General features: G+C 41.8%; 1 protein-coding gene across 1 annotated transcript; it reads left to right on the forward strand.

Moving 5' to 3' along the window:
• The first annotated feature begins 36,605 nt into the window (after positions 1-36,605).
• Positions 36,606-81,628, forward strand: RAD23B (RAD23 homolog B, nucleotide excision repair protein). Its single transcript, XM_079706966.1, has 10 exons — positions 36,606-36,866; positions 50,549-50,630; positions 53,718-53,797; positions 56,721-56,989; positions 61,872-61,927; positions 68,534-68,661; positions 71,924-72,056; positions 73,426-73,553; positions 74,908-75,078; positions 80,723-81,628. The coding sequence occupies exons 1-10, from the start codon at positions 36,801-36,803 to the stop codon at positions 80,834-80,836; spliced, it is 1,227 nt and encodes a 408-aa protein (XP_079563092.1). The 5' UTR covers positions 36,606-36,800; the 3' UTR covers positions 80,837-81,628.
• Positions 81,629-144,179: the final 62,551 nt, after the last annotated feature.

The raw sequence follows: 144,179 nt of genomic DNA on the forward strand, positions 1-144,179 counted from the left end.
GCTGTCATCACGGAGAGCGGAGAGTGGCCTGTCTTCCAAAGTCCTCACCGGCAGTGATTCTCTGGCTTTTAATCTCTCCAATAGAGGGTGGCTATTACCAGCTTAATTAGAGAGCAGTTAATTACCCTCTTGGCCTTCCCAATTAGTTCAAAGAGCTGTCTTTGGCTTCCTTGACTTATGGCAAATCAGAAAAAGAAATGCTTAAATGTGATTTATAAAATTTTGTCTATAATGGTCTTTATTCCCATTGGGAGATTCCCTGTCAATTATCTTTTTAGACTATATTCCACTTCCTGTAAAGACCCCTGTAAATAATGTGTACTCAGACAAATGCTTTTATATGCAAATAGTTAATACCCTTTAAGCACATGTTATATATCAGATGTTGTGCTCAGCACTTACATCATCTCATTTAATCTTTACAACTCAAAAAGGTAACAATAGTAGTATGATACTAACAATTATTGAGTGCTTGCTAGGGGCCAGGTACTTTTCTAATCTCTTTTTGTTTGTGATGAAGTTAATTTAAGGATTAACTGAGATAAAATATGGGAAGTGCTAAGAATAGTGCCTGATACCAGGAGAAGTGCTCAATAAGTGTTAACTAAAATTTAATCCTCACAAAGGTCTTGTGTCATCAATAGTATTGTTATTATTTCTATTGCAAGATAAAGGTAAGTAAAGTGAGGCTTAGAGGGCTTAAATTCCTTGCCCTATATCAGTGTGTACCAGAATCAGCTGGAGGGCTTGTTAAAACAGACTGCTGCCCCCACTCCCCACCCCGCCCTTGAGTTTCTGATTCAGTGGGCCTGGGGTGGGAGCCGGGAATGTGCATTTCTAGCCAGTTTCCAGTGAGGCCCGTGATGGTGCTCAGGGATCACACTGCTCTGGTCACACAGCTCATAAGGACTTCGCCTCTGCTGCCCATGCTCTTCACTACTCCACACTCCCTCTTTCCACCTTATGTTAACGAAGCTTAAAGTGTCTAAAAGTCAAGCTAATGTCAGAACTTAGACAGCTTTAAACAAATTATAAGAGTTTTAAAGGACAGTGTAAAATGATTGACTCATACTACATACTGGGAAATCCTGAACCAGACAGGGCATCAGTTCTTCTAAGGACCATTAGAATGCTCATTAGTAAGGGCCTTTTGCTCACTTCCAGCCACCATACATGCCAGCAAAGATGAGTACTGTCTTGCCTAAATATGCATGTAGATGGGCCCTTTCCATGCAAATTATGGCTCGTTCTTAAGGAGGAGGGATACACACCATCTTCATGATAAGGGTTTTCTCCAGAGTGGAGAAAGAGTGGAGTGGAGAAAAGGGTTTTCTCCAGAGTGGAGTGGAGAAAACCTCCCTCCAGGAGGGCTATGGGATTGAGAGACATTCGCAAAGGCTTTAATTAGAATACCAATGTTTTTGTTCTTTAAAAAAATGTGAAACAATTCTGGCAAAATGTTGAGATTTGTTAAAGCTCATTGATGAGTACACAGGTGTTTATTATGTTATTCTCTAAATTTTTCTGAATCTTTGGACTATTTTTTAAATATATATATTTAAAAGACCCTATGCCTACTAGTTAGTAGGGAAATCTCATAATGGAAAAACAGACACAGACCCAATTCCCATAGGAGTCACTGTCCAGTGAAGGAGGTGACCCTGAATCAAACAATCATAGATAGAGTTTCAAACCGCAGTCTGTTTTACAAAACTAAGGTTTAGAGTACAAGGAAACCTTTCAACTCTGGTACCTGACCTAGACTTGGAGTCAGGGAATGCAGAAGTTCAGCTATGAGCCGACAGACTTGAAAGTGTTGACTAGGAGCAAGTGGGCTGGGGCACAGAGAACACTGTAGAAGGGCCAAGTGCTGGGAAGGAGCAAGGAGTTTTCAAAGGGATGAAAGCATGTCTGTGGGTCTGAAGAGCTGGGAGCAAGTAAAAGGGTGGCATAAGATGAAGCTTAAGAAGCAGGCCAGGGGGCTTCCCTGGTGGCGCAGTGGTTGAGAGTCCGCCTGCCGATGCAGGGGGCACGGGTTCGTGCCCCGGTTCGGGAAGATCCCACATGCCGCGGAGCGGCTGGGCCTGTGAGCCATGGCCGCTGAGCCTGCACATCCGGAGCCTGTGCTCTGCAACGGGAGAGGCCACAGCAGTAAGAGGCCCGTGTACCGCAAAAAAAAAAAAAGAAGAAGAAAAAGAAGCAGGCAAGGGGCAGGTCATGCAGAACCATATTTAGGATTCTGGACGTGACCAGTGCCCTAGCAGAATGTAATGTGCCTTCATGGTCACCTGGAAATAGGTTGAAACTATAAATATTAAAGCCTCGACTACTAAGCATCTACAGTTTAACAAGTGGTATGCTGGCAAACTGGCTTTCCAAATTAAAAAAAAAAAAAATTCCTGGTTGAAGTGTTTGCCTATGTCTGTGGTGGAAATACTCCCACCATGTCTGATTTCAAGTCACTCACGTGATGTTACAGAAGAGATGTGTAGCCAGAGCTGATACAAGCTGGCTTCTGTTCACCACCATATTGTAACTTAGTTCTAGACACATTCTAAATGGAAGTGATATTGTGTATTTTGGTATTAGTGAGAAACAACAGTTGTTGAGAGCAGAGAGAATAGAATGCATTGTTTTCACAGAGAATATAAGATGTTCTCTTATTTCCTGAAACAAGTCACCACGGTGAATTTTAGGTTTTGTCACTTAATGGAATCAAATCAGAACCGACCATGATTTCAATCTAACCTTGAGTTTATAAGCTTCGTTCATCCTTTGTTTCCTCATGCATAAAATGTGGAATCCCTTGAACAGATAAAATCTTTATTATTTTATGAAATGAGGTCTTTTATAACCAAGATCTAAGTTATGCCCATTAAGGGTTATAGCTTTCTAGTTTCATTGTCAGGGTGTGGGGACACAAAAAATCAACCATCTGCTGCTTGCTAGTGGTTTCTGACTCATAAATCAAAATTTCCCTCTTCTCTGTATGTGAGAGAATCACCACTGAGGTTGGTTAAGTGATTTGACTTGGCATTTTCAGCACTTAGTCCTTAGCCTACTATGAGGAGGCATCTAATAGGTCAAATATCCATATAAGTAATGCAAGCAGTCTTTACGTCCAAAATTTATTCCACCAGGACTTGGAATTAATTCTATAATTAAAATGTTAGACACCTGATTTCCTACAGCTACTCTTGGTGATATCCCACTGTGTATGAGGGCCTCTGGAATCCCTGACTTTCTAAAGAAGTTTAAAAGAAAAAAAAAATCAGTATTATCTCATGAATCCCAATTTGGTACCCCATAGGTATTTATAAACCAGATTATACAGAACGTAGAATTTCCTGATTGTGAAGTTTTGTTTTCTTTTGTTTCTTTTCAAGAGTGGTCTCCTTAACAAAGGGTATAAGACAGAATCTTCCAGCATCATTGGCAAGGGGCTATGATAATTTCCCTTGTAAAATATTCCTGTATGATTCATTTATTTCATGAAATAAAAGTGAATGGTGGCACACACTTGCATGGAATATAGTTTGAAATCTCTCCAAGGACTGCTATTACTTTAAAAACATTCCATTACAATAATTTATCGTGAAATCTTATTCATTGAAGCTAGCTTCAAGGGCTGTACTTGGAGCCCCAAAAAGCCAAGCAGGGGCACATGGCCACATACTGCCCATATTACTCAGAGAAACTTTCTAAATTTTTATTATAGACATGCACTTTCATACATATCCCAAATGAGGGAAAACAGCAGAACGAATCACCAGGTACCCACCACCTACTTCAATAGTTATTGATTCATGGCTGATCTGGTTTTATCTTTACTCCCACCCCCTTTTCATTCATCCAACCCCACACTGAATTCCTGACAGCTTTCAAAGGAAGTTGCGGAATCTTAGCCTGTGGCAATAACAACTGCTCACACTCCTTCCTGGAAACTAGACTTTCTTGTAACCTTACAGTTTCAGCACAGCCATCAAAGAAGGAATGAACACATTTTCCAAGGCATTCTATTTACATGCTCCGGGTTTTTCATCAATCATGTAAAACAGGGTGACATTTTCAGTTCAAACTAAAGTGACTCATCAAGCCAGAGGGATGGGTCATTGAGGACATACGACACCTTCCAGTTTAACCTGCTCTTTGACTATGAACACCTGTGTAGTCATCCTGCCATAAATCTCTCCCTGACCCTTCTGTAATGAGAGACCCTGTTTACATAATCCTGAGCCTTACTAGTACAGTAAGAAATGATTTCAAAATTTATTGCAGGCAACCTCAATTTTTGGAAAGTATAAATTTATATCAAATTCAACAGCAGGTCCATACTTTTACTTTAGAAGTAAAGCAAGCCACTGGGAAAAGCAATGGGAGAGAGAGAGTTTGATTCTTTCGACTAGAAATTTTTCTTAAACAATCAAGCAGTTCTTCAAAACTGTATGTTAGGGTGTTGAGTGCAGTAGATTGAATATACGAAAAATACTGGAAACAATTAATTATCCAACAATAGAGGATTGTGGAAATAAACTCTGGAACATCCACACAGTGGAATATTATGAAGCCTTGAAGAATAATGGGGAAATGTTTGTGATATATTAAAAGAAAAATGTTATCTTTAATAGGTAAAGTGCTAAAAAATAGATGGAAGAACCTATAGATTAAAAGAAACTTAAGAGAAATATTAACCAACTGCAGTGTATTGTATTGCCCTTGTAAGTCTAAGCATGCATACATGGGCATAGAACTGAGGAAATCTGAACAATGACCAGTTATTGAGAGATACTATGGGTATTTTTATAACTATTTTTTAAATGTAATAGTGGTATATTTTTTTAAGTTCTATGCTATGCTGATGGGGTGTAAGGCTATAGATGAAACAAGTTAACAAAATTTGAGGGTTCATTACACTCTCTACATCTGCACATGTTTAAAATTATGCACTGTAAAAACATGCTTAAGTTTGAAAACAGTATACACTCTGTGACTCTGTTTATTAATCTTAGTTATCTTTTTTCTCATTCTATATGAAACATGATCATCTTTAAACACATTTTTGTAATAAATTATTTAACAACTTGAACGAATGAGACAGGAACGCATGGGGGCAGGCACAACCGTTAAAAGAATGACACAGCCATTGAGAAAAACGGGATACGACAAAGACTGGTAAAAACAGACCAGGCCCAAGATGGCAGAAGATTCGACCTCCAGGAGACCTTGAGCCTGAGCATCTGCTCATTGTAACACATCAGCTAAATGACACACCCACAGGCTCCATGGCAGCTCTGAGGCTGACCATAAAAGGCCAAAAAGTGGGCGGGGGCCCGATTTCTGAAGTCCCCACCCCTTCCCCAAAATAGTTAGAATATTCCTCCCACTCCTTAGCATATGAAATTACCCAGCCCATAAAAACTAACAACTCCATACCCCGGGGCCGCTCTCACTTTCTGATACAGCCGGCATTATGCCTGTGGAATACGTCTCTCTCTAATAAACCTGCTTTCACTTTAGTTTGGCTCGCTCTTGAATTCTCTCCTATGCGAGACCAAGGACCCTCACTTGGTGGCCTGTCCCAGGAACTCGCCCGAGACTTGGGACATGACCATTCTCTCGCTCCCCCTTCTCCTGCAACACTAATTTATGATAGACGTTAATCACCAAAATTTTGCCATTTTCTCATTTTGGCTAGTAAACCACTGTGTTCATAAACTGTTAAAAATAGCAATCCAAGATGAAGTCACATATTGTCTCAAACTAAATTTGGTGATCTTCTATTGACCTAAGGCCCATACACCAGTTATGAAGTGACTTTTATCCTGTGGCCTGGGAGCAATTTATGCCCAAAACAAGCAAAGAGACAAGCACAACTCTTTTGAAATGCTTGGCTTTCAAGTTTCGATACGAAGCTAAACTTTCATAAACAAAATAAGTAAGCAAACTGAATCTCCTAACAGGTGAGTGTAGAGAAACAAACAAAAACTTATTTTATATAAATGATTTGGATAGTCTATAACATTTTAGGGACAATTCTGCCCAAACTGATAAGAAAATGCAATTTTTCCAGGTACCAATTTTGCTTTTGCTTTGTTAAGGTGGCAGGATTTATCTTATGTAGGAAAAACTAAGTCACCAAGACATTGAACTTCCAAGCTCCTGAAAGAGGCATTTAAGCCTGAAATGGGCTTTCTAGAAAGTGACCGTAAGCATACAAAATGGAAAAAGGAAAAATCACATATAAAGTACTTACCATATCAGAGCCCCCGTGGATAGGTGTGTGGCGCTTTGTAACTTGATCCTGCTTGAAAACTCAACAACAGACCCTGTGTGCAGGAAAGAGAACAGTCTGGAAACTGGATTTTTGTGATCCTGCTTGAGTCCTCCAAGGCTCCAAATTGTTTAACTGACTAGAAAATTCTGCTTCGCTTCTAGTATTAGTCTCTCCTCCCTGGCCCTCTCAACTACAGGCCCTGAGCCCCATTTGGGGTAATTTAAGTTCTGTCCCACTCACACTCCTGAGCCCAAGTTCATCCTCTGTCCTGGGTGAGTCTCCACCCCCCCAGAGAGTGGGGTCTGGAATGGGTCTTGCTGCCCTGTTGCCACAGGCAGCAGGAGGCTTCTCCCCTCACTCCTTCTCCCATGGCACCTCAGGACTTCTGTTTTGCTTTCCTGATTGCTCCCCTGGTCAATACCCAGAAAGAAGCCCTGAGTCTCAGCCTTCTGCCCCCAGATGTGACCCTTATCCTTCTTCCTCTAGTAACTGCAGGCTGAGGTCTGGCTCCCTATATGAGGGACCACCTGGAAGCACACTGCCCCCTGGTGGATGCCATTCTTCCTGCCTGGAGATCCCTGAAGCCAGCACACCCCTCATGCGGGGTGGCTACCCAAATACCTCCTTAAGTGGGGATTAAACTGTAATTAGCCACACCTGTAAAAAACATAATTAGAACTGTGGGATGTTCCTCGGTGGTGTGCCAACTGATACATTTTTAGGCTTTCTACAAGTTGTACTGTTAAACACTGTCATTATTAAAATTTAAATTGTATAAACTTAAAATTAACTTACATTAAAAACAAAGGCCATAAATACCCAAAACTCATCCCTTCTTAATAATCTTACTAAATTTTACTATTTTCTATGCTCGTGAGTTGTTTATATCTATTGGTATCTGGATGGTGGAAATTACTCCACTTGTCAAATCATAGCTGAAGTGCAACCATAGGTTGGCAATGGATACAAGAGTTCAGCAAAAAATCAATGAAGCCAGTGTGAATCAACTGGCTATATGGAATTTAAAATAAAGAGCACTGTATATTTTATTATTTATAAATTGTGTGCTGTATACCCTTTACATCAGTAAAATTTATAAATGGACATAAATTTTTTTCTAGAGAGCTAATTGTTAAACACTACAGTGTCCCTTCCTCCCACTCCAGGGCCAGTTGTAGAGTCTCATTAATTCTCCCAGTTCTGCAAACACCCCATTACTGACTTTGAGAGCTGGTTGGAGGGTGGGAAGCTCATACTCCCACCCTTACCCTCACCACCCCCGATTAATCCTGTCCAAGTGGAGGGGCATCATTAGCATACCACAGCTGGCCTCTTCTGTTTCCTGACACATTCCTTCCCTGCGGAAGGTGAAGTGACTTCCCTGGTTGGTGAGTTTAGAAGGAGAAAGAAATCATGCATGGCCTAGCTCCTGCTTCTGTTCCTTTTCTTAGAAGCCACCCACAGGGGGCATCTCCCTCCACATGGGGAAGTCTGTCATATTCTGGTATTGCCTGAGGCTGATGAGCAAGGTGGTCAAATTCTGGAGTTTGGTATGAAGAACCCCACTTGCTCAAAGATAGAAGCTATGCTCTGTAAAGTAGCATTGATCATAATGAGGGCCATATATTGGCCTCCATCTGCTAACTCCTTTGGCTTATTTCTCACTGGTTTAAAAACTGAATGGGGAAAAGGAGTGCTATTTATTGGGTCCCTCAGAAACTCCCAAAGGCTCCTCTTCCATCAGCCTTTGCTCCTGAGGTCACAGAATGCCTTGTGGCTGTACCCATGTGTACTGGTATGCATAAGCCTTTTCTAAGGTGAGAAAACTTGACTGGCAAATTTATTTGATTCTAATTCCTTTTATTACCTATACGTGTATGTGGAATAATAATGCTTACACAGCTGAGCACCTTGTATATGCCAGATATTGTACATAGGAACACAGATCTTAGAAAGCAAGTATTAATGACCTAGAGTGTTAAAGTAACTTTCCCAAGGTCACAAAGTAACAAGCTAGCTGTCTGATTCCAAGGCCCTTGCTCTTTCCAGTACATTTTCCCTCACTCCCCTTTTCTTTCTCTTTCCTCCCACCCCCAGCCCTCTAGTCTTCCCTCCTCTCCTTTCCTCTCTCTCCTTCTTTCACCCATCCATCCTTCCACCACTACCTTCCCCCATTTCCACATTTTCTAGCCCTTTGACACTACAGAAAACTAAGACAGCATCTGAAATCTCAGAGTGTTTTTTTTGTTTGTTTGTTTGTTTTTGCAGTACATGGGCCTCTCACTGTTGTGGCCTCTCCCGTTGCGGAGCACAGGCTCCGGACACGCAGGCTCAGTGGCCACGGCTCACGGGCCCAGCCGCTCCGCGGCATGTGGGATCTTCCCGGACCGGGGCACGAACCTGTGTCACCTGCATCGGCAGACGGACTCTCAACCACTGCACCACCAGGGAAGCCCTCTCAGAGGTTTTCATACATATATATAATTTTAGAATTTATACATATAATTATATATAACTCATATATAATTATATATAAATTCTAAAATAAATAAAAATTCTACAAAATCTTACCCCAACAGCTGGGCCCTCAAGAAACTTGGTGGCAGTCATCAGGAAAACTGTAGCCGTCTTTTTAGTATCCTCCTCGGGTTTCTCATGAGCAATGTCTAGCATCCCATTCAAGATCCTGGGGGAGGAGGTCACAAAGAAATGAGTGTGTGTCAAGAGAGACCACAGGACTGCATCAAGCTAGAGTCTGTGCAGGCTTGACCAGGGGGCTGGGCTCTACGTGGAAAATGCAGCCTTACCTCAAATGGAGTGTTTTCTGTTACCTCCACATCAAGCTTTCTTTCCCTGGGGTCAGTAGTTGTGCAACAGTTTCAGAGACTGAGCAAACAGTTTAGAAATTATTTGGGGAATGATTACAGGAAGGGGAAAAATAAATACATATATATATACACATATATACCTATTATATATATTTAAAAAAATGCATTCTATATGGGAGGTAACATCATCCCCAAGGGGGTGAAAATTTGTTCTCAGGGGAGAGGGTGAAAAAAATCTCTTTTTACATATAAAGCATAGATAATACTGACATACATATAGTGCCTAAACAAATACAGTAAGTCTTTGGTATTAAAATTTCATGGAGGGGATATTAAGAAAAACATGTCTAAAAAGGCTCCTTAGGGGAACAATAATTTTTTTAAAAATGTTGAAAAACAGTGATGTATATTGAGAGCCTAGCAGACTATGTGACGCATGGTAGGTATTCAAAACATGAGACCTGTAGGTGCTATTATCATGGTTAGTTGTTCTTACAATTGTCCAACAAACTAACTAGAGAGCCATGCCATCCCATCATGGTTAGGGTGGAGAAGGGGTACTGTGGCCAGTTCCCAGATGAAGTTAGCTTAGGGTGGATTCTGCATGAGCTAGAGGTCCAAACTGCCTGGGGGTCTAGAAAATAAGCAGATTCTTGCACACCACTGCGATGACCTCTGGGATGCTCAGGAACACCTGTGCAGGATAGTGTTAAAATCCAAAGAACAAGGCATGGCACAGACATTTGTGAGCAGCGCATAGGCTACCACAATGCCCATGTTAATCCTCTAGGGAAAGGACGCACTCCTAAATTCAGTTTCTTCCTGGCTGAGAACTCGACCACCGAGTTTTGTGTGCCTGCCTGTGTTTCTCTTTAGAGAATCTGGCTTCTAGGAGGCACTCAATATTTGAGTTAATACAGGGTTGGAGCAAATATTGAGCAACCTCTGCTGCTGCATGTGCTCTGCAGGCTGAATTACCCAATGATTATTCTTAAAACCTGTATTTGTGTTCCTTTCAGCATACGAAGTGGTCTCATATATAGTATCTTATTAAATCATCATAATAACCTAGTAATGTTATTATTCTATCACTACTTGAAGGATAAAGAAGCTGAGGCTTGGAAAGTTCACTTATTTTAGTTATTTGTCTTTTTTTTTTTTTTTTTTTGGCCATGCTGTGCAGCATGCAGGATCCTAGTTCCACGACCAGGGATCAAAACTGTGCCCCCTGCAGTGGAAGCATGGAGTCCTAACCACTGGACCTCCAGGGAATTCCCAGTTATTTGTCCTCTTCAGCTGCCCAGTAATAAGTAGCAGAGCAAGCCTCCTTTCTACTACGCTACACCACCTTTGATATTCCTTTCCCACAGAGGAGAAAGACACATGAATGGTAAAGCTACAGAGGAAAAGTCATATGCTGGAATTTGGGGACTCCGAGCGAGGGATATGGTAATATCTATGAATTGACACAATTAAGTCATGCAGAAAGAGGAGTTATCTCATGGAATATGAATCTAGCATATGGCGGAGCCTGCTGAGGCTGGTCAAACTATCAACTGCCAAGTTACAGGGAAATGAAAAGCCGTCAAAACAGAGATGGAAGCATCTCAAGATGCTGTGAAATTTGGAACATAGAAAACTTAGGGCACAAATGTGGAGAACAAAAATATGACATGAAAAATGAATGGCCAGGGGACTTCCTTGGTGGGGCAGTGGTTAAGAATCCGCCTGCCAGTGCAGGGGACACGGGTTTGAGCCCTGGTCCAGGAAGATCCCACATGCCGCGGAGCAACTAAGTCTGTGAGCCACAACTACTGAGCCTGCGCTCCAGAGCCCATGAGCCACAACTACTGAGCCCACGTGCCACAACTACTGAAGTCCACATGCCTAGAGCCCATGCTCTGCAACAAGAGAAGCCACCGCAATGAGAAGCCCGTGCACCGCAACGAAGAGTAGCCCCCGCTTGCTGCAACTAGAGAAAGCCCACATGCGGCAACAAAGACCCAATGCAGCCAAAAATTAAATAAGTAAGTAATTAAAAAAAAAAAAAAAAAAGAATGGCCAGGTACACACTTGGTGCAAATTTTCATTTCAGGGCCACAGCTTCAAATGTAGGAATGAAGGATCTTTGACTAAGAATGGAGAACATTTTTCAAAGACTGAAAAGAATGTGTTTAGTCAGAGACCAACTCATCTGGCCAAAAGGGCTGTAAATGGAAAACAGATGGGAAAGGAGAAAAAAACACCTAGATAAAACTGAAATGGGTTTCCATGGATGACATGAAGGAAGGCCTGGGAAGAATTTCAACAGTGAGGGAGGTGCCGAGTGATTCCATGAGAAAACTATTGGGAAGGACATCAGAAACAAAATAGGCAGCAGATGTCCTGATATCATGCACAGAACATAGTAACCTTGAGATTACAGCACAGGGTGACAAACAAGACCTCATAGATACCAGGAGAGTTGGCAGGATGGAACAGGTCCATGGGAACATAGTGAAAGAAGGGTGTGCTGTGCACAAAAGACCCGTTGAGAGGAGATGGAACAGCATTGTAGGCTGTAATAACAATAGATTCAGAGGAATCCCTGAACACTTGGATGAAGATGAAAGGAGAGAGGAAGAGAAGTGATGTTTTTATGGAAACTGAGCTGAGCCACATGGGGGAAAGCCACAAAATTGGCAGAGCACACACGCTGGGGATAACATTCTGGATATCTCATTCAGATAAAAGCAGAGTTTTTCACTTGCCTTCACATCCTAGAAGGTAGAGGAAGGAATAAAAATAACTATGCTCTGACTGATTCCAACCAATGGGAAGAAGTCATTTGTTAGAGTGGAAGGGATGAGACCCTGGGAGAATGTGGCCATGTCATCTTCAAGGGAAGATAAGGATGAGCTGGATAAAATGCGTACAGAGGACTTAAGGAAGCTAGACTTCAAAATATCTTTTAAAATAGGCATAATTCCACAAGTTTCCAAAAGAAGACAGTACCAGGAAGTGCTCAGAAGCATGACTTTGGACAATTCCAAAGAAGAGAAAAGAGGTGGGGATATTCTTAAAGAAATTAGAGAGATGGCACAGAGCTCTTTAAAGTAGAATATAGAATGAACACTCAAAAAGACGGGGCCAAGTGATCAGAGTGACAGAGAACCATACAAATAGTAGCAGGAATGTTAAAATCCTGGAGGAATCAAAGCATGCAAAACTGACAAGGACCAGAGAATGTGTTACAGGTACAATGGAATTATGATAATGGATGGTAGAAAGGATGTACTATTTCTCAAATTTCTCTTTTAGGGTCTAAAAAAGACTGCAATTGTGGGGCTGCAAAGACAAAAGTGGATAAGAATATGTTGAAAACCAAGGTTGGGGAAGATGTTACTGATCCCTTTTGAAAGCTAATACAGGATCAAACTTGGTGGTCCACAGTCTATGGATCAAGTGGCATTCATTTGCCTATCTCCACACATTCTTCCTTCTTCCTAAGTATTACTAATAGCATGTTAGCAAGTTGATCTCCAAATTCTTATAGGAGATTGGGGGTATCACTGTTTCAGGTCAGAAGAATTGATTCCATTTGGATCAGCTGCATACTCTCCTATTATCAGAGTGCTCTTAGTTGAAATATGTCTAGTTCAAGGCTTAAAACTAGCTAACTAATTACAGAAGAATAGTTTCTAAAGTCCTCAGCGGCATACTGTTTTTACTTCTAGTAAGGTATTCCACCTTTACCAACACAAAATGAAATGTGTTGGAGTTTTCCAAGGGTTGTCTAGAGTGGTTTCTCTTCAAAGAACTTGGAAAAATGAGTGTCACTGTCTTTTATAAAAATTATGCAGTTAGCCCATAGTCAATACATCATTTTATGAAATTACAGAACAGGCAAAACTGATCTGTGGGGAGAGAAATCATGATAGTGGTTGCTAGGATAGATAGGGGCAGGGATAGAATGGAAGAGACCATAGTGAACCTCCTAGGATGATGGCATACTCAGCTGGAGTACTGGTTACATGGATATCTGCAGTTGTCAAAACTCATCAAATTGTCACTGTCGCTGTATGCAATTACACTTCTATAAAAATATATAAAAAGTATATTAAAAAAATTAAAAAAAAATTAAAAAAAAAGTATATAAAAAATCTGGGCAGTGATATGAAGTGAATAAAGAATGATTTTCTCCCATGACTTGACAGCAATCAAATGAAGTTAAGAACATCAAAGCATCAGAGAAAAGCAGTCTCAGAGTTTGAAATTAGCAGTACTCTACCAGTAGATTTAGTGAAAAGTCAGTCTTACCAACACCCTTGACCTGTTAATTTCCTATTGGCAAAGTCTCCCATATTGTAGAAAAGGGGCACCACTACCCTTTTTCCTGGTTACACTGGAACCAAGTACTGCTGGTTCCCAAACTTCCACGCACATAAATGTCATCTTGGATGTTTGTTAAAAATGCAGACTCTGGGCTTCCCTGGTGGCGCAGTGGTTTAGAGTCCGCCTGCCGATGCAGGGGACACGGGTTCGTGCCCCGGTCCGGGAAGATCCCACATGTCGCGGAGCGGCTAGGCCCGTGAGCCATGGCCGCTGAGCCTGCGCGTCCGGAGCCTGTGCTCCGCAACGGGAGAGGCCACAACAGTGAGAGGCCCGCGTACCGCAAACAAAAAAAAAAAAAAAAAAAAAAAAATGCAGACTCTGGTTCCATACCTGGAGATTTTGATACAGTAAATCTAGGTTAGTGTCTAAGAATTTCCATTTTAGTGAACATCCTTGGGGAGACTGATGGAGGTAGTCAATGGACTTATACTTTGAGAAACACTTTAGGTAATCAAATCATAAAACTAGTTCCTAATTCCTCTAATTTCAGGCTCTCCAGGCCACCTTCTGATAATATAGCCTTTTTCCATTCCTTCACAAAGAAAATATGTTGCTTATAGCAATACGTGTATTCCAGCCCATGTGACCAGAACTCTTTCTTATTCAGTAATAAATAGGCATTGGTTTTGTACCTCAATCTGAGGGACCTGGTATTTAAATAAATATACATACCCTTATAAATGTGGTAAACGTTTCACATGATACTGAAAAGCCGTACTTCTCGGACTGAGGGACAGATATGTGCCAAATTTATGCCAAATTTACCAAGACAAAGGGTATTTACAAAATTCCCTCCTTAAAGAAATCCTATGCCTGACATCATTACGGTTGCTGTGTTCTTTTCTTTAAATTAATAGACTTAATTTTTTTAGAGTAGTTGTAGGTTCACAGCAAAACTGAGTGGAAAGCACAGAGAGCTCCCATGTATTCCCTGTCCTCTCACACACACAACCTCTCGCCTTGCAGACATTCTGTGCCACAGGGTATGCTCTTTATGAGCAATGAAACTGCACTGACGTACCATTATCACACAAAGTCCACGGCACGAATTAGGGTTCACTCTGTGTTGTACATTCTATGGGTTTTAGCAAGTGTTGTGTTCTTCTAAGCCAGTAAGCTTAACAATAAACATGTAAATATAATATTTCCATTTTAAACGTAACTCAACAAATATTTAAATAATTTGTGTTGTGGTTTACTTTTCTAATGCTAAATAAAAGTTCTTTATTGACATTTTGGAAAAATGAAAACATATTTAAAAACCGCAAGTGGGACTTCCCTGGTGGTGCAGTGGTTGAGAGTCTGCCTGCCAATGCAGGGGACCTGGGTTCGATTCCTGGTCCGGGAAGATCCCACATGCCGCAGAGCAACTAAGCCTGTGCACCACAACTATGGAGCCTGAGCTCTAGAGCCCATGAGCCACAACTACTGAGCCCACGTGCCACAACTACTGAAGCCCATGTGCCCTAGAGCCTGCACACCGCAACTACTCAGCCCACATGCCACAACTACTGAAGCCTGCACACTCTAGAGCCTGCACGCCACAACTACTGAGCCCACATACCACAACTACTGAAGTCCATGTGCTCTAGGGCCCACGTGCTGCAATTACTGAGACCACGTGATGCAACTACTGAAGCCTGCATGCCTAGAGCCTGTGCTCCACAAGTGAAGCCATTGCAATGAGAAGCCTGCGCACCACAACAGAGAGTAGCCCCTGCTCACCACAACTAGAGAAAGCCTGCAAGCAGCAGTTAAGACCCAACGCAGCCAAAAAAAATACAATATTTTTAAAAATTAAAAAATATTTTTTAAAAATAAAATTTAAAAAAATGAAAACCACAAGTTATTCTACTACCCTGGGCTAACCATTGTGAATGTTCTGATTCTTTTTTTCTTCAAGTCATTGTTCTGTTTTTATGTACATATATTTATTGTGGTGGTGGTAATGGTGGTTGTTTATTTCTTTACAAAACCAGGATTATAATATATAAACAGTTCCTAACACTGTATCATTCTATCATATTTTAACAGTATTAACCCTCCTCTGCTCTGATTTTATTTTTCTTCTTGGCATTTATTGCCACCTGACATAATATGTTTGCTTTTTTATTTTCTGTCCTCACTGAATGTATGTTCCAGGACAGCAGTTGTTCCAGAAGGGAGTTCTGTTCATTATGAAAACACAGCACCTATAACAGTGCCTGACCCATGTTAGTTATTCAATACATATTCGCAGAATGAACAAATAAATGAATAAGTGGCACTTTATCGTGTTAGTAAATATGCTTCAAAATCATGATTTACAATGATTAAGCAATTCCATCAAATGTATACAACGTAATTTGTTGAATCATTCTTCTAAGTGATCAACAGTTGGGCTATTTCCACCTTCTAGTTTTTTACTATTGTAATTAATGAGGATATATAAATCTTGTTTATAAAAGGGAGTTCATAGTTCATATTTCTGATATTTCCTTAGGACTAATATCTAGAAGTAGAGTTATTATATGAAAAATTATAAAAATCTTAAAGATCTTTTTACATACTGCCATTTAACTTTCCAGGAATATTGCAATTCATTTGTCTATAAACAGTGTAAGAAAATGGCCACCTCTTTTCATCTTTGCTAATAGTGAGTACTGATATATTTCAAAAAATTCTGTCCTGAGAAAGAAAAATGGAGATGTGGGAATCAGGTTCTCTGACTTCAGACTATACTACAAAGTTACAGTAATCAAAACAGTATGGTACTGACACAAAAACAGAAATATAGATCAATGGAACAGGACAGAAAGCCCAGAGATAAACCCACGCACCTATGGTCAACTAATCTATGACAAAGGAGGCAAGGATATACAATGGAGAAAAGACAGTCTCTTCAATAAATGGTGCTGGGAAAACTGGACAGCTACATGTAAAAGAATGAAATTAGAACATTCCCTAACACCATACACAAAAATAAACTCAAAATGGATTAAAGACCTAAATGTAAGACTGAACACTATAAAGCTCTTAGAGGAAAACACAGGCAGAACACTCTTTGACATAAATCACAGAAATATTTTTTGGATCCATCTCCTAGAGTAATGAAAATAAATACAAATAAATGGGACCTAATTAAACTTAAAAGCTTTTGCACAGCAAGGAAACTATAAATGAAACGAAAAGACAGTCCACAGAATGGGAGAAAATATTTGCAAATGAAGTGACCAACAAGGGATTAATCAAAATATACAAACAGCTCATGCAGCTCAATATCAAAAAAACAAACAACCCAAATCAAAAGAACAAGTGTTCTTTTCACTTGTGTTAAGCTGAAATGTAATTTTTTAAATGTGTATATTGACCACTTGTGTTTTATATTTGTTTATTGCCTGTCCATATCATTTGGCAAATTTTCTATTAGACTTTTTCTCATCAATTTGTAAGCATGCTCTATTACTTAGAGATATTAACATAGCACATGGTTTATTTTTGTCTTCATTTTAATTCTGCTCTTTTTCGTGAATGAAGTTAGCTGGAGCACTGACCCCTTTCTGTAACTGGCCTAATTTCTGCAGTATAAGCTTACTATTATTGAAACATCCATTCTTCTCCCACTGATTTGAAATGGTCACCTTTATCACATTCTGTTTATATGGACCAGTGGTTAATAGTGAAAACCCTGGGATCAGACCGCTGCTGTCCTCTTTGTCACCGTTTTTTATGAGGTTGTGAATGAACTGGGGCAGTGGCCTTCAGCACATAGTAAATGGTACTTAAGTGATAGCTGTTATTATTACACTGGCTAAATGATCTTTCCTGTTGTGTTTTTTGTTTGTTTTCACATCCTGCTTCATTTGGTGAGATCAATCTCAGTAAGCCTTGACCTTTGCTCTTGGAATATTTTCAGCTATGCACCTCCCTAGAGACAGTTTGGAAACTCTCTCAAGTAAGATAAACGGAGTTCTCTAAATTCTTTGCTCTGATGCCCTCCCCACCACCATTAAAAAATTGCCAAACATGCCAGCTTCTGTCCTTGGATATTAGGGATATTGCAGGAGGTTACTGCGGAGGTGATATGCTGGACTTGTCATGACATGCTCAATTTACCATGGCAACCTGAAGGGTCACTGCAGCCAACAAACCCCTTACTCCTGTGATCCAGGAGCTGGCTGTGGCACACCCCTCCCTTAGCCAGCACGCCTAGCAAAGTGAAGGTCCTTAAGTTCACAACCCCACCCAATTCTTTGCATCTCAGGGCTGGCTCCTGATAGCATTGCCTCTGCTCTGAGCCTGGAACACATATAGGAAGGTCTACCTGCGTTTGTTTGTTTACTGTCAGTCCACTTCCAGATGCTTTATAGCTTCTAGAATGATAGCCAAGCATCAATCAACCCAAAATTTCATGGCTTAAAACATTAACTTATTAAGATCTCTCATGACGTTATGTGTTGACCGTGTTCAGCTGAGCAGTTCTTCTCCTGGTGTCATTTTAGGTCTCTCATGCAGTTACACTCAGACGGCTATGCTGCATGGGGACATCGAGATGATGTCTTCTCTCACATATCTGGCCCCTTGGTGCTTCTCCAAATGGCCATTCTCTCCATCCTCAGGGGTATCTCATCCTCCAAGGTCTTTCTACATGGCCTCTCTCTATAGCATGGTAGTTGGACTTCATACATGGTGGCCAGCTTCCAAGAGTGGGTAAGGGCCAGAACATGCCACCCTAAAATATGCCATTGGCATAAGGATTATTTTGAGCTAGAGGCAAATGAGAATTGACAAGTGCAGAAAGACACCTTCCAGGAGCTTCCCTTACCTGACAAAAAGCAGAAGCTTCTGAGAAATGAGAGCTGCCATACATAACTCCCTCTCCCGGGGAAGTTTTATGGCCATGAAAAAGATGGAAAGTCAACACCGACATGGACCTGCAGAAACCAACCTCACTCCATTAGCTTCCCCCACATATTCACCTTCCCACAGTTTGTCACCCTTGGAAGCCTAAAACCATCTCCCTTTGTCCTGTCACTTCTCTACAAATTTATTGTTCTTTGCTAAGATGCCATATAAGCCCAAGTTCTAGCCGCTCCTTTGAGCAACTCATCACTGAGCATACACATAATGCAAGTGTTAATAAAATTCTTTTGTTCTTCTCTCTGTCTTTAGGCAGTTTAATGGGCAGGGTCCTAGTCAATGACCTAAGTTGGATACAGAAAAAAAGGTTTTTTTTCCTTCCCTGCAAGTGTAAAAGAGGAAGCTGCCAGGACTTTTAAAGGCTTAGATATAAAATGATCCAGTACCACTCTTGGTATTCTATTGGCTAAAGTCCTGCTTCAATATGAGAAGGGAACTACACAAGGACCTGAGTACCAATGTGCCTGGTTCACTGGGAACGCTTTTATGTAACTATCACATCACCTTCCTGGTTTTCCAGAGCTGTTATTTAAAAAAAAAAAAAAAACTGGTTTATTTCAAAAAGATTTCAAGGAGAGAAAAATGGTGAATTCCTAGTTTTAATTCATCTTCTTCAAAGTGGAAATATTTGTCTTGAAGATGGCTATGTAAATTATTTTTTGCTATTTATGTCATCCTCCTTTTACATATGTGTATTATGTAATACAACATTTACAATACTCTACTAATTCTCCAATCCTCTCAATATCACTTAATTGAAAAAATAACCTTTCTTTGACAATGAGATCTCTCAGAATAAGAATATATTTAATTCTTATTTTAATAAACATTTTTAAAATGCTAATTATGTGCTGGGTCCTAACAATTAGGGTACAAACAGACTAATATTTTCAATTCAATTCAATAGTCAGGAACAACAAAGCATTTTTTTCGAGTGCATTAAGCTGTTGTTAAATGCCTGGTACTGTAAGGGATATAAAGAATTATAAGACACAGTGCTGTCCTCAAAAGGCCTTCTTGCAATATGGAAAATTAGCAAATGTAATAAAAATGAACATCTAATATCCACATGCAAAAGAATGAAACTGGGCTCTTACCTAACACCATATGCAAAATTAACTCAAAATGGATCAAAGACCTAAACACAAGCTCTAAAACTATAAAACTTTTAAAACTGGGGAAAGCTTCATGACATTGGATTTGACAATGATTTCTTGGATATGACACCAAAAGCACAGCTACAAAAGAAAAAATAGGCCAACTGGACTTCATAAAAATTAAGAATTTTGTGCACTAAAGGACACTGCTATGTTTGTGTCCCCTCAAAATTCCTATGTTGAAATCCTAACCCCCAAGGTGACGGTATTAGGAGGTGGGGCCTTTGGGAGGTGACTGGGTCATGAGGGCACAGCCCTCATGAATGAGATTAGTGCCCTTATAAAAGGAACTCCAGAGAGCTCCCTCATCCCTTCCGCCATGTGAGGACACAGCAAGAAGACTGCCGTCTATGAACAAGGTATGGGCCTTCACCAGACACTGAAGCTGCTGGCACCTTGATCTTGGACTTCCCAGCCTCCAGAATGGTGAAAAGTAAATTTCTGTTGTTTATAAACTACCTGGTTTACGGTAATTTTGTTATAGTAGCCCAAATGGACTAAAACAGACACTATTATTAAAATAAAAAGGCAACTCACAGGAGAAAATATTTCTGGATTATACATCTGATAAGGGAGTAACATCCAGAATATATAGAGAACACCCAGAACTCAACAACAAAAAAACAAACAACCTAATTCAAAAATGGGCAAAGGACTTGAATAGCTGTTTCTCCAAAGAAGATATACAAATGGCCAAAAAGCACATGAAAAGATGCTCAGCATCACTAACCACTAAGGAAATGCAACTCAAAACCACAATGTGATACCAGTTCAAATCCATTACGAGGGCTATTATTTAAACGAAGCTTTGGCAAGGATGTGGAGAAGTTGGAACCCTTGTACGTTGCTGGTAATAATGTAAAATGGTGCAGCCACAATGAAAAACAGTATGGCAGTTCTTCAAAAAATCAAACACACAATTACCATTTGATCCAGTAATTCCACTTCTGGTTATATACCCAAAAGGACTCAAAGTAGAGATTTGAACAGGTATTTGTACACCCATGTTCACAGCATTATTCACAACAGACAAAAGTGGAAACAACCATGGGCAGATGGTTGGATAAACACAATATGCTATATACATATAATGGAATATTATTCAGACTTAAAAAGGAAGGAAATTCTGATATATACTACAACATGGAAGAAGGTTGAAGAAATTATCCTAAGTGAAATAAACCAAACACAGACCAAACACAGAAGGACAAATACTGTATGGTTCCATTTATATGAGGTACCTAGGGTAGTCAAATTCATAGACAGAAAGTAAGAGGGTTGCTAGGGACGAGGATGGGGGGAGGAGTCGGCGGGGCAAGGGCAGAATGGAGAGTTATAGATTAATGGGTACAGAGTTTCAGTTTGGGATGATGAAAAGTTCTGGAGGTGAATAGTGGTGATGGTTGCACAACAATATGAAAGTACTTATTGTCACTAAACTATATATTTTAAAATGATTAAAATGGTAAATTGTTATATTATGTATATTTTGCCACAATAAAATAAATAAAATAAACATATAGAATAGAAAGTGATAAATGCTACGAGAAAGGCACAAGTAACCTTTCCCTAGGATTTCCCTCAGACATGGAATCTAAAATTTCAGTCCTGGACTTCCCTGGTGGCGCAGTGGTTAGGAATTCGCCTGCCAATGCAGGGGACACGGGTTCAAGCCCTGGTCCGGAAGATCCCACATGCCGCAGAGCAACTAAGCCCGTGCGCCACAACTACTGAGCCTGTGCTGTAGAGCCCGTGAGCCACAACTACTGAGTCCATGTACCACAACTAAGGAAGCCTGTGCACCTAGAGCCCGTGCTCTGCAGCAAGGGAAGCCACTGCAACAAGAAGCTCACGCACCACAACAGAGAGTAGGCCCCGCTCACGGCAACTAGAGAAAACCCACACGCAGCAATGAAGATCCAACGCAGCCAAAAATAAATAAATAAATAAATTTAAAATTTCAATCCTATTTCCACTCTGATACTTCTTTCCCCCCACATCTGCTTTCTTTGTTCTTACCGCTATTTAATATTTTATAAATTTAACTTTATTTTTATTGTCTGCCTTCCCCCTTAGAATCTAAGCTCCATAAAGGTAGAAATTTTTGCCTGATTTACCCATTGCTTTAACTGCAGTGACTAGAACATACAGTAAATGCTCAATAAATATTTGTTGAATCAGTAGATAAAATGATGCGGGAATTGAGAGGAAGGAAAAATGATTTACTGAGCAGTTGAAGGAAATCTTCAAAGAGAATGTGCCTTTAAGGATGAATAGGATTTGAATTCTTGAGAGGCAAGAGTGATGTGCCCATCAGATTGGCAAAGAAGAAAATTACAGAACCTATGAAGTGTTGGCTGGGGGGCAGGGGAAACTGGTACTCTCAAATCGTGTTGATAGGAATATACATGGCAATTTCGATAGAATTTTGGTAGGACCTATTAAATTGAAAATCCACATTCTCTGTTGACCTAGCAATCTCACGTCTTTGCATCTTTCGTGGAGTAATTCTCAGACATGTTCACAGAGCAGGGAAACTGAAAGGCACAGAAAGATTAAATAACTTGACCAGAGTCATCTCATAATGGATGTGAAGATTAAAAGTTAATATATGAGGCACTTAGAAAAGGACGCGAACACATAATAAGCACTGTATAAACAATGGCCCACGGGACTTCCATGGCGGTCCAGTGGTTAAGAATTTGCCTTCCAATGTAGAGGGTGCAGGTTCGATCCCTGGTCGGGGAGCTAAGATCTCACATGCCTCGTGACCAAAAAACCAAAACATAAAACAGAAGCAGTATTGTAACAAATTCAATAAAAACTTTAAAAATGGTCCACATCAAAAAAAAAAAATCTTAAAGAAAAAAACAACAATGGCCCACGTTATTATTTACTGGCTAAATGTACTTTTCCTGCAAATTTTCTGCATAAACCATTTGTTCTTTTGCCTAATTGGATTGTAATGTTTTTCTTTTTAATTTGTATGAGTAATTTATATATTAAGGCTATTAAATTTGTCACATGTTGGGAATATTTTTCAGTTTGTTGCATGCTTTTTATTCTGTTTACATTGTTACCACATGATGAGATAATGAAATCTTTATCTAGTCAATCCATTATGGCTATTTTTTTTAACTTGGATATTTGCTGCCAACCAGAAATTTGATAAATATATTCTCCTTATTTATTCTGTTTCCATAGTCTGACTTTTTATATTTACTAATCAGTCCATCTGGAATTGTTGCTAGTGTACCTAGAAGTTTTGGTATTAGTTTCCCAGGGCTACTGTAACAAATTACAGCAAACTGGGTGCCTAAAACAATAGAAATGTATTGCCTCACAATTCTGGAGGCTAGAAATCTGAAATCAAGGCGTTGGCAGGGCTATGCTCTCTCTGAAGGCTCTAGGGGAAGATACTTCCTTGTCTCTTCCTAACTTCTGGTGGCTGCTAAAAATTCCTGGTATTCCTTGGATCATGGCAGCATTGCTCCAATCTCTGCTTCCATTGTCACATGGCATTCTTCTCTTTGTCTGTGTCTGTGCCCAAATTTCCTTCTTCTTATCAGGTCACCAGTTGCTGGATTAGGTCCACTCTAATCCAGCATGACCTCATCTTAACTGGATTATATTTATAAAGACTCTTTCCAATATGGTAACATTCACAAGTACTGCGGGTTAGAACTTAAACATATCTTTTGCAGAGACACAATTCAACCCACCATGGTTTCTACATAGCTAACCAATTATTCTACTACTAACACTTTTCCCTATTAAAGATTATTAAATAGTCTTTTATTGTTCCATCAGATCCTAAATTGAATGGGTATATACTAAAGTCCCAGGCTGTCAGTTTTTACTCTGTTTCTTATACCAATATGAGAGGTGATGTATCTTTAAGTGGCTTATAATCACTTTTTACAAGTAGCTGAATATGATACCTTTTTTAAATGTCATATAAATGCAACAACACAACCAAATTATTTCCCTCTGCCAAAAACCTATACTTTGACCAGCTGAGTCTTCTTCATTCCTAACTTTCTCGGAGCCAGTGGTTTCATCATGAAAGCTACATGGAAGAGTAAGAGGTACAGTTCTGCTATGTTTAGGAGCACACCCTATTCACAGCCCCCATATTTTTTGGTTTTATTTTATTTTTAGCCCATATTTTATGTAGCCCATAAACTACAACATGGGTTACAACTACTTTATAATAATTTGGAACTGGCAGTAAGGAGACTCAATAAGAAATGAGACAGACTGGGAATACCAGTAGGAACTAAAACCATAAAACCAATTTCACTCAACAATGAATATGCAAGAAAAGATGTATCAGTGCGACAACTATCTAAGCTTCAAACACTTTGGGCCCTGGGACTCGTCTTAATTAATATATAGTGCAACAGCTCTGCAAAACACATGTATTGCATGTATTGCAAAACCACAAATAATAAACATGGGTCTGGGAAAAGGAACACATACTTTCTATTTAAAGTAGAAAAAAATTTTTAATGCTCTAAAGTTTCTTTAGAGAAGCCCATAGGATTATATTAATTTATTCATAGTTTCATTTATGACAAGATAATAACTCTAATATAATTTTCGAAACACTTGACCAATATATAGATTAGATAACCAGCTGTGAAACAGAGATAGACAGCTGAAAAGATGTTGGATCCCTGTGTCCATCTCCCACCCCATCAAGAGCCAATCAAGCCTTACTGCCTTCCTGGAATCTACCTCAATCCCAGCACATAACAGAGATCTTTGACTTGTTTATTTCTCTTAGTAACCTCCTGAGGGCAGAGATTCAGAGACTTATCAGACATAGGTAGGGCCTGGCATATAATTGCTCCCCAATAGCTATTGGAGAATAAATGACAATAAACTAATAAACACATAAACGTGATTTCAACAAAAAGCCAGCTATGCTTTTTAGCTCAAAAGACAAGCCAGGGGCTTCCCTGGTGGCGCAGTGGTTGAGAGTCCGCCTGCCCATGCAGGGGATGCGGGTTCGTGCCCCGGTCCGGGAGGATCCCACATGCCGTGGAGCGGCTGGGCCCGTGAGCCATGGCCGCTGAGCCTGCGCTCCAAATGGGAGAGGCCACAACAGAGAGAGGCCCGTGTACAGAAAAAAAAAAAAAAAAAAAAAAGACAAGCCAGGTATACTTGAAATAAATCATGTATTAAAATCAGGTTTAGTGGACTTCCCTGGTGGCGCAGTGGTTGAGAGTCCCCCTGCCGATGCAGAGGACACGGGTTCGTGCCCCGGTCTGCGAAGATCCCACATGCCGCGGAGCGGCTGGGCCCGTGAACCGTGGCTGCTGAGCCTGCGCGTCCGGAACCTGTGCTCCGCAACGGGAGAGGCCACAACAGTGAGAGGCCCGCGTACCGCAAAAAAAAAAAAAAAAAAAAAATCAGCTTTAGCTAGTAATGAAAAAACCTGCTCAAAGAAAAAGAATGTTGAACTGGGAAAAAACAAAAGACCAAAACTATTTAAACATATTGAACTTCAGCAAAAGATCTATTTCACAACTTGTTGCTAACAATTTTTTTACTCTCTCTTGCAAAATTAATGAGAAAATCAGTTCAAATAAAAAAAAAAGAAATTGGAAAAGAAGTAAAACTGTCACTGTTTGCAGATGACATGATACTATACATAGAGAATCCTAAAGATGTCACCAGAAAACTACTAGAGTTAATCAGTGAATTTGGTAATGTTGCAGGATACAAAATTGATGCACAGAAATCTCTTGCATTCCTATACACTAACAACAAAAGATGAGAAAGAGAAATTAAGGAAACAATCCCATTCACCATTGCAACAAAAAGAATAAAATACCTAGGAATAAACCTACCAAGGAGGTAAAAGACCTGTACTCAGAAAACTGTAAGACACTGATGAAAGAAATCAAAGATGATACAAACAGATGGAGAGATATACCATGTTCTTACCCTGGAAGAATCAATATTGTGAAAATGACTATATTACCCAAAGCAATCTACAGATTCAATGCAATCCCTACCAAATTACCAATGGCATTTTTTACAGAACTCGAACAAAAAATCTGAAAATTTGTATGGAGACACAAAAGACCCCAAAGAGCCAAAGCAATCTTGAGGGATAAAAAACGGACCTGGAGGAATCAGACTCCCTGACTTCAGACTATACAACAAATCTACAGTAATCAAGACAATATGGTACTGGCACAAAAACAGAAATATAGATCAATGGGACAGGACAGAAAGCCCAGAGATAAACCCAAGCACCTATGGTCAACTAATCTATGACAAAGGAGGCAAGGATATACAATGGAAAAAAGACAGCTTCTTCAATAAGTGGTGCTGGAAAAACTGGACAGCCACATATAAAAGAATGAAATTAGAGCACTCTCTAACACCATACACAAAAATAAACTCAAAATGGATTAAAGACCTAAATGTAAGGCCAGACACTATAAAACCCGTAGAGGAAAACATAGGCAGAACACTCTTTGACATAAATCGCAGCAAGATCTTTTTTGACCCTTCTAGAGTAATGAAAATAAAAACAAAAATAAACAAATGGGACCTAATGAAACTTAAAAAATTTTGCACAGCAAAGGAAACCATAAACAAGATGAAAAGACAACCCTCAGAATGGGAGAAAATATTTGCAAATGAAGCAACTGACAAGGGATTAATCTCCAAAATACACAAACAGCTCATGCAGCTCAATATCAAAAAAACAAACAACCCAATTCAAAAATGGGCAGAAGACATAAATAGACATTTCTCCAAAGAAGACATACAGATGGCCAAGAGGCACATGAAAAGATGCTCAACATCACTAATTATTAGAGAAATGCAAATCAAAACTATAATGAGGTATCATCTCACACCAGTCAGAATGGGTATCATCAGAAAATCTACAAGCAACAAATGCTAGAGAGGGTGTGGAGAAAAGGGAACCCTCTTGCACTGTTGGTGGGAATGTAAATTGATACAGCCACTATGGAGAACCGTTTGGAGGTTCCTTAAAAAACTAAAAATAGGGGGCTTCCCTGGTGGCACAGTGGTTGAGAGTCTGCCTGCCAATGCAGGGGACACGGGTTCGAGCCCTGGTCTGGGAAGATCCCACATGCCACGGAGCAACTAGCCCCGTGAGCCACAATTGCTGAGCCTGCGCGTCTGGAGCCTGTGCTCCGCAACAGGAAAGGCCGCGATAGTCAGAGGCCTGCGCACCGCGATGAGGAGTGGCCCCCACTTGCCGCAACTGGAGAAAGCCCTCGCACAGAAACGAAGAGTCAACACAGCCATAAAAAAAAAAAAAAAAAAACCTAAAAAAACTAAAAATAGAATTACCATATGACCCAGCAATCCCACTACTGGGCATATACCCAGAGAAAACCATAATTCAAAAAGACACATGCACCCCAATGTTCATTGCAGCACTATTTACAATAGCCAGGTCATGAAAGCAACCTAAATGTCCACTGACAGACGAATGGATAAAGAAGCTGTGGTACATATATACAATGGAATATTACTCAGCCATAAAAAGGAAAGAAATTGGGTCATTTGTAGAGATGTGGATAGACCTAGAGACGGTTATACAGAGTGAAGTAAGTCAGAAAGGGAAAAACAAATATTGTTTATTAACACATATATGTGGACTCTAGAAAAATGGTACAGATGAACAGGTTTGCAAGGCAGAAATAGAGACACAGATGTAGAGAACAAATGTATGGACACCAAGGGAGGAAAGCGGGGGTGTGCGGCATAGTGGTGGGATGAACTGGGAGATTGGGATTGACATATACACACTAATACGTATAAAATAGATAACTAATAAGAACCTGCTGTATAAAAAATTTCAAAAAAGAAAAGAATGTTCGGTTGCATAAATGATACTGTTTATGGGGCTTCCCTGGTGGTGCAGTGGTTGAGAGTCCGCCTGCCGATGCAGGGGACACAGGTTCGTTCCCCGGTCCGGGAAGATCCCACATGCCGCAGAGCAGCTGGGCCTGTGAGCCATGGCCGCTGGGCCTGCACGTCCGGAGCCTGTGCTCCGCAGCGGGAGAGGCCACAACAGTGAGGGGCCCACGTAGCGCAAAAAAAAAAAAAAAAAAATGATACTGTTTAAACATAAAACATGTGAATGCTAAGCCTTTGCCCCAGTGGCTAGCTGACTGCACCATTATATCAACTTTTCAAATCATAGTTAGATAGCTAAGCTGAGAAAAGTAGTTTCAGAGATATTCATGTAGTGTGTACAAGAGTTGAAATTCCAGAAGTTAAGAACCACCTATATGCTAAGTGGCTTTCCAAAAGGTTGTAACAAATAGTAAAATCACCAGCAAACTATGAAAAACATTTTTCCTATATACTTTTTGATATTATTGGAGGTTATTAAGCCTTAAATGTTCATTTTAACATGTAACAATATCACCTTGTATTACTTTGCTTTTTTTTGATGGGTAGCTAAATTTTCCTTTCATTGCTTAGTTCTTTCTGTTTCAGGCACTCTTCCTGGTGCTTAAAGAATGTAAAATAGACAAAGATCCCTGTGTTCTAGCAGGGGAGACAGACACTAAAGAAGAAACATAATAAATAAATAATGCACTGTGTTAAAAGAGGAGGAAACAGGGTAAGGGGCATAGGGAGTGCTGGACTGGGAAATGGGCATTTTGTCACATTACATAGGGTGATTAAGGGGTTAGAGCAGGTTTCATTGAGAAGGTGAAATTTGAGCAAGGGTTGGAGGAGGTGAAGGAGAGGGCCCATATCTGTAGAAGAGTATTTCAGGACGAGAGAACAAAAGATCAGGGAGGAGTGGACCTGTTCAACTCAGGGGACAGCAAGGAGGCCAGTGCGGCTGGAGCAGATTGAACCTGTGTAGCTGATGACGTCAGAAAAGTAAAGAAGAGGATGGGGGAGGGGGCAATGTAAAGACTTGGGATTTTACTGATTGAAGTGGGTAGCCAGGGTAGGGTTTTAAGCATGAGTGAACAGGTCCATGTTTTAAAAGAATATGGCTATTGTATCTAGAATAGACTATAGGAAGCAAGAGTAGAAACATGATGAGTAGAGTGACCATGGTGGCAGAGATGGAGACTAGGCATGGCCTCTTGGCATGAACTCTTGGTAAGGCTAATCTAGCCACCATCACCTCTGAATGTCCAACCTGCCGAATTCCCAATGTGGTACTATTCTCTGAGGGACCAACTGGTCCCTTGGTGACAAGTTGACTTCATTGGGCCCTATGCATGCTGGAAGGCCAAGCAATTTGTTCTCGCAGGAATAGACATTTATTCTGAGTACAGGTTTACATTTCCTGCCAGCAGAGCTTCAGCCTATACCACTCTACAGGAGTTTACAGAGTGCCTGATCCATAGACCAGAACCCTACCTATCACAGCATCCAACAAGGAGACCCACTTTACAGTGAAGGAGGTTTGGGAGTGGTCCCATGGTCATGGGACATGTTGGTCTTATCACATACCACCCTCCCCAGAAGCACCAGCCTGAGAGAGTGACAGAACAATCTGCTGATGGTGCAGATGAAGCACCATCTCAGGGGCAATACTGTGTAAGAACAGGGTCTCATTCTCCAGGGTGCAATCTACAAACTGAATAAAAGTACCCTCTAGGCCCTAGAGTCTAGGGCACTGTGTCCGCAGCAGGAAGACCAATTGGGTCCAGGAATCAAGGCAGGGAAGCAGAATGGTCTCATTTACCACTCCCAGTGTGACCTACTGAGGATTTTTCTGTCCTCACAACTCTGGGACCTGTGGCGTTAGAAGTCTTGGTCCTCAAAGGGGGAGTACTTTGCCAGGGGACACAGCAATGGTCCCACTGAACTACAAGCTATGTTGCTTATATTAAGAGACCAAAAAGCAAGAAGAGTCATCAACTTGGGAGGGGCAATTGATCCTTATCAGCGAGAGAAGGTAGGACTACCTTATACTCAGAACAAGAAGGAATATATGTGGAATTGACTTGGATGCCTCTTGCTACTCTCTTGCCCAGTTGTCACTATGAATGGACAAGTACAGCAACCCAGGCCTGAGAAGAGCAGAAACACCAAAGGCTCATCCTCTTCGGGAATAAAGGTTTGGGTCACACCACTAGGCAATGCACCAAGACCAGCAGAGGTAACTGATGAGAACAAGGGGAATTTAGGATAGATAGTGGAGGAGGGGAATGATGACTACCAGTAGTGGCCCCAAGACCAGCTGCCAGGATGCAGTGTGGGGTTTGTCCCACTGTCCTACTTCATTTAGGTTTCCCTTTAGTAAGAGAGGCTCAGTGGGCCCCTGGAGCAGCTGTTTCCTGAGTGTGTATGGAGAAGCAGGTTTACATGGTGCAAGCAGATGTCTATTTCAGCCAAAAAAGTGCACTGCCTGGATAGCCCTTCAAGAAAAAAATTACCTGTGAGAACTTAGCTATGAGGAGTACAGTTAGCTGACAGCTCTTCCTGGGCAGCCTCTATGACATGACATGGGATACCATGAGTATCATGACATGACAGGGATACCAGAGTCTGGCAATTCCATCCAAAGAGTGACTGCTCTAACAGGTAATCTTCACACCTTTTACTCCCGTTGGGTTGGCTAATACTTTGTCAGATCTGCATCACAATCTGAGTCTTTTTCTACCCAATGTTTCCTTCTCTCTTTCCTTTCACAGCAAACGTATCAGCATTGTGCTCTGAAGCATTCTACTTCCTCCCTTGTATTCTTCACAGTTGATATCCACCAAAAAAAACTTCTTGTACTCCTAACCCCATTTCAGTGTCTGAACTGACCTAGTGACTGAACAATGAATGAGACTCACAGGGCTGATAAACTTGGGGTGGGGGAGGCAGGGTGGAAAATGAGGAAGGCAGAGTTAGAAGACAGAAGAAATTTTCAAAGCTCAATTGTTATGGGCTGAAATTGTTTTAAAAAGTATATTTAATTGCAAAAAGAAAACATTTTAATAAAGAGTTGAAAACTTTAATTACAATAAGGAAATATTTGCACCACTCTATAAACATCTAGAACTTGGAAAGAGTTTCTATTAACATAAAGCTTACATCATAAATCACCAATAGCTTTTATAACCAATGGAGATGGGAGCCATGCGCCTTGCCTTTGGAAGGGCTTAAGTCAAACACTGCTATTTTTTTGAATAGGATCCCTAATCAGTCTTTGTCCATTACTGTATATCCAACACAATGCCTGGCACAGAGTAGATGCTCAGAGAATATCTGCTGGACAGGGCGGTGCCATACAGAACACCGTCGGTCAGGACAGACACTCTTGAGTCAGGAGGACCAGAGAATTCCAAGCAAGTTTCCTAATGTGAAACTCATGTGTAGTGAGCCTCTTTCTCTCACACCCTGCATCAACCCCATCAGCAAAACCTGTAAACTCTATTTTCAATAAATTGAGAATCCAGCCACTTCTTACCACTTGTAAAGTTTCCACATTAACACAAGTCACCAGTCTCTTATGGATTATTGCAATAACCTGCTAACTGGTCTCTTTGCGTACATCCTTGCTGTCCCCCAAGCCCACACCAAGAAGTTCTCCAGGCAGCAATCAGAGTAATCCTTTTAAAGCCTAAGTCAGATCCTGTCACTCCTCCACCTTAAAATTTCCAATGACTTTCCAAGTTACTCCGAATAAAAGCCAAAGCCTTTACAGTGGCTTTGTGCTCACTGCCCCACTTCCTATACATCTCTAATGCCACCAGCTACTCTCTCCCCACAGCTCTCCCAGCTCCTTCACCCGACATCCTGGGTATTTCTCCAATATGTCAAGGATGCTTCTACCTCACGGCCTTGCATCTGCATGTAGCAAATGCTATGTGAGTGTGAACATTTATGGCTATTATTGTTGTTTCCTCTACTTAGTCCCCTCTAATTCTACTCAGCAGCTGTATGTCTGCCTTCCTTACTTCTCTCTACTCTAGTATCAACTATCAGGAAGACTTTCCTTGATTAACCCATATATCAGGCAGAGTCTCAGCAGAAAAATATACCACAGTCAAATGAGGTATTGTTACAGATTGAACTGTGCCCCTCCAAAAGATTTAATTAGTTAAATTAAGTCATACTGGAGTAGGGTGGGTCCTTAATCCAATATGACTGGTAGGAAATAATAAGAAATATACCTATTGGTCTCTGCCCCTGGTTCTTGCTAATATTTGGTCTTTGACCTTGGTTCCTGACACAGGGCCCTCCAAAACTCTTATAATTTCCTGAGTGATAGCAGTACCTGGCACAGAACTCCTAACCCCCTGGAATTTCCTGAGCAATAGGAATGTCTTTTGTTGTAATGAGGGGACTCTTGGTGGGCTCCTGGATGGGGGCTGGTCGCCAGAGAGACTAAGCCATGATTAGAAGGCTGTAACTTTCAGCCCAACCCCCCATTCTTCAGAGAAGAGAGAGAGGCTAGAAATTGAGGTAAATAATTGATCACCCCTGCATGATGAAGCCTCCATAAAAATCCCCAAAGTACAGATTTTGGAAAGCTTCTGGGTTGGTGAATGTATCCACGTGCCAGCAGGGTGGGGCACCCCAACTCCACAGGGACACAAACTCCTGCACTTGGGACCCTTCCAGATCTCGCCCTATATATCTTTTCATCTGGTTGGTCATCAGTATCCTTTATCATATCGTTTATCATATAATAAGCTAGTAAACATGTTTCCCTGAGTTCTGTGAACTGTTCTAGCAAATGATCAAACCCAAGGAGGGGGTCGTGGAAACCCCAGTTTATAGCTGCTCAGTCTGAAGTACAGGTGACAAGTTGGGACTTGCAGTTGGCACCTGAAGTGGGGGCAGTCTGGTGGGACTGAGCCTTTGTGTGATCAGGTGCTAACTCCAGGTAGTGTCAGAACTGAACTGAACGGCAGGACACCCAGCTGGTGTCTGCAGAGAACTGGGGAATTACTTGGTGTGGGAAAAAAGCTCACACATTTGGTGATCGGAAGTAAATATTAAGAGCAGTAATTGAGTGGTGAGTAGAGGAGAAACAATAGAGTTTTTCCTATTCTACTGGTGTCCTTATAAGAAGAGACACACAAGGACAGACATACAAGAGTTGAACGTCACATGACGATGGAGGCAGAGACTGAGGTGGTGCAGCAAGCCAAGGGATGCCAATGATCGCCAGCAAACCACCAGAAGCTAGGAAGAGGCCACAAAGAACTCACTGTGACAGGTGTCAGAGAGAGCACTGCCCTACCAACACCTTAATTTTGGACTTCTAGCCCCCAGAACTGTGAGACAATAAGTTCCGATTGTTTTAAGCCACTCAGTTCATGGAGATTCAATTAAAAGGACTCTTCACAATCATGTAGGGAAGCATATAGGGACAGTACAGCACCCTGGGGTGAGAAGTAGGGGCCCTCTAGGCCTGAAGGGGCAAGGTGGGGAGCAGGTACCAGAACCTGGAAGGAGAGAGTCACCTGGAAGGTCAGGATACAGAAGCAATGACCTTGCATCAAGAGCACTGCCAACCACAAAGAGGAATACATGGCCTAACTTCACTCTCCTCCCTTAGTCCTATCTCCTGCTGGGACTCCCCAGGAAGCCAACTGTGTTAGCCCATACAGGGCAGCCCTCTTGGGGCCAATTGCTGGGTGAAAATGGGGTAAGAAGATGGGGGAGGGGAATGAAAACTATCTGGCACAATTACTGTAGCAGTACTATTTCGGATCTGTACTATTGATCTTCTTCATGTTTTTTTTTTTTTTTTAAAAAGCACTTATCAGTACCCCATATACTATAAATATTGATAACTTTGATTTTTAGTTTATTATCTGTTTATCTATTATCCCACTAGAATACAGACTCCATGAGGGCAGGGACTTTGTTTCTTGTTGTATCCTCAGCACCTATAACAGTTCCTGGCATGGAGAGAGTCTCAAAAACTATGTGATGAATGAATGAATTGGAGTGTGGCATTTTTACCCTGGTGTTTTCTAAGTCAGCAGCTGCTGCATCTCTGCTTGCTCATCTTCCTCCCTGAAATCACTTGACTGATTTCCAAAAATGCAAGCAAAATTCCCTGGCTTGTTACCAAGTATTTGGAATCAATGACTCCCTCCCATCTTTTTATCTTGGCCCAATAGCTCTTGAAGAAGCCCAAGACCTATCCTACAAGGCCTTGCTCATAAGCACCCTCATCTTGGTGGCCTTTGCATTGGGGGGTTGGAGGGGGTCCTATCATCTGTCACGTGAACAGTGGGACTCTTGGCAAATGCACCTACATCAGACGAGGAGGCATACAGGCTGTCCAACCTGTACTATTTAGCCAAGCAAATAAAAAGTAATAATTTCAGGTAGAGCCATGAAAAACTTTAAACCAGGGTACTGTTGTACTATCACATGGAGTTTTGTGGGGCTCAGATGGGATTATCCATGGAAAGTGCCTCAAATGGTGCCTTGCCTAAAGGGTTAATGTATGTTTATTATATATTGTTAAAGTTGTTGAAGAAGTCCTCTGTGAGGAAGTAAATTATGACTTGGACCCTGAATGATGAAAAGGAGATAGTCAATTAAAGATCTGGGAAGAGAGTTTCAAGCTGAAGTAACCTCAGCTGCAAAGGCCCAGAGACGAGAACCACCTTGGCCTGTTTGAGGGATGACGGTGAATGAGAGGGAGAGAGAAGGAAAGAGATGAGGCCAGAGGGCTTGGCAAGTATGAGATCATGTGAGCTCCCCAAGGCCAGGTAAAGAGTTTGAATTTTATTCTTAAGTATAATTAGGTATTAAGAATAGATGTGACATGATTTATATTTGAAAAAGACCACTCTGCTGGGGAGGTTGACAAAAGAGTAGAAGTGGAGAGACCAGTTGGGAGGCAGGGGAAAGATATTGATGCACTAGCTTAGGGTTGTAGAAGTAGAATTGAGAGAAATGGCTGAATTGGGGATATAACTTGGAGAATAAAGTTGATAGGACTTGATAATGGATTAGGTGTGGTGGTTGGCAGGGGTGGGAGGAAGAGAGGGAAGAGATTTAACAGGGATGATGACTAGATTTTTGGTCTGAGCACCTGGGTAGATGGTGATGCCATGAGCTAAGATGGGGGAAAACTGGGAGAGGAGCAGGTTTCAGAGGGAGGGGAGGTCCAGAGGGACTCAATGGTTCTGTTTGGCCATGGTAAGTTTCAGAGGCTTACTATATTTCAAGTGAAGATATTGTGTAGGCAATTGGCTAACTCTATCTATAGCTAAGGGGAGAGGTCCAGGCTGGAGGTATTTCAAAACAAGGGGCAGGATGAGATCACCTGGTGACTAGCAGTAGATATACAGGAAGACAGAGGGTGGAAGGTTAGATACTGAATAACAATACAGGGAGATAAGTGCTGTGAATGGGGCAACACCGGGTTAGTGGAGAGGGAGGCTGATCAGCAAAGTTCCATGGAAGCATTATATCCAAAGAAAACCAAACAGTGACATTTTATCAGTGAGAATGCTGGTCCAGAGAGGTAATTTGCAATTAGTCACACAGCTAGTGACCTAACTGTAACTTTATACTTGAATTACTTTAAGTCAAACCCTATTAAGAGGCAGCATAGCCAGGCACCTAGGAAGACAGGCTCTGGAGTCATTCTGCTTGGGTTCAAATTCTGGACCTGCCACTTACCAGGTGGGTGACTCCAGGTACATTACTCATCGTCTCTATACTTCAGTTTTCTTATCTGTAAATGGTCATACTATCTACTTAGGGACTGCTTACTATGTTCCTGGTACTAAGATTTTACATACATTATTCAACACCCACCTCCAATAATCAATGAAGTTGAATGATATTATTATCCCCATCTTACTGATGAGAAACCGAAAGCATATTTATGCATTCACAAATATTTACCGTGCCTGCATTACATGTTTCTTCGTGCTGGGGTTACATCAGGAGATACAACAAAGTCCTTGCCTTTGTGCAGCTTATCTGTGATTTACTGAAAGGAGAAAGATGATAAACCTAATAAATATGTATATTATATGGCAATTAGAAGATGATAAATGCTATAGGAAAAACACCAGGGTAATGGAGCTAGGAAAGTTGCTGTTTTAAGTCGGGTATCCAGGGTAGACCTCTCTGAGAAGGCGACATCTGAGCAAAGATTTGAAGGAGGTGAGAGAGCGAGCCACCCAGGTAGCTAGGGAAAGAAGACTCGGAGCGGAAACAGCAAGGGCGAAGGTAGGCTCTCAGGTGAGAGCGTTTGTCTAACATCCACCAACAACGCCTAGGGCCAGCCGTGAGAGTACGGTATGAAAGGAAGGGGCTGTGTATCCAGTTCTAAGAACTTTGACTTTTACTCTGGGTGAGATAAGGAACCACTGGACAGTTCTGCCCGGGGGAGTGATATAACTTGACCTTGTATTCAGGCTCAAGGTCCATCAAGGCAGTCTAGCGCTGGAGTCAGTGCTCTCAGAATAAAAGAATCAGTCGCCAGCACAAGGACTCAGCCACACAGCAAGCGCCCTGCAAGCGCCGGCCCACTACTGTGGCTGTCACGATCCTTTCACTTAAACCCCGCCCCGACCTACCGCCCTCTAGTTTCCCAGCTCCAGGGCTCCGCATCCACTCAGTCCGGTATCCACGTAGCGCTTCCCCGGCTACGGATTGCGCAACTCAGACAACCGGGCGGAGCCTGGACGTAGGCCGAGCAGCGGCGGGCTGAAGAACGCCCTGGCAGCAGACGCACCATGGAAGCCCCGAGAACCCCCGAGACCGCCCACTGACTGCGCCTGCGCACGCGCAATCCAGGACGCCGACCTTCCAAAACGGTAATCCGCGCCGCCCCGCCCCAATTCCGGGGCGGAGTTCTTGGCTGCGCCTGCGTACAGCCTCGCCGCACCCTACGCCTGCGCGTTCAGCCAGCCCGACCCCATCCCCCAGGTTTTTCGGGTGGGGGAGGGGGCGCGTCTCGGCGAGTCACGATGATGGCGGCCACCATCCTGTGGTGAGGTAGCGGATTCTCTGCTGCTCTCGCAGAGCCCCTGGCGCTTCCTGCAGACTCAGTGGCTGGCGCCGGGCGCGTGAGGAAGCACGGTGGCCCGTGCTCGCGAGAAAGGCCGCAGTCGCGGAGGCAGCGGCGCGGCCCGGGGCCAGGGCTGGGGGAGAGGCCGCTCTTCAGGGCGAATGTGACAAGCCCCCACCCCCACCGCTTTCCTCCCGAGTGCGCGAGGAGCGCGGGCGACCCCGGGGCCCCGCCAGGCCACAGACCCCGCCCAGCGGCCAGCACCCGGAGCAGGCCCGGCAGCGGAGCTGCGCGGCGGCACCATGCTGGTCACCCTGAAGACCCTACAGCAGCAGACCTTCAAGATCGACATCGACCCAGACGAGACGGTGAGTGCGGCGGGAGCGCGGAGCCCGGCACCGGGCAGGGGAGGCGCGCGAGGCGCTCGCCGGGCCTGGGCTTGGGGCGGTGCGGCCGGGCCGTGTGCGGGGCCCCGGCCTCAGCTTCTAGAGGGTCCCGGCGGCGCGCCCGAGCTGGGAGACCTCCGGTACACCCTAGAGGGCCCGGCGAGCGGGGTCTTGGGCCCCGGGCGCTGGATGAGGCCTGCGGGCTCCGAGCGCGGGCAGGGCCCGGCGGCATGCGGCCCACCGGACCTTCAGAGTTGGCTGTGGGCTTTGTGGCAGGAGTAAGGGGAAGCAGTGGTCGGACACCGAAGCCCTGGTGGCAGATGGCGTGGAGTACACGCCCGCGGGGCACGGGAGGCCTCGGCCTGGGCGCTCTCGGCGGAGGGGCCAGAGGGGGATGGGAGGTCAGGACTGCCTCGGCGGTCTAGCCGGGCTCCCCGATGGTGGGTGCACGGGTTGGGGAGGGAGATGTCGGCGTCACCACTGTCCCTGAGTGGACCTGGTTAGGCGCTGAGGTCTAGGAAGCGCTAACTGGAGATAATGAGCCTTAAATAAAAAGTATCAGATTCCGTCTGCTGCACAGTGAGAGGCGAGTGGTGAGGGGTGGTGAAAATGCATTCTTTGCCCCCTTCGCCGCAGAATTGGTGACCCTTTTATTTGCCTATATCTTGAATCGTTTCGCTGCAGTTCTCCCACCACCCAACCCACACCCATGTGTAGATTGCCCTTTGAGCCCTCTTTGGTGGTGAAGTTTGTTGGATTAGAGCCCTTCAAATCCAGGCTCAAACTTAACTCCAGATTAATGAGTTCCCTGTGTTAGAAGTCTTGAAGTTGTAGGAGTCGGAACTCTGCACCCAACCCCCAAATAATAGCCTTTCAGGGGAGAAAAAAAGAAAATAAAAACTTTGAATCTCTTCTGTAAACTCTTGAACACCTCAGAAGTTCACGTGTCAGATTCTCACGTCATCCTGTGTATTTGTGACTGCAAAAAGGCACTGTGTTGAAATCAGTACAACTTTTTGCCAAGATCTAAAAACGCCATTCAGTGTAAACTTCTTGTGTTCTGGAATTGTGATGCTGTACACCATTGAGATTGCCATGAGGCTGTATTTAAAGCAGCAACTTTCAGCCCATCTATATTTTTTAAAATAGGTGATTCAATTTTGGTGGAGATCTGGAGCCTTAGTGTTAGTTAATTAAATAATCCTGAGCTCCCATGTGTGGCTCTAACTTATTTGCTATGTGCCTGTTTTGCAAAGATGTGAAGATTAAATATTATTTAATTGGTGGTCAGTAAATGTAATCGATTATTAATCACTCTGTACCTTTGAGTGAGGGTATAGTGTTATGTTTTACCTATATCATTTAATCTAAAGTTTTCTACACCTTTAATTATTTTAAAAAAGTAGTTCCCAACCTTTTTGGAATTGTGGTACTAAATGATTTTAGTTCAAGATATTTAATTATATGTGTAAATATGCTGTGTGGTAAATTCTTAAAGGTGCAGGAGATAGCAATTTTAGATGAGAAATTCAGTGTTCTCAGAAGTAATTGACAACACCCTGTGGATTGCTATTACTAACAGAAATCATATTCTTCCTGAGTATTCCTTTACTGCTTGGTGTATACTTAGAAGTTAAAGGATGAAACTTAATATGCAGCTATTTAATGTTTTCAGACAAAACTTTTCATAAAATGTTATTGACTTTGGATTTTTGTAGTGACAAGTGTTGGTACTGCAGGAACTTTACCAGCTTATATTCACAATTAATTCCAAGATTATTGAAACCTAAAGGATTTTTTTTTTGGTAAATATCTTGGATTTATTGAAGTTACGCAGTGACTTTCTACAGCTCCACTGAATTATTTATGTTCTATAAAATTTGTATAGCTCTTTAGGCATTTTATGCATTCGTTATCTTAGAGCCAATATTGTATTTGTATAGATTCTTAACCATACTTGCTGTTTTCCAGTTTATTTCCAAGGGGATTTAAGTTATATGAAACATACTTCTAGAGGTATATTTTCAGAAAGCTCAGTTGTTACAGAGAGTTGCTTCTTCAGCTTTTTGTTGCTATTTGTCCAAATATAATTTTGTTGCTGTTTATGTAAATATAAAAGCTAACATTGTTAGGCTGGGACAAGAAATGAAAACACTTAATCTGGATATACTGAAACATTTACATTAAAATGACTTGTGGGTTTTTACTTTAATGGACTTAAATTTTAAAAATGGGAAAATGTTAGAACTGTTTTAATTCCATCTTTATAGTGATTTTTAATTAAATATTTATTTTTGATACAGTATTTGAGAAAATTCTAGTAAGAAAAGAAGCAATGAAAATTACATAAATAGAGGGAGACTGTAAGTGTCCTGTTTGTAATTTGTGAAAACTAGATAACCAAGGATATTAGAAATAGATCTAAAATAAAGGGGAAAAATAGGATTTTATTGAGACCTCTAGGGAGATTCACATAAAATGAACAGATTTTGGTCTCTAAGACCTCTATTTTGGCCGCTCAGAGGTTTTATTTTTACCTAGAAGGAACTAAGAAACCTTAAGGAACTTAAGTAACTTGAGGTGGCCGGTATAGAAACTCTTGTGAGCTTGAGATGAGCAGGAGCGAAAATGAGTGAAAGGACTGAGAGATAAGAGGAATCATGGGAGTGAATCATTTGCTCAACAAGTAAATGTTCAGTGAGCTTTGACTGGCAGAACTGGAGGAGTACAGGGACATGGGGGACATGGTCTGGGTCTTCTTGGGAGCCATACTGACATAGTCTTAGCTCTGTCAGTGGCTATAGAGTAGATGCACAAAGTAGAAAAAGCAAGAGGATTTGTTTTTAAGGTGTTTGTATTTGCTTTAGTGTTTGAATGTTGAAAGTCCTCCCCTGCCTTATTTTTAACAAGTGAAACTTTCTTAACATTCATTTGCCATTTTGTACCATTTACTTGACCATTACCATGCACTGCCTTTAGTGTTAACCATTACAAAACAGTGATTTTATTATTACAGTAATAATTCATCTCCTCATAGAATAACTGGGGAAAAAACCAACAGTAAGTTTCAGGTGAGACTTTAAATGCATAAGCTGAAATGTGATTGTATTATATAAGTGACATCAAAGTTATGTGTATACATTGGAAGTTTTTGATAAGAGAATTGTGAAGATACAGTAGTTTTAATTTCTGTAGACAGTATATCTAATATGCTATGCAGTAATCTGCAAAGAATTAACCTCACTTTGTGGTATAATGGTGATTATGCTGTAAAATACTACTTGAGTACTAGTCTTGTACATGGGATTTACTAGCCATCATTTATTAGCAAATTGTTCCCATTGTGGCTTATTGTATTTTAACAGTTGTGCTGAAGATAGTACCTTATTATGGAAGTTCCCTAGATTATTGAAACATTAAGTAGTAAACATATTAAAACACTATATCACAGAGCTAAAACTAACGTTTCTTGGCATATTGGTAAAACAAAATACTGTAGTACCTGGGAAACCTGGTATGGTTTGTATCAGACCTTTGCTCTTTCTATACTTGGCACACAGTAGGCATTTAGTAAAGATCTTTTGAATGAATTAAATACATTTTTTGGTGAATTGCCAAGTCAGTGATCCCTCAATGTTTGCATGTTGATTTATTTAATGTTTGTTGAATACTTACTAAAAATATCAGGTCTTGCTGTTATGGTGTGTACATTATAGTGGAATAAATTAGTCGAAAAGCAAATTTTAAAAAACAGATAGTGGTAAGAGTTATGTAGAGAATTGAAATAGGGTGAGGTAATTTGATAGTGCATGACTGGGTGGCTACTTTTAAATTGGTCACAGAAGGCCTTTCTAAATAAGGTGACATTTAAACTGAGATCTGAATAGTAAGCACTCAGAGATGGGGAGAGTGTTTTCTGTAGGGAAAGACCTTTAAGAGTGTGTTTTGGGAATCAAAAAAGGCCTGTATTGTTGATCTAGTAGTTGAAGGAGAAGAGAGGTAAGGGATTAGAGTTAGGCAAGGGGCCAGGGCCTGTAGGGCTTTGTAATAAACTGAAGGTTTTCAATGTAAAATAGGAGGCCTTTGGGGGCTTTTAAGCAGAGGAGAAAAATTATTTCTTGTATGATTTGAAAAGGTTACTTTGACTGCTGTATGGAGAATAGATAGTAAGAAGACCATTTAGAAGGCTTGCACAACAGTCTTAAGGGGTCAAGGCTTTGACCAGGGAAGTAGGAGTGGAGATACAAAGAGAGGTGGAGGGATTTGAGATATGGTTGGGAGGATAGAGTTGAGAGAATTTTTTGATGCGTTGGAGTGGGGAAAATTGAGAAATCAAAGATTAAACATAGGTTTTGGTTGTATAACTTGTGTGAATACTTGTGTTCTTTCCTGAGCTGTGGAGGGATGGGAGAGGGGCAGGTTTAGGGGTTGGGGTGGAAACTCAAGACTTAAGTTTAAGATGCCTATTAAACATTCAGGTGGAAATGACAAGGAGATTGGCTATGAATTTCCGTCCCAAAGGGGAATTTGGGCTGGAGTTGGAGACATGACAATAAGCAGCATGTATGTTTGACCTCGGTCCATTGGACTGGATGAGATCATCTTGCCACAGTCTTTTTCAGTGCCCATTCCTTGCAAAATTGAGTCCAAGTGGCTAGATTATCCCTTATGTGTAATTAACTTCTCTGCTACTGGAATTGAGGAACCCTGGTGAGAATGTAGTGGGAAGGGGCTTAGGGCTGAAGCCTGGGATGCTATAACATGTGGAGATAGAGTACTGAAGAGGTCAGTTAAGGAGCAACCTTTGAGGTAGGAAGAATCCAAGAGAAGAAAAAAGTTTCAAAGACGAGGAAAAGGTCAAATGTATCTACTGCTTGAGAAATCAAAAGTAAGATAAAAACAGGAAACATGACTTTTGGTTTTGGCAACTTGGAGGTCATTAGTTACCCTAATGAGTAGTCTCCATGGAGTGTTAGGGCCAGAATTTAGTGGATTGAGGAATGAATGGGAAACATGTGAAAATGATCACAATAATTCTGAGCGTCACAGCCTATGGTAGGCATCGTTTAAAACACACACACACACACACACACACACACCCCAGAATTGTGGAAAAATATGTAATAGTATATGTTTTAAAAAGAAGAAATGGAGACCAGCATGATTAGTAACTTGCCTGGGGTCATACAGCAATGGCCTTGGTAGTTTCACTGTCTGTGAATGATGTTCTTGCCCATACTCTGACCTTCTGTTCCTTAATCGCTCGTCCAGTGATCTTTCCTTCTACTCTACCTCAGTTATTCAGACTCATGACTGGTAACTAGCTCTTATCACAACCATAACTGTAGCTCTTCCCCCCATCCACAGTAATCTGTTTTTAGTATCCCACTTTAACTTCCCTCTGATGCCAATGCTAGTGAGACTTACGGTCTATTCGATCCATACTCCTTTTCACTGGCCCTCCCCTCGTGTTATTGCTTCCACTTTTGCCCAGCTAAAATAGAGTCAGTGACTATAATCACTCCCTTGCAAGGGTCAGGTATAGCACGTCTCTTGAGCCAGGCTGCCTAAGTTTCAATCCTGGCCTTAGTACTTGCTGTGTGATGTGACATTTGGCAAGTTACCCGATTTTGCGCCTGTTTCCTCATCTGTAAAAAGAGAATACAGCCATGGAAGTACTAACATCACAGGATTGTTTTGAAGGTTATGTGAGTTTGAGATGATACACAGAGTGCTTAGTGACAGTGCTTAACAACATGGTCCCACTCTCACTCCATTATTCTTGTTTGAAATACTCCAAATATGATTAAATTCAAGTCTGTGTTTGTGCTTGCACCTGTGCAGCTAGAAGGCGAACACATAGACACCTTGACTTGTCTCACTTAAATTCCTGAACAATAATCGTAATCAGGCCCTTGTAGTGACAGTCATACATTTCACTATTACTTTTCCACTGTCATAGGCAGATTTCATATCATCTTCTCTCTTTATTCTCCATCAGTGACCCTAGATTTTAGGTTTTATTGAAAATATAGAAACAGTCGGGACAGAACTTTTACAAGATCCTACTAGAGCTCCCTACCTGCTAGCCTCCTTTTATTGTGGAGATAGCTATGTATTGTGGATGGTGCTATCTAAGGCCAATCCCCCCCACTTTTCCACAGCATCCTAAACTCTTGTCATTTATGAAGGACATCACTCCATCAGTTCTCCTTTTCTACATCATTGGTTTTTCCATTTCTAAATTTATTTATTTATTTACTTAATTTATTTATTTCTGCATTGGGTCTTCGCCGCTCTGCGCGGGCTTTCCCTAGCTGCGGCAAGCAGGGGGCCACTCTTGTCTGTGGTGCTCGGGCTTCTCACTGCAGTGGCTGCTCCTGTTATGGCGCACGGGCTTAGTTGCTCCGCGGCACGTGGGATCCTCCCGGACCAGGGCTCGAACCCGTGTCCCCCTGCATTGGCAGGCAGATTCCCAACCACTGTGCCACCAGGGAAGCCCAATTTTTCCATTTCTAGAGTATCTAAACATTTTCCTTGTCTTAATAAAACCCTCCCTTGTCTCCACATTTGTCTACTCCCCCATTTCTCCCTCTTCCTTACATCAGAACTTAAGAGTAGCTCTTGAGTCTGTTTGCTTTTTTTTTTTTTTTTAACATCTTGCTCTTTCAAATACATCATGCTATTCCTAAACTAGAGGAGAGTTTTCTCCCACTTTATAGTTGCCCTGTGCCCTTGAGCATAGTACTTAAATCTCTTTTCCTGTGAGTACAATGGGAGTAATAATAATTTACCTACCTTCCTCCTAGAGTTGATCTGAAAATCAGATGAGATTATGGATCTGAAAAACTTTTGGTGAATTGTGAAATCAGAAATAAATCTATGCAATTTCTTTTTTAACAAGTCCTGTTTGATCAGTGTTTTCACTGTCCTTTTGGAACAAGGTTTGTGTAAGTGAGATATCCTCATTTTCTTAGCTTGATGTAATCAGCAATTTCAGTGTTGAGAGCAGTGGTGTGCCTTTTTTAGCTTGTAAATTGAGATTATTTGATAGATAATGTATAAAATTTCTGTTACCTTTGGAAAGAAATGTGCTAAATTTAAGCCTGCTGTAGAACAGTGAATCCTGCTGAAGGACACCACGTCTGTTCCCTATAAGTTTGGATAAATACATTCCTTGTGTAATGTCTCAAAGAGCTAATTTTATAATAGAATGAACCTTATAAACCCTTTAACATTACATATACCTATTCCAGCAGAGGAAGTAGACCAGCTACAAATGACTAATATGTACGAATAGGTCCTAGATACTTCAACAGGTAGATAAAAATTGTTATTTGTCTCTCTCTCTGCCCTCTCCGCCACACACTTCTGGTTGAATGAGGTAGGTGGCTTCTTTGTAGTATGTTAGATCCATTCTCTGCCTATATAGAAACTTGAAAATTTACAAGTAACTTGGGAGTTTCTACTTTTCCATTTTCAAAGTCTGTGTCTGTTTTGATTGTTTGAAACCATACTGTTAGGAATATATTTTATAATAGAAGAGATTAAATTGGCGTAAATAGGTAGGTTTAGGAGCCTGAATACCATAGTTTCTGTGAGGGAAAATTAATTCTGTATATAAAATTATATTTTAAAAAGTAACCTTTTGGATCATAACCCTAATTTGAGAATTGGTTGCCTTTGTTTACTGTTTATCCACATATTATTAATACTGTAGTCTTAGTTATTCTTTCAGTTAAAAACAAAAAACTCTTGTGCCACATTTTTTTCATTCCTTGGGTCCAGTGGGGGAGATTTTTCCTGTTGCACTGATGTCAACCGACATCTTCATAATTCTGTTTTTAGAATTAGCAGAAACCGACCTTGTGGAAGAAATTCAGGAAATACTCCTTGGTGCCTGCACCAGTTTCTCAAATGGAAGGATACCACCCAGGGAACCAAAGAGGAAAAAGCTTTGCCCATAGCGTAAATCTATGAAATCCTTTTGTAAACATATTTGGCTTTAGGTCTCTTTTTCCTTTTGCTAATGGTTTAATTGCCAAAACTTATTTGCTCTTACTAATTTTTTAATTTGCTAGGCTATGTAGTGTTAGAACTACTGTCCAGAATTTTCTTTTTTAGTGAAATCTCTTAAATTTCGCATATACTTGTGTAATATTAGTAATGGTGGCGGGGGGTGGGGTGCGATGAGATTTTTTTTTTCTTTTAAACTATTTAAATTTCCTCTTAAATGACTAAAAATAATCCAGGCTTGTTATAGTAAGTAAAGTGTATAAAGTAAAAGAACGAAAGGCTTTAGGCTCCTGGTCTAAGTAACCACTATTGGATTCTGTATATGGTTCTGGTCTTTTTAAAAAAAAAAAAAATATATATATATATATATATGTACATATAATACATAAACACAACAACACTATGTTTTTAAAAATCAGTTGCTTAGCAACTAGCTTTTGTCCCTTAAAGATAATATTTCATCCAGTCATTTATATGTGCATGCATTCCGTGAATATCTTTCATATATAGTCATCGTTCTTACTGTATTTCATAAGTATTCAAATGGATGTATGAGCAGTAATGTATTTTACCATTTCACCATTGATGGATGTTTAGGGTTGTTTGCAGTATTACAACTAGTAGTGTACTGCACATATTTTGTTCATATATCGTTGAAGTATTTGTGTGAACATCTCTTTAGCATTGATTCTTAGAGGTGGAATTATTGGATCAAAGGATGGCAGATTGTCTCAGAAATGCATGCATCAGTGTTCACAAATCTCAACAGTATTTGTTGTTCTCAAATACTAATGTCCATCTGAGTTACTAGCCAGGATTCAAATAGAGATCTAGCACAGAATAAATGAGATAAATATTGTGAAGCTCTTTGTACACTGCCTGACACATGGTAAGTATGTAGCGCCCATGAGCTATCATAACAGTAATGAGGAAAATATGCTGTAGCATTGAGGAAGCTGGGTTATTTTATGAATATTCAATTGCCAGCCTAATCAACAAGCAGTAGTTCTAGAAATCTTACGCAAAAGTTATGTGTAAGAAGACTGACATGCAAAACATCATGGTACTATGGAGATAAGATTTATAAGACATTATTTTTATATCTGAAACATACAATTTAAATTCGTTGAGTGGAAAGAACTACTTTTAATGGTGGTTGGCCTGAACTAGGGTAGTCCCATGGGATGCAATATAGTGTTCACATTGGGAAGTAGTTAGATGGTAAGTTGGAACCACTGGATAAATAATTTAATGTGAGGAATATAGGAGAAGGAAGAGACAAATACCTCACAAGGGAATGGGATGAAAAAGGATAACTGATCTGCTTTTGTGCTGGCACTTTTTCATAGTGATTATCTCTCTTTTGGGGAAAAAATAAAAGCCATGTCAACTATGTTTAGTATTAGATGTTGAGTATATTTTTCTTTTAAAATGCACAATTTCGTAAGAGAGAAGTACGTGGCTAGAAAAAATTTGACTTCTTGAGTGTTAACCATGCATTGTCTCTAGTTGAATCAATGATAAACTCCCATTCTTTATCTAGGGGGAAATAAGCAGCAAAATGAAAGTTTAGTTCCTGCTTCTTGTTTGTTAGCCTTAGAGAAGCCTGGTTATTTACTGGGATCATAGTGCTTAGTTTTAGATCCATCCTGTTGAGATGACTTATTGGAAGTATTGGCACGGGGCTCAGCACAGAGGAGTCATAACTGCATCAGCTGCTGGACATAACCTTTCCAAGAGAAACCATGTGCAGAGTTGCTACCTTTTCCTTCTTTGCAACATCCAGAAAGAAGGCCTTTCTTTATAGCTGTTTTAAAGTGTGCTCAATTTGATTGAGTTAGGGAAGACTTAGACAGAGTAGTCTAGAAACCGTCTTTCAGCAATTACATTATGGTTGAAATGCCTATGGGACATCCAGCGAAGGTGTCAAGTAGAGAGTCAGGAGAGAGCTGGGCTAGAGATACACATGACATATGAATGGTTCTTAAAACTAGGAGTAGATGAAATGGATTATCCTAGAAGCCTATGTAGAAGAAAAGGCAGTCTTGGGCATAACCCTAAGTAACACTTAAAGGTCTGGCCAAGGAAGAGGATTTCAAAAAGGAGTGAACAAAGAGATAGGAGGAAAACCAGAAGAGTGTGGTCTTATGGAAGCCAAAGGAAGACAGTGCAAAAAGGAGAGATGGGTCAGTACTGTCAAATGTGGCAGAGAGGTCCAGTAATACTACAGAGAAGGACTAAGAAGTGTCTGATGATGATGTTGCTGAATTTAGTGGTACTGGTGAGGGCAGTCTTAATGGAATTGTGGGAGTAGCTCTACTGCAGAAAATAAGCTGCAAAATGAGAACAAAGTCTGTGCTTCAGTTTATCAGCGTTGTGTTGCACCCTGGAGTAATAAGTGTGGGGTTATGAGTAAGTAAAGACAATGTATAGTTAATTTTTTGAAAATTACTTGAGACTAAGGGGAGGAGAGGGTAGCTGACAGGAGACGGATTGTGGGGGGTTTTGTGTGTTTTTAAGATGATAGAGAATTGGGTCTGTTTAAGTGTGAATGGAAATGAACTGGCTTTGAGGGAGAGGTTGAAAATAAAAGTTGGCGGGGTGGGGGAGTAGGAAACATAATGAATCTAGCAAGGTACTGGAGAACAGGAATTAGATTTGAAGAGAGGGATAGCTTTCATTTAGTAGGGAAGAAGATTGAGATTAGGTGGATCTGGATGCAAAAAACCATGTGTCAGTTTGGTAGCAGAAAGTTGAGGGTGTGAGTTCCTGTGGTGTCTTCTGTACCTTGAAGTAGAAAATGTTCATCTGCAGGGGGTTGGGGGGGAGTGTTGGGAATCAGATTTAGAGGAGAGTACAGGTTTCAAACAACCTCTTGGAGGAGGGAGGAGAGGGCTAACCAGGGGAACAGAAGGATTGGGGGTGTCGTTCTTTTTCTCCAGTAACATTTAGAAGACTGGATATAAATGTGGATAGGCAGCTGGTTAGACATTAAAGGTGAGATGTGTTAGCTAAGTGAGGTAGAAGAGTATGACACCACAGTGGTTGAAGTAAATTTTATTTTGAGTACTGACAAATAAATTCAACTGTGTTGGTCCAGATGTGGAGTTTTGCCTGGTAGCAGCAACAGAAAGGCAAACAGGTCTGTGATGTTAGGAAGAAAGTGATAGAAGCAGTGGCATTATTGTCTAAGCTGAATAGAGCTTGCAGTAAAGATCAGAATGAATGAAAGTAGAGGCTCAAGGAACCAAAGTTGTAATGAGATGCAAGACCAGGTGTAGTGAAGAGTTACTGAGAGAGCTGGTGGGAATAGGAGGTTGGCACTTACCATTTCAAAGAGCATTTTGGGGATGATGAGATTCAGCCTGTGTCCTGAATGACTGTGAGTAGATGACTTAAGTGGATTGGCAGTAAAGATCATTGGGTTGAGGTTAAGGAACAATGCCAGAGGTTTGGACAGGTCAGGGAGCCTGGTTCCAAGGTCTAGTTCACTTCTTTTCTTTCTTTTTTTTTTTTTTGATTCATTTGTAAACAGGATTGTTTACTACAAGGTATTTTTTTAATCTTTATTGAGATATACTTCAAATACTACAAAAGTTCACGTATTTTCTTTGACACATGACCCAAGGTTGTTTTGCTGCGTTGAATCCACACACACACACACCCACACCCTCTGCCCCCAAAATGTCAAGGTGTCCTGGCATATTGCCCACAAAACATTATATCATTTGATACCCTCATTCTGAGAGTGTGTCTCTTCACACTTAACACCAAAAATTGTTCAAGACAGTCTTTTCCAGTATGACCGTCTATTGGATTAATGATGTCTGACATTAAAATTTGTGCTTTTGGTTACTAATGATGTTGAGCTTTTCTTTTTATTGGGTGTATAATTGTGAATTGCCTGCCCCTGTCATTTGTCCATTTTTCTGTTGGCACAAGAACCATTTTCTACCATTTCTCTTCATTTATTTTATTTGCATTTTTCCTTTTGTTTATGTGTCTTGTTGTTTCTATTTCAGTTGCGTGCTTAGTTTATTAATTTTCCTTCTTGTTAAATAATAAACATGTTTAGTGTTAGTCTATGATTACTTTTTTAACCACATCATCTAGGTATTGTTATGTAGAGTTCTCATTGTTATGTTCTTAGTATTCTTTAATCACAGTTTTGATTTCTTTGAAGCAATGTTATTTAGTAGTAAAGTGACTAGAGGGATTTTTTGTTGTTGTTTGTCCTCCTTTCCCACTCTTAATCATACATATAGCGGGTTGAGATTCTTGTGATGGATTTCCATTTTGGGGATATCAGGATAGCAGTGATGCTACTGGCCCACTTCAGGAAGATCAGTATAGCAAGGGTGATTTATGTGGCATTTGCAAAATACTCTGCTCTAAAGCTTGGAGTCAGAAGAGCTGGTTTTGGATTTCAGCTACTACTTATAGTAGCAATGTGATTTGGGGAGGAACCCTCCCTTTTGTATCCCTATTGTGACAGTTTTCCACTTAAAGCTCAGAGCCATCAATTCAGACAATTTTTTTTTTTTTGCGATACGCGGGCCTCTCACTGTTGTGGCCTCTCCCGTTGCGGAGCACAGGCTCTGGACGCGCAGGCTCAGCGGCCATGGCTCACGGGCCCAGCCGCTCCGCGGCATGCGGAATCTTCCCGGACCGGGGCACGAACCCGTGTCCTTTGCATCGGCAGGCGGACTCTCAACCACTGCGCCACCAGGGAAGCCCCAGGCAATTTTTAGAAGAATTCTGGGAACTGAAGGAAGTGGAATTTTCCCCCTTGATTCTTGGTCATTTAAAGTAGTGAAATTTAGTTCCATTATGTCTCCTTGCCTTTTTTTTTTTTTTTTTTTTTACTCCTATGCCACCCTACTTCAGAAATTGATTACACTCTTTTTCTAAGTATCAGTACTTCATAATGAACCTGTGGTCATGTAATTTTAGGGATGGAAGACCATAAAGATCATGTGTTCCAGTCCCTCTTTATAGATGAGACTGATGTTGAGAAAAACTGAGCTACTTGTTCAAGATCATTGAAGTAATACAGTGGTTCTCAACTTCGGCCGAACTTTGAAACCAACTGTAAAGTTTTTCAAAAATATTGATGTCCAGACCCACCCTCAGAAATTATATTTTAATTGGTCTTTATAAAGCTCCCTCAGGTGATTATAATGAAACATTAGCCACTTTTAAAGTGAATAATTTGCCTTTTAACATTCACATTTAACCTTTTTTTTATTATTGTGGACAAGACCACTTTATTTCTTAGACCTTTTAGATTAGAGAGCTTTTCTTTACTTTCTTACTCTGTGAGAAATAAGCCCATAAACTTTATAGTGAGAATCAAAACTTTCTGCTTTTGAAACCTTTGTTTTGAATAGACTTATAAAGTCAACTGGTAAAGTCTTTTTTTAAAAAACTGTGTACGTGGAACAGATGGTAAAACAGTTTATACTTATACCTAGTAGTATGGGTTGTTAATAATAGGTCTTTTTGACGTAATATTATAAAGACATGATCTTTGAAGTTTTTGGAGTCATTAATAGTATGTATAAAATTTTTATCTTGCATCATTTGTTCATATTCTGGATTTTCATTTGTTTAGACTTTTTCAAAAATTAAAAAATTTTTTCCTATAGGTAAGAGCACTGAAAGAGAAGATTGAATCTGAAAAGGGTAAAGATGCCTTTCCTGTAGCAGGTCAAAAATTAATTTATGCAGGTATGCATTAAATGCTGAAATTAATATGCCATTTTCTTGTGTACTGTGACATTCTTTTAGTTTTAGAAATTGCCATCTTGCAAACTGTAGTGTATACAAATTGATTGTCAGAAACATTGTATAGATAAAAGCAGAGAATGAATAGTCATTTGAATGTTATTAATATTCAGTCCTCTGTTTTTTCACATTTGCTTTATGTATTTCTCCATCCAGTGATGTTAGATAGTTTTGCTTATTAGTTTTATCTTTTGTAAGTATTATGTAACTGGCTGTATTTGTTTTGTTTTTTGAATTAAAAAAATTCTTATTGAATTAGTTTGTGTGGCATTGTATAAGGTGTACAGGGTGTTACTCTGATACACTTATATATTGTAATATGATTGCCAGTGTAACGATATTTATCAGATTACATGATTAGCAGTGCAGTTTTATTGTCTGTGTTCATTATACTGTGCATTAGATCTCTATGGCTTATTTACTACTCATTAGAAGTTCGTACTCTTAAACACCATCACTCTTCCCTCCCCCACGCCCCATACCCTTGGTAACCACCAAGGTAAAATACTCTTTTTTATAAGTTTAGGTTTTTAGATTCCACATATAAGTGATATCATACTTAGCATAATGTTCTCAAGGTTCATCATGTTGTCGCAGACGGCAGGATATCTTCTTTCTCATGGGTGAATAATGTTGTGTATATGGGTCACGTCTTTTTTATTCATTCATCATTGATGGGCATTTTGGATTGTTTCCATATCTTAGCTATTGTGAATAGTGCAGCTGTAGAGATGGGAGTGCATATGTCTTGTCAGAATCCTGCTTTCATTTTCTTTGGGTATATACCCAAAAGTGGAATTGCTGGATCATATGGTAGATCTATTTTTAATTTTTTAAGGAACTTCCATATTGTTCTCTATAGTGGTTGGACCAATTTACATTCCCGCTAACACTGTATAAGGATTCTTTTTTCACCACAACCTCACCAGCCCCTCTTGTTTCTTGTCTTCTTGATGATAGCTATTCTAACAGGTGTGAGGTAATACCTCGTTTTGATTTGCATTTCCCTGATGCTTAGTGATGTTGGGCATCTTTTCATCTGTCTGTTGACTATTTCGATGTCCTCTTTGGAGAAATGTTGGTTTACTCTGCTAATTTTTAATCAGATTGTTTGGTTTTTTGTTATTGAGTTGACTGAGTTCTTTATGTATTTTGGATATTAACCTCATATCTGATATATGGTTTTCAAAATTTTACTCTTCATTCTGTAGTTTGTTCCATTCTGTAGAATTCTTTTCATTTTGTTATTTGTTTCTTTTGTTGTGCAGAGCTTTTGAGTTTGGTGTAGTCCCATTTGTCCATTTTTTTTATTTTTTGTGCTTTTGGTGTCATGCCCAAAAAATTATTGCCAAGACCAAAATCTCTGACTTTCTTCCCTACATTTTCTTCCAGGAGTTTTATGGTATCAGGCCTTATGTTTAAGTCTTTGATCCATTTCAAGTTAATTTTTGTGAGTGGTGCAAGATAGGGGTCCACGTGTTTCTTCAGTTTTCCCATCAAGCTCAGCATCTTTTTTCATCTATTGAAATGAAACCATTTATACTGATTATGTGTATTAATGTACTTGGAATCATTCCTGTGAAATTAAATTTCAGTTTAGCTGTTTTTTAAATAAAATACCAAAATTGAAGAATACAGAAGACCTTACATGTCAAAAGACACTATAAATAAGCGACAGGAAAAGAAAGATTAATATTCAAATTATATAAAGAGCTCTTACAAATCAGTAAGGAGAGGATGACCCAATTAAAAAGCAACAAAGGATATGAATAGGAAATTGTAAATTAACTAGCCTCACTAGTAACCAGGAAAATGTGTGCTAAAAATAGACTTGATATGTAAATTTTGTGGAGAAAATTCTTTTCTTTGTTCTTGAGAAGAAATACTGAGCACTGTCATTGTAGATGTCGGTAAGGTGGATCTTGAGTTGCCCATGGATTCTTGTCTCTTCCTATATAGAGATTTTGAAGTATTTTCTTAACTGAAGTGGTTTAGAGGAAACACCAGCCCTGTGATGAGGAATCAGAAGCCTGAAGAGGTGCATGTAGTTGGTGGCAGACATAAAACTAGAATTTCTGCTTTCTAGTCTTGGCCTGTTTTTTCAATCCTATGCAGAGTAGAGACACTATTCCCTTTTGTCTTAATGCTTGCAGCTTTTGATTCAATAACTTTTTTTTTTTTTTTTTTTTGCGGTACGCGGGCCTCTCACTGCTGTGGCCTCTCCCATTGCGGAGCACAGGCTTCAGACACGCAGGCTCAGCGGCCATGGCTCACGGGCCCAGCCACTCCGCGGCACGTGGGATCTTCCCGGACCGGGGCACGAACCCACGTCCCCTGCATCGGCAGGCGGACTCTCAGCCACTGCGCCACCAGGGAAGCCCCAATAACTTTTTAAAAATGGAAAACAAATTTCAAGGAAAAGGAAGCCTGAAGGAATCCTGACCTCACATTTGTCCTTCTGCATGACTAAAATCTTACATAGTCTGTGTGCCTTACTCAGTTCTATATTATCTTACCATTTCTGTGTACCAGGTCACCATGAGTATCTTATTTTTATAGCAGTGGAACATTTCTGTGTTGCAGGTATCCAGTATTTGTGGGAGCAGGCAGTTCGTTCATTTTTCCTTCCATCAAGAGGGATTATAGGTTATTCCGGGGAAGGGGTGGGGAATCCTTGAGCATCTCAAAATTGAATTTTATTTGTCTTCATGATCTCCTCTTTCTCAGGACCTAGTTAATATTTCCTTACCCAGCAAGTCTTTTTTATTATAAGTAATAATTTTTAAGAAATGCTTGGGATTGAGATACCCACATACAGTATATGAGTTTGCTATCTTTTAGTCAAATGCTTATTTATGCCTTCTTAACTAATCATGTATCCACTTATGTTTATCTTGGCTGAGTGGTTAATCTTTTTCTTTGGGGAAAGTTTTAATTGATAGAATTGATGTTGGTGATTGTTTTAACCTCAGTTAGTGTAAGACAAGGTTACGGTGCCTTCAGTAATATGTTTTTTTCTTAATGTGCTAGGCAAAATCCTCAATGATGATACTGCTCTAAAAGAATATAAAATTGATGAGAAAAACTTCGTGGTAGTTATGGTGACAAAAGTAAGTTTCAACCTCGTTGTATATATCTTTATGCATGTGAGTTTAAAAAAAAAAAGAAAAGATGATCCCAAGTCTTGCTTTACACTTTCAAGTGAAAACAGTTTATACCCATCCATAGTGGCATGCACTTAATTGTTATTAAAGGTTTTAACAGTTTACTTTGAGTCAACTATAAAGTTAATAGTTTTATATATTTGTAGTTTGAGCATAATTTTAAATATGTCAAAACAACTGATACGTGAAGTGTCATGTTAAAAATTATTAGGTATTGTTGGATTAGTAAAATCACTAGTTGTGTAATTATTAGAGAATGTGATTCTTAGAAATTGAATAAATGTTTCTTATTTTGTAGTTTTTAATAAGAGTGCCTTAAAAGGATTTGCTAAATGATGTACTAGACCTAACAAATACTTCAGGGCTGAAAGACATATAGATTAACAACTTCAGTGATACTTCTTAGCCAATGGGATAGATTTTTAGAAACTAAAAAAGGGAAAAGACAGCTAAGAGAATGATGGAATGATTATTGTGAGAAGGTTTTTAACAGGAACTTTTTTGTGATTTATTGGACTGAAATAAAAGTCAGAAGTTTTTCTCTAAAGCAGAGAATGAATATGGATTCTTTCAGGATTTTTGTTTTATTTATATACTTGTTTAAAGATACATAAGCATGCAGTAGAGAGTTAAGACAAATAGAGGAGTGGTGGTGCTCATGATACTTTTAGGGCTGAATTATGATCCTAAATTCTAAACTCCTAATAATCTCAGAAGAGTAGTGTTACTTGTAGCACCCAAAATAAATTTAAATAGGTAATTGGAAACCAGTTTGTCAAAGACTGAAAATAGAATAAATGTGAGGTTTTTTTTAAGTCTCAAAGTAATTGATATATGCAGTAGAAAACAAAGTTGAACAAGTAAATTTTTTTAACATCTTTATTGGAGTATAATTGCTTTACAATGGTGTGTTAGTTTCTGCTTTACAACAAAGTGAATCAGTTATACATATACAAATATCCCCATATCTCTTCCCTCTTGTGTCTCCCTCCCTCCCACCCTCCCTATCCCACCCCTCTAGGTGTTCACAAAGCACCTAGCTGATCTCCCTGAGCTGATCTCCCTGTGCTATACGGCTGCTTCCCACTAGCTATCTGTTTTACATTTGGCAGTGTGTATATGTCCATGCCACTCTCTCACTTTGTCCCAGCTTACCCTTCCCCCTCCCCGTATCCTCAAGTCCATTCTCTAGTAGGTCTGCGTCTTTATTCCCATCTTGCCCCTAGTGAACAAGTAAATTTTAATTATGGAATACTTTTGTAGTGAGAAACGAAAAGCAGCTAAACAATTTACATGTACTGGACTTAATTTTTTTTTTAATCTATGAAGAAACATATTGATTTTGCTATATTTAAGCACTTATTAAATGTTAAACTTTAAATACACAGGAACAGAATCATATGAGGAAACTTTGCCTCAACTCGTTTTTTCAAAAATTGTGGTACACAGCACAAAATTTACAGATTTAACCATTTTTAAGTGTTTGGTTCATTGGCATTAAATACATTCACATTGTTGTGTAGCCATCACCACCATCTGTTTCTAAACCTTTTTTCATTTTCCTAAACTGAAACTGTACCTGTTAAACAGTAACTACCCATTTCCCCTGCCCCCCAGCCCCTGACACCACTGTTGTCCTTTCTATGAATTTGACTACTCTTCATACCTCGTGTAAGTGGAATCATACAGTATTTGTCCTTTTGTGACTTGTTTACTACCCTTAGTATAATGTCTTCAAGGTTCATCCACATTGTAGCACGTGCCAGAATTTGTCCTTTTTAAGGCTGAATAGTATTCCCTAGTCTAGTTTTATCATACATAGTACATAGTGGAAAATGTGGTAGCCACACATTTGGGTATGTATTTGTTATGGTCTTATTTCCTTTAGTATTATAGTAACGTTGACTATTTAGAACATAACTAAGAGTTAAGCAGGATAGGTAAGTCCCATCCCCCTACCTTGCACAAGGCACTTTTTTCCAGTACACTCTATACTGGCTCAAATAGAACAAGGCACAAATCCACTCATTGCATTTACAGTTTGTTGATTTATACTTGGGGCAGATTATGTTGAATTTTAATCTCATCTTTCATCAAATCAGTTACCTTTCACCTTAGGTAAGTTATGAGCTAAGCAGGTAGTGAGCATTGATAGGCTGTAGGAGAAGAATAAAACTCATATAATATGATTTTTACCCATATGTAAATTGCTTTTTGCTTGGTGGGAATGTTTATGCCTCTGATTCTAGTTCAGAAAGTGCTGAGCATGCGGTTATAACTTTATTTGGCCTTTATTTGTCGGTTTAACTGTATATACATCTCAAAAGTTATGTTAATCTCTTTGTACTTACACCTATTGGCTTGTAGTCAATATTGGGATTTTCTTCCCTCCTCTACAATACAGCAGACTTTCTGGCATGTTCATTAATCATACTTCTGTTTATACTTTCATTTCAAGAAAGTTATTTTTGTTGCTTTGAAATGACGATAAATACTTTGAAGTTGTAACCAAGAAACTTTAATTGTGAAGTTTTGGGGGGGAATTATGTGGTTATTTTTCTGGATACACATTCTGTACGTTTTAAAATATTTGCTTCTTTTGGTTCTTTTTCATAATGATCCGAAGACTGAAACCGTTGGCTAAAGCTAATGGAAGTTGATAGTTAATATATATGCTCTCATCAGCTTTGAAAGAATAACATAAATAGTGATTGAGATTGCTGCTGTTGATCACTTATTATGTCACCTTACAAAATTATTTTCAAGTTACAATCTTGTATTAGTGTTATGTTTGTTTGTAGCATCCAGAGATCAGGTAATAATGCAGTGTTTTATCATAATGCATTATTTTGATTTGTAATGTGTTTAGCCCAAAGCAGTGACAACACCAGCACCAGCTACAACTCAGCAATCAAATTCTGCCACCACTACCACAGTTAGTTCCTCCACAGCACCAGCTGTGGTTCAGGCACCAACCCCTGCCCCCACTTCGGCTCCCACTCCCACACCTGCATCTGTCACTCCAGCATCAACGACAGCGTCTTCTGAACCTGCACCTGCTAGTGCAACGAAACAAGAGAAACCTGCAGAAAAGCCAGCAGAAACACCAGTGGCTGCTAGCCCAACATCAACTGACAGGTAAGAACTGGATTCTAGGAAATTGTATAGGAATATGTTCATAACAGTGACTTCATGAATGTATTTATTTTGACTATTGTTTTGATCAAACTAACTTTCTATCTACTATGTTAAACTTTTTCTAAACTTTGAACCCTGACTAAAGCAGTATGTTTGTGTCTGTTCTGTAATCTGAATTTGTATACTCTGCATTGTTTTTTTTTCCTCCCAGGGTGAAGGGAAAGGGGTCAAAGTCATTATTCATTTTGTGTAGAAAAGTTAGGAAATACAAATAACCAAAAAGAAGAAGAATTATAAAATAATCTGACAGTATATTATAGCTTGACACATTATAAATAACTTGACATTTGTCCCCCGATCATTATTATATTTGACCTATATTCTTTGACTATTGTCACATCTATCATAAACATCCTTCCATGTCAGTAGATTTTTCCAGTTGCTACATAGTATTGTGTTTGGGTCTAACATTTGTTAGGTTTTAACCTTAGAAAAGAAATTAAGGTCTTTGGATTTTTCCTCATCTGTAAAATGTGGATGACAGCAGGACCTATCTCATAGAGTTGTTATAAGGATTCAATGAAATAAGTGTAAAAGATATGAAATAGCACATGGCACACAGTATGTGCTGAGTAAGTATCTACATCTTTGTGAAGTTGTATAGAAATTTAAGTTTTTGCCTATGTATAGATCTTTAGAACAGAAGAAAAAGTGCTGGGATATTTTGGGAGCAAAAAAAAGTTATTGTGGGAAGTTGGCAGTTAGGATTATTGAGTAGTTTGTGACAAAGCTTTTTTCCCCCAATGATAAATAAAATAACCAAAACAATGCTTCAGTTCTCTTGGCTGGAAGTCATACACGGGAATCTCTTCTTTATCTGAGAGCCTGAGTTGCTTTGTGTCCAGTATGTATTGACACTGAAGCAAGCAGTTTGTATTTTGTGACTTTGGTGCAACTCAGGACCTCAGTGGCAGTAGAGTCCTGGAATCAGGACCAGACACAGTGGAAAACTATGCAGCATTTGGAAACACTGACATAGAAGGATGTCTGTGATAAATACAATGATGAGAAAGAATTTAATCATGAATTCTTTCTCATCATCTTTCATTTTAGTGTTCTGTCTTTGAGTGCCGTTTCTTTGACTCAGTCAACCATATTGGGAGGGGTTTGAGTCACCTGGTTTGTTGCTGCTTAGGGCCTCTTTTCAAGGATTTAATTCCCCAAGAGAACACAGGTTCAGATAGTAAAATATTTTCCCTATGTCAGCCTGCTGTACTTTGCTTTAGGCATTCTGAAACACTGTTGCCTAATTTGGTACTTCTCCCATGTACAGCTAGAATTGCATACAATCACCCTTAACTAGTGGGAGACAACCCAGAGTCGGCCTATGCTATTGCATCAAAAGGCTGTTACATCTTTTCTGTGTATGGGAGGGAACTTATAAATTTCACAAATTGGTTTTCCAAATCATTTAATCATTGTAAACTTAATTAAATATGTCTTGAGTTGGTACAGTATATCTTATTTTCTTAACTGCTTTAAGCTCCTTTTAAAAAGCTCCATAGTGTAAGAATTTCCAAATTGATCAATCCATTTTAATGTGCTAATATCATCAATTCAAGTTTTTTTATTATCTCTATTCTTTTTATTTCTTCTTGGGGGTACAGTTTTATTCATCTGTTCTCAAGAGTCAGGATTATCTTTTCAGACCCATAGAGATTACATAAAGGAGTTGATGGTCAGAAAAGCAGACTCCAGAGTTGCCTACTTCCTTGGGCTTTGTACACCAACCTTTTACTCTTTTTTTTTTTTTAAATATAAATTTATTTACTTACTTACTTACTTACTTACTTACTTACTTACTTACTTACTTATTTATTTATGGCTGCTTTTGGTTCTTCGTTGCTGTGTGTGGCTTTCTCTAGTTGCGGCGAGCGGGGACTACTCTTCATTGCAGTGTGTGAGCTTCTCATTGTGGTGGCTTCTGTTGTTGCGGAGCATGGGCTCTAGGCGCGCGGGCTTCAATAGTTGTGGCACGTGGGCTCAGTAGTTGTGGCTCACAGGCTCTAGAGTGCAGGCTCAGTAGTTGTGGCACACGGGCTTAGTTGCCCAGCAGCGTGTGGGATCTTCCCAGGCCAGGGCTCGAACCCGTGTCCCCTGCAGGTGGATTCTTATCCACTGTGCCACCAGGGAAGCCCAACCCTATACTCTTATTTCCCCAAATTATACACCTCAGAGAAGGATAGCACAGAAAGGGAAGGATGAGGGAAGCTCAGAAAACCAGCTGCTTAAATGTGCCTTAGTTTCTTCATTTGTGCTATAAAACATTTAGTGTCTTACAAAGCACAGAACTCAGTGAGATAATTATCAGGAGATACGCTGGTATGAATTTGAGGAGTGTCAGAAAGTTTATCACCCTGGCCTGACATTTCATTATTAGGGATTTGTTTCTTTAGGTCAGTTTTGTTCTTTAAAAACCACATATTGCAGTGCAAATTCCACTTGTTGATATCTACATTAGAAAAACTGCACTTGTGCACAGGGACTGTATTGCTTGTAATTGAGGACAAATTGGAACCAACGTAAATATCCATTAATAAAGGCATGACTTGACATGTTATTTGTATTAGAGAACTGTGCTATTCAAGTGTGGTAGTGAATAGGCAACATCAGCATCACTGGGAGTTTGTTTGAAATTAATTGTTAGGCTCCACCCTAGACCTCTAAATAAGAATTTCTGGGCATGGGTCCTAGAAATCTGTATTTTAACAAGCTCTCCTGGTGAATCCTTAGGCTTCCTAAAGTTTGAGGAGCTCTGATATCCAATACTACAGGCCAGTTAAAGTATGCAGTATATATGCATATTAAACAAATGTGGTTTCAAGGCTTTGTTATCAAATGAAAATAGCAGATTGCAGAACAGTGTAGGCAATAACCACAAACCAAACAAAAGCCACATAACAACATTGCATATTTTCTGTGGGTGGCATATTAATGTGTAGAAAAACAGTAGCAGAGGGACAACACTAACTGATAAAGCGGTTTCCTCTGCAGATGGGGAGGGGAGGAGTGTTGAGGCAGAATCAAATTGAATGGTGGTTAAACGGTATCTCAGTCTTATCTGTAATGTTTAAAAAGAAATTTTAAAACAAAGTGCAAAAATAGCACAAATTGTTCTATAAAACAGTAACAAAGGGGTCTAATTCTACCAGATAGTAAAATGTATTATGCATGGTAATGATTACAATTTAGTATGGCTCTTAACTAGAAAGACTGCTTGGTGAAATAGTAGTCTAGAAACAGACCAAAATACATATAGGGACTTAATATAAGATAAAAATTTAATTTCAGACCACTGTGGGGAAAATGCTATTAGGATAAATGTCTAGCCATCTGGAGGTAAAAAAAGATGGATCACATCTTACACTCATAAAAATAAATTTTAGATGGATAGAGATTTAATGTAAAAGTGAAACCATAAACTAGAGGAGAGCATGGGAAAATAATCTTAACCCAAAAAAGTCATAAAAGGAATGATTAATACATTTGACTACAGAAAGAATTTAAAGGTTGGAAACCAAACAAAAAATGTCTTTATAGTTTAATTTGGTCAATTAAATGGAATACTATGCACCTCTGGGGAAAATTGAGGCAGTTGTAGTTCTGCTGACGTGCAGTAATTGTTCAAACACACAACAACAAGACACAGGCCAGGTCTAAGGCAGGAGAATTTGTTTTCCTATATATATAGTATAGAACTGTAGTATATAGTTCTTTTTGAAATTTTGCCTTCTACATGTTAATTTTACTATCTAGTTGATGAAGATATGTTAAAAATTATACCAAAGGATTGTCTTAATCATAACAATCATGTTGAGCGTTACGGTACCAGGCACTTTGCTGAGCACTTTACCAGCAGTAACCCTACCGACAGCACTTGGGGATACCTGGGTACCATCGTTGACCTCATTGTATTGGTGAAGAACTGACTGAGGCTTACAAAGTAATTTATGAATTCAAACTTAGGTATTTCCGTTACTCTTACTATGCTTGTAGGGTTTTCTAAGAACTGAAGTCTACTGTGTTTTGTTTCTAAAATTGGGAGAGAGGTATATGTGTGTATTGTGTTGTGTGTATGTTTTACTCCAAACTGCTAACTGCTGCCTTTACCACTTTAGTAAAACCTCAGTTTATTTTTCTTCGGTCTTCTCTTTATGGTCTTTCATTATTGTGTTTGTGTCTTCTTTGTTTTCTAGACTTATCTTCTGCAATTGCCTAACAAAACTTAGTCCTTTTAAACTGGCTTAAAACTTGGTTACAGCTTGGGTCTATCCTGCCTCTGCATCTTTTTGTTTATGCTACGTTCCTTGACCTGAAGGCTTTCTTGCAGTTTCTGTGTTCAGAACTTAACTATAAGACCTGAATGAAATTCTGCTATGTAAAGACTTCCCAGGCCTTTCCAGCCTAATGCAGTTTCTGCATGTGCTGTTTATCATATACAGCTTTTGATATTTCTTTTACTGTGACTTGACTTATAGATTATTTAATTTTTCTTGTAAATTCTTTCAGGGAATTAGTTGTATGTTATCTTTTTTGTATTCCTTAAATGGTAAGCTCTCTGTAAGGATGTTCTTTTATATCTTTGGACATTTTAAATGATGGATTTGCAGAACAGAATGAGTATTAAAATTGAAAATTCTTCCCATGCCGTAAATGTTATGGATAAAGCTTTGGGGTTTAATCTGGAAGCCTTTTTGAACACTGTAGCCAGACTTCTACATTCAGTTAAAATCAGAGAGTCTCTACAAATTGGATAGCTATTAAACTTTAAGGTAAATTTTACATACTTTCTGATACATGATTTTCTAAAAACATTTTACAGTACATCAGGTGATTCTTCTCGGTCAAACCTTTTTGAAGATGCAACAAGTGCACTTGGTAAGTATCTACATTGTAAATTACCTTGTAAGAGACAGGGAGGAGGTTTAAGTTTCATTTTTCTAGATCATGAAAATGTTCATTTTCATGGTTGCTTACAATCAAGCGGCTAAATGATTTAGATAATTCAGTTGATGTTACTAAAGACTTTTGTAAGTTAATGTTTTATATATTGAATCCTTTAAATTGTATTGTTAGAGTTAAGCATACTTCTTTCCTTAAAGCAGATAATTTTCCATTTTCCAAATGTGGGTTTTAAATGAGGTTTTAACAAAGTTTGATCTGTGTACGGGTTTATTACAAAGTATCTTTGAAATGAGTATAAGATGTTACTAAATCTGTCTCACATTTCATCTTTATTCACCTCCAGCCTTTATTCCACCTTGTAGCCTTATAGGTCCCCATCTGCATGTTGTTGCTTGTATTGTACTTGCAGTGAAAGTGCCTTTTTATCCCGACTTTAAGTTTTACCTGTTGAATAATGTCTTTCCATCCTTCCCTTCACACCTAATCTGTCAAAATCAATTTGGGGTTTTTTGCCCATTTTCCCATTGTAGGTATACCTGGTACAGTGCCTGCTATAAGTACTCATTATTGGTCTGTTGGATGGCAACCCCATTCCTGCCCTTTGGTACTCTTCTGTACTACTGGAAATGGTAGGGAGGTAGAAGACTGGGAACAGGTGGGAATGGCAGCTTCAGTAGAGTATGGGCTTCTGGATTCCTTGTTTAGCTGCTACAGCAGCAAGGTTCCAACAGCAGTAGTATCTCACAAGATATGGGATTGGCCCTCTGACCTAATTGAACTTGAGCTCCATGGTGCCCTCATTGCCATGGAAAATGGCTGGCTGATTTCCCATAGCACATAGGGGCAAAATAGTTGTTTTATCAACTTAAGATCACCTGGATGTACCAAACCCACATTCCTATCTTTGAGAGACTGTTTTCTGGGATTACTCTGCTTCATATGAGTTAGTGTCCAACAATCAGGAAAACAGAAATCACTCTATTTCAAACACGAAAAGGCTTAATCTTAGGAAATTGTTACAGAGGTGCTGGAACAGCTCAAGATTACCCAGAGATGAGTAAAGGGCTCTGTCCACGTGCCCCTGCTGCTGTCGGAGGCTGTGGCTGTTGCCGTTGCTGCTTCAGCTGGAATGCGCTGATGCTGCTGGGTGGAAGCCCAGGAGTCCACAGCTCTAGTTGCTCCTGCTCTGGTCTCTGGTGGTGGTGTCTTACCTTTTACACCTTGCATCTCTTAGAACAGCAGTTCTCAACTGTATGGTCTCGGGATCCCTTTACTCTTTCATCTTTAATTTATCCAGTCTTTATGTTGATACCTTGCTTCTTTAAATGTTTCTTCTTTGACTCCTGTGACACCACACTTTTCTTGAACTGTACCTCTGACTATTCCTATTCAGGCTTTCTGGTTAATTCTTTCTATCTCACCTGGCTTTTAAATGTATGAGTTTTCTTTGGTTCTGCTCTAGGTCATAGTTCAAAGTTCAGACTATAGGAATGGCAAATACCACCCATATACAGTTGACACTTGAACAACACAGGGGATAGGGGCACCAACCCCATGTAGTCAAAAATCCATCTATAACTTTACAGTCAGGCCTCTGTATCCACAGTTCTGCATCTGCAGATTCAACCAACTATGGATCATGTAGTAGTGTACTAGGAATAGACTTATCTGATTATTAGTGGATCTACACAGTTCAAACCTATATTGTTCAAGGGTTAACTGTACTACAAGGATTCTCAAAATTGAAACTCTAGTACATATCTCCCTTTGACTTCTCAGACTCATTCTTTAAGCTGCCAGCTGGAAAACCTATAACCTCCACAAACTCCTTAGGTTCCAAATTTATTAATTTTTAATTTCCCCATCTGATTCTTCTCCTTTGTTCCCTTCTTGCTTGCATCATCTTCCACTCTCTACCAAAGTATTGGCATCAACCTTGACCCTCTGCCTCTCTTGGCCCAGTGAGGCCAGGAGTCCTATTGATCCTCCTTCCTAAAGTCTCTGGAATATTTGTTTCTACTGCCACTTAATTGCCTTGGTTCATGTCCTTACCTTACTGATGCTCTTCTGTTACCCTCTTTTAACTGGTCTATTCCCTGCCACAGTGGAGTTTCTAAAAGGCAAATCTAAATGAGGTCATTTTTCCTTTCACAGCACCTCCTAACCTAGAAGATAAGTAGAAGACTTTCTTTTTTTTAATATTTATTTATTTTGGGCTGTGTTGGGTCTTAGTTGCGGCATGCGGAATCTTTCATTGCGGCGTGCAGGCTTTTTGTTGCAGCGCGTGGGCTTCTCTCTAGTTGTGGTGCGTGAGCTCAGTAGTTGCGTCACGCGGGCTTAGTTGCCCTGCGGCCTGTGGGATCTTAGTTCCCCGACCAGGGATCGAACCCACATCCCCTGTGTTGGAAGGCGGATTCTTAACCACTGGACCACCAGGGAAGTCCCCCAAAACTCATTCTTAATGACATCTTCATCACTGCTTCTTCAGTCTCATTAGCTCTGTCTCATGTTGTTCATTGCCCCTAATTTTTCTAGGAGTCATTTCCCTCATACTTCCAGGATCTAAAGAGTATCAAACTTGAGTGTAGGCATTTCTTTTGAGGTTTTGTAACTTGACTAAGAAGCATGATTTTAGGAGGCATAGCATCAAGGAGAGGCATGGGAGCTCTGGAGTCTAGACAGCTTGTGTTTGTGTCTCTGCACCATGAATTAACAGCCGTTGATCAAATTGTTAATCTTTCTAAGCCTAGCCTCATAATCCTTAAAAGGATTGTAAGAATTGAATGGGAAACACTATGTTAAAATAGTACAGTTACGATACTCCATAACTCTTAATTTTGTTTATTATTGATAATATTTTCTGTTTCTGGGAACTAGATTACTGAAAGTATATTGGCACTTGAGTGATTTGTGCTAGAATTATATCAGTGGGTAATTTAAAAGATAAAAATAGCTTAAGTACTTTATGGAATAGGTAGGGAAAGGTCATTACTCTAAACAAGGTATCAAATGCTGAATTTGGTGAGTGATACTTAGTTTTTTAAGCTATGCTTTCATAGTTATTAGATAACTTTATTGAAAATTTTGCCATCAACAAAGTAGAAAGGCAAATTATGGAATGGGAAAAAATATTTGCAAACCATGTATATAATAAGAGGTTAATATCCATGATATATAAAGAACTTATACAACCCAATAGCAAAAAAAAAAAAAACCAATTTAAAATGGGCAAAGTACTTGAATAAACATTTCTCCAAAGAAGATATACAAAAAAACAACAAGTATATAAAAAGATGCTTAACATCACTAGTTGTTAGGAAAATGCAAATTAAAACCACAATGAGATGCCACTTTGGGCCTGTTAAAATGGCCATCATCAAAAAGATGAGGTATAGCAAATGCTGGTGAGGATGTGGAAAAAGGGAACCCTTGTAAACTGTTGGTAGGATTGTAAATTGGTGCAGCTACTATGGAAAACAGTATGGTGGTTCCTCAAAAATTAAAAATGGAACTACCATATGATCTAGCAGTTCCAGTTCTGGGAATCTATCTAAAGGAAATGAAAGCACTAACTTGACAAAACACCTGCATCCCCATGTTCATAACAGCATTATTTACAATAGCCAAGACATGGAACAAACCTAAATGTCCATCGATGGATGAATGGATGAAGAAGCGGTGTGTGTGTGTGTGTGTGTGTGTGTGTGTACGTGTGTGTGTACGTGTACGTGTGTGTGTACACATAATGGGGTATTACTCAACCATAAAAAGTGAGGAGTTTCTGCCATTTGCAACAACATAGATGGACCTTGAAGGTATTATGCTAAGTGAAATAAGTCAGAGAAAGACAGCTCCTATAGGATCTCACTTATATGTAGACTCTTCAAATCAACAAAACAAATTATCAAACTCAAAGTGGTTTCCAGAGGCAGAGGATGGGGGATAGGAAGTTGGAAGAAGATGGTCAAAAGGTACAAACTTCCAGTTTTAAGATAAATACTAGGGATGTGCAACATGATGACTAGATAGCTAGCATTGCTGTATGGCATATAGGAAAGTTGTTGAGAGTAAATCCTAAGTTCTCGTCACAAGGAGAAAAAATTTTTTTCTTTTTGTTGTATCCATATGAGAAGATGGATGTTAGCTGAACCTGTTGTAATCATTTCACAATATACATAAGTCAAGCCATCATGCTCTATGTCTTTCACTTATACAATTATGTATGTCAGTTATTTCTCAATGAAACTGGGTTGGGGGGGTAGATAGACCAGAGTTTTAGTATAATATACTATATGAAATAAAAAATTCTGCAGAAAAAAATCATTCAACTGATTTTGTCACCTGTATATCAGGGAAACAGTAAAGCAAAAATGGCACGGTCCCTTGCAAGGTTGAACCTGTGTTCAGATGGGGGAAAGAAAATAGAGTGAAACATAAAATAAATTGCAAATCATGATAAATGATATTTTAAAAATTAATGGCTTCCATAAAGAAGAACAAAAGGCACTTATATTTAGGCTAGTCAGGCAGTACCTCTCTGAGACTACAGTATTAATTAATTAATTAATTAATTTTTGCTGGGTTAGGTCTTGGTTTCTGTGCGAGGGCTTTCTCTAGTTGTGGCAAGTGGGGGCCACTCTTCATCGCGGTGCGCGGGCCACTCACTATCGCGGCCTCTCTTGTTGCGGAGCACAGGCTCCAGATGCACAGCTCAGTAGTTGTGGCTCACGGACATATGGGATCCTCCCAGACCAGGGCTCGAACCTGTGTCCCCTGCATTAGCAGGCAGATTCTCAACCACTGCGCCATCAGGGAAGCCCTGAGACTGTAGTATTTAAATTGAGAACTGGAGCATGTAAAGGAACAGACCATCAAAGAAGCCTGGTGTGTGTGAAAGTCCTGGGGCAGAAGCTGTGACTTGTGAAGCAGGTAGAAATGGATTGGTTGGAGTGGCACACGCAGGGTTGTTGAGGTTGGGAGCCCAAAATGAGATTAGGTTTTCTTTCTTAAAAGCTCACTTTTGCAACTGGCTGAAGAATGGATTGTAGGCTTGGGGGCAGGAGAGGAAGCAGGGCATAATCTAGACCAGAGATTGTTGTGAACTGGTCTTGAGTGAAGGCAGGGAGAAAGAGGAAGCTTGATAGGTTTGTGATATATTTTAGAGATAGGACCTACCAGGTATGCTAGTGGATTAGATGTGGAAGGAGGGGAAAGGGAATTTAGATCAACAAGGTTTCTGCACTTGGATGGATAGAGGTGCTGCTAATTGAAGTGGAGAAGGCAGATGATAAATGGTGGGACATGCTTGAGGGGGAATCTTTGAGATCCAAAGTCACATGCTGGTATTAGTTGAGTGAGCAGAATGTGAGAAGGGGACACAGCATGTACAGACAGCTATGACTGTGAAGGGAGGAGAGCAGACGGATGGACCAATTCCTGAAAGAGAATTGGGATGCAGTCAAGGGAGGCGTGTTTTTGTTTTTAGGATGACATTCTAGGACATAGTTAACTGCTGATCAAGATAATTAGGTGGGCAGGAAAGGGTGGGAGATGGACAAGAAGTGTGGTAGCTTTAAGTTTAGTGGGAGAGAGTTGGCTTTCTTTAAATCAGAGTGTTGTCTGACATTTCCATGAAGAGTGAGTCAGAGTTGGAGAGATCCTGTGGGAAATGCCTTACAGGGGTAATTGTACCAGTTTTATTCAGTATGGGACATTCTAATTTTCTAGCTTCCAACCTCCTTTTCCCCTCTGCTTTGATAACGAAAGGTGTCCAAGGAAAACAACTTATTACAGCACAGTTGGTTTCGTGACGTGTCCCTGCTACTTGCTCTCAAAAATCAGTTCATCTGTCTCTTCTTCCAGTTTGCCTGTCCTGACTTGCTAATTCTTTTCTATGTTTGTGCTACACTTGTACTTGATATTTTTATTATGTGTATTAAACATACTGTATTTTCCATTGCTGCTCTGTACCACAACTTAGTGGTATAAAACAACAGATTTATTATCTTATTATAGTACTGTAGGTTAGAAGTCTGATATGGAGCTCACTGGGCTAAAATCAGAGCTGCATTCCTTTCTGGAGACTCTAGGGGAGAATTTGTTCTGTGTCCTTTCCAACTTCTAGAGGCTGACCACGTACCTTGGCTCATATCCCTTTCCTCTGTCATCAAAGGTGGCAGCATAGCATCTCTGACCCTGCTTTGTCCTCTCTTCCTTACATCTGTTTCTCCGACCCTCTCATCTGCTTCCCTGCTACTTTTAAGGACCCTTATGATTACATTGGACCCACCCAGGTAATCCAGGATGATTTCCCTATCTTAAAGTCAGCTGATTAGCAACCTTAATTCCCTTTTGCCTTGTAACCTGACTTACTTACAGTTTCCAGGGATGGGAGGGGGTGGATTATTCTACCTACCACATATATGTTGTAGTTGATAACTGTTACTCATCTGTGTATTCCTGGCACTGTAGTGCCTGAAGCAGTGTATACATATATGCACTCAGATTACATGGAGATTGTTTATTTATTAAATTTTCTTTTTCTTTCCCCTTCTTCCACCCACACACACCTTTTTTTAGTGACAGGTCAGTCTTATGAGAATATGGTAACTGAGATCATGTCAATGGGCTACGAACGAGAGCAAGTAATTGCAGCCCTGAGAGCCAGTTTCAACAACCCTGACAGAGCAGTGGAGTATCTTTTAATGGTGAGAAACATTTTGCTTTCTTTGTTCTAGTTGTTTAAGAACAAAATCTCAAAGAAACAGAGATTTTAAAGGGACAGTAACAATTCAGAAGATAATAATAATGTATGCTAGATAATTTACATAATGCTTTTATTTTTCTTGGTATGTTAACATTTTGTGTTAATAAAATGTAACCTCTTCTAAAAGATTTTGATAGGATTTTCAATTAGAAAACAACATGGCTAAATGGGTTATAAAATTTGCTATCCACTTGGAGTAGTACCCTCAAAGGATGACAGCTGTGTGTTAGAGGTGTAGGGGTGGGGCAGATTTTAAATCTAATTGAATCCAACATTTTAGTAGCTTTTTGCCTGCCAAGCATAATCTTGGATGTGCTATTTAGAGCAAAAGTTTCAAGTTGGAAGCCCAAGCCAAATTTTGTACTATGTGTAAATTTCCTAATTAGTTGCCAGCTTTTAAAAACTGGGAGATTTCACTTAAAAGTTCAGATAATCTGGTTTATCTGGACAACTCGGATCCCAGATTTTCACAAGCGCTTAGGAAAAGTTTTAGGTTGTAGACTCTAATTCACTGTCTTCCTGTCCGTTCCCTATTACCTGACAGCATCATGCATTTAATTTAATGTATGATATTATGACTGGTTCTATTGGCATTTGAATTGTTAGCTTATTTATAGTCAGCAGTCGAGGGAATTTTGAATAAATTATTGGGTTTTGTTTTCTACTAATGAAGATTTTTGAGAAATAGATTGTTGTGGGCATGGACTGAAACCCGTGATATTTTATGACAATGAATGTCTGTTTTACAAATGTGACGTGGGTCAAAAGCAAAGTGTAGAAGTTTGCAATAACATTGGATTAATGTTTTAGTCTTAACGTTTTATTCTATAATTCTTTGGTGTGTTGGAATATTATCAAAAGTCTTAATTGCCTTAAATATCTCAGATCCTAACTCTTTGGGGAATACCATCCACAAGTTTAATCCATTCCTTTGTTTCCAGTTGTACGTCTGTTAGAAACTCCTTTTGAGAGCGTAGTTTCAGGCGAGTCCCTGTCATGAGCAGATAACTGTGCTTCACCACCACCAGTCATTTGCCTACTTATTTGCATGAGCTTCACAAAACCTTTTCTTAGCATATCTTTTTATCATTTGAATTCTTTTTCCCATTGTCCTCTTGAGAGTCTTTAAAATGCTGGCAGTTCATTTAATTATCATTTTGTTTGAAATTGAGGAATCAATCATACTGGATTGATAGTTACTGTGGATCTGTTTGTGGTTGCCGCTCATTCCTCCCCTCCCCCCCAAAACACATATTACATTAAAATATTGCCTTTCCTTTCATAGAATGGCTTTAATTTATACCTGATTTGGAATTCTGCATAAATTTAATGATATCAAATATTTTGATCTAATAGATTTGAAATTTTGAGCTATAAAGAAATGAATCACTCTTTTCACAGTTGCTGCTATTTAGCATCAAATACAAGTGAATAGATGAGAGATAAGTTCATGAAACAGTTTAAAGTTTTATCTATTTACTGTTTGTTTCATAGACTGGAAAAAAGGGGCTACCTTTAACTGTTACTAGTTTTTGACACTTCTGTATAAGTGAGGGTGAGTGTATGGGAAAGGAGAAATAATGATCTAATAAAGGGCTAAATACTATGTGTGAGAATTTGAGGTAGATCTGTAGCAATGGTGATTAACTTTTTAGTTTAACAAACTTGTTTGAGAATTTGGTGGAGGCTTTTGGATCCTCAATCTCTATATAGTTTGTTAGCACTTGATAACTCCTCATTTAAGGGTTTGAATTGGTGGATTGTGAAAAACATTTGTTTGCAATGCCTACAATAAACTTCTAATATAGGCAGCCATTATCCTGCTGTTTATTACCGTTCATTCTTCATATGTTTACGATTTTGGATTCTGATTTACTGGGAAATGGAAGCAATTACTATTACCATCTCATATTCAAATGCAATATTTTCTCCTTTATTCTCCTTCCAAAATCTATGAAGATTTCATAAAGACTTATAAATCATTTATCAAAATAGGGGTGTTCCAAAAATCTTAGTGCAGTTTTAAGTTATAATAACTTGAGAAGATAAATGCCACAAACTTAGAAAAAGCATTACCTAAATACTTAATTATTTAAGATTCTTTTATACCTATTTACTTTTTTTATTTTTATTTTTTGGCTGCACCATGCAGCTTGTGGGATCTTAGTTCCCTGACCAGGGATTGAACCAGTGCCTTTGGCAGTGAAAGTGTGGAGTCCTAACCACTGAACCGCTAGGGAATTCCCTTTACTTTTTGTACTTTTTGAATAATCAGTTTTAAGTTTTTGTACATGATACATTTCTGGATGACACTCTCTCAGAACCATGGAGCAGTAGAGGACATCCTCCTCGCTTGGCCGCTGTCATCACCTGCTCTGTCTCCATTAGACTCTTTTTCCAGCGATCACTTCACAACTGCCATTTGTGCATCAAAATCTCTTTGGATGATCTTAAGGCTAGGGTTAAAAATACAATCCTTTCTGTCACTGAGCTGGTGAAAGTTTCTGTGAGGTTCAAAAATCAATTAGAGCGATATATAACATAAAAGCCAGATATGTCTAATTTTAATAAGATTTGTGTTGATATTTTGAAAATTTAAGTAATTAGCCTTATAATGTTAGACACCATTACTTCTGTGCAAGTTTAGGGTCTTGCCTGATACTTTGGTGTTAGACGTTAACATGTGTTGCTGGATAAACATTTCATGATTTATTTTTTTAATTGCAAAATTATTTACTTTATATCCTAGATCTACACTGTCTAATAGGGTAGCTGTTGAGTACTATTAAGTACAAGTAGCTATTTAAATTAAAGAAAATTAAAAGTAAGTTAAAATTGTAAGTGTCCTAGTACCATTAGCCACATTTCAAGTTCTCAGTAGCTACTTGGGGCTAATGGGTATTTTATTGGACAGCATAGATATAGAGCTGTTCCATCATGGAAAGTTCTGTTGGACAATGCTACTGTATATTATAGTAGTATGGGTTTATCTATACCACATTGAGCCCATTTCTAATCTAATTTGAATATGTGAAGATTTCAGATATGTCTTGATCCTTTACATTTAATTGAAGCAGACATCTGTTTGATGCTTTTAGAAATTAGACAAGGATATTAAATAGATTCATAAGTCTCTTACTCTGTGTAATATTTAACTAACTTTGAATGCTGAGCTATTTTAAAGCTTGGAAATTGTGTTATAGGGAATTCCCGGAGATAGAGAAAGTCAAGCTGTGGTTGACCCCCCTCCAGCAGCAAGTACTGGGGCTCCTCAGTCTTCAGTGGCTGCAGCTGCAGCAACTACGACAGCAACAACTACGACAACAAGTTCTGGAGGTAAAGTGGAATCTTTCAATGGGGAGGAAATGGTCCTGAATCTTTAGTATAAAATAATTTAATCTGAAATACTTTTGAGATGAGGTTCATTCCCAGAGCACCTCAGTAACTCTTAAAACAAATTCTCTATTCAGTGTTAGAGAAGGGCCCAAAAGAAATTATACTAAGTGGATTTAAAAGATATTCTCACTTATATTAAACATCATTACTGCAGTTTTGGTAAAGGGCATATTCTGTTTAGCTTATTCTAAGGAAGAGATGCTTCCCAGTTTGCATTTAGTGTTATATTCTGAAGCCATTTGGAACGGTTTGCTCACCTTGTCTCTTTCTCTCCCAGTAAATGTCTTCAAAGGCAGTAGGATCATAATGGTTATTATAGAACCAAGGAAATAAAACCTGGGAGGTTTAATATCTTGAATCTAGAGGTGAAAGCAGAGCTTGAATTCAGGTGTCTTTACAGCACCCACTCTTCCATTGGCAAAAGTTTGACTAGAAAGCAAAGCCTGGAGCCCGTGGTAGTCCCAGGAATTATTTAATGTCCTCTTTCATTATTTCTTCTGTAAAATTGATAAAGTAATTCGAACTGTTACTTTTGAAGAGACCATTCTTTTATGTATTTTCTAGCTCTAATTATGGCAGTCATCTCTGGTTGACAGAAATCCCTAAGCACTTCGTGTGCGGTCTCCCGGAGGATAGGCTCTCATTTCCTGAGATTCAGCATGGAAATAGAAGAAGAGGCCACAGCTTTGGTTCAGATTTGGGGTGCTGTCCCATTCAGTGGCAGTTACTGGGTAACTTAGTTTCTGAGTCTCGTTTTCTTCTGTAAAACTGGTGTTACACAAAGAAGAATAAATAACCATATGCTGTGGCCATTTTTAATTTGAACGATTGTCTTGAATAATTTAGATGACAGTGTACATCTAAAAAATTCTCATTACTCTTAGTAGCCTCAAAAGCATAATTCTTTTGTATGCAATTAAAGTAGGTAAGTTTTTTGCGTTTCTTAATCCTGGTGTATGTTTTTCTTAGGAACTTTTGAGCATCAGGAACAACTTTTAATACTTTTTATTTTGATAGAGTGCACGAAGGGCACGAGTTCTTAGTGTTACTTGATAATATTGAGCGCCCAGGGCAGTTGTAGGAACACTTCGTTCTTTTAGTGTTCTGTACTCTCTACCTTAGCTAATAGGAATAATTTCTGCAGTATGAGACTTGCGAGCTGGTGCAGTTTGAGGATGTTTTCATTATTTACTTCATTTTATATACATCTGAGAATTCAAATCATATTTTTTCTTGACAGTTTGCTGTCTAGATTATGTTTGTATATGTAATTGCTATTTTTGTTCAAAAATGTTCATGTGTATTCTAGGACACCCTCTTGAATTTTTACGGAATCAGCCTCAGTTTCAACAGATGAGACAAATTATTCAACAGAATCCTTCCCTGCTTCCAGCATTGCTACAACAGATAGGTCGAGAAAATCCTCAGTTACTGCAGGTGACTGTTTAATCAGTTAATTTCCAAACATGGGTTTAGAGTGTGTCACATTTTGTAGAAGTCCATGAGCACCCCTTCTCCTTCACCAGGTCTATAAACTGTTCTTCTAAGCTGCACTCAGTAGAATATGCTATAGATAGATGTAGTGATAAAACGAGAATTGGGGGGTGGGGATTGGGTTAGATATTTGTTTGGGAAACACTTTATTAAAGAATCTGAGAAACTCTAGCAAAAAGAAATGTTTAACTCTCTAGGACCCTCTTTCCCAAGCTTATTACTAGTGGCGCACTACCTCATAGAAAACATACCCGTGGGCTTATTTTAATGCTCAGGTCATGAAATATTTGAGTTTTGTATAGCAGCGGTCCCCAACCTTTTTGACACCAGGGACCGGTTTCGTGGAAGACAATTTTTCCATGGACCAGGGTGGGGGGATGATGGTTTCGGGATGATTCAAGCACATTACATTTATTGTGCACTTTATTTCTCTTATTATTACATTGTAATATATAATGAAAGAATTATACAACTTATCATAGTGCAGAATCAGTGGGAGCCCTGAGCTTGTTTTCACTTGCCACTCACTGATAGGGTTTTGATACGAGTCTACAAGCAATGGACTTATTATGGGCTGTGTGCATTCAAACCTCTCTGCTAATGATAATCTGTATTTGCAGCTGCTCCCCAGCACTAGCATCACCACCTCAGCTCCACCTCAGGTTATCAGGCATTAGATGCTCATAAGGAGCACACAGCCTGGATCCCTCGCATGAGCAGTTCACAGTAGGGTTTGCGCTCTTATGAGAATCTAATGCCTCTGCTGATCTGACAGGCGGAGCTCAGGCTTACCGTAATGGGGGCAATGGGGAGCGACTGTAAATACAGTTAAAGCTTGGCTCTCTTGCCCGCCCGCCCGCCCGCTCACCTCCTGCTGTGCAGCCCAGTTCCCAACAGGCCACAGACCAGAACCGGTCCATGGCCCGGGGATCACGGACCCCTGTTATAGCATTCTACTGCCTACTAGTGTGGAGGATAAAATATATATATATACATACATATAACTTCTATTTTTTCTTATACATCAAGTAGTTTTTTAACAATGACGGGGGGAGTGGGAGTGTTTATGAAAGAGAATTTGGATTCTTTTAATTCTTCACTGTTTACCTCAGAAATACGAAGTTTCTTTAATGTACAAGAAATCCTATCCTTCCAAAGACTGGATAATCCAGAATCATTCTAAAATAATGCAGTTGCAAAGTTATAGCTTTCTCTCTTATTTGTATTAGAATTCTTATTTTCCTGAAGATACTTTATATCAATGTCTTGTTTTTCTCTGTCCTTCAAATCACTGCAGCAAATTAGCCAACATCAGGAGCATTTTATTCAGATGTTAAATGAACCAGTTCAAGAAACTGGTGGTCAAGGAGGAGGCAGTGGAGGTGGCAGTGGAGGAATTGCAGAAGCTGGAAGTGGTCATATGAACTACATTCAAGTAACGCCTCAGGAAAAAGAAGCTATAGAAAGGGTGAGTTTCAGTAAACCTTAGAAATTCAGTTCCTAGTCACACTAGCCACATTGCAGATGCTCAGTAGTCACATGGGGTTAGTGGCTTCTGCACTGGATAGCCCAAATATAGAGTATTTCCATCACGGTAGATGGCTCTTACTGGACAGAGCCAAATAGAGCATTATTAACCTAGGGACTGCAGTGGAGACAGTCTCTTCTCAGCCCTGCTCTCCATTGTGTTCTTTGTGAAGCCAAGGGAGTAGCACTGAATACCAGTCTAGCATGAAATAGTTATCAATATATCAAGAAACTAAAATTTTCATTGATCTTTTAGAATTCAGTAAGAAAAAATGATCTTAAAGTATATGCCCAATTCAAGATTATCCATTTTTAATTTATATTTCAAATTTTATTTCACTGTTGCCTCTAAAATGTAAATAGATTTGTATATGAATATTTTCATAAAATACATGTATAGTAAACATCAGAACCTGGTATCCTGATTCTCTTTTCATCCTTGTCATGTCTGCCCATACAGGTTGTGGCACTGCAGTAACCTAGTTTTTATGATAGTGTGACTAGTCATTCATTTTTCTCTGGGCCCCATTGTTAACATATGTAAATAGGAAATCATAGTACTTGCCCTGTCTTATCTTACAAAGTGTTTTGAGATGGAAATCAGAGGAAATGCATTTTAACTTAATACTTAGAAAATCATTGGAACTAATAATTAGTCTTTGTTTATGACAAACATATCAAGTGTTCAGGTTTGTAACTACTGTTTCTTAAAAGATACTTTATATATTGCAGTGTTATTTTTCCCCCTCAAATAAATAGTAGTGACAAGAGACAGTTGCCTCACTTGTTCTAGAGCAACTTTTTTTTGAGGTTACAGTTATCAAATCTTGATTTCTGTGTTGGAGAAATTTTTGTTGTTGTTGTTTGTGCTTTTGGTGTCATAGAAGAGAACATTGCCTAACCCAAGGTCAGAAGATTTAAGCCTGTATTTTCTCCAAAGAGTTTTATAGCTCTTATTACATTTATGTAATGTAAAATGTCTATAATCCATTTCGAGTTAACTTTTTGTTTATGGTGTGAGGTGTAGGAGCCTAGCTTCATTTCTTTTGCCTGTGTATATCCAGTTGCCCCAGCACCATTTACTGAAAATACTGTTCTTTCCTCATTAAATTGTCTTGGCATCCTTGTTGAAAATATGTTGACCATAAATGTGAGGGTTTATTTCTGGGCTTTCAGTTCTGTTCCGATCTATATGTTTATCCTTATGCCAATCCTTCATTGTCTTGATTACTCTGGCTTTGTAAGTTTTGAAATTTGGAAGTGTGAGAGCTCCATATTTGTTCTTCTTTCCCAAGATTGTTTCGGCTCTGTGGTTCCCTTGCAATTTCATATCAATTTTAGGATTAGCTTGTCCAATTTCTGCAAAAAGAAAACTGGCTAGAATTTTGATAGATACTGTTTTTTTTCTGTAGATCAATTTGGGGAGTATTGCCATGTTGGCAATATTAAGTCTTTACCAAGCCATGAACACAGAATGGGATGTCTTTCCATATTGAATTTCCATAATTTCTTTCAGAAATTTCTTTAGTCTTCAGTTTGTACTTCTTTTGCTAAATTTATTTCTAAGTATTTTTATTCTTTATGACACTGTTATAAAGAGAATTGTTTTTCTTAATTTCATTTTTGGATAGTTCATTGCTAGTTATATAGAAATACAATTTAATTTTGTGTATCTTGCAACCTTTCTGAACTCATTTATTCTGATAATTTGTGTGTGTGTTCCTAAGGATTTCTATATGTAAGATATCATTTGCAGGTAGACATAGTTTTACTTCTTTTTCAATCTGGATGTCCTTTATTTATTATTTATATTTACATATTATTTATATGTGTGTGTGTGTGTGTGTGTGTGTGTATGTGTGTGTGTATATATATATATTTGCTTAATTGTCCTATCTAGAGCCGCCTCTGTATAGTTGAATAGCAGTGGCGAGAGCCAACATCTTTATCTTGTTCCAGATCTTAGAGGAAAACAAAACATTTAGTCTTTCACCATTAAGTTTGATGTTAGCTGTGCGTTTCATTAGATTCCTTTTATCAGGTTGAAGAAGTTCTATTCCTAGTGTGTTGGATGTTTTTATCACAAAGGGTGTGGGATTTTGTCAAATTGTGTGTTGATTGAGATGGTCGTGTGGTTGTGTCCCTTTTTCTGTTAATATGCCTTATTACACTGATTGATTTTTTGTATGTTGACCTAACCTTGCATTCCTAGGGTATTGCTGGAATTGACCCGCTAGTATTTTGTTGAGGATTTCTGCATCTATATTCATAAGGAATATTGGTCTGTAGTTTTCTTGTGATGTCTTCATCTGGTTTTGGTATCAGAGTAATATTGGCCTTACAGAATGAGTTCCCTCCTCTTCTGTTGTCTGGAAGAGTTTATGAAGAATTGGTGTTAATTTTTCTTTAAACGGCTGGTAGAATTCACCAGTAAAGTTATCTGGGCCTGGCTTCTGGGGAAGTTTTGTGACTACTAATTCAACCTCTTTGCGTGTCATAGGACTATTCAGATTTTTCCTTTTTTTCTTGAGTCAATTGGGGTGGTTTTTATCTTTCTAGGAATTTGTCTATTTCATATGTGTTATCTAGTTTGTTGGCATACAACAACTTAGTTGTTCGCAGTATTCCCTGTTAGTAGTTTTTATTTCTATAAAAAGTGGTAATGTTACAACATTTATTTTTGATTTTAGTCATTTGAATCCTCAGATTTCTTTTTTTTTCCCTGTCATATAGGTAAAGGTTTGTCAATGTTGTTGATTTAAAGAAAAAAAGTGAGAATTTTTGGTTTTGTTGATTCTCTGTTTTTTCTAGTCTCTATTTTATCTCCTTCTGCTTGCCTCGGATTTAGTTTCCTCTTTTTTTTTTTCCTAGTTTCTTAAGGTTGAAGCTTAGATTGATTTTCTATCTGTCTTAATACATAGGCATACCTCTTTTTATTGTACTTTACTTTGTTGCATTTTGCAGTTAATTGCATTTTTTATAAATTGAAGGTTTGTGGCAACCCTGTGCTGTCAGATGATGGTTAGCATCTTTCGGCAGTGAAGCATTTTTTAATTAAAGTATGTACATTGTTTTTTTTAGACATGATGCTGCTGCACACTTAATAGACTACAGTATAGTGTAAACGTAACTTTCATATGCATTGGGAAACCAAAAATTCGTGTGACCCGCTTCATTGCGATATTCGCTTTATAGCAGTGGTCTGTAACCGAACCTGCAGTATCTCTGAGGTATGCCTGTAGATATTTACAGCTAGAAGATTTCCTCCAAGCACTGCTACAGCAGCATCCCATAAGTTTTAGTGTGTTGTGGTTTTATTTTCATTCATCTCAAACTATTTTCTGTTTTCTTCTGTCATTTTTTTCTTTCATCTGTAGGTTATTTAGGATTGTATCAGTTTCCACATTTATGAATTTTCCAAATTTCCTTCTGTTATTGATTTCTTTTTTTTTTTTTTTTTTTTTTTTGCGGTATGTGGGCCTCTCACTGTCGTGGCCTCTCCCGTTGCGGAGCACAGGCTCCGGACGCACAGGCCCAGCGGCCATGGCTCACGGGCCCAGCCGCTCTGCAGCATGTGGGATCCTCCCAGACCGGGGCACGAACCCGTTTCCCCTGCATCGGCAGGCGGACTCTCAACCACTGCGCCACCAGGGAAGCCCTGTTATTGATTTCTAAGTTCATTCCATTGTGGCCAGATAACATAATTTGTATAATTTTAATCCTTTTATATTTATTGGGACTTGTTTTATGGTTTAACATGGTCTTTATGGAGAATGTTCTGTGTATACTTGAGAAGGATGTATAATTTGCTGTTGTTAAGTGTTCTCTAAATGTCTGTTAGGTCTGGTTGGTTTATAGTATTTTTCAAGTCTTCTATATCCTTGTCAGTCTTCTGCCTTCTCGTATGCATCATAGAACATGGGGATGTTAAAGTCTCCAACTATTGTTGAATTGGTTATTTCTCCCTTCAAGATCTGTCAGTTTTTTTTGTTTTTTTTTTGTGGTACGCGGGCCTCTCACTGTTGTGGCCTCTCCCGTTGCGGAGCACAGGCTCCGGACGCGCAGGCTCAGCGGCCATGGCTCACGGGCCCAGCCGCTCCGCGGCATGTGGGATCTTCCCGGACCGGGGCACGAACCCGTGTCCCCTGCATCGGCAGGCAGACTCTCAACCGCTGCGCCACCAGGGAAGCCCGGTCTGTCAGTTTTTGTTTCATGTATTTGGGGGCTCTGTTCTCTTTGTTTATAATGAAGTCTTTCTGATTGTTTTATCATCATAAAATGTCCTTTGTTTTAGTAACAATTTTAATCTTAAAGTCTGTTTTGTCTGATATTAATATAGCCACTTCAGCTCTCTTTTTGTAACTATTTGCATGGTATATATCTTTTTCCATCCTTTTACTTTCAGCATATTTGTGTCTTTGAATCTAAAGTGTGTCTTGTAGAAGCAATATAGTTGGATCGTGCCCTATCTACCTTTTACTTCAGCTAGCCCAGCTTTAATCTGGAAAAGACCTAGGTAACAAAATCATTTTTGAGTTTCTTCTTTCATGGATGAATATAATCATGCTGAATCGGGACTTTTGCCCAGTTTTTAAAAGTCATTTCTTGATATAGCCTAATGCAAGACGATTGAGACAGTTGAGGAAGGGGGTTCATAAATAACATTTGGCTGACAAATGTGTGGTACCTAGGGAATTAGACAGTTGACCTGAGTGTTTAAAGGCTTTTAAAAGCAGCAGTTACTGAGTTACAAGTGATTTTTAATAGACTAGGAAGACAAAAATTAAATGGGTCGTATCACCATTTAAAATGCTATAAAAATTAAGCAAACGGGGCTTCCCTGGTGGCGCAGTGGTTGAGAGTCCGCCTGCCGATGCAGGGGACACGGGTTCGTGCCCCGGTCCAGGAAGATCCCACGTGCCGCGGAGCAGCTGGGCCCGTGAGCCATGGCCGCTGAGCCTGCGCGTCCGGAGCCTGTACTCCGCAACGAGAGAGGCCACAGCAGTGAGAGGCCCGCGTACCGCAAAAAAAAAAAAAAAAATTAAGCAAATAAAAATCGAACACCATATGTCTTGATTTCAAAAATATATCATGTAATATTACTAATAATTGACCACCCATTTTTGTAGTATGAAGTGTTTCATAAGGCAAGGAGGTTGAGAGTAATATATGACCCTAATGAAAGATGTGGCTCTCTTTACAAATAATTAGCAACCTCTGGTTGCTCTCATCCATAGCTTCACCACTTATGTACTGAAAGCCATTTGATTTACATATTTCTGTAAAGTCATTTATTTTTAAACCACCACAGAAACTAATTTCTAGTGTTAATGCCAACGAGTGTTATCAAAGTATCTGTTAGCCTAATAGCTTTAACTAGGAAGAAAGAATTTGTGGGTGGTTACAGGAAAGGGCCTGGGTTCTATCTAGCCCCTTGAATTGGACAATGACTCCATATTCAGATAGGGGTGAATTCATGTAAAACTCTCAAGCTTTTTTGTGTCCTTTATAGTATGTTTTCAAGCGATGATCTGTCAGTAGTGCTATGCTAGACTCCATAATATGTTTTCTTTCTTTTCTTCCAGTTAAAGGCATTAGGATTTCCTGAAGGACTTGTGATACAAGCATATTTTGCTTGTGAGAAGAATGAGAACTTGGCTGCCAATTTTCTTCTACAGCAAAACTTTGATGAAGATTGAAAGGGACTTTTTTTTATCTCACACTTCACACCAGTGCATTACACTAACTTTGTTCACTGGATTGTCTGGGATGACTTGGGCTCATATCCACAATACTTGGTATAAGGTAGTAGATTCTTGGGGGTGGGGAGGGGGGTCTAGGATACAGGGCAGGGATAAATACCGTGCATGTCTGCTTCAACTAGCAGATGCCGCAGATCCACACAGCGTGTAAAATATTATACAACCAAAAGTCAGCTTTTGCAGGTCTTTATTTCCTCTATAAAACAGTAGGTAACTTTTCCTAGGTTTCACTCTTTTTAGTGTACTAGATCCAGAAATTTAGTGTAATGCCCTGCTTTATATTTCTTTGACTTAACAGTGGTTTCAGAAAGAATCTTTGCTACCTAGAATCTACAGTCCCTATTTTATGGCAACACTGGATAATGGCTTTGTGAAATTAAAAAAAAAAAAATTTGGAACAACTGTAAACAGAAATGCCAAATTATTGATGGTTATTGTTGCTGCTTCAAATAAGTATAAAATTAATGTGTAAGAAATCCCATTCTTTCATGATAAATACTTGGGGTTGAGGGGGGAATCTTTTCTTAAAATGAAAATAATTACTACTATTTTAAATTTCTTGATCATTGAATGTGAGGCCCTTCTAACATGATTTGAGAAGCTGTACAAGTATAGGCAGAGTTATTTTCCTGTTTACATTTTTTTGGTTTGTTTTGGGGGGAAAATTGGTCGGTGTCTAATTACTGTTTACTTCATTGTTATATTGCAGTAAAAAGTTTTAAAACCACAGTTGCATGTTTGCTTTTGATGTATCCCGTTGTGGAATTAGCACTTTGGGGCCAATGGAGAAATGCAGCATTCACTATCCCCGTCTTCCCCTTCCCTCAGCAGAAATGTGTTTGTCAGCAAGTCGTGAATTCCAACTGCTGCCTTTTTTAAAACCCACAAAATGCTGATTCAGTTCAAAATTAATGCAAATGTCTCAAAACTGGGTTTCTGATCTTTGTAAATGTTTTTCCTTATTAGATACGAATGTATGACCATAAAGTCATTTAGGATTATTTGCTTTCGAAAAGAGAAGGTGGACAGAACTATAATCTAGCCTCCTTTATTGCATTGGACAGACTGGAGAAATCTTTTGGAAGGGTTGGGAGATGCGGCTGGAAAAGTACTTTGGAAAATATACAATCAAGATATCTCATGGCGTATTAAAAGAAAAATCTTAATAGCAGTGTTGGCTTTTATCTGGATTTTTTTCATCTCAGCTCTTTTCTTTGGAATCTCCTTCATTGTCATTGTTATTTGATCATAAAGAGGGAGCAGGTGTCTACTTATTCAGTTTTTCAAATCTGTTTTCCTGAATATAAAAAAAAGCTAGAGAAATGTTTTTTTTCCTACTATCTGATACTGAGTGAAGAAGATGAATTTGCACAGATTTCTTCCTGCATAATCTCTTAATAATACTTAGCACAGTTTGGTGACGACTTTTAAGCTTTTACATCATGCACTCATGAACTATCTCATGAAAATAAATGAAACCATGATTTCTCCCCATGGTGTTATCATGTAGTTTAATCTTCACGTGTTTATTCCATAAACACAACAGGACCTTTGGACTTTGTATTACCTGTATGTTTTATAATGGATTATGCAGAAACGTCTCAGAATAAAATGAGGATTTCTAAATATGTTCATCTTTCAAGGCAGAACAATGAGTTGGAAGAGGGGTGGCAGTTCTGGTGAGAAAATGGGATACTTTATTTTAACGATATTTTATCTGCCACTAATTGCCTAGAGCATAGTGAAAGCTGGAAAAGGGAAAAAACAACCAGCAGCAGCCTCTCTTTTCTCTGGAAAGTGACAGCAGAAGGTGATCGATCACATGGAGCTTTTGTCCTTGGACAACAAAACTACAAATAGTGGGATTAATAATTACCAGAAGACAGTTCAAGCCAAGTTTTGACCATTCTTTACAGTACTTTGTTTATCTGCTTAAAGAATCACCCATGATGCTATGAAAGAAATAGGCTTTTTGTGACCTTTTGCTGTTATCTTTTAATTTACAAACAGTTTTGGTTAATCTAAGTGACTACATGACTTTGGAATTTTGCATTTGAGGTATTCTGTCATCTGTTTCCTGAAATATATTTATTGTTGTGTTGCTCTGTGGAAAATGAGGAAGCTTAGGTTTATATTTGTTCAATTCTTATTGCCATCCCCTAGTCAAATGTCTTTACATTGTTTAAAAATACTGAAGTGGGGCTTCCCTGGTGGCGCAGTGGTTGAGAATCTGCCTGCTAATGCAGGGGACACGGGTTCGAGCCCTGGTCTGGGAAGATCCCACATGCCGCGGAGCAACTAGGCCCGTGAGCCACAACTACTGAGCCTGCGCGTCTGGAGCCTGTGCTCCTCAACAAGAGAGGCCGCAACAGTGAGAGGCCCGCGCACCACGATGAAGAATGGCCCCTGCTTGCCACAACTAGAGAAAGCCCTCGCACAGAAACGAAGACCCAACACAGCCAAAAATAAATAAATAAATAAATTTATATTAAAAAAAAAAATACTGAAGTGTTCCACCATACAATTTTTTCCTGTACTAGATGGCTAGGATTCTAGAGAATTAATTATAAAATATTTTCAATATATCCAACATGGCATTTCTCATTTTTTAAATGATTTTACCATATGGAATCTTAGATTGGAAGTTGACGGTGCCTCTATCACTGATCCTTCTGTTTTCTTCAGTAATTGGTGAACATAGTGTGTAGGAGGCCAGGCACTAGGTCGATTTTATTGGGTCTCCTGTTTGTGTTCTCAGCTGAAATATCAACACAGAGATGGGATACTTGATAGAATGTAATCAAAGTTCATGAGAGCTTTTAGAGATTTCAGTGAGTTCCCCCTTTTCCATCCTTCTTTTCTTCTATCAGCCAGCCTAAGATAGCTACAAAATACTCAACCAGAAGTAAGCAGTTTCGGGGAGTCTTTCCTGACCACGTCTGTGTTCTGGTGAGTTCCCTAGGTGTGCATCTCAGGTACAATGTGTCCTTCCAATTGACGTCCCAGTGTCCATTTTGTTCCACTTTGTTCTAAGCCAGGGGCTGGCAAACTGCAGCCCCATGAGCCAAATCTGGCTCACTGTCTGTTGTATGAGCCACGAGCTAAGAATGGCCTTTACATTTTTAAATGTTTTTTGTTTTTGTTGTTTTTACAAAAAGGATTTTATGACATGTGAAAATTAATTCAAATTCCAGTGTCCATAAATAGTTTTATTGAAACGCAGGCATGCTCATTTATTTACATATGGTCTATAAGCAGCTACCTTTGTGCCAAAGAGGTTTGCTGTTGAATAGTTGCAACAAAGACTATGACCAGCAAAACCTAAATAATTATTATCTGGCCCTTTACAGAAAAAGTTTGCCACCCCTGTTTTAAATTGCAACCAAGGGGCTTCCCTGGTGGCGCAGTGGTTGAGAGTCCGCCTGCCGATGCGGGGGACACGGGTTCGTGCCCCGGTCTGGGAGGATCCCACATGCCATGGAGCGGCTGGGCCCGTGAGCCATGGCCGCTGAGGATGTGCATCCAGAGCCTGTGTTCCACAACAGGAGAGGCCACAGCAGTGAGAGGCCCGCGTACCGCAAAAAAAAAAATTGCAACCAGGTCCATCATGTGTTAAATTATGATGCTTTCCCCCCCTCTATTTGGCATTCTTGGCCTCTTGAGGTCTTAGCTTCTGTTTGCTTTGCTTGTGACCTTCGTGGGTTCTTTCCAGAGGGGTGGTATCACCCCCATATATTCATTATCAAAGGGAGGAGCGCATCGTGTGCCTGGTATGCTCGTTTGGCATGTATGCGGTGTCTAAAATTATTCTTTGCTGTTCCTATGCTATGTCTTTCTCTTTAGTAAGATAACTAAATTCAGCACTAAGCGCTGTCAGAAGCACCTGGCATAGTGATGAATCAGCCAGAACAGAAAAGTCAAATGAATGCATCTGGGAATCCCTGCGCTCTGGGATCAGAGTTGTGGCAATTCGAACAAGGATCTTAACCACAGCTGGAAGAGAGTAGATGGAACCTTGGAGGGAGGGATATAGCAGTTGGAACTGTTGGGTGACAAGACTAGTTTCCAGAACTGTGTGTGGATAGTTTGGGGATGGGAGGAGCAGTGACAAGGAGGCAGGAGAAGACTTGGACTTGGTAGGCAAGAGATACAGTGCTGTGCACTAAAGGTTGGGGAACCACAGGGACACTGCTAGTGACAAATCGGTTATAAAAGGCCTTCCCTATCATGATATAGTTGACATGGAAAGTGGCCCCACAAGCAGGGTTTGCACTGTGGAGAGGAGGCGAGGAGGACCAAAGAAACGTCAGCGATGACAGATTTGCGTCACGTGTGGTGCTGTGGATTCCAAAGTGAATGGAAACACAGTCTGCCATTGAGCTTGATACACTATCTCAGAGACCGTTTGAATAGTAATGGATCCTTCAACAGGTGCAGCAGCATAACTTGTCTTCTAGGAGCACAGATTCGAAAATCTTCATCCCAGACTTCTGCCTCATGTCTCACTCAAAACGTTATTTTCCATTCTTACTGATCCTCCCTTCTCACCTGGCTCAGAATGAGTTATAGTTGTTTGTAGATAGTATTCCTCTCCAGACCGTGAGGTGGTCTTCAGGGTGCCTGGGGAAGCTGGCCTCCAACCCTCGCCCCGAGCAGCCTCACCCTTTTTCTCCAATGTTTTAACTATTAGGTTTTCTGTGATGAAAATGTTGGGCACCTCTATCCTACACTTGTACTAGCTGTAGATGGGCTTCCTGTCCATGGCCTTCCACACTTCAAGCATATGTGTCTGCCAGGATCGGTTACTGCTTGTTGAATTGCCACCTTAAGGCTCAAAGGATATTTGATATGGATCCTGAGTTTTGTTATTAACAGCTTCCATCTCTATAACAGAGTCCTAAATTGTAAATCATAGAAGCCAGCTGGGTTTTATTTGCCAACAATAGCAGATTAGAAGAACGTGATAAATTATCTCAAAATTGGTTAAAAATTAGATGAGAATGAATGGGACTGGTAGAGCTATGCCTGAGAGCAGCTTGAGGTTAGAATTTTTTATTTTTGATTTTTGGGTGATTTTATGAACCCTGGAGTTGATTTTTTTTTTTTTTTTTGCAACTTTTTAGCATTTTAGTCTATTTTTCGGTGGGGGCATTTTGTGGTGGTTTTTTTGTTTCATTTTCAGATTTCTTTTTTGTCAGTAAGGCCTGCTTCTGCTTGTTTGACATCACTTAAGCTAATTTTTATATTATCTCCACTTCTAAGGAAATTATGAAGGAGAGGGAAATCTTTTCACTAATTGTTACTTTAATTGTAAAATATTTTTGTATCTTAAATTTTGGTGTTATAATTTTTATACCATGTTTGCATTTTGCAAAAAGCCTTAATTTTTTCATCCTTACACAATTTCAGACTTCCAGAAAAGTTGTGGGAACAGCACAGAAAGCTCCCAATTACCCCCACCCCCTACTTCCCCAAACCCATTTAAGTTTTGCAGTTGTCCTAGTAATGTCCTCCATAGCAGAAGACTTCAATCCAGAATAATACACTGCATTAAATGTTGGTCTCTTTCAATCTGTGCTGTTTCTCAGTCCTTCCTTGATCTTTATGAGCTTAACTCTTTTTTTTTTTTAAGATTACAGGGCACTTGTTTTATACCACGTCCCTCAATTTATGTTTGGTGTTTCCTCATGACTAGACTCAAGTCATGCATTTTTATAACTCATTATATTGACACTCAAATTGTCCCATTGTTCTAGTTCTTAAAGCTAACTTATGTGTTTGGCATGTGTTTATCTCTTTTGATTACTTCCTTATTTTCTGGCACAATAATATATTTCAGGCTCTTGTACTTTCTATGCACCAGCCCTGGAATTCACCATTTCTCCAACGAGCTCTGTTCCCCTTCAAGTAGATTGTATTTAGAAACCAAAACTTTGTTCTAGGTGTGCTCATTGCTACTGGAGTCTCACTGCTCCCAAGATTTCAGTAGATGCATAGAAAATAAATACACAAACATTACATCTGTATTCCTGTATCTACATATGGGTATTGAACACCTCAGTTCACACTGGCACCTTTTTTTCCTAACAAGTTGTCATCTCCCTTTATTTATTTTATTGAAGTATAGTTGATTTACAATGTTGTGTTTCTGGTGTACAGCAAAGTGACTCAGTTTTATATATATGTAATATATTTTATATATATATTTTTTTGTATTTTTTCCATTCTATTTCTTTCCAAACTACTGTATATAATAGCATCTCTAAGTCCATCCATGTTGCTGCAAATGGCATTATTTCATTCTTTTTTATGGCTGAGTAATATTCCATTGTATACATGGTACCACATCTTTATTCATTCTTCTGTTGATGGACATTTAGGTTGCTTCCATGTTTTGCTATTGTAGATAGTGCTGCTATGAACATTGGGGTGCATGTATCTTTTTAAAAATTTATTTATTTATTTATTTTTGGCTGTGTTGGGTCTTCGTTTCTGTGCGAGGGCTTTCTCTAGTTGCGGTGAGCGGGGGCCACTCTTCATCGCGGTGTGCGGGCCTCTCACTGTTGCAGCCTCTCTTGTTGAGGAGCACAGGCTCCAGACGCGCAGGCTCAGTAGTTGTGGCTCATGGGCCCAGTTGCTCCGTGGCATGTGGGATCCTCCCAGACCAGGGCTCAAACCCGTGTCCCCTGCATTGGCAGGCAGACTCTCAACCACTGCGCCACCAGGGAAGCCCCAATGTATCTTTTTGAATTAGAGTTTTCTCCAGATATATGCCCAGAAGTGGGATTGCTGGATCATACGGCAACTCTGTTTTTAGTTTTTTAAGGAACCTCCATACAGTTTTCCATAGTGGCTGCACCAATTTACTTTCCCACCAGCAGTGTAGGAAGGTTCCCTTTTTTCCACACCCCCTCCAGCATTTATTATTTGTAGACTTGATGATGGCCATTCTGACCAGTCACACTGGTACCTTTAATTCTAGTCCAGCACCACAGGGTTCATTCTAGCTTCTCCCTTTCATTATTTATAACTCCTCTCTTGGACAGTGAGAGACTTAGCTCCCATTATGCTCAATGTGTTTACTTCTTTGTCGTCTCCCCTGTGTGTAACCAATCTTCGTAGGCACTCAGCTGCCTGAGTGTGTTTCAGGTGCTAGTGATGGTCAGGGAGACTGCAGGAGGAGCAGACTAACGGACAGGAGTGCAGCCCACATGCCAGACTAGTCATGGTTCCCCCCCAAGGATTGTGCTCTCTGGTGTCTTTGTCTTGGCACATGCTACTACCCTGATTCATGCATTCAGCAACTAATGAGCAGTTGCCTAAAGCCAGGCTGGCACTTGGTATGGAATTGTTCCTACTGCTTTTATCTTGCTGATTCCTCTGTTCAAAACCATACAAGACACCTCTTTCAGGAAGCTTGCCCACGACCCCCTTTGCCCTCCAATTTGGGCCAGAGACCTCTTTTCTCTATTCCCTCAGCCACTTGTATGTACATATCTACCATAAAAGCGAAAACCCTGAATTGAGAGGGTCTATTTGTGTCTCCCATTAAACTGTACAGTGGATGAGAGAACACCTGACAAGCTCTTTAAAGGCAATGCCTGTGCCTTTAATCTCTGTACCCCAGAACAAGTGAAGGGCGGAGATGCCTGGTCAGTTTTGGATGGATAAACAGGCAACGAACAAATAGTTGGGACAACCTTTGTCATCTTTACTAGGGCTCCAGGCTCTCCTTACCCTGTCTGCCGTCCCTTCAGTTCTAAAAGCCGACTAAGAAGCTGAGGGACAATGAACAGAGTCCCAAAGCCTGCTCTGTTTTTCTTTCCTCAGCCCAGGGACCTTGGCACCAGATTCTGAAGACCTGACACATAATACAGTGAGCTGGCTGGTTGTAGGGACAGTGGGATTCTGTTGACAAATTCCAAATGGGCCTACATCTGAGACTTAAATGGAGAGCAGAGCAACAGCTGCAGTCCCAAGAATCCCATGCTGGGGCCAGGTCAGAGGGTCTTGGGGGTCAGGGTTTGGACTTAGGCCTGGATTTCTGTCTTCACACCCCATGCCAGCTGTGTGACTTCGGCCATGTGTCCTGATTTCCTCATCTGTAAAGCAGAGCCAGCCTCACAGCTTGCTAGTAGGGGTCAAATTAGAGAGTGGATTGGTGAACGCCTTTCCCAAGGCCAAGACTTTAATGTGGCTGCAGACTGCCTGTCCTGAAGGCTGGGAGACGTTCTCTGCCTTTCTGCAATGATGAGCCTTGGCCCCTAAAGGACTGAGAGAGTGACTGAGTTATTTTCAATGGTGCTGAGTGCGCCTCTTTGATCTCTGGGTGCCTTGGTCCTCCCTCCTTCACTGTTGGCACCTCACATTCCCAAGGGGCTGGGGGGCTTTCCCCTCAGCAGGGCAGCACGGTACAAACATTGGCATTTCAGGCACAGAAAGCTTTAATGTCTACGAACTTTCTGAGCAATGCTGAATTTTCTCCTGTCCATTTCTAGGCCAAGGAGTTAGCAGCTACATTCCATCTCTGGGTCAAATTTGGCAGAGAACCCAGCAAAAGTGCCTGGCGGAATGCCCACTGCCCCTTTCACCCACCCCTAGGGACTCTCAGTGTTCCCTTTTGATTTCCTCTGACAGTCTCCGAGGTGCCAGAGGCACAGGAACTCAGACTGGGAAGGGCCTATGGGTGCCACCCAGTGACCAAGCACAGGGCCTCTTTCATGCCTCATCTCCAGCCTCCACTTGAAAACGTCTAGTGATGTGGCCCTCACTACTGCCAGCTCAGACTTCCTACACTTTAGGGATTGTCGGGCTCCCCTCCCCTCTGTCTGTCCGGATAGGCCATCCTCAGGGCCTAATTCATTTCTGGGGGTCACCCTGAGCCAGTGTGCCAACCTCTCAGGTCTTTTAGAAGAGTGATTGTGTCTCCCTGACCGCCTCCCCTCCTCTGGCCAAGTCTTCTCCCTGCTGAAAAAAAATCCCTCAATTGGAATGAGCTACACAGAGTGCTTTGCCCATCCTGATGCACACAATACTTGAGGGAGGGTCTGAGCTGTGCAAAGTATTGGGCTGGCCAAAGAGTTCATTCAGTTTTAAGTAAAAATAAAAGACATTTTTCATTTTCACGAAGAACTTTGCTGAACAACATATTCACTAACCAAACGAACTTTTTGGCCAACCCAATACTAGAGGAGCTCTCACCTCCCTTGTTGTGTGCATGGTGTTTCCATTAATGCAACCTGAATTTGAGCTTGCTGGTTTGACAGCCACATTACACTGTGGCCTTGGATTGAGCAGCTGTGCTAATAGTACCAAAGTTTTCAAGGTGCCCGTGCATTTGGAGTTCACATCTGACCCATGTTACAGAAGCAAAAACAGCCTATCCCAGACTTACATGTATCCCTTAGCTACTGAACCAAAGCTGTTTTCACAAAGTCCTCTTTTGGCCCAAGAGGAGGGAGCTAACCTTTAGAAGTCCAAATGTCTCACCCTGTGCTGCGTGCTTTACTTATACTAGCATTATTGCCATTTTACAGATCGGTTAACTGAGGTCAGTCAGGCCAAAGCTACACAGTTACTTAGTGGCAGAGCCAGGAGACAAACCTGTGTCGCCCTAGGTGACATTGCCTTGCTTTCATCCCTGCCTCTTCATATCCCCTGAATTAAGTCTTTTTCCTTCCCGTGATTTTTTTTAAAGTCCCTCCTTGCTGTTCTGACAGCTGTTTGCTCCTCTGATGATTTGCCTAGCAGTTCTTAAAATGTGACTTGAAGACCACTTGCAGGAAGGGTCTAGGAGATAAGAACTATTTTCATAATAACACTGACTCTGCTTGCTGTTTGCACTCCCAGTCTCTCATAGGTGTATAGTGGAGTTTCCCAGAGGCTGCATGGCATGTGATATCACAACAGATGGAATGAAGGAGCAGATGTGGAAATCCAGCTGTCTTCTATGAAGCCAGATAACAGAGATTTGCAAAAATCAAATACAACGCCATTCCTGCCATTAATTCCTTTAACAATAATTATTTTTCATAAAGATTAAAAAACACTTCAACATACACTAGGTTTATTTCAAATGAATTAACTTTTTAAATTCCTCAATTTCTAATCAAGTAAATATTGATAGATGCAACCCACACGAACAAAACCTCTTGGGTTTCTCAATTTTTAAGAGGGAGAAGAGGTCCTAAAACTGGAGAGTTTGAGAACTGATGGTTTTTCCACCTTAGACTTGTTAAGTGACCCCAAAAACACTACTTGGGATGGTCACTGGGTTGCTGGTGAAAGGTTTCCTCCTGTCTGCTGCAGATATGGTTGGGAAATTGACACCTGGAGCACGTTTGGTGCCCCTCTGCCATAATGCCCTCCATTCCCGCTTTCAGGGTAATGAACTCCGAACTCCTCTCTTTGGCTTTCAGCGCCCTTTACAGGCTTGCTTCAATGTATGCCTTCAGCCCATCTCCCTCCCTCTCCACCCCATACCACACGACTCCATGACCCAGGCCTTTCCACAGCTGTACACACTTACACGTGCCGGTCACTCTGCCTAGAAATTCTCCCATATTCCTCTCTTCTCATCTGAACTCCTACTCCACCTTTAAAACCCACTTCAGTGTTACATGCACTGGGAAGGCTTTCCTGCCCAGGAGCCAGCAGAGGACTGCTCACTTGTTCTGCTCTCTGAACATGTAGTGCACTGACTGCATATCTGACCATAATTGTTTATGTGCACATTTGTTTTATGGACATGTCAAAGCCAAAAACAAAACTTGCCATATCAATCAGCAGCAGTAGGAGCTCGGCACTCACAGCTAGCAAGGGAACTGGAAGGAATTGTGCTTTGAAGCCCTGGCTACAGGTTTGGGGTGGAAGGGAGGCTGGTCTGGCACTGGAGAGGGAAAGTAAAATGCAAAGCCCAACTGAGTGATGGGGAAATGCCAGGGCCTGACGGAACAGGTTGGGAAGGGGAATGGAAATAATGGAAAATGCTCTCCACCATGCCCTGATACGCCCCCTTGTGGTGAGGGAGAGCCAGCAGTGTTTTAGGTGGGAGCACAGGATGGGGAAGAGATGGGCCCGTGAGGGGGAACCAGCACCTCTGCATCGTGGGAGAGTTGAAGGCACCTGTGGGGAGTCTGGCTCAGGGGAGGAGGGGGAAAATGCTGGTCTAGAAAAGCCAGCCCACAGCTGGCCCACAGCCAGCCCCAGCTCTGTTGCCCAGAGGAACGCTGCGGTGCTCTGTGCAGGGGAAAGGAAGGAAGGGAACTAAACCTACAGGACTGTGGGCACTAAGCTACATTGACTCATTTAACCCTGCCATGCAGATGAGAAGCTGAGGCTCAGAGAGGGTGACATAACTAGAACACAGCCCAGGGAGGATGGGGACTTGTCTCCAAGCCACCCCCATGTCCCCCTTTATGCGATTTTCTGTCTGTACGAGCATGGGAGCTGGGGAGACGGTGGGATTTTCTTCATCTGACATGCTCTTGTACCTTTGCCCTCCTGTGGCACACCCGGAGGGAGCAGCGCAGGAAAAGGTCTTAGGATTTGGAGTCAAATGGGGTTTTTTTCTCCTTCAGATTTATATTACTGTACATGAAGCAGGGTTGGGGTGGAGAAGACCCTCCCTTTAGGAGAATCAGCCTATTCTCCTTCAAAACCTATCCACACAGAGACTTCTCCAAGGGGCTGTGAGGGAGACATCCCAGGCTGACACCACCAGAAGCTCCCTGCTCCCTGCTGTCTGGTCCTGACCCGTCCATGTGCCACTCTCCAGCTGGAGCGATGGCCCTCTCTTAACCATGTGGATTCTTCAGCCAGAGGCCCCTGCAGCCATCAGTATTTACTGAGCACCTACTGTATGCCAGGCACAAGAGGAGGCTGAACAGACCACCTGCCTCTAAAGCTACACTTTAATGTTTTACATTTGAGGCTTCTGTAGATTGTTGTTATAGGAAAAAGTAGGGTCATTGGCTAAAAAGAAACACAAAAAGAAAAAAACAAGTCTGTACCCTATTGCTTCCTTGGGGAACCACTGTAGGTTTTGTTTTTTCTTGCTGGGGGCCGGGGGGTAGTGTCATTTGTTTATTTTGTTTTTAGCAGAGGAGACAGATGTGGTCAGATTTATTTTCAAAGAAATGAAGACAATTCTATGGCTTCTCAGCCCTTCCTTACAGCCACAGTCCAGGAAGCAGGAAGCCCACTGCCCACTAAAGTGGAGGCTGTTTCTCTGGGTCCTGAGCTCGGGACTGGTCCTCTTGGCCCTGCTGGGTGCTCCCAAGGGAAGACAACAGTGGCAGATAATGTGGCTTCTCTCTGGTTCCAGGAGCCAAAGGAAATGTCAGTTGCTTCTGGGACGGAACATGACCTCCTTTGAGGCAGGGAGCATGACGCCAATGCACTCAAACTACCATCGCAACCAACCCCTTCTGCTCCCTAGGAAAGAGACAACTCTGAGGACAGCCTTGTGGAGTGGAAAGATCCCAGTCTTTGAAATAATGCAGACGTGGGTTTGAATCCTGATGTGGCCACTTATTAGCCCTGTGATCTTGGCCAACTCACTCCAGTATTCCGAGCCTGAGTGCCCTCATCTGTAATGATAATAATTCTTGTTTACACCTACCTCACTTACCAGTGATTAAGATGCATTACAAAGCCATATCCCAAGAAGCGGCACAGGACAAAGCAAACGGAAGAAAGCCGGAAATCCTGAAGCAGATCTAGGAATATAGGAGAGCCTCATATGCGAGGGAAGTTAACACCAAGTATCAGTGGACAAAGGATGGAATATTTAGTAAATGCTGCTGGGGAGACTGGCTTCTATCTGGACAAAAATAAAGTCATATGTATGCGGGTCTTCAGTTATCTTTGGTTGATTAAGACCTAAATGTGAAAGGGAAAACTGAAAACAAATAAAAGGACATTTTAGGGACTTGTCTGAGCAGAAGGCGCCATCACAGGAGTCGATATCCACCCCAAGGAGGACCAAAACTTTCGGTGCACGGAGCCCAGGAGCCAGGACATCTACAGAGGCTGTTCGTAGAGCTGCACGGTTTCTGGCCCGGAGGAAACAACTCCACCTTCGACCAGTTTGTGCTAAAGAGGTTGTGCGTGAGTCGCACCGCCTCGCCGCCTCTGTCCGTGCCCTGGATGATCTGGAAGATGAACTTCTTGGGCCGGAAATACAAACAGCTGTGGTTGCGGAGCTATAAAGGAGGCTGGGCGTGTCCGGAGGCGCCCACGCTGAAGGTCTGCGCCGCGCGGGGGCAGCCGCGCCGGAGCCGCACCCCCGGGATGAGAATGGGCAGGAGCGCCGTCCTTACCGCCGCCCGCTGGCGCCGCGCTCCCCCGGGGTGCGGCCCGTCCCGCTCTCTGGTCCTCGCAAGGGCCGAGAGGTGCACAGGCCTTTGAGCAAGGCCCCGGAACCCGCACAGCCAGGAGTTCAAGAAGGCCCGCCTGGAGGCCAACGCGCCAGCCAAGGCTACAGAAACTAACCCCACATCCTGCCTTGTTATGAAAAAGATTTTGGATGCTGGGGAGAAAACAAATACTAATAAAAGGAATATGAGCGTCATTTTAACCTCAGGGAAGGTAAGGATTTCTTTTCTTTTTTTTTTTCCCGATACGCGGGCCTCTCACTGCTGTGGCCTCTCCCGTTGCGGAGCACAGGCTCTGGACGCACAGGCTCAGCGGCCACGGCTCACGGGCCCAGCCGCTCCGCGGCATGTGGGCTCTTCCCAGACCGGGGCACGAACCCGTGTCCCCTGTATCGGCAGGCGGACTCTCAACCACTGCGCCACCAGGGAAGCCTTAGGTAAGGATTTCTTAAAGGAGATTCCAGACGGGCAGAGGTGGGTTCTGAGGAACGTATGTTGCCTTGTAGGAAGGGGCCTCTGTACCGTCTTGCGGGGGAGGGGCGGGCTGCACCAGGCTTCCGGCTCGGAGGGTTCAGTGGAGTCTGGGGAACTGACACATTCAGTGGCCTCTCCCCAGATGTCCCTGTCCCATTGGTCGGGATCCCAGGACTTTACCTTGCCCTCACTGGGCTTGCCCTGGTAGGCAGTTAACTGTCTTTGAAGTTCAGCCACTCAGACTATTACGTCTTGGGCTTGTGGGCTTGCCCTGGATAGAAGATGAAGGTTTCCTTGTATGCAATTAAAGAGGCCCTGTGGCTTCCATCCCTGGCTTTCCACTGGCTGCCACTAGGCCTCAGCTGTGCATTATCTTTCAGTGGGAGTATCAATAGTACTTAGCCATGGCCATTTAATACTGGTATCTTTAGGGTTACTATGACTCCCCACCCCACCGTCACTCTCAGATGTCCGGTACACTCATGGCCTGCCTGCACACTCCACCCACAGGTACACCATCCACTCGTCAACCTTGTGCTCGGGCCTGCCTGTGCTTCACCTGCCACCAGGGATGGGGTCCTCCTTGTCAGCTGAGAGGGGAGTGATGCAGTCCCAAGCACCATCCAACCACCTGCTTTCTTGGACCACTCCCAGAACCAGCTGCCGCAGGTAAGTTTCTCGGGAAGCAAAGACTGCAGTGGAGTTCAGGGGGCAAGAGGTTTGTTGGGGACCAGCACCTAACTGGACCGAGGAGGGAGGCAACTGCGATGCAGGCCTGACAAAGCCTCGGCCAGTCCGTGGGGAGACCTGGAGCCAGCCGTGCTGGGCAGAGCTGTCACACATCTGGCTGAAGTGGCTGGGCCTTTGTGCTGCCCTCCCCTCCCCCATCAGTCGGTCAACAGGTGTGGCTGCCCCAGGAAGGGCTGCTCTCTGCAGCTCGGCAGCAAGTCCTTCCACGAAGGGGCATCTGGGAGCGGTCCCCATGTCTTCCACAACCCGGGAACTTATTGATAGTTTGTGTGTGAAGGCAGACTGTGTGGATGTAATAAGAGCCCATGTTTATTGAGTATTTACGGAGCCGGATGAGGCTAAGTGCCCTTTATACTCTAAGGCAGGGACCATCATTATCCTCATGTTTCTGTGCTCAGATGAAGAAACTGAGGCACGAAAAGCGTAAATGATTTAGTCAAGGTTGCATAGCATGCACTGGAGTTGAGAGTCCCTCCGGAGAATTTTTTTAAACGTTTAATAAAACTTTTTTGGAGTAATTTAAAATTTTCAGAAAACGATAATGCAGAGAGCTCCTGTATACCTTCTCGAAGTGTTCCCTGATGTTATCATCTTACACAACCATGGTACGTTTGTCACAGAGGAGAAATTAGCACTTTACTGTTGACAAAATCACTGGCTTGATGTGCATTTCCACTAATATCCTTTTACTGTTCCAAGATCAAATCTAAGATACCACCTTGCATTTCGCATCCCTAAGATTTGAACTCTTAGGTGTAAACTTTTGACCTGTCTGCCCTACTGCCTGCTGTTCCCACAGAAGTTTTGTGGCCATAAACCGTTCAGGTGTCGCTCGCTGCCGCAGGTGTGTGTGTGTGTGGTGGGGGCAGCCCCAGAATGTGGCATGCTGACTAGCTCACTGCTTTCTTTGTGAGTGTCTCTTCTCTGCTGGCATGTGGAGAAAACTCCCGCCGGGCCCAGCTTGGTGATGTGCTTGTTTTGCTTTGGCCCTTCCGACGTTTCCTGGTGCTCTCCGGTGTGTGTGGAGGTGGGGGCTGTACCAGGGCGCCCAGAGCTGCTGGGGGCTTGGCACTGCCCTCCCGGAGCCCCCAGCCAGCTCACCTCTGCCTCTCTCACCCGCCCACCCCCCTGGCTCACTGGCTCTGAGGTCTGGAGTGAAGCAAAGAGGAGTTAAGTAGGGGATCCCTGTTCTCATCCCCACAGCACTCAGCTACCTCACAGACCTCCTAGGTGCCTGCTGTGTGTCCGCTCTGGGTCCGGAGCCCCTGGCAGCTCCCTACTGAAAACTGGCGCTCTGAGCACACTGCCTTTATGCTATGGAATGAAAGAGACTGAGCTTTACTGTCTGGGAAGTGGGGAAAATACAGATTATTGCACTCTCTTCCCAGCTTTGCTGCTTACTACTTGTGAGGACTTTGCATTATTCCAGGTCCAGTTTTCTCATGGAACTCACTAAAACAGCATCTTGCTTAGTGGTTAAAGATGGTGGGCTGAAGACAGGTGATTTGGGTCTCTGCTGCTTATTGGCTGTGTGACCACTGTCATGTTACTTAACGTCTCTCGCCCTCACTTTCCTCACCTGTGACATGGGGAGATAACATCCACTTTACAGGGCTTTTATGAAGATGAAGGGAATTAATAAATGCACAGCGTCTAGAACCATGCCTGGCATGGATAAACTGGCAACAAACGTTAGTTGTTATCGTCTAATTCACATGGATGTTTAGAGAGAATCAAATGAGATCATTATTGTAAAGGTGCATTGTAAATGGCAAAGCATGCCAAAAAATGATTAGTGCTATTATTTTTTCTTTCAGTTTTATTGACATAAATGACATATAGCACTTACAAGTTTAAGGTGTACAGCATGGTGATTTGACTTACACGCATATGAAATGATTATCACAGTAAGTTTAGTGATCGTCATCGCATACAGATATAAAATTAAAGACAGAAAAAATTTTTTTCTTTGTGGTGAGAACTCTTAGGATTTACTGTCTTAGCAACTTTCATGTATAACATACAGCAGTGTTCATTGTATTTATCATGCTATACACTACATCTCTAGTACTTATTTATCTTATAACTGGAAGTTTGTACATTTTCACTGCCTTCATCCAATCCTCCCACCCACCCCAGCCTGTGGTAACCACAAATCTGATCTCTTTTTTTTTTTTTTTTTTTTTTTTGTGGTACGTGGGCCTCTCACTGTTGTGGCCTCTCCCGTTGCAGAGCACAGGCCCCGGACGTGCAGGCCCAGCGGCCATGGCTCACGGGCCCAGCCGCTCCGCGGCATGTGGGATCTTCCCGGACCAGGGCACAAACCCGTGTCCCCTGCATCGGCAGGCAGACTCTCAACCACTGGGCCACCAGGGAAGCCCTGATCTCTTTTTATATGAGTTTCTTTGTTGTTTTTGAAGTATCATTGACCTACAACAGTATGTTAGTTCCTGGTACACAACATAGTGATTCGATATGTCTGTACATTTCAAAATGATCACCATAAGTCTAGTTACCAACTGTCACCATACAAAGATATTACATAATGAATTATTGACTATATTCCCTACATTTCATCCTTGTGACTCATTTATTTTGTAACTGAAAGTTTGTGCCTCTTAATCTCCCTCACCTGTTTCTCTCTTCCCCCCCACCCTAGTGCTATTATTTTTTAAAGCTACTTTATTGTATCAGGAGACACAAGTAGTCTATAGGAAATCGTTGTCCACCTGGGTCAGATTACCATGGCCAGGTACAACTGGAAAACGGATGAGTTTGTGAAGTCTGCAATCCTCTGTGGAGCCCCTATGTGTTGTCTGTATTTTTAGGCATGTTTACTTACATTTTCTCACTTAATCATCACAATCCAACTTGAATGGCTATTTTTATCCACACAGTGGCTGTTGAAACTAACCCTCAGATATGTTCCAGTCCCTCAAGAAGCAGGAATCAGCCTCAATCAGTTGATATTTACTGAAAGCCTCTCACGTCTAGACGCTTCTAGGCACTGGGGAGTAAACATGATGGGTCCCTGCCCTGAAGGAACCCGCATTCCAGGGAAGGTTCAGTGAGCTGTGGGCCAGTGTGCCAGTCCTTTGCCTGTCTGCCCCAGATCCTTCCCTGTCTTCCCCTTCCTCCCCTTGCTCCACGGAGGGCTTCCCTTGAAAAGTAAATTTCCCTGCCTGTCCAGTCCAAGTGAGTCTCAGGACCCTGGCGGATGGGCTCAGACTTCGAACCCCCTAGACCTGGGTAAGGGTAGGGCTGGAGTTGCCGCAGCCGGGAGCCTACTTGAGTGAGGTCAGCAGTTACTTGGAGAAAAACTGAGTCTTGATGATGTCTTTCTCATGTTGAGCCCAGCTGTGCCTGAAGCCGGGGCTCCTCCTGGGCTAACAAAGTCTCATTCTCTCTGAACGATGGCCTGAAACAGTCCTCACTGATTAACTGCCTCCCAGGTCTGCTGTGAGGATTCAGTGAGAAGTTCCACGGAGGGAATTTAGCCCAGGGCCTGCACCTAAGCCCCAGCCACGGTCAGTTATTAGGATTAGTTTAATAAAAAGTCACCGTTACTGTTTCTGTTGCCATTGTCGCTGTGGTTGTCGGCTGTGTCCGGGTGTAGCCGGCTTGCAGATGTGGCCCAGGCAGAACTCCAGCTGCAGAGATCTGGGGTAGACGAGGCGGGGGCTCCCCAGGGCTGCGTTTGTTTGGAAGCTGCGTCTCCGTGTGCGCTCGCGGTGGCTTCCCTGCGTGCGTGTAATGCCGTAATTGCAGCCTTCCCAGCTGTCGGCCACGGAGACGGCCCAGAAAATGAGGTTGGCTCGGTAAATATTGAACTAAATGATGCAAATGAGCTCCACGAGAGACTCAGCTGCAGAAACAGGGTCTGATTGGTGGGTTCTGGCCCAGCTTGCAGGAGACCCCTCCTCTTCCCCCCTACACCCCCCACCCCAGGCCCCCCAGCTGTGCTGTCAGCCAGAAGCAGCCACCTGGGGCCCTCCAGAGAGGCTGGGGCTGGGATGGGCCAGGGGTCACCCCTTCCCGCTCCCGATGGCCATCAGGGATGAGGGCTGAACAGCTTTGCGGGTGAGGTTAGGGGGAGTGATGGAATGGGAGGTGTCGGCAGTAGTTCACCTCCTGCCACATCCTCATGTCACCCGTGAAGAGGCTGCCTTGGCAAATGAGTCTTTGAGGGCAAAGACCTGGCCTCTCTGCTCGGTGTGTGCAGCTGCTGCAGGAGGGAAGAGGGATGATGGGCTCCCTCACCCCTGGGAGTAAAGCATTGCAGTGGCCCATGCAATGCTGGCAGACCAAGGTCCTGAAAACCCCCATGGTGGCCAAGTTCACTGTGGAGGAACTCAGGGTTCTAGAACCATGGATTAGGGAGCAGGTGAGGGAAATAGAACTGAAGTTCTTTTGAGGTCATGGAAGGGGGTCCCTGTGGCCTTAGCGGGGATGAAAATACATCCGGGCACGTCTGGCAAGAGTGGGGGGTGTGTGTGCGGGAAGTTCATACAAACACCTGGGAAGGGTGTTTGGCTAAAGGAGCAGGGCAGGTTGCGGCGACAGCCTCGGGAGAGCCAGGATGGGACGGGGGCCCCGGGGTGGGATGGTATAGATCCTGATCCTTCCCCGGAGACCGCCCCCTGAGGGGATAGGGATGCAGCTGAAGGTATCGTACAGGGTCATGGGCAACACTTCCGTGAGACCAGACGCCCAGGTAAAAGACGAAGTGGGGGAAGGAGAATTCCCTCAGCGCCTTCATGGACAATGTGTGGTTTGAAGTGCTGAGGACAGCAGGGACAGAGCGCCACTTTGGAAACGCAGGCATCTGATGCTCTGTGTGTCCTGAAAGGTGATCCCCTGGGGACAGGCCTGGGCGCTCCCAGAGGGCACCTGTGGCAGTAGATAGCATGGCCCAAAGGTAACAGAGGCATCACACATCACCAAAGGAGCTGGAGTGGAAGAATGTGCGGGATGTTTTTACGAGTTCTCATGAGTCAGCCAGGGACGCCTGTCCAGAATAAACAGTGAGACCTGGGGTGGGTGGAGAGGGCTCAGCTCCTGGGTCAGCCAGTAAGGGCATTATATCAGTTTCCCATTTCAGCTGCAACAAATCCCCACAAAATCAGCAGCTTAGAACAACACAGATTGAATATCTTACAGTTCTGGAGGTCGGAAGGTCTCACGGGGCTAAAATCAAGGTGTTGGCTGGGCTGGGCTTCTCTCTGGAGATGTCAAGGGAGAATCTGTTTCCTTGCCTTTTCCATCTTCTAAAGCCTGCCCACATTCCTTGGCTTGTGGCCACATCACTCAGGCCTCTGCTTCCATCATCACATCTCCTCCTTCAACTGACACTTCTGTCTCCCTCTTATCTGGACCCTTGTGATTACACTGGGCCTACCTGGATTATCTCCTTATCCTCAAGTCAGCTGATTAGCATCCTTTTTTTTTTTAATTTATTTATTTATTTGGCTGTGCCAGTTCTTAGTTGCCGCACCCAAGATCTTCGTTGCTGCCTGCGGATCTTCATTGCAGCATGCAGGATCTTTATTTGCAGCATGCGAACTCTTAATTGCGGCATATGTGGGATCTAGTTCCCTGACCAGGGATCGAACCCGGGCCCCCTGCATTGGGAGCACAGAGTCTCAGCCACTGGACCACCAGGGAAGTCCCTGATTAGCATCCTTAATTCCCCTTTGCTGTATGACTAACATATTCACAGTTTCTGGAGATTAGGACGTGGACATCTGGGCAGGGGGAGGGGAGGCATTATTTTGCTTACCACAGGCATAAACTGAAAAAAATGAGTTTTTACTGTTCAGTGTAACCCTGAGACTACCGACAGGCTGTCAAGGCCTAGGGAAACTAGGTTATGCTTATAAATATGTTCATGAAAATAAAACAATGAAGATGGCATATCAAACAAAGCAAGTGCTGGTGCACGTTGTATGTGTACAATTGGAAATTACGTGTACTATGCTATTCTTTTCTATGTACCATCTCTTGTTCAATATAAACTTTAGAGAATTTTTCTCCCCACAGTTTTAGTAAGAAACCTATCGATTTGTTTTGCTGTGTTGCAGACAGGCCATGCTAAGGGGCAGCTTTCTGTTTGTTTTGTTTTTTCTTATTTTCATCTGATCCTTCCTTCATCCCAATAATCAAAACCTTTCTGATTTTACAATTGAACATTCCTAAGTGTTTCTCCTCCCAAATTCATAAGGGATCATCTTTATCTGAAATTTTCCTAGCAGTGGGAAGCATAGATGGGTAAATCTAGGGAAAACAGAATTATCCATAAGGAGCTTGCAGTTGGGAAGAGAAAAAGAGTTCATCCAACAACGAAAATGTTGTTCTTGCTGCCAGTCAGTTGTGGGGTAGCTGGAAGCACTCAGAAGTTCTGGGGTCAGAAAACCGTAATTCAAAAAGGGTCATGTACCACAGTGTTCACTGCAGCTCTATTTACAATAGCCAGGACATGGAAGCAACCTAAGTGTCCATCAACAGATGAATGGGTAAAGAAGATGTGGCACATATATACAATGGAATATTACTCAGCCATAAAAAGAAACAAAATTGAGCTATTTGTAATGAGGTGGATGGACCTAGAGTCTGTCATACAGAGTGAAGTAAGTCAGAAAGAGAAAAACAAATACCGTATGCTAACACATATATATGGAATCTAAGAAAAAAAAATGTCATGAAGAACCTAGGGGTAAGACGGGAATAAAGACACAGACTTACTAGAGAATGGACTTGAGGATATGGGGAGGGGGAAGGGTAAGCTGTGACAAAGCGAGAGAGTGGCATGGACATATATACACTACCAAACGTAAAATAGATAGCTAGTGGGAAGCAGCCGCATAGCACAGGGAGATCAGCTCGGTGCTTTGTGACCACCTAGAGGGGTGGGATAGGGAGGGTGGGAAGGAGGGAGACATAAGAGGGAAGAGATATGGGAACATATGTATATGTATAACTGATTCACTTTGTTATAAAGCAGAAACTAACACACCATTGTAAAGCAATTATATTCCAATAAAGATGTTAAAAAAAAAAAAAAGTCCTGGGTTTTTTTTTCCATCCTGCTTAAAATAGCCTCAGACTTAGAGGTCTGGTTTGACCCCCATCATGGACCCACCCCAAGCCATAAGCCAATTTTGTTATCTATTCCCCTTGCACTCGTCCCTTTTAACCTCTCTAGGCTTAGCTCTCCCTGTGCCCCCTCAGGCCACCTGCAAGGTCCAGACACATGGGAAGCCATCATTTTTGGAAAACCCCAGCACTCTCACACCTGCCGGGTTTGGCAGCCTCTCCCTTGTTTGTCTGACTAGTCACCCTTCATGGCCCAGCTCAAGATGCCAACCGTCCTGCGCAAAACAGTGCCTCAAACTCAAAGACTGGGGAGTCTAGGCCTCTGTCTGCCAGGAGCAAGGGAGGAGAACTGGATCTAATGAGTGAGTTTTTTGGGGGGTTTTGTTTTTTGTTTTGTTTTGGCCGCACCGTGCAGCTTGCGGGATCTTAGTTCTCCAACCAGGGATTGAACCTGGGCCACAGCAGTGAAAGCCCCGAGTCCTAACCATTAGACCACCAGGGAATTCCCCGGTAAGTGAGTTTTTAAATCATCATCGACAGCCTTTACTGCTCACATCCAACCAAGCCCTGAGATGAGTGTGTGCTATGTGCATGGCCTCATGGTCTCATTTCATGTTGTGACCTCACAAGGGCCTTAGGATTTGTTTTAGCATCTCCACTTTTGAACTGCGCAGAGTTTAGAGTGACTGAGAATGTGCCCTAAATGATAGAGCTGGCAAGTACAAAGCCGGGCCTCAACGCCCTTCTGTTGATCCCCAAGCCTGAGACTTCTGCATAATCCTGCCTGCACACTAGAGGCAGAAGCCAAGGGCATGCACGGTCCATGGAGGTGGCCTGGTATACCAGACCAGGCATGGGAACTGGCAGGAGAAAGCCTTGGTTTAAGTCCCAGCGGGGCCACATGCATGCTGTGGCGTCTTAGGCAGGTCAGTTGGCATCTCTGAGCCACCCTCAGCTTCCTTGTGCCTGTCTTGTGAGCTTGTTGTGATGACCAGGTGAATGAAGCCAGGAACACCCAGGTGCTCTTTCTCAACCAAGTATCAGGGGATTTTAATCAAGGGGCATCAGGAAAATCTTCCCAGCAGAGGAAGCAAAACAGACACATGAACAGGCAGCCTGTGTCCTGAGGCCCTGCGGGCAGCCACGGGCAGAGAGAGTGAAGGCACAGGAGGCCCAGCTGCACAAGCACTGGCCTTCCCAGAAGCTCCAGCTGCAAGAACGTGGGTGGGACAGTCTTTGGCTCGGCCACATCCCGCTGCTCAGGGAATCAGCTCTGTGGCAAGGAAAAGAAAAAAGCCTCTGGGGAGAAAAATCCAGGCTTGCTAAAGTGACAAATCAGTGGGATAGGTGAGTGCTTGCTGTAGAGTAGGGTTCCTTTTATTTATTTATTTTTTGGCCACACCATGTGGCCTGTGGGATCTTAGCTTCCTGACCAGGGATCGAACCCGTGCTCCCTGTAGTGGAAGCTTGGAGTCTTAACCACTGGACCACCAGGGAAGTCCCTAGAGAAGGGTTTCTGACCAGCTCCCTTTCGTTGAGCCACCGGGTGAGCTCATTTGGTGCATAGAAAGCCAGCCGAGTAGACCTGGGGTCCGATCCATGGGGGTCCCGGGCCAGGTAGTGCTTAGTCTCTGAATTTTGGCCTCCGCTTCCTCATGTGTAACACGGGCTGGGATCTGTCTACTGCTTTGTGTGGTGGAGGAGTAAATGGAATAAAGAAAATCAAAATTATTTATAATTTGTAAAGTACGTATATGAGAAGCCAGTAACAGTGGTCTTCTATGGGGTGGGGAACCAGGCAGCTGGGAGACAGGAACAGGAAGGAGGCTTTCCATGTGTGCCCTGTATACGTTTTGATATTTTGAAACACGGGAAGGCATTCATTATTGAAAAAATAAACTTAGAAAAAAACCAATAAAGTTAGTAGGAAAGTCAAAACCCATAAATGCAAATAATGGCCATTAGCAGTGGCAGCATTGACATCATCATCATTTAAAAGGCTCTTTTGCCATAATCTTCCTAGTTTAGTCTCAGCTGGTATTAAGAAAACTAGGGCCTCAGTCTCAAATTCCTCGTCTCCCCCTGTACCACACTGTCTTCCCAGTGCATCTTCAGAATTAATTCTTCCGCATCTGCGAGGATCAGAGTCCTTGGAGAAAGTGGGTAGAGCAATTCCAACTTAACGCAGTTTTTTGCTGTAGAATATTAAGCAGCCATTTAAGAAGAGTTGGAGCCCTTCCAGGTGACCTGGAGGGATTTCCAAGAGCACTGATGACAGAGGGCAGATGCAAGGAAACGGGTGATCTCATTTTCTAAAACAAAGACCAGTAGAGCATGGCCATAGATAGCAAACTGTGTAGGATTGTATGGCTGTGGAGGAAGAGAAGGACACGTAGCAGACTGGGAACGAGGATCACTGGCGGGGCACGTATGGAGTAGGGGATGGGAGTGGGAGGGGTTGATGATTAAAAATTTAACAATACCTTCTCACTTATGGAAACTTGTATCTACCCGCGTGTATATATGAATGCATAAAGAGGTACAAGAAAGCTGATCACCAACATTAACGGTGGTGAGCTTAGAGTGTGAGGTTTTAGGTGACTTTTCTTTGTCCAGATATTTATATGAATAGTTCTAATCATTAAAAATCATCATGTTATTTATGTAATGAGAAAAAAATCTAATTTCAATATGAAAGATAACTAGAACAAATAACTGAAACTTACCACTTTTAACAGCTTGAGTTACAAATAAAGTCATTTCTTTTAAAATTCAAATGGAATGATTCCAAGACTGCTTCCCACCCCACTTCCAGGTTTCCCTATTCTGGTAAATTCAAAATCCCAGAAGTGGGGTTTTGACCCCAGGGGCAGCCCTCGGGCATCCTTGCTGCCACCTACAGGGAGCAGCGCCGCCAGTGCCTGCCTCTGTGTGTGGGCTGTAGGGAGGGCTTTGTGCTCAGGCGGCTACCAGGCTGTCTCCAGCACTGCCGCCTGCCACTGCTCTCTCTTGGTCCTGCATCGCGTGGAAGTTCTCAGTAAGAGTTGAGGCATGCATCGCTGATTGCTGCCGCTGATGCTACGTCCCCAGGCCATTTCTCAGGATGGGAGGCTGTCTCCCTTCAGTGTCACCCTCAGGGGAGGGACACACTGCAGAAGCCAGCTTCCAGGGGACAGTGCTTTAGGCTGTTTTAGCTCACACACACACAAACACACACACACACACACACACACACACACACGACAACCCCACAGTGCCACAGGGCTCAGTGCTACTAGAACAGCCCACCCTACTACCCGGGGATGCTCAAGATCACTGTAATAGGTTAAATGTATTATTGTTTAAAACATTTGAACGTTTCGCTTATAGAGCACCCCCCCTTTATGGAGGATGGCACTTTCTGCCCCATTGATGTCAGACTTGTCCATGTGACTTGCTTTAGCCAATGAAAGACAGGAAGAAATGACACATGCAGTTTCCAAGCCAAAGTACTCTTGCCTGGTCCCATCATCTTCCTTTATGATTCTGCTGCAGAAATGGCAGTGTCCCTGACGGGGGCTGCTCCTTCAGCCGGGATCCCAGGACCGTGGCCAAGAATGGCCAGCATATGCACGAGTACACAACAAATTTCTGTTGTAAGCCACTGCGATTTGGGTTATTTTGTTACCACAGCATAACCTGACCCAAGTTGACTAATACAGTTGCACGGCTAGGAGGAGTTAGGCTGGGATTTAAACCTGCGCCAGTCAGGACCCAGATGGGAGACAAGCCGCATGGGCTGCTATAACAAAATGCCGTTGAATGGGTGGCTTAAACAATGAATATTTATTTCTTACAGTTCGGGAGGCTGGGAAGGCCAAGATCAAGGTGCTGACAGATTCCATGTCTCCGGAGGGCTTGTTTCCTGGCAGAAGGGGTTAGGGAGCTCTGTGGAGTCTCTTTATAAGGGCACTAATCCCACAGATGAGGACTCCACCCTCATGGCCTAATCATCTTCCAAAGACCCCACCTCCTAATACCATCACATTGGAAATTAGGATTTCAGTATATGAATTTGAAGGGAGAGGGCACATGTTTAGTCCATAACAATACCTCAGACATGTGAAGAGTGCATTTAACACAAAGAATTGATAACTAGGTAATTGAAAAAGTAAAAAGAAAAACTCTAAGGAATCACAGAGTAGCAATTGCAGGAAGCAGCCACAAGAGTGGAAATCTAGAGTGGAGGGAAGAAAGGGAAGATGCTGTAATTATTAAAACTTAAAAACTCAGGGGGATTTCCCTGTGGTCCAGTGGTTAGGACTTGATGCTTTCACTGCCGAGGGCACGAGTTCAATCCCTGGTCAGGGAACGAGACCCTGAAAGCCACGTGGCATGGCCAAAAACAAAAACAAAATCAAAAACAAATCAAAACAAAACAAAAACAAACAAAAAACCCCAAAACTTAAAAACTCAGAAGAGAGACCCCATGGAGCTGCAACACAGATCTCTAAGCAGGGGGTGCCAGCCAGCTGGCGCTGACATGTCTGAGGTGGACACAACGAAGCTGGACCTGCGAGCATTGGAAAACTACAGCCAGGATTCAGGTGCTGCTACAGGAGGAACAGCCACTGTGCGGGTGGGTGTGGGCTGCAGAAGCAAGGCTGGGTGACTCACAGGGTCAGGAGGCAGACAGGAAATAGCAAGTCCCTTCCCACTAGCGCCCCCTATGGACAGGACTTATCATCGGCAGAACCAACTGGCAAAGCAGAAATGAAGTTTGCAGGCTCCCAGCCTGAGCATCATAAAGAAGAGTGGAGAAGCATGGGTTTGGACCCGAAAGACACAGCACAATACCATGAAACCGAAGCATAAGCACTCTTTAAAAATTAAAAAAAAATTAAGTACAATTTTAAAGGTTACTTTCCATTTACAGTTATTACAAAATATTGGCTATATTCTCCGTGTTGTACAATACATCCTTGAGCCTACCTTACAACTAATAGTTTGTACCTCCCACTTTCCCACCCCTAGATTGCACCCCCCTCCCCACTGGTAGCCACTAGTTTGGTCGCAGCACCAGTACTCTTCCTACCCCTCAAGGAGAAGCGATTTTCCAAAGGCTCAGAGCTTTCACGAGATACTACCATGTCGATCCTTAGGCAGTTTACCCAGAGCAGAGGGAAGGGAATGATCTTTCTGCCTGTTGTACAAACTGGGAAGCAGGAATGGCCAGCCATAGGCCCTGGACCCCCAGTATTTTCCTCTGTGTTCCATCAGCAGATGCAGTTTCACCCCTTGGAGATCCAGGGGAGAGTGCCTTGCTCTAAGCCCCATGCTTTAGAGGACATTTCACAGATACAGTTACTAAAGAACATGTGGGTGCCTCTGTCACTTGAGACCTGGTGCTCAGTGCCATCAATATGTGCTCTCATAACTAACTCCATTTAGGCCTCAGGGAACTATGTATGTCTTCAGATTTCCTGGCCTATGTCCTCAAATCAAAAGGCAACTGAGTCCAAATACTCTGAATGTTTATGGATGCACTGCTGCTGATATTGGACATGGGTACTGCTCTGGAGTGTGGGGAGGATCTGAGTGTGAAACTGCCTAGATAAAAGATGAATGAATTCACGTTTAAGAGGCTTATTCTCTTGCTGTGCACAAGCTTTTTAGCTTGATATAGGCCCACTTGTTGATTTTTGCTTTTGGTGTTTGTGCTTTTGGTGTCATAGCCAGAAAATTATTGCCAAGACCAATGTCAAGGAGCTTTCCCTCTGTTTTCTTCTTGGAGTTTTATGGTTTCAGATTTTATGTTTAAGTCTTTAATCCATTTCAGGTTAATTTTTGGGTGGTGTTAGCGGCCCATTTTCATTTTTCTGCATGTGGTTATCCAGTTTTCTCAGCACCATTTATTGAAGAGACTATCCTTTCCCCATTGAGTATTCTTGGCTCCCTTGTCAAATATTAGTTGACCTTATATGCAGGGGTTTATTTCTTGGCTCTCTATTTTGTTCCATTGGTCTATGTGTCTATTCTTATGCTAGTACTATACTGTTTTAATTTAAAAAGCTTCGTAATATAGTTTGAAATCAGGAAGTATGACGCCTTTGGCTTTGTTGTTCATTCTCAGGTCTGCTTTGACTATCAACAAGCAGTACTACATCAAACTAAAAAGCTTCTGCACAACAAAATAAACTATCAACAAACAAAAAAATCGACAGAATGGGAGAAAACATTTGCAAAACATATATCAGATAAGGGGTTAATATCTAAAACATAAAAAATAAATTCATACAACTTAATAACAAAAGACAAATAAAAACAATCCAATGAAAAAAATGGGCAGAAAATTGAATAGACATTTTTCCAGAGAAGATATACAAATGGCCAAGAGGTACATGAAAAGGTGTTCAACATCAGTAATCATCAGGGAAATGCAGATCAAAACCACAATGAGATCTCACCTCACACCTGTTAGAATGGCTGTTCTCAAAAAAGACAACAGGTAACAGGTGTTGGCAAGGATATAGAGAAAAAGAAAACCTTGTTGTCTGTTGGTGGGAATGTAAATTGGTACAGCCACAGTGGAAAACAGTACGGAGGTTCCTCAAAAACTTAAAAATAGAGCTACCATATGACCCAGCAATCCCAGTTCTGGATATATATTCAAAGGAAATGAAAACAGGATATCAAAAAGTTAGCTGCACTCTCATGTTTATTGTAGCATATTCACAATAGCCAAGATGTAGAAACAACCTAAGTGTTCACCGGTGGATGAATGGATAAAGATAATGTGGTACATATATACAATGGAACATTATTCAGCCATAAGAAAGAAGGACATTCTGCCATTTTGACAACATGAATGCATCTTGAGGGCATTATGCTAAGTCAGAGATAAGACAGACAAAGACAAATACTGTATGATTTAACTTATATGTGAAGCCTAAAAAAGCCGAACTCAAAGAAACAGAGAGCAGAACGGTGGTTACCAGAAGCTGGAGGTGGGAGGGGGGGAATTGGAGAGATGTTGGATCACTCTGATTCTCTTTTGAGAATAGACTAAGCAGAAGAGGGCGAAGATAGAGATAAGGTAGTATCAGGGAGACTAGGTGACAGGCCAGTTAATAATTCAAGTGAGAGATGATGGAGGCCTGGACCAAGGTGATAGTACTAGAGGGGGAAAGTGGTTGAATTCTTGATATCTTGTGAAGGTGGAGCCAACAGCAGTTCTGATGGATGAATGTGGAGCGTGAGAGGAAGGGAGGCATCAAGGTTGACTCCAGGATTTTTAGCTTGAGCAGCTGAAGGATGGGGTTCCTGTCAACTGAATTGGGAAAATCTGTGGGTGGAGCGGACTGGAAGAAGAGCAGTTCATTTTGGTCATGTTGAGTTGGAGAAGTCTATTAGATGCCCAAGGAGAGATGTCAGAAGGTTTGCAGAGGAATCTGGGCTGAAGATAAACATGTGGGACTCGTTAGCTTAGAGATAAAATTGAAAATAAGATCACCAAGGAGTGAGTGTAGATAGAGGAAAGGAAAAGAAAAAGTACTAGGTCCTGAGGCCATTCCAAGGCGGGGGTGGGAGGGGTGGGGGGGTGGACAGAACCAAGAGAAACTAAGAAGGAGATACTGGGGAGGTAGGAGGTGGAAAATGAGAGACAGATGACCCAAAAGCCAAGTAAAAAAAATGTATCAAGGAGGAGGGAATAAATAACTATGTCCAATGCCACTGACAGGTTAAATAACAGAAGGAATGAGAATTGACCACTGAAGTTTGCAACATGGAAGATGTTAGTGATAAGAACCTTTTTTCCTGGGGCAACTGGAGAGGAAGTCTAATTAGGGTTGGTTTAAGAGAGAATGGGAAAAGAGAAATGGAAGACAGCAAGTATGGATGACTCTTGCAAGGAGCTTTGCCTGAGAAGGGGGAGCAAAGAGGAAGGGAGACGGGGAAATTCTTTTTTCAAAGATGGAAGAAGAGCAGCGTGGTTTTTTTTGTTTGTTTTTGTTTTTTTTTCGGTACGCAGACCTCTCACTGTCGTGGCCTCTCCCGCTGCGGAGCACAGGCTCCAGACGCGCAGGCTCAGCGGCCATGGCTCACGGGCCCAGCCGCTCCGCGGCATGTGGGATCTTCCCGGACCGGGGCACGAACCCGTGTCCCCTGCATCGGCAGGCGGACTCTCAACCACTGCGCCACCAGGGAAGCCCAGAGCAGCATGTTTTTATGCTGATGGGAATGTGCCAGTAGAGAGTGAAAAACTGATCCTGTAGGGGAGAGGGGGCAAGAATTGCTAGAGTAATAATGTTCCTTTAGTGCACGAAGGGAGAGACTGCACCTCAGGCATTCATCACCCGTGATCCTCAGAGTTGGAAGGCTGGGTTGTTTGCATTTATTCAGTGTCATGGAGCCAGATGGCATCTGAGTGCTGGGGCTATGCGTCTATTTCGGATATCTCCACCCTGGGAGGAAGGAGTCTGGGAACTTGAAAGACAGCTTGGAGAAGGAAAAGACGTGCATCATTTTCTGTAGTACTTAAGCACCTGGACACACCATCCTTAGCTCCTGAGGCACCTCTGTGCTGGGTTTGCCAAGCTCTTGGTTTACAATTCATGGGATTCTCTCTTATTCCCAGTAAGCAACATCACTGGGACCCCATGTTTCGTGGACTACCTCTAATTACTGGTGTTGTCTCTCTCTTGTCATCATGAGAGGATGATTTAACCATGAAAAAGAGTAAGATGCCAAGAAGGTAGGAGGAGGACCTTGAGAGAAAGGTATGGAGACCCAGGGAAGTGAGTTTCCTGAAGAATGGGGTGATTAGCATGAGACTCTCAGAGAGGTCAAGGGAGGCAAGGACTGGAACGCGCCCACTGGGAATGGCAGAAGGAGGCTATTGACCTTTGTGAAAGCAGCTCCAGTGGAGAGGTCAGGAGGAAACCGGGTTGCTGTGGGTTGAGGATGTGTGGGAGGTGAGGAAGTAGAGACAGGGTGTGAGGGATATTTGTTCAATTTATTTGGCTGTGAAGTGAAACAAGGAGATGTGATGAAAACTTAAAGGCAAGGCAGGGTGAAGGGAAAGTCATTTCAATATGGGAGATTTTTGAACCCAGAGAAAGGACCCAGAGAAGGAATAATTGAAGATCAGAGGCAGAAAAAGAGGGAAGTCAATGGGACAGAGTTTTGAAGGAGATGGAAGGGGTTCAGAGCACAGGTAAAGGGAAAGAAAGAAGATAAGCAAAAATACAGAGAAACTTTGAGATGGAGAGAATCAGGCATTCCCTGGGTAGAGAAGGAGACAAAGTTCTGTAGGATGAGCGACTTTGGGAAAAGTCTGGGGTGTGAGAAGAGGAAGACTTTTTTTTTTTTCTTTTTGGCTGCACCACACAGCCTGCGGGATCCTAGTTCCCCAACCAAGAATCGAACCCGGGCCCCCTGCAGTGGAAGCACGGAGTCCTAACCACTGGACCGTCAGGGAAGTCCCGGCAAAACATTTTTGAAAGGCTGGAGCCGCAAAGATGCAAGGGCTGGTTAAAAGAATTTTGTAGCAGCATCATGGGTCCACTGACTCTGTCATTGTAAGTTCGGGGCCCGGTGAAGTTCCCTGCTCCTCCAGAAAGGAAGCATGTAGGTGTGGAGAAGGACGGGGTGGTAACCAAGGATCCCTAGAGTAGGATTAATCAAAACCATAAATAAGGAATTGTCACGTATTATGGATGTGTTTTTACCCACCCAGAGATAGCCCCTAAGAATCAGGCTTACCGTCTTGCTCTCTCTGACCTGCTGAGATGTGCTGGCATGACAGAAACTCAGCTTCCTCTTTCCATCAAAGAAAAACTTGGGGAATCAGAGAGGAACTATTTAGAATAGTTCCAGCTATCCCAGTCAGATAAAAAATTCAGCTAATGTGGGGCTCTTCGTAATAAAAGTAGGCCAAGGAAGTTCCTTTGAGCACAATAATGCCAGGGCTATAGTGTTACGAGGAAAAGGGTTAATATTTCCTTAATAGATGAAATATATATTCATCCTATGAGATGAGACTGTTCCCTTTGGAAGAAGATTAATGGTTTCATTGGAGGGGTGTTGCCCTCAGGTAATTCAGAAGGAACTAGTGAAAGCTTTCTCTGTTGGGGACTTCAGACTATAATTAGAGCATTCCAAATCTCCCCACCGCCTTCCTCATCCCAACCGACAGGACTGATTCAGAAAACAGGTAGAGGAGCACTTCTGGCAACAGCTGGTGAAATTGGGGTTCCAGAGTTTGCAAGATGCAAGAGCTAAGAGTCCGAACTCTACCACGTGAGGATGATGGAATTCCGCAAGTCAGGGAGGTTAGGGGACGCTGGACTGAGGGGGTGGCTTAAGGAAACTGTATGGGAGGAATTAGACAATGAGAGACTGAGGTTCAGAGAAAGATGGGGACTGAGTGTGTGTTTATGTGGATGGCGGGGCAGTTTCCTGGGCCTGAGACCCGGACATTCTCACAAGGCCTCTTGCTCAGAAGGCCCCTGTCCTAATCTCTGATGTCACCTTCTTGAAATGCTTAATATTTTTTGAACAAGGGGCCCCACATTTTCATTTTGCACTACCACTTGCAAATGATGTAGCTGATCCTGTAGGAAGGTTTCTAAGAATCCAGACAGGTTGGTTAAGTCATCACTACTGTTTTGGGTGGATGTTTGACACTTTAGTAACAAACCCCATTGTACACCACCAGGCAGAAAGCACCAAACAGCAGCCAACATCACCTCTAAGGCGAGAGACCCTTAGCCTGACTTTCCTGATATCCTCCCTCAGGATAGAAGGGGACAGTGCTTTCTCCCCACCTGACATCCCCATCATGACATAGAATAGAATGGGCCAGCTACACCCTGGTAACCAAGGTAACACCCTCATGCTTAGTCCCCAGGGGATGGCATTGTGTACCCCTTGGTTCCTTTGAAGTAATTCCTTTAGTTTCTCTCACTGCTCTGTCCTTCATTCAACAACCATTTATTGTTAGTTACTGTGTAACGGAGTGTTCCATCTCCAATCCACCCAGCAAGAGTTCAGCATGCCCCAGCCACCGATCAAACTAAAGGAGCCCAACAAAGACCTGGAAAGAAGAGGAAGGAAGGAGAGGCCGTGCAGAGCGTTTCACGCTCCATTTCCCCACCCACTTTTCAATTCAAAGTCAAAATCCCCTCTTCTCGTGTGCCAACTTCACTAGCAATTTATCCTGCAGTATGAATTTAAAACCTTATCATAAATTTCCACATTGGAATCTACAGTGGACTGTGCCCTTCCTAGGCACTGGTGGAGGATGGAAGTACAGAGTAACGCAGTTCAGCTGATCACTTGACATAGCCAAGGACAGAAGGAATCGTTGTGTGAATATCCATTTCCAGTACATTCTCAATGCAAAAGACTAGAATGATGTAAAATAGAAAAAAATGAAATTCCCTCTTTAACATTACATCTTCATACCTTCCTTTCTCCTCAACCTGCATCAACAGTTTTGTGTACATTCTCCTCATCCTCTTTGTTTACATGTAAAGTCATACGTATGGGGGCTTCCCTGGTGGCGCAGTGGTTAAGAATCTGCCTGCCAATGCAGGGGACACGGGTTCGAGCCCTGGTCTGGGAAGATCCCACATGCCGCGGAGCAACTAAGCCCGTGAGCCACAACTACTGAGCCTGCGCATCTGGAGTCTGTGCTCCGCAACAGGAGAGGCCGCGACAGTGAGAGGCCCGCGCACCGCGATGAAGAGTGGGCCCTGCTCGCCGCAACTGGAGAAAGCCCTCGCACAGAAATGAAGACCCAACACAGCCAATAAATAAATAAATAAATAAATAAAAATTTATATAAAAAAATAAAAAAGTGGAAAGCAGAATAATGCAACCACCCACTGTGGGCAGGGGGAGAGAGTTTAAAAAAAATAAATAAATAAATAAAGTCATACGTATGTATATGTATCTTGCATATACCTTTTTTTATGTATAAAATTTTTTTCTGTTTTAACCATTTAACTGTAACCAGCATACAGTTCAGTGGCATTAAGTACATTTATATTGTTGTGCAACCATCACCACCATCCTTCTCCAGAACCCTTGTCATCTTGCAAAGCTGGAACTATAGATCCTTTAAGCAATAACTCCCCATTCCTCCCTGCCCCTAGCTCCTGGTAACCACTGTTCTATTTTCTGTATCTACCTGTGATTGTGACTACCCTGAGTACCTCATATGTCTCAGTCCATTTGGGCTACTCTAACAAAATACCATAGATTGAGAAGGTTATAAACAACAGAAATTTATTTCTCACAGTTCTGGAGGCTGGAAGTCCAAGATCAAGATGCCAGCAGATTAGGTGTCTGGTGAGAACTGCTTCCTCATTCATAGATGGCTGTGTTTTTGCTGTGCCCTCAATGGTAGAAGGGGCAAGGGAACTTTCTGGGGTCTCTTTTATAAGAGCACTAATCCCATTGGTGAGGGTTCCACCCTCATGACCTAATTATCTCCCAAAGGCCCCATCTCCAACACCATCACATTGGGGGTTAAGTTTCAACATGAAAATTAGTGGAGACACAAACATTCAGTCCATAGCATCATATGAGTAGAAGCATTATATTTGTCTTTTGTGATGGCCTTATTTCACTTAGCATAATGTCCTCAAGGTTTATCCATGTTGCAGCATATGTCAGGATTTCTTTCCTTTTTAAGATTGAATAATATTCCATTGTATGTATATACTACATTTTGCCTATCCGTTCACATATAACTTTTTAAATAAAAAAAATTAATGGGATAATGGTGCACATAATGTTCCGAATATTACTTTTTTACTTAATGACACCTCTTTTCATTATAGCTTATGTAGATCTATGCACTTCTTTTTTAATGGTAGTCTGTTACATTGTGCAGATGTGTCATAGTTTAATCATTCTATTTCTTGCTAGATATTTAGGTGGCATACAGTGAATATTATCAATAATCCTACTATGAGTGTTCTTGTTCATACATATTATGCCCATGGGCAGATGTTTGGTTAGGGAAGATGCTTCAAAGAGGAATTTCCAAATTCCAGGTTATGCTTTTTCTTGAAACTGCCAAGTTGCAATTCAAAAAATCTTCACCAGTTTCTTCTCCCACCAACAATATGTGAACGTGCTCCCTTCCCCAAATCTTTGCCAATATTTGATATTGATCTTTCATTATTCTTTTAATATTCATTTTGCTAGTTACTAGCAAAGTAGAACGTCTTTTAATTCTTTTGTTGGCTGCTTGAATTCTATGAATTGTCTATACATATACTCAACACATTTTTCTTTATCCTAAAAACTGCAACCCTATGAAGGAGGTCCTATCATTATCCCTATTATACAGCTAAAGAACTGAACATCCAATAGCCAGAGAATGATAAAGTAACTTTCACTTGACACTAAAACGTAGTGGGAAGAGCTCAGCCTCTGGAATCAGAATACCACTTCTTGGCTGTGCTACCTCAGACAAATTATTTAACTTCTCTGTGTTACAGTGTCCTCATCTGTAGAATGGAAATACTAATAGTATCTATCTCATAAGGTTATTGTGAGGATAAAATGAGACAATCCTTGATAATGTTTAAATCATATAATATAGTGGCAGAGACCCTCAATATATGCCAGCTGTTATTAATATTATAGAAAAATATGTAGATCTGGAGTAACCAGGAAAACATTTATGACACAATGGAAAATGCAAAAAAAAAAAACCAAAGCAAAACACCCCACTAAATAGTATATATTCTATGATTGAAATTTCGTGAAAACTACTGCTGCTCATGGAAAAAGACTTGAACGAAATATGCATATGTGAAAAGAATTTTTTTGTTAGGGTGATGGGATTGTGGTAGCTTTTTAAATATCATTTTATAATCAATAAAAAAGGAGGAGAAGAAAGGAAAGGAAGTAAACTCTGACTATGGGCTTTGTCCCTGAAGATGTGAAGGAGGTTCACAGCACCCCCAGACCAGTGCCTCACCTCTGAAGCATATGGCTCTGATGTGCCTGAGCCATGCTAGGCTAGCTCGCCATGCTCTTATCTCTCCAAAGGCTGCCGGATGGCTTTGTCTCTCTGAATTACAAACAACAGCACTTTGTCTCCTTGGTCATTCATTCATCCATTCACTTAATAGGTATTCATGGAGAGCTTCCTATGAGCTAGACACCATTCTGGGCACTGGATATACGATGGTGAACAAGACAGGGAAGGTCTTGGATCCCAGTTTATAATGAGGAATTGAAGACAATAAAGCAACAAATACATAAACAAGAAACAACCAGATAGTAATAAGTGCTATGCAGAGAATTAAAATTCAGGGCTGTGATAGTGGCTGACTGTGGTTCCTTTAGACTGGTGGTCAAGGAAGGCTTCTTGGAGGAGGTAGCTCTTCAGCTGATGGCAAGAAGGTACCAACCTGGGAAGCTCAGGGGAAGAATATTCTGGAGAGCGGGCAGCATGTTCAAATGCTTTTGGGCAGAAGCCCATTTGGTGGGTGTGAGAGATGAAGGAAGGCTAGTGTGGCTGGAGTGTGGTGGGTGAGGGTGAAAGCAGCATGAGATAAGGTCAGATCAGGTAGGGCTCTGTGAGGGAGGACAAGGATTTTGGAAATTATTCAAAGCGAGATGGAAAATCACTGGAAGGTGTTTAAGTAAGAAAGTGACTTGATCAGATTTATGTTTTTAGAAAGATCCTCTGGCTGCCGTGTGGCAAATGGACTGCAGGAAGATTGGAAGCAGGAACATCAGTTCCAAGGGTACTACAGTGATTCAGGCAAGAGATGCTCAGGGGTTTGGTTAGGGTGTTGGCAGTGAAGAAGGAGAGGAGTGGATGTTGGGGTACCCTATGGAGGTAGAGGTCATAGGACTTGCTGAACGATTGGGCATGGGCTGTAGGAGAACAGAGGAATCCAAGATATTTCCTAGATTTTTGGCTTGGGTAACTTGGTGCTGTTTACTTTGATGAGGAAAATTGGAGGAGAAGCAGATTTTTCAGGGGAAAATTACTAATCCTATTAGCTGTCTAAGTAGAAATGTCAACCAGAGAGTTGATTGTGTGAGTCTGGACTTCCAGAGAGAAGTCAGGACAAGAATTGCAGGTTTGGAAACCTCCATACGTGGATGGTATTTTAATCAGGAGATTGGTGGCATCACCCAGGCAGAGTGTAGATGGAGAAGAGAAGAACCCAGGATTGAGTCCTGGGTCCTTTAAAGTGGGGAGATTAAGCAGAAAACAGAGAATCTGAAAAGGAGGCTGAAGAGGAACAGCCAGTGAGGCAGGAGGAACATCAGCAAGTGAGAGTTCATAGTAGCCAAGAGGGCTTCCCTGGTGGCGCAGTGTTTGAGAGTCCACCTGCCGATGCAGGGGACATGGGTTCGTGCCCTGGTCTGGGAGGATCCCACATGCCGCGGAGCGGCTGGGCCCGTGAGCCATGGCCGCTGAGCCTGCGCGTCTGGAGCCTGTGCTCCACAACAGGAGAGGCCACAACAGTGGGAGGCCCGCGTACCGCAAAAAAAAAACAAACAAAAAAACACATAGTAGCCAAGAGAAGACAGTGTTTCAGGGAGGACATAGGCCAGCTAAAGCATCGAGTACAATGAGGACTAAAGTCACCATTGGATTTGGCAACAAGGAGACCATTGAACCTCATTGCAGACATTGTGAACATGGGAGGCGTGCCAGTTTGGGAGCCAAATAGGATTTGGTTTGGACTGTAGTTCCACCACTTAAGCTGGGTGACCTTGGACTGGTCACATAACCTGTCTATAAATTTAGATAATGACATTCACCGTGTAGGATTGTTGTAAGTATAAGTGAGATAAACTATATGAAATTGCATAGCACTTAATAGGCACTCAGTACATATTGATTCCCTTTCTTTAGGCAGCTGTAGAAAGGCAGGGAACTTGGGACAGCCGCAGGGAACTTGGGACGGCCCCAGGGAAGAGGTCTTGGTGTCCTCAGGTTCTGTTTTTGAAGCCTCATCAGTGCTTGTTTTCGAAGAAAAGAAAAGAGTTATTGATCCAGAGGCCTGAGAGTTGAGGCACCTAACTCTGTCCAAGAAGGAAATGAGGGCAGGTTTTGGGGCCCCGTGTTTGGCCTCAGGCATCCTTACTGATAAACTCCTAGGTCATCAGGTTTCCTACTAGGTGGTCACTATCCTCACTCCTACTAGGTACTGGGCTGAGCAGGACAGGTTGAAGCTGAAGGTGACTGTGTCTAAATCCTTGAACAGTGTGTTCTGAGCAAACTTGGTGCTTAGGGTAATGCCCCTGTGACTTGGATGAGTTTCCAGGACTCGTGAGGAGTCCCAGACCCTGTGGTAAGAAGACCATGGTTCCCCCAGCCTTTGCATGGAGAAAAGTGGATCAAACAAGAGCAGGGGAGTGCAGTTCAGAGTCACTTTGTGCTCTCTTCCTGTAGAAATGTAGCTGGGACCATGGAGTAGAAGGAAGTCAAAACAAGGGGTCACTGTCCACGGGGCTGTGAGCAGGTGTTGGATTTAGTCCTTATCCCAAATGCTCAGGTCTGGAGACATCCAGTTCTCAGTCCCCCAGGAGTTACTGGAAATGTCAGGGGTTAAGTGGGGAAACTGCTGAGAGAGAGAAATGAGACTGAGCGCCTGGGACAGGGAGGGCAGGTACGGGGCGCATGTGGCCACCTCGACCCCCTTGGCTCAGGGCAGACACAGCTAATCCATCACAGCCCGTTTCCACTCAACCTAAACTCAGTCTCTGAGCCTAACCCAAACCATCCTCAACACAGAGCTCCATGCAGCCACTAGCAATAATTGAGCCTTGGCTTTCAAGGCAGACTTAGTAAATGTTTTTTTTTTTTTTTTGCTAGGCCAGTTTTACTAATCTCTCTAACTAGTACTCAGATAACTTTTTACAGCCTTAGTAGAGGAGTGCTCTGCAACATTTTAATAGTATCATGTAGCCCTTGGCCATCATCTTCAATCCTCCATTACATGAAACTTATTTTAAGAGGTGATGGGGGTTTGGAATTGAACTTTCATGGACCTCTAGAGCAGTTCTTTGCAAACTTTATCATCTTGGTAAAGGCAGAGTCTGATTTAGCTAGTCGAGGGTGGGACCTGAGAGTGTGCATTACTGACAAGCTCCCAGCTGCTACTGATGCAACTGAGCTGCAGTCCACACTTTGAGAAGCAAGGGAATGGACCATGTTAGGCGTTGACTCACAAGACAGGAGAGGAAAATTTCAGACAAACAGGAACCTAATAGGACTCACAGTGTTCTAGAGACAAGTTGGCAAGATCCTGCAGCCACCTGGACAACCAATCCAGGATGATGTAACTCTGCCATGGAGACTCATGTTATGAAATAGGGGAGTAGCTTGAAGAGAATTTACACTCCCGTCTCCCATTGCCTTGTGTGCACGTTGCTGTTCATGGGCAGGACAGGGTGATGGCTACTGGGCCCCTTGCCTTGTCACTTGGGAAGAGAGGCAGTGAGTGGGCTGCCAGAAGACTTCTTGGAGTTTGCTGGCATGAGGACAGGATAAGAAGCAAACCACAGTATCCCAGGAGCAGAGATAGAGCCAGGGGGCTGTGCCCTTTACATTGGCAGCTCCAGCTTTCTCAGTCCCAGTGGCAGTCCTGGGACTGCAACCAACCAACCAACCAGAGATAACCTCTGTAACCCACTTCTTTGCCTTCTCACGCAGTTTCTGCAGAACCTGTCTGTTCAAGCAGCCTCCCTGCCGGAGGGGAGAAGTTGAGTGCAAGATGGTTTGTTTGCTGGCTCTTTCCATGTACATTTCCTACTGGGCACAACTCTGGCTAGATTCAAAGCATATTTAGATACGTGCCTGAAGGCTAAAGTTGTACCTGGTTACTAAAGGGGGCAGACAAGAACGTGGGGGAATAGCTACCACCACCCAACACGGACCTCCTTGATCACCTGCATCCCAGGAGACCAGTATGGAGGCAGCACAGTGTGATGGAAAGGGAGTTTGGATTCGAATCTCAGCTCCTCACGTAACACCTCTATGACTTTACACATGTTACTTGATTTGTCTGAACCTTGTTTTCCTCATTAGCCAAATATGATCTCCTTGCAGGGCTAAAATGGCAAAACTAAATGAGGCAATCGTTGTACAAGAGCTGAAGGCAAGACCTGACTTATTCCCAGCACTCACTTATGGAGGCCTCCTTTCTGGCTCCACCTGGCACTTTCCCTCTTATGACGCAGTCCCTGCTGCCCACGAAGAGCTGGGCAAGGGAGCTGCTCACCCCACCCAGCCTCTGCTGGACCAGCTGCCTCCTCCATCCCCGGCAGCACCCCACCCAGATAGACTCAGCTAACAGGAAACACAGGTTTCTCCTCGTCCGTAAAATGAAAATAGTAAGATCCACCTCCAGGCCGTGAGCGTTTAGTGAACCACTGGATTTGGAAATATCTACTATGACCATACATCACGGTGTATCCCAAACCGTTTCAGTTTATAGCTGATGTCCAAGTGTCCATTCTCAAGGGCTCCACTTTGGATGATAAAGTGTAAACACATAAATTGTAAGGGGCTGTGCAGATCCTAGGCAGTGTATGTGTATTTGTGGTTGGAAGCTCTTGTTGCTGACGATAAATGAAGGCTGGAAACACAAGAGTTGCAATGGTTTTCTCTTCGCCTTCCATATTTTTTAAATTATTATTATTATTTTTTTTGGCCGCACTGCGCGGCAGGCGGGATCTTGGTTCCCCGACCAGGGATAGAACTGCGCCCCCTGCAGTAGAAGCGTGGAATCTTAACCACTGGACCACCAGGGAATTCCCCTTCACCTTTCATATTTGACTAGGCGCTTTTTCCTACCCTTGTCTTTTTGGGGACAAGAGGAAATCCGGGGACTTTTGATGATTGGAGGGAGCCTTGGGATCTGGAAAAGCCCCCTGACTGGAAGAATACCCTCCTGGGATCCCCTCCACCCGTGCCCCCCATCAGCTACCCGGCTCCCTTCCAACCGGCCAACCCCCAGGCCACTGACTCACTCCCATCCAGGCCTAGACCTGTGCTCACACAGTGTGTGGAGAGCCTACTCCCCCTTGCCTGTGAGGATGGCAGGGACTTCCCTGAGAATATGAAGCCCACGTGGGCCTCTGGAATTGCTCAAGCATCTCTCTTCCTTCTCCCTGTCTCCTTCTCCTCTTTTTTGCCTCTTATGGAGGCTATACTGAGATTAAGCAATGCTCAGGAATAACTGGGTCATGTCAGCTGTGTGTGGGGAGGAGGAGACAGTGGGACCATGCAGGTCACCGTGTATCAGACAGCAGCTGACGCCCCCTTAACCAAGCAGGAAAATCGGGAACTTCCGTTCGCTGACTGCTCAACTACCCATCACTTACTGCATCAAGCTCAGCTCCACTCAGAAAGCCAGGTAGCCTTCACCACTATGTCCCCCCATACCCCAGTCTTCAGCCACATGGAACTTTTCAGTGTCCCCTGGACACGTCAACTCTTCAGGCCTCTGTGCGTTGACCCACTCTCTTCCTTTCCCCCGCAGTGAAAGGAACTCTCCCTCTTTATTGCTCTGAAAACTCTCTACATCTGCTTCTCTGAGAAGGTTTCTCCAGGCAGAGTTAGTTTCTTTCTCCTCTCTCCTCCCAGAGCACAGCACTGCGTTGCCATTAATGCTTCACAGATCTGCCAACCCATCTTTGTATTTTCAGAGCCCATCACAGTACTGGGTTCATGTGAGCTGCTTAGTAAATGCATATCCAGTGGATGAATGAATGAATGAATGAGTAATGGTAAGAGAGTTGGCTGTGGGGTCAAGATACCTTAACTGGTGCCAGCGACCATTGTGTGATCTTGACCAAGTCACTTAACCTCTCCTAACCTCAGATGCCTCACCAATAAGATGGTAATAAATACACCCACACTACCTACCTTGTAGGGCTGCGGTGAGGACCCAATGACATAATTTATGGGAAAGCACCTTATAAGCTAAAAAGGGAGACACATGCACCCCAATACCACGAAGTTTACTAGACTGATTCAAAACCCTCACTCCTGAGCAAGGTGAATACTGGAAAAAGAGGCTCTCTGAACTCTCCAAGAAACTGTCAGCAGAAGCAGCTTTCAGTGCAAGCACAAAGACAGATGTATGTGCTTATATGGAAATGTGTTTTTAACAAATATGACATGAGAATGGAATTCTTTTCTCCCCACATCAAGCCTTGATAGCTAATTAATTCCACCTGGAGGAGGGAGCCAGGCACTGGGCAAAGAGAAGTCCTCCTTCCATGTTTGGGAAGGAATCTACGGTAGCTATCTCATGGGCATCTGGAGAAAGGCAACGGATAAACCAAGTCATTGGTTTTGAAGGATCTCAAAGATTACTTAGTCTGACCTCATCATTTATAGGCAACCCAGAAAGGGAACATGTTTAGCTCGGGAAACTGAGAAATGGCAGAACTGGGCATGACCTCCTCTCTTTCCGCTGCTCTTTCTCCTACGTAGCCAATTTGCCTGGTCCCAGACTATGATGGCATATCTTAGCTAGAGTCTGTTGATAGTTGTTAGAACAGCCTGTGGACAAATTAATTATCCAAGGAAATACTCTTTATAGCAGGCTTTATTCTCCTCTCAGCAAACATCGTGCCCAAATGAGTGCTTTCAAGCTGACGACCCTTGGCACCTTCTTGCCTTCATAATAATTGCCTTATAAATTAATTCCATATAAATTGCCTTGGAGGCACTGAGTGCCTGGGTAGACACTGAGCGCTGTGCTGAACTTTGCAACAATGAGACTCAATGTCTAAACCTTCAATGAAGGACGCTGCAGACTGGTCCCCAGGGGACCTGGATTCTGATTCCTTGATCCTGCCACCAACCAGCTGTGGCACCTTGACAGGGCATTTCCATCCTCTGAACCTCAGTTTTCAAATCTGTGAAATAACGTTGAACTCCTTCCCGATTTCAGGGCTATGAGATGAACTGGGATTCTGGATGCCCACCTGACAAGAACAAGAGGATGTTGCCCCCAGATTTATTTTCTTAACTCAGATGCCACTCCTAACTCAGGCTCAGGCACACGGTGGGGTAAGGGCAGGGACTGCGTCTCTTACAATATTTGAGCAGTATTTTAGGCATGATAGCAGCTTCAGCTGGGAGCTGATTTAGGGAAGCCATTGTGCGTTCACCTCTTCTCTGTCATAACCTCCAGGATGCTGAGGGATAGAAACCCTTGGCCCTAGCCTCAGTCACCATTTTTGTTTGTTTAATGTTATTCCGTCATTAATTCTTTCCCATTTGCCTGATGTTCTCGACTTCGTTGCTACCTTCTCCCCTGGCCATTCATCAACACCTGTGGTTTCAAATACCACCTAGATGCTGAGGCTTCTCAAACTATTCTCCTGGTCCAGGGAAGATCCGTGTACTCTTGCCCTCGACCATCACCTCTAAGCTTTAGACATAAATTCAACATCTCCTGAGTGTCCCACAGTCCTATCACATTCAGCATCTCCTCCCGGCCCCCTGACTCTTGCTTCTCTTCCTCGTCCCGGTAACGATGCCACATTCAACCACTTGACCAAACAGAACACTGGAAATCATCCTCTTTTTTTGAGGATGGCATGCGGGGCCTTAGTTCCCCGACCAGGGATTGAACCCATGCCCCCTGCAGTGGAAGCACAGAGTCTTAACCACTGGACCACCAGGGAAGTCCTTGGAAATCATCCTTGATGTCTCTCCTGTCCTGCCTATCCTAGTCATCTCCTTCTTTAACCTAGATCCTATCCTTCCTTTCCTGTTTCTACCACTTTTGCCCTGGCTCCTGCCTTATCATCCCTCACCATGACCACTGTATCAGCCTTTAACCTACCTTCCCTGCTTCCTCCGATCTGTCCAGACTGGAGTCTGGACAGTGGTTCTCATCCTTGATGCAACTGAGATCATCTGGGAAGCTTTCACCCACTGATGCCTTGGTGGCACCCCCAGGGACTCTAGTGTAATTGCTCTGGGGTGTGGCCCAGTATGGAGAGTCTCAAATGTTCCTCAGCTGATTCTAATTTAAAGTCAAGGTTGAGGGCTACTGTGCTAAAATAATCTTCTGAAACTACTTGCAGGGTAAAGTCTAAACTCTGTAACTGGCGTTACCTAACCATTCCCAAATAGGACACAGCCTCCCTCATCTATTACTTTAACTTCGCAGATGAGTCCAATATACGGGCAAGGATGAGACCATTTCTCTTAGCTGTAGCGTGGAGGATGGGGAGAGGCAGCAAGGCTGATACAGTGGTCCAGGTGAGAGACGATGGACAAGAAGAAGGGCAGGTACAATGGAAATGGTGAGTTCCACTGACTCTTTTGTACTCCCTCAAGCCCAGACGTATAATTAGTAAAAATGTTCTTGGACACAAAATCGGATATCTCTTCTCCCATTTCCATTTCACTGTACTGGACATCCTTACAGCAAGAGTGTGTTTGAGGGGCTTCCCTGGTGGCGCAGTGGTTGGGAGTCTGCCTGCCGATGCGGGGGACAAGGGTTCGTGCCCAGGTCCGGGAGGATCCCACATGCCGCGGAGCGGCTGGGCCCATGAGCCATGGCCGCTGAGCCTGCGCGTCCGGAGCCTGTGCTCCGCAATGGGAGAGGCCACAACAGTGAGAGGCCCGCGTACCGCAAAAAAAAAAGAGTGAGTTTGATTAAGCAAGCATAATACCTCAGCTGTTCTCCTAGTGAAAGGGAGAGTAGGAAGGGACAGCCTGATACCAGAGGGGCCCCTGGAAAACTATTACACGTACACATGAAGTCCCAAAGATGGTAAAAAACAGTCCTTTACTTTCCCTTCAAGTAGCCTCCTGCCCTTCTAAACCCACCTAAGCTAGACATCGAGGTTGTCTTTCTCTTTCTGCTTGCTGGTCTTTGCTTTACATCAAACAGTCCTCTTGGTTTTTTATTTGTTTGTTTGTTTTAACATCTTTGCCTTCCCCCCGGGGTTCGGCTCCTCTTTCTCTTGGCTCTGATCTATGCTTAACCAATTGTGTACATCTGGTTTCTCCTTGACTGAGCTGACGGGAGGTGAGGTTGAGGGACTCTTGGAACACGGGTCTGCATGACTCCAGAGTCCATGTTCTTTCCATTGTACCAAGCACCCTTTACTAACTTTTGTTTTCTGATAAATCAAGGCTTTTCCAAGAGCAATCTAACTTGAACGGTATGAGGTGAAAAGTAGATGTGACCTAAGGAGTGAACATTTCCAAAGCCTTGTGCTTTCCAGATCAGCATCTTGCAGTGAGGGATCACAGTTCTCATGGGATTTCTTAGAGGAACATTCTTTAGAGTCAGCACGGGTGAGTAGGAAGTTCAGGGTTAGGAATCAGTAAAACAGCAAGAGTCCTGAATAACAGGCCAGGTCAGCTTGAGAAAGTCACTTACCCTCTTTGAGCCTTGTTTTTCTTGTCAATAACTGAGGATAATATATTTGCTTTTGTTCGGTTTACTGTGAAGATCCTATGGAAGAATACCCGGGGAGGTGCTTTTTTTTTTTTTTTTTTTTTTTTTTTTTGCAGTACGCGGGCCTCTCACTGTTGTGGCCTCTCCTGTTGCAGAGCACAGGCTCCGGACGTGCAGGCTCAGCGGCCATGGCTCACGCACCCAGCCGCTCCGCGGCATGTGGGATCTTCCCAGACCGGGACACGAACCCGTGTCCCCTGAATTGGCAGGCAGACTCTCAACCACTGTGCCACCAGGGAAGCCCGTGGGAGGTGCTTTTTAAACTGTGTAGAACTCTGAATGCATAAAGCATTGCTATTCTACCTGCAAATACAAACACTTGATGTCTGGAAGTGAATGATGAGATAGAGGCGTTAATTTGAAACGCCAAAACTGACCAGGCATTGGATTCATCATGTAGTTCATATGGTTTTCTAATAAGGGATCATAATTTGTCTTGGGACATCCAAGAACTCTTGTAAAACAGTGCTGTACAGGATGTAACATATTGAAGATTAAGATGTATGGGCATGATACCCAGATTTACAACATACTGGCTGTTTTGCAATTTGAAAATCTAAAACCAGATTTTGGAAAGAAATGTTTCTCTCCCAGCCAAGCAGCACAGCCAAAGACAGAATCCAAGGGAGAAGGTCCAATGGGTGCTTCTAGAGTCCAATCTGGGTTGACAAACCCAAATGTCCACAGGGTGAGGCAGTAGTGGGGGTGGACTGGGCTTCTGAAGGACCATTACAGGAGGCAACAGCTACTCAATATCCATCCATTGTGGCCACGTAGGAATTGGGCTGCATGCAGCAGATTTTCTGATTTTTCAAGAGAAGCAGGAAATATAGGTTTTTGTTTGTGCATATATATGAAATTTCCATTTTTAAATGTTGGCAGTGGAACAAATTTAAAACATGTGGGCCAAACCAAACAGATGTGCTGATTGGATTTGGCCCTCAGGCCACCCACCTATAACTTCTGATCTGGGCCAACTGGCTACCCATTAGAACTACCTGGGGGAGGTTTTAGAAATCTCAATACTCAGGCCTTACCCTGAACCAATTAAATCAGAATTTCTGAGGATGAGACTTAGGCATGTATATAAATTAAAGCTGGCCAGGTGATTCTAGTGTTTAGCCAAGTTTAAGAACCAGTGCTTAAGAGCCTTCTTAAAATCTAGTCCTCACTGTAAAAACTATAGGTCTGACAAAAGAAGCTGAAGAAGACACAAATAAATGGAAAGATATCTCCTGTTCATGGACTAGAATAATTAATATTGTTAAAATGTCCATACCACCCAAATCTATAGATTCAATGCAATCCCTATCAAAATTCCAATGACATTTTTCACAGAAATAGAACAAACAATCCTAAAATTAGTATGGAACTACAAAAGACCCTGAATAGCAAAAGCATTCATGAGAAAGAAGAACAAAGCTGGAGGCATCATACTTCCTGATATCAAACTATACTATAATGCTATTGGAATCAAAATATTATGGTACTGGCTTAAAAATAGACACACAGACCAATGGAACAGAATCAAGAGCCCAGAAATAAACCCACACATATACGGTCAACTAATGTTCAACAGGGGAACCAAGAATATTCAATAAGGAAAGGATAGTCTCTTCAATAAATAATGTTGGCAAAGCTCTATATCCACACGCAAAAGAATGAAAGTAGACCCCTATCTTACATCACTTACAAAAATTAACTCAAAATGGGTTAAAGACTTAAATACAAGACCTGAAACCATAAAACTCCCAGAAGAAAACATATGGCAAAAGTTCCTTGACATGGGTCTTGGCAGTAATTTTCTGGATACGACAACAAAAGCAGAAGCAACAAAAGCAAAAATAAACAACGGGGACTACAGCAAACAGCAAAAAACAGTCAACAAAATGAAAAGATAACCTATGGGATGGTAGAATGTATTTAAAAATTAAGTATCTGATAAGGGGTTAACATCCAAAATTTGTAAGGAGCTCATATAATTCAATAGCAGAAAAAGCAAGTAACCTGATTTAAAAATGGGCAAAGGACCCGAATAGACATTTTTTCCAAAGAAGATATGCAAATGGCCAAATGGTACATGAAAAGACGTACAACATCACTAATCATCAGGGAAATGCAGATCAAAACCACAGTGAGATACCACCTCACACCTGTTAGAATGCCTCCGATCAAAAAGACAAGAGCTAACAAATGCTGGCGAGGATGTGGAGGATGTACACTGTTGGTAGGGATGTAAATGGACACAGCCACAATGGAAAACAGTATGGAGGTTCCTCATAAAGTTAAAAATAGAACTACTGTATGATTCAGAGATCCCACTTCTGGGTATTGATCCAAAATAAATGAAATCAGTATCTCAAAAAGATATCTGCACCTCCGTGTTCGTGACATCATTATTTACAATAGCCAAGAATTGGAAACAACCATCCATCAATGGATGAATGGATAAAGAAACTATGAAAAATATATATATATACACATATAAGCAAAATGGAATATTATTCAGACATAAAAAAGAAGGAAATCTTCCCATTTGCAACAGTGTGGACTTTGAAGGCATTATGCTAAGTGAAATAATTCAGACAGGGAAAGAAAAATATTATCTGATCTCATTTATATCTGCAGTCTTAAAAAAACCAAACTCATAGAGACATGGAGTAGATTGGTGGTTTCTAGGGGTGGGGGGTGGTGGGGGAAACTGGTGAAAGTGGTCAAAATGTGCAAACTTCCAGTTATAAGATGAATAAATTATGGGGTCTATTATATAGCACGCTGACTATAGTTAACAATACTGTATTGTATACTTGGAAGTTTCTAAAAGAGCAGACCTTAAAAGTTCTCGCTCCCTCAAAAAAACAAAAAGGTAACTATGTGGATGTGTTAACTACTCTTATTATGGTGATCATTTCACAATATATACATACATCAAATCATCACATCAAGAGGGAGAGGGCTAAGACAGCAATATGCTAAGTGAAATAAGTCAGGCAGAGAAAGACAAATGTGTGATTTTACTTATATGTGGAATAGATAAGAACAAATAGGTAGTCACTAGAGGAGAGAGGGGTATAATATGTAACAAGAGGTGAGGGAGATTAAGAGGTATAACTTTCTAGTCATGAAATAAATGAATCATGGGGATGAAATGTACAGCATGGGGAATATAGTCAATAATATTGTAATAACTTTGTATGGTGATAGATGATAACTAGATTTATGGTGGTGATCATTTTGTAATGTATGGAAATATCAAATCCCTATGTTATGCACTTGGAACTAACATGGTACTGTAGGTCAATTATATGTCAATGAAAATTTTTAAATAAATAAAAATAGAAAATAATCACATCAAATTTTTAAAATGAACTTGACTAAACTAATTCTCGGGGTGCACGCGTGGGTGGTAACACTAAAAAAATACATCATGTCTTCTGCTGGGAGGCTATTGACTGACTTGTGCCTGCACTGTACCTCCTGGTAACTTTCTCTGCCACCTGGAAGGCTATTCTTTTACACTAGCTTGCGACAAGTCTCTTTGCCACCAGTAGGTTACATAATCCTGTGGCAGCCATGTGCTCTCCAAAGATATTTGAATCTCAGCCTTGAAGGGGGGAATGGTTGGTGGGAAGAGGAGTCCTTCTGAGTTCTGATTCTTTCCTTGTCCACTCTCTCTCAACTTTAGAGGTAGTAACTGCTCTCTGCTTTTGCTACTTCTGTATTCTTTAGAGTCCTCTTTTATCCCTTTTAATAATTAACTATATTTTACTAGTTAAAAGTCCTTTATAATTATATAGATATCTCAAGTAGTCAAATCCATAGAGACAGAATATAGCATAGTGATTACCAGGGGCTGGGAGGGGAGAAGAAAGGGGAGTGATTGATTAATGGGTAGGTTTCCATTTGGGAAGATGAAAACATTCTGGAGAAGGATGGTGGTGACGGTTACACAACAATGAGAATGTACTTAGTGCCACTGAACTGTACACTTAAAGATGGTTAAAATGGCAAATTTGAGGTTATATATAATTTATCACAATTTTTTTAAAGTTCTTTATATTAAATTTCGAAGTTATAGATGTGGCTTGTCTCCTGGTTGGACCTTGGCTGATACACAAGGCCTTTTGCAGCAGCCTCTCAATGGCCTGTCCTCCTTCTGGCCTCTCACATTAATGCATCTTTCACCCCTGCAACAAGATCCATGTCCCTAGGTGGAGCTCTGGCCTACCAGTCTCCCACTTCAAACCCTCCTGCTTGGCTTCCCTCTGCTGAGCGAGTGAGGCCCTAACCCCTGAGCCAGGCATTCAAGGCCTCAGCAATCTAATGCCATCTTGCCTTGCAAACCTCAGTTCTGTTCTCAATTCTTCTTACTCCCTATCATTTTCTCTTGTTTACCCAGCCAGATAATACCACCTGCTCTCCTCTCTGCTCACCCTGACTTCTGCTTTGACTTCTCTGCATTTGCCTATAGTTTCTTCCCACCTAGAATCCCTTCCACCACTCCTTCTGTCCCCCTATTGCCACATATTTAAAGCTCACATATTCTATAAGACTCTGCCCTACAAGCTCCCAGCAGGAAACATTTATTCCTCATAACACGTGAGGTACATCTTCATGTTATCCTTTCATATTGTGTCCATGACTCTCCTTCCAGCAGTTTAGAAGTTTCCTGAGACTGAATCCATATTGAAATACTTTTTTTTGGAGCTGCATAGCACAGGGAGATCAGCTTGGTGCTTTGTGACCATCTAGAGGGGTAGGATAGGGAGAGTGCAAGGGAGATGCAAGGGGGGGGACATGGGGATATATGTGTACATATAACTGATTCACTTTGTTGTACAGCAGAAACTAACACAACATTGTAAAGCAATTACACTCCAATAAAGATGCTAAAAAAAAAAAAGTTGATGCAAGCAGAAAAAAAATTTTTTAAATAAAATTGAAAAAAATACTTTAAAAAATTCCTCTAAAGCATATAACATAGAGCCTTCCTTGCACATAATAGGCATTCAGTAAAAAAAAACACACAAAAAAACCATTTTTTAAAAATGTTAAAAGAGGGCTTCCCCGGTGGCGCAGTGGTTGAGAGTCCGCCTGCCGATGCAGGGGACGCGGGTTCGTGCCCCGGTCCGTGAAGATCCCACATGCCGCGGAGCAGCTAGGCCCGTGAGCCATGGCCACTGAGCCTGCGTGTCCAGAACCTGTGCTCCGCAACGGGAGAGGCCACAACCGTGAGAGGCCTGCGTACTGCAAAAAAAAAAAAAAAAAAAATGTTAAAAGAGAGAGAGAGAGATTTTTAAAATTTTATGGCACTTTTGAATTCACCTCTGTTCTAGGGCAATTGTAGCTAAACAGTTTTAGTCTTGCTTCCCTATCTAATCAATTAGAAATGCTGTGTAGCCTCAGGGGAAAAGAGTACATGATTGATTAGTAATGTCTGTTGTGAGTGCAGGATGGGAAATAGCAGCAAGCACAAAGAAGATTTGACGTTTTTGTTCTAGGTGCTTGGCTGAACTGATTGATTATGATTTCTTTGGAATGTATGCACAATTCAAAGTAGAATTTCAGGATCAGGAAAGACAGAAAATTTTTTCCCAAAGAAAATGTAGCTTCTTTATTCTTCTATGAATCTTTTGACAAGTTCACATTCCTAATTGGTAATGGGAAAATTACATAGGCTCAGTCCTATCCATCAGTTTTTATCTAATCCAGTTGTACCTGTACAGATTTAGTTGTACAAAGAAATACCTTAGCTATTTTAAGTAAAAAGCAATATGTGTGGAAGAAATAATTGATATTTCAATTTCATATAATTGATAGGGTTGAAAGGCAGACTCTGGGCTGAAGTGGTTCCCAGAGCACCACCACAGAACTGGGCTTCCAGGGGAGCTGCTACCTCTGTTACAACCAAGAAGGTAGATAAACGTCCATTCAACTTCAAGAACACCATCTCAAGCACTGTTCACAGTTCCAATGCTCACTCTTTGTGTGTTCTCTCTCTTTCCTCCGCCCATCTGATTCTGTGCCCTGGAGGGCCTTCTTCCCATCCTTTGCCTAACAGTGGGGACAGTGGGGAAGCAGGAGAGTCTGCCCATGTGAGTGGTGGCCTGTGGAAGGAAAGAAGGTATTGCTGGCTGGTCTGGCTCCCATTTTCATTGTCATCACTCTATCCTGACTCAGGTGATGTTGTTGTAGGGCTCAGTCATGGCTGGGTGCCTTAGGGGTGAGGACAGGTGTGAGTCCTTAGTCTTCATCTGGTTCAATGCATGATCACAGGACTTTGCTGATGAAATGGCCTTGGCATAGGTGGTGAGTGTGGTTTTCTCAATCAGTGCTCATTATCAGAACACTCACATGTGTCAAGGCACTCGCATATAAGCAGCTGCTTTGATCCTACCCACAGTTTGCAGCCTGCTCCATTCCCAGTGTGTGTCCCATAGTCCAGCATTACATGACTTCTGACCCTCCAGTAACCAGTGTTCCCACATGTGCAGTGGATCCTCCTTTACGTCAGTAAGAGCCAAGTGGGACTGAGGTGGGCATCCATCGTAAGCCCACTTTACCAGCACAGGGGCCTCACAAGTCTCCAGAGAGGCAGAGGAGCCCATGTACTTTTGCACAAGTACATCCCCAAACTTCAGGGATCCCCTGGGAGAAGGGAGACAGGAATACATAAGTACCAAAAGGCTCTAGTCACTACAGACTCTGCATTTCTCATATAAGACTGAGAGGAAACATAGACATCAACCACTGCCAAGGTCACATAAAGAGACAGTGGAATTGACATGCCTCCTATAAACTCGACCTATGCTGCTGATAATCTTGCTGAAAGGATTAAACCCAATCCCATGTCTGGATTAGGAAATTTCCAGGAAATACAAAGGATAGAAAAACATGAAGAACTACACCAAGAGTGTGCAATCAGCAAAACTCTGGAAGCTCTATGGGTCAGAAAGCCTGGGTTCATCAGGTGAGAAGTTGTAATAAAATGAATGAGATGGAGGAGAAACATATACATTCAAAAACATTTAAGAGACACATCCCTTTTTTCAAATGGTCTAGCTAAACTAAATCTTGGGAGGCACATGTGGGTGGTAACACTGTTTTAAAAAATACCTGGAGGTGATATAAACAATGCACAAATTTTTTTATGGGGAGAGGAAGGAGATTGCAACAAAGTTCTTCTTTCCTTGACTCAGGGATCCTTTTATTATAATTAATTAGACAATAATTTGATTTGTGTGGTTCCCTGTATTTGTGTTTTATGTTACAATAAAAATATTTTTAAAAAAAAGAAAGAAAAAACCAGAAAGCAGAGAGGGAACTGGACCAGACTGGGAGTCATGGGTTGGAAGGCCATCCATCACAGTCTCCAAAAATGCCCCTCAGCTGCCCTGAACCTCCGCTCCTCAACCCGATGGTAATGGACCAGTGGGATAGCTCCAAAAGTCCTAATCCCTTTGTAGTCTGTGGATTCTGTAGCTTTTGGTAGGTTGATCCCATGAATTGCCTCAGTTTTCAGGCTGATATGACCCTAGATTATTGCTAAAGTTCAGAAAGTATTTTGTAAACAAATACCTATAATCTGGGAAAAAAACACATTCAATATGGCAGACACCGCTAGGCGCCTACCCAATATCCATCTAGTCTCCCAGTTTCCATACTAACAAAACCCTAATTATTAGGAGTAGGTAGCAACATGCTCAGCTGAAACAAACTCAATTTCCCAGGTACTTATGCACAAAGCATGGCCAGTGAGGCCAGCGAGTGGGACTTCCAGGGAAATCTATTGTTTATTTTCCTGATAAAAACAACAGGCTCAACTGGCTTATGCTTTTTGCCTTTTGATCCTTCTCCACTTCCTGCCTGAAACTAGGATGAAGGCCTGGAGGTGCTACAGCTGTCTTTGACCCTGAGAAAGAGGGCTAGGTGCTAGGTATGACAGAGCAGGAAGATGGGAGAAGCCTGAGTTCCTGATGGCATCACAGACTCACTGCTCCATCTTGGGCTGCTGCTTCCAGATTTCCTAATATGCTAAGAACATGAGAGCTCTTGGTTGTTAAACCTCTGTGGTTATATTTCTGTTATCTGCAGCCAAATACTCTCCCCCAAAATTGGATGCCTCTGTGTGCAGAAGTAGAATGCTCTAAAAATGAAGGCAGGGATTTCCCTGAAAACTAGAAATTAACATCGTGATTGTCACCTTTATACTGCAAGGGCAAATAAATAAATAAAATTGTAACCATGTATAGTGATGGATGTTATCTAGACTTATTGTGACAATCATGTCACAATGTAAGCAAATATCAAATCATTCTGTTGTACACCTGAAACCAATATGGCAAATATATCTAAATTATTTTAAAAAGGAAAAAAAATATTTAAAAGGAAAAAAAATTGCAACTATACTGCAAGGGCATTTGAGAGCCAATTTTGAGACTATCTTTGCTCTGTCCCAGAAGTAGAAATGGCACCAGTGTAGGGTTAGGGTTAGGTTTAGGCTCTCCTGGTTTTGCTGACTGATGGTATGGAGCAAATGTTTGAGGATAGCAGAGATGCAGGCATGTGAGTCTGAGGCTTTCAACAGAGTTCATTGGGAGCATGCAAAAATGAATGTAGAAGAGCTTTGTAAGCAACAGAGCACTGTGCACTTGGATGGCTGGTTGTCATTGTTTTAAACTCTTCCCTACATGGTAAAAATAAAATAGAGAACCATGGTGGGAAAAGCACTGAATTCTGAGCCAGAAGGACCAGTGTTGGAGGCCTGGCCCCACCACTTCCTGGCCGTGTGACCTTGGACAAGTCACTTAGCTCTGAGTCTCATTTTCTTCATCAGCAAAATGAGCTTAATGCTAGCCTGGAAGGATTGTTGGGAGGCCTGGATTTGATGTTGTCTGTGAAGTGCCAGCACAGCCTATGTGGCACTTAGTAGGTGCTCTACAAATGTAGGCCCTTGTCTCTTCTTCTCACACCCTGTAAGGTCTCATTAAGTAACTCTTCAATTTAAATCTAAATGGTGATCTCAAGACTGATGAGAATTTTAATTGTCCTCTGTTCCAGCCCACATCTAAGCCAGAATCTCGGCTGCAATATCCCTTCAGGTGGATTGCCAGCCTCTCTCTGTCCACTCTCGGGAGGGTACACTCATTATGCCCAAAGCACCTCTTCAAGCTCTAGACAGCTCTGCCTGTTACCGTGTTTTCTTCTGGGCTGAGTTGAAACCTGCTCCTCAGAGCTTCCTCCCAGAAGCCAGTCTGTAGCATTTTCTGAACTGCTTGAGGACTGTCTCCCTAACTTCTGAGCCCTTTGCAGAGCTCTGCCCCCCAGCCCACTCCATCTCCGGTTCCCTGGAGGAGAGCTGCTCTCTGCCAAGGTTACGGCACCAGGTGATCCATCCCCACTGCTCAAAATTGGGTCCAGAGAAGCCATTCCGCAAGGACCTACCCCCTAGGAGTCCGATGCCCACAGACCGCTGAATCTGGTCTGCAAATGTGGGTTGTTCTTTTGTTTTGTTTTTGCCCTCACAGTGTTTTCTAAAAAAATGGAATTAGTAGGGAAGTCCCTGGTGGTCCAGTGGTTAGGACTCGGCGCTTTCACTGCCGAGGGCCTGGGTTCAATCCCTGGTTGAGGAACTAAGATCCCACAAGCCGCACAGCTCGGCCAAAAAATAAAAAACAAAAACAAATTTTAATGGAATTAGTGCCAACATTTAAAAACCTGAAGACTTCACATTTAAAAAAATCCAGGTTTTTCAAATGTATGGACACCAAGGGGGGAAAGTGGCAGGGGGTGGGATGAACTGGGAGATTGGGATTGACATATATACACTAATATGTATAAAATAGATAACTAATAAGAACCTGTGGATAAAAAAATAAAATAAAATTTATATTATTAAAAAAAATCCAGGTTCTTATGGAACATCTGGCAATACCGAGTCTTCATTCCTATACTCCAAGAGTTCGCTAGAGCTGAGTAGAGGCCACCCCAGACACAGGGACATAGTGGTCTGCTGTTCACCATGTTCCCCAGCTCTCCTGACTGTCTTACACTCACTGGCTCACCTCATTTATATTCAATACCTGGTCCCTATAGGCAGTAGGGTCTACCACCTGTGCTCTGTTCAGCAGGGCCTCCCTTGTACATAAACAGTTCATTTGCAGCCAAGATCAAGGTAACCACACCCCAACAGGCAACTTGAAAACTGCCTAGGAAATTCCTTCATCATTTTTGGATACCACCTTTAAATAGTCATCCTAAAGAAACACTTTCACATATGTTCTAAATAGCATAATTAAATATTTCATCACAGCATTGCTTATAATAATGAATATCTAGGAATAGCTTAAATGCCTGGCTACTGGAGAGTTGCTAAGTCCACCACAGTATCTGCAGGTCACAGAGTGCTATGCAGCCATAAAATACAACAACAGTTAATAATGAGAAATCAAATATGTTCAGACTTGGAAAAATCTCTAGTATATATTCACTGAAAATAGTAAGTTACTAGGTAATATAAAAATATGATGCAATTTATGTTTAAAAACAACATATTTACAAATATATATATTTATGTAGATGGATAGGAAAGCTCTAGAAGGCAACACATCAAACTTATAGTAGTAGTTACTGCTGAAATGGGACTAGAATTGGGGACAATAGTCAGGAAAGACTTTGGCTTTACTAGTATTGTTTTAATTTTGTGTGTGTGTGTGTGAGTTTATTTATGTATTATTTGGCTTGTTGAAATGCAATTAAAAAGACAAATTGTGGAGCAGAAGCAAGAAGAACTACAATCCTGCAGCCTGTGGAACAAAAACCACATTCTCAGAAAGATAGACAAGATGAAAAGGCAGAAGGCTATGTACCAGATGAGGGAACAAGATAAAACCCCAGAAAGACAACTAAATGAAGTGGAGATAGGCAACATTTCAGAAAAAGAATTCATAAAAATGATAGTGAAGATGATCCAGGACCTTGGAAAAGAATGGAGGCAAAGATCGAGAAGGTGCAAGAAATGTTCAACAAAGATCTAGAAGAATTAAAGAACAAACAAACAGAGATGAACAATAAAATAACTGATATGAAAAATACACTAGAAGGAATCAATAGCAGAATAACTGAGGCAGAAGAAAGGATAAGTGACCTGGAAGACAGAATGGTGGAATTCAGTGCTGCGGAACAGAATAAACAAAAAAGAATGAAAAGAAATGAAGACAGCATAAGAGACCTCTGGGACAACATTAAACACAACAACGTTTGCATTATAGAGGTCCCAGAAGGAGAAGAGAGAGAGAAAGGACCAGAGAAAATATTTGAAGAGATTATAGTCAAAAACTTCCCTAACATGGGAAAGGAAATAGCCACCCAAGTCCAGGAAGTGCAGAGAGTCCCCTACCAGATAAACCCAAGGAGAAACATGCTGAGACACATAGTAATCAAACTGGCAAAAATTAAAGACAAAGAAAAATTATTGAAAGCAGCAAGGGAAAAATGAAAATAACATACAAGGGAACTCCCACAAGGTTAACAGCTGATTTCTCAGCAGAAACTCTACTAGCCAGAAGGGAGTGGCATCATATACTTAAAGTGATGAAAGGGAAGAACCTACAACCAAGATTACTCTACCCAGCAAGGATCTCATTCAGATTTGTGGAGAAATCAAAAGCTTTATAGACAAACAAAAGCTAAGAGAATTCAGCACCACCAAACCAGCTCTACAACAAATGCTAAAGGAACTTCTCTAAGTGGGAAGCACAAGAGAAGAAAAGGACCTACAAAAACAAACACAAAACAATTAAGAAAATGATAATAGGAACATACATACTGATAATTACCTTACACGTGAATGGATTCAATGCTCCAACCAAAAGACACAGGCTCGCTGAATGGATACAAAAACAAGACCCATATATATGCTGTCTACAAGAGACCCACTTCAGACCTAGGGACACATACAGACTGAAAGTGAGGGGATGGAAAAAGGTATTCCATGCAAATGGAAATCAAAAGAAAACTGGAGTGGCAATACTCATATCAGATTAAATAGACTTTAAAATAAAGAATGTTACAAGAGACAAGGAAGGACACTACATAATGATCAAGGGATCAATCCCAGAAGAAGATATAACAATTATAAATATATATGCACCCAACATAGGAGCACCTCAATACATAAGGCAACTGCTAACAGCTATAAAAGAGGAAATTGACAGTAACACAATAATAGTGGGGGACTTTAACACCTCACTTACACCAATGGACACATCATCCAAACAGAAAATTAATAAGGAAGCACAAGCTTTAAATGATACAATAGACCAGATAGATTTAACTGATATTTATAGGACATTCCATCCGAAAACAGCAGATTACGCTTTCTTCTCAGGTGCACATGGAACATTCTCCAGGCTAGATCACATCTTGGGTCACAAATCAAGCCTCAGTAAATTTAAGAAAATTGAAATCATATCAAGCATCTTTTCTGACCACAACTCTATGAGATTAGAAATCAATTACAGGGGAAAAAATGTAAAAAACACAAACACATGAAGGCTAAACAATACATTACTAAATAACCAAGAGATGACTGAAGAAATCAAAGAGGAAATCAAAAAATACCTAGAGACAAATGACAATGAAAACACAACAATCCAAAACCTATGGGATGCGGCAAAAGCAGTTCTAAGAGGGAAGTTTATAGCTATACAAGCCTACCTCAAGAAACAAGAAAAATCTCAAACAATCTAACCTTACACCTAAAGGAACTAGAGAAAGAAGAACAAACAAAATGCAAAATTAGCAGAAAGAAAGAAAGAAATAAAGATCAGAGCAGAAATAAATGAAATAGAAACAAAGAAAACAATAGCAAAGATCAATAAAACTAAAAGCTGGTTCTTTGAGAAGGTAAACAAAATTGATAAACCATTAGCCAGACTCATCAAGAAAAAGAGGGAGAGGATTCAAATCAATAAAATTAGAAATGATAAAGAAGTTACAACAGACACTGCAGAAATACAAAGCATCCTAAGAGACTACTGCAAGCAACTCTATGCCAATAAAATGGACAACCTGGAAGAAATAGACAAATTCTTAGAAAGGTATAACCTTCCAAGACTGAACCAGGAAGAAATAGAAAATATGAACACACCAATCACAAGAAATGAAATTGAAACTGTGATTAAAAATCTTCCAACAAACAAAAGTCCAGGGCCAGAGGGCTTCACAGGTGAATTCTATCAAACATTTAGAGAAGAGCTAACATCCATGCTTCTCAAACTCTCCCGAAAAACTGCAGAGGAAGGAACACTCCCAAACTCCTTGTACAAGGCCACCATCACCTTGATACCAAACCCAGACAAAGATACTACAGAAAAAGAAAATTACAGACCAATATCACTGATGAATATAGATGTGAAAATCCTCAACAAAATACTAGCAAACAGAATCCAACAACACATTAAAAGGATCATACACCATGATCAAGTGGAATTTACCCCAGGGATGCAAGGATTCTTCAATATATGCAAATCAATCAATGTGAGACACCATATTAACAATTTGAAGAATAAAAACTATATGATCATCTCAATAGATGCAGAAAAAGCTTTTGACAAAATTCAACATGCATTTATGATAAAAACTCTCCAGAAAGTGGGCACAGAGGCAACCTACCTCAACATAATAAAGGCCGTATACAACAAACCCACAACAAACATCATTCTCAATGGTGAAAAACTGAAAGCATTTCCTCTAAGATCAGGAACAAGACAAGGATGTCCACTATCACCAGTATTATTCAAGACAGTATTGGAAGTCCTAGCCACGGCAGTCAGAGAAGAGAAAGAAATAAAAGGAATACAAATCGGAAAAGAAGAAGTAAAACTGTCCCTGTTTGCAGATGACATGATACTATACATAGATAATCCTTAAAAACTACTAGAAAACTAGTAGCCACTAGAAAACTAGTAGCCACCAGAAAACTACTAACAACCAGAAAACTGTCCCTGTTTGCAAATGACATGATACTATACACAGAGAATACTAAAGATGCCACCAGAAAACTACTAGAGCTATTCAATGAATTTGGTAAAGTTGCAGGATACAAAATTAATGCACAGAAATCTCTTGCATTCCTATACACTAATGATGAAAAATCTGAAAGAGAAATTAATGAAACACTCCCATTTACCATTGCAACAAAAAGAATAAAATACCTACGAATAAACCTACTGAGGGAGACAAAAGAAAACTATGCAGAAAACTATAAGACACTGATGAAAGAAATTAAAGATGATACCAGCAGATGGAGAGGTATACCATGTTCTTGGATTAGAAGAACCAATATTACGAAAATGACTATACTACCCAAAGCAATCTACATATTCAATGCAATCCCTATCAAATTTCCGATGGCATTTTTACAGAACTAGAACAAAAAATCTTAAAATTTGTATGGAGACACAAAAGAACCCGAATAGCCAAAGCAGTCTTGAGGGAAAAAAACGGAGCTGGAGGAATCAGACTCCATGACTTCAGACTATACTACAAAGCTACAGTAATCAAGACAATATGGTACTGGCACAAAAACAGAAATATATATCAATGGAACAAGATAGAAAGCCCAGAGATAACCCCATGCACCTATGGTCAACTAATCTATGACAAAGGAGGCAAGGATATACAATGGAGAAAAGACAGTCTCTTCAATAAGTGGTGCTGGGAAAACTGGACAGCTACATGTAAAAGAATGAAATTAGAATACTCCCTAACACCATACACAAAAATAAACTCAAAATGGATTAGAGACCTCAATGTAATACCGGACACTATAAAACTCTTAGAGGAAAACATAGGAAGAACACTCTTTGACATAAATCACAGCAAGATCTTTTCTGATCCACCTCCTAGAGTAGTGGAAATAAAAACAAAAATAAACAAATGGGACCTAATGAAACTTCAAAGCTTTTGCACAGCAAAGGAAACCATAAACAAGACGAAAAGACAACCCTCAGAATGGGAGAAAATATTTGCAAATGAAGCAACTGACAAAGGATTAATCTCCAAAATTTACAAGCAGCTCATGCAGCTCAATAACAAAAAAACAAACAACCCAATCCAAAAATGGGCAGAAGACCTAAATAGACGTTTCTCTGCTTAACTTTTAAATTAATAATTTCTTACACTCTTTGCAAGAAATATAACATCACATATAATGTAACCTCTATGTAATAAAAGAGGGTGTTCCTTCAAGTGTTTCCAGAAACTCCTCTCTTGAGATTTCTCATTCTCTTGCTCTAATCTGGTCTTGCCTCTTCAGGCCTCTTGTTACCTGGGAACTTCCTTCACTGCTTTCCTAGGTTGATGGAACTATTCATGGATCCCATGTCTTTTGTTTCTTTTCTCCCTCATGTTACTGTTGTATTTCCTTTTTGTCCCCCTACTTCCCTGGCGGAACTTGGACTCTTTGGAGCTTTGTGATGTAGGGCAAGTTATGTGACCTCCTTGGCTCTCAGCTTTCTTGCCTGTGAGGAAAACGCCTTCCCTACAGGGTGAATTGAGATGAGGGAATGAAGAGGGCTTAGGACAGAGGCTGGCATGTTGTGGGGGATCAAACATGGTGGCCAGTCCAGAGCTGACCACTGAGGTGGGTAGCGTGGTGCTCGGCGCTCATCCTTCCTTTCTGCTCCTCCTGCCACGCCCAGGACTTGACTCCTTCCATCTCTCACCCTCAGAGAAGGGTTATATAGGCATTCACACCAAAGCTGAATTCAAGGTGTCTCCAGGAATCAGAATAGTTCATGAAGTTTTTAAAAACTATTTATTATGGAAAATCTCAAACATACACAAAACTAGAAAGAACAGTATAATAAACCTCCATGGACCCAGCTATAGCATGTATCAATTCATAGGCAAATTTATTTTTTTATTTTTTATTTTTTTAAAATTAATTTATTTATTTACTTTTGGCTGCATTGGGTCTTCATTGGGTTGCACTGGCTTCTCGTTGCAGTGGCTTCTCTTGTTGTGGAGCACGGGCTCTATGCTCGAGGGCTTTAGTAGTTGTGGCTCTCGGGCTCTAGAGCACAGGCTCAGTTGTATCACACGGGCTTAGTTGCTCCCCGGCATGTGGGATCTTCCCAGACCAGGGCTCGAACCTGTGTCCCCCGCATTGGCAGGCGGATTCTTAACCACTGTGCCACCTGGGAAGCCCTAGGCAAATTTATTTTATCTGTACCTTCATGCATTCCCCATATCCCACTCTCCATACATATAGGATCATTTTGAACCAAACCTCAAATGATTTCATTCATAAATATTTAAGTGGATACCTCCAGAAGATAAGAATTAAACACACACACAAAATACCATAATTGCACCTAAAAAATTAAGAACAATTTCTTAGTACCATCCAGTGTTTACATTGCTTGATTGTATCACTGTTTTTAAAAAATAGTTGGTTTGTTCCAATCAAGATGCAAACAAGGGGGCTTCCCTGGTGGCGCAGTGGTTGAGAGTCCGCCTGCCGATGCAGGGGACACAGGTTCGTGCCCCGGTCCGGGAACCCACATGCTGCGGAGCGGCTAGGCCCGTGAGCCATGGCCGCTGAGCCTGTGCTCCGCAACAGGAGAGGCCACAACAGTGAGAGGCCCGCGTACCGCAAAAAAAGAAAGAAAGAAAAAAAAAAAGGTGCAAGCAAAATCCATGTATAGCATTTGGTTGCTGTATCTTATCTGGATTTTTTAGTCTAAAATTTCCTTCTCTGTCTTTTTTCTTCCTCTTGCAATTTGCTTGTTGTTGGTTTTCTCTGGCAAGTATTGTCCTATTATCTAGAGTTGGCCACATTCTGGAGATCACTGATTGCAACCCCAGGATATCATTAAACTTGGAGGCTGGTTCTTTGGTGTCTTTAGTCCAGTGCTCAGGCAGGAGAGGGCAGTCGGCTCAAGCAAAGTGCAGTGCTGTTGCTTTTTCTGTCCCTTGCTACATCAGTGCACTGACCAGGCTTGACACTAAAATGGTCTGGCCCTCCTCAGCATGCAAGACTCCAGAGTGGTCACTGAGCCGGTGGAGTATGGGGAAGAAAGTTTTGGATCAGCTTGAGGAAGAAGCTGCTTGTAGCTTCTGAATGGAATTTGAACCAAAGCAATAATACTGTCAGGTGTCAAAATGACCTTATAATTTATGTAAGTCATCTTATTTAACCCCATGTGGTCCTATGATCTAGGTGTTATGAGGCTATTTTACAGATGAAAAGACAAACTTAGAGAAGGAAAGCAACATGACCAAGATCGATCACAGACTAAGTGGTAGAGCCAGATGTTTCCTGCCCTCTGAAAACGTCCAGCAAAGCCTAAACTGTCAGTTGGCAGCGGTGCCCAGGAAGAAATTCAGACACCAGATGATGGATCACCTTTCCTACATTAAAATGCTGGAACTTTCCATATATTGACCCATCCATCCATCCATCCATCACCCTTTTCCTTGTCCATCCACCAGACATTCAATAGAGGATACTATGACTCAGGCACTGAGCCAGGTGCTAGGGACACAGGGATGAATCGGACCCAGTTCAGGTCCTCAGGGTAGTCAGGGCCAATGTAAATACAAGTGGGGCAGCAAAAGATGCTGGTATTGGGCCTTCCTGCCATGTTCTTCTCACGGACATGAGCAAAGGGGAGCTTGTAGTTGGGGTTCTGCCTGGGTATCAGAAAGCTCATCAGAGGAAATGGCTCCTGAGATGTCTCTTGAGGGATTCATGGGAATCAGTCAGGCAAGGTGGAGAGGGTGAGGGGTGCGGACGGAAAAGAGAGGGCATTCCAAGCAGAAGAACTGCAGGTGCAAAGGCCTGGAATCCAGGGAAAGTGAGCCCTTGGGAGGAACAGCAAGCATTTCAGAATGGCTACAGCAGAGAGTGTGAAGGACAGGGATGGTGTTAGGCCTTGGAGGCCCCAGGCGTGGTTATTTTCCAAGGCCCCATCCTCACACCATGTCACACATGTTAAAATTCACCCACATTGGGCTTCCCTGGTGGCGCAGTGGTTGAGAGTCCACCTGCCGATGCAGGGGACACGGGTTCGTGCCCCGGTCTGGGAAGATCCCACATGCCACGGAGCG

The sequence above is a fragment of the Hyperoodon ampullatus genome, assembly GCF_949752795.1.
Source record: "Hyperoodon ampullatus genome assembly, chromosome: 6".
NCBI classification, from domain to species: Eukaryota; Metazoa; Chordata; class Mammalia; order Artiodactyla; family Ziphiidae; genus Hyperoodon; species Hyperoodon ampullatus.

Coding starts and splice junctions, on each gene's coding strand:
- RAD23B (XM_079706966.1), top strand. CDS start 36,801: ATGCTGGTCACCCTGAAGACCCTACAGCAGCAGACCTTCAAGATCGAC. Junction 50,631..53,717: donor TCAAAAATTAATTTATGCAG/GTATGCATTAAA, acceptor TTAATGTGCTAG/GCAAAATCCTCAATGATGAT. Junction 53,798..56,720: donor TGGTAGTTATGGTGACAAAA/GTAAGTTTCAAC, acceptor TAATGTGTTTAG/CCCAAAGCAGTGACAACACC.